Genomic DNA, 140,210 nt, shown 5'->3' with positions numbered 1-140,210 from the left:
CTTCTCATGATTTACTGGATATAGATTGAAAATAGATTCATTTAGGGAAAATTGTATTGACCTGTACAATCCTACACAAATACAAAATTTTAGCATCCCTTAAAGGGGTTGTTTACCTTTAAATTAACTGTATGCATATACATTGATATTCTAAAACTATTTTCAATTGGTTTCCATTTTTTATTTTTTGTGGTATTTCAGTTATTAAGGTTTTTTGTTCCACAGCATCAATCTGGTTGCTAGGACCTTTTTTACCTTAGCAACCAGGCAGTGGTTTAAATGAGAGACTGGAATATGAATTGGAGAGGGATTGAATAGAAAGGTAAGGTATAAAGAGTAACAATATTAATTATGTAAAAAAAAAACGAAGACCAATTGCAAAGTTGCTAGGACAAGGACAACATACTAAAATTTAACTTAAAGGTGAACAACCTCTTAACATGTGACAGGTTTCAGCTAAGAGTGTTCATTGTATCCACTGGCCCCATGGCTCTATGGTCAATATTACATTACACAAGAGCCATAAATAAACTGTGAATTATAAGCCTAGAAATGGTTCTTTATCATGTTACTTGAGTCACACGGATCTTGTGTATTGTAACAATTAATCGTCCTGCTGTTTTATAAAACATATTAAAATGTCCCCTCAGAGTTCCAAGACCTGTACAAAAGCAATCAAGTACCTTAATAAAAGCGGTTTTAGGCGCAACTGACTGTGGGGAAAAGTACACGTTGCGCACTGCGCTTGCAGGCATAATGAGCCCTGGTTTGATTATTTTTTTTAATGTAAAGGGGGCTTATACTTAAATATATAGGGGTTTAAACCCATCCATTTTAATTTTGTTTTGTTCAAAACATCCAAGCTTCCACTTACGTATGTGTAAGTCAGGCAGTTGTTTCCAAAGGTGGCGCCCCCCGCAGGATGCCAGGCAGAGCACTGTAGAGGGTCCAGCCAGAGGGCATTTTTGGAGACAATGTCAATTTGTTCTTTTAGATATTCCTGTAAGCCTAGTATGAAGGGCAGTAAGAGTAAGACTGGGGGGACATTGCCTGAACCAGTGATATCTGTAACCTGGATATGAGCCGATGGGGGCTGACCTAAACTGGACCATTAAGGCAAGACTTGAACTCCAAAAAAAACCAGAAATTCACCACCATATTGCTCTCATGCCTTAACTCAATTCTTTCCCACAGTGCATATTTTCTAAGATGTCAAATGCAGGACTGCTGGACCTGTTATAATAACCCATCCTCATACTGAGTGCCTGTGTTCTTTTGGATATATTCTGTGTTCCGTTGGTGGGTACGTAGGACAGGGATGTGCAGTTCTCGGCCTATACTGATTAAGAAAAACATATGTTCAAGTGTTAGAGGAGTAGCACAACAATGCCCTTTGCTTCTTTAGAGTTTGCTTATCAGATACAGAAGTCTCTAGGCTATGTGTAGGCCAGACTAAGGCTCAGTGCCGAGAGTTGGCTGTCATGGGCACATGGTGGCATTTTGTTCTTCAGCACAAAGAGTGCATTTGCAACATTCTCATTAAAGCTCCATTTGCCAGTTTCTTGTAGCTAACTGGCAACTGTGAATATGGGATATTCAAAACATCAATATTCTACAAACCTTTTACAGAAGTGAAATCCTTATTAATTGTTATATTTCCAGCCACTGCGTTCAGTTTCCTTCCTTATAATATCTGACAGCTGCGTCCAAAACTTGAGCCAATGGCTGTTTGGCAAATAGAGCAGATGCTGTTTAATCCATGCCCTGGTGCTTGATAGAGAGTTGCCCTTTAATAAGTTATATTAGGGAATTTACAGAAAACAATAAATAGGAACCCTTTATATTGTTTTTAATACTTATTTGTCTGCCATGAACTACCTCTTAAGTGCTCATTTACCAAGGTACAGGGCAGCATGGAAAAATCAGGCACAATCCGCCATGTTTTTTGCACACTTGCGCCCCATTGCAGGATTGCTGCAGGTCTCTGCATTCTGCATTTTGGAAAGTCTGCCCTATGAATACAGCCCTGCCTTCCTTGGCAGCGATGTATTCATGAGGGGTGGGTAGGGGGCAGCACATGGATGCCATCATATGCTGCCCCCTAACTTGAGGCTCATGGCTCATACACTAAGGGGATGCAATTTTGCTTTCCTTGCTGTTCCTGCACCTGTGGCAGAAGTAAACAATGGATCAAGGTTCCTTATAATAAAAGGGCACATTTTGTGATGTATCATGGTTTCAGTGTGGGAATTGCAGTACAACAGGAACAGGGGAGCCCCAGAGCCAGTCCTGGTTAGTGACACTTAGTAACAATATGTCTTCTGTATCAGCTATTATAGCAATCACGTCTGGAAAAAAAAATCTTTATTGATGTCTTTATCTCAGCCCATTGTCTCTGTGTTTCACCTGCCTCCTTGGCTGACAACTGCAGCTGTTGAGTTTATTTCTATACAATAAAAAGAATAAATAATTCACGCTGACTAAATGCAGCAAAGCACAAGCAGAATCCTGGTAAAAATGGGAGACCTTGGCCCAGAGAGCTTTTAATCTAATTGAGACTTGGGCATCTGACAGTTGGATACAATACACAAGATGCAGGGGGTCTGATACGAGACCCTCTCCTTGCCTGTCTTTTCATAGGGTAGTAGATTTAAAGATATCTCCCAATATATTTGCTCGTTTTTTGAGAAAGCAATGTTGTTAGTACCTTTGTACTATTCACTTACTGTTCCTGAACAGGAAACTGTCTGCCCCTTCCTATACAGCTCTGTCACAAACCTTGAATACAAAGGACACACCAGCATGTGTGTAACAGCACGGGGACAGAGTAAAGCTTGAGGCTGTCAGGTGGTGTGAGTTGTAGTTCTACAAAAAAAAGGGCTTCAGGTTGAACATCTCTGATTTACATGTTATTTCCTCCTTTGAATAGGGCCCCCTCTTCTCTTAACTGTAGACCTGCCTGTGCCCCTGGACCTATTAGTATAACCCTCAGCCCAGTCCCCACATTTCCAAAAGGTCTTTTCCTTATTGATTTTCCTACCTTGCAAATGAAGCATGCCTCCTGTATCATATTAGCTGGGGTTTATTCTACTGATGCTGAGAGAGGAGCAGCTCAGGGAGAGACCCAGTTGGTGATTGGGCTGCTATTGTACCAGGCTCTTTTCGCACTTCAGGGTCAGCCCCTTTGTTCATTTATAGAGTTTTTTTAAGGAAATCACAGGTGCAGATATCTATATTTGCTTTTTATTTGGATAAAACCAGCAGCACCAAAGCACATTTTGTACTACGGGAGAGCACAACTGTCCAGGGCCTCTTGGCAAAGATATTGTTGGTAATATTACAATTGATATGTTCATTTGGGCGGGGGGACAGATCTATTTTTCTCTTAGGGATGTCTAGCCTGATATGTTGTAGCTGTCTTTGCTCTCCAACTCCCAGCACCTCACAGTGGCCTTCAGCTGTCTTTGGGTTCATGCCATACTGAGAGCCAAAGCACATTAACTGCCAAAGGGACACTGGATGTTTATATGTAAATTGAAGGGTCACTGTACTTCTGCATTATCCTGATTAGGTTGTGGAATAGGTTTATGGTATCTTGCAGTCTATGAGCAAATTGTTCCTTTGCCAATACCCGTGGAATCCATTATTGTCCATTATATTTTCTGGTCACACCCCCATTGAACCCACCCTTCACCCCCTGGTGGTATTGACCACATCCTGTTATAGGGATAAGAACATTTCCAGACAACTAGCTTAAAGCAGTTGCAGTTTAGCCTGGCTGCCATCTTATCTGTTCTTATTCAGACTGGGTTTCAGTTGGGCTTGGTAGAAAATCCTATGAACCTAATCTAATAATAGATACAGTCTACTGCCAACCAGCACAGGCCCTTGTGCCATACAGTTACTGGCTTGTGGCCCCACTCTGCTCCCCACTTGGGTCACCAAACAGGTAAAGGAGCTGTTGAATGCCTAGGCTATATAACAGCATCTATATCTGTGTGTGTAGAGCCATCTTCAAAGCAGCTTGCAAAATAGAAGCAAAAAAAAATATACCAGTGACTTCTTAAAATTTCAATGTGACATATATAAAGGGCAAACAAAAACTCGAGACCTATTGCACCCTGTTCTTTGACTCCTGGAAACTGTTATTTATGGCAAATCCTACAAAGAAGGAAGATAAAACTACCTCACCTTACAAAAGGGATGCCCAAGCTGTATCTGATGAACTATTGTAAAACTACATTACCCATCACCCCCTGACAGCTTTTCCCCTGTCCCTGCTTTACAAGCTGTTACGTGACAAATGAGACTAAATTATCATACCTAACTGCTCTGAAATCCCTTTTAGCATTATAAAAAAAATAAGCATCTATACGGCTTGTACTAAAGAGATTACAGAATATTACAAAATGAAATGTCACAGAATAGATTATCATTTAGATTATGTTAATCAAGCCTAAGTTAATTTCCTTTTAACAGCAGCCAAAAGCTTTGGCAGAGAACACACTAATAAATGTATAATCCCCAGCCCGGGTACAGGATACCGGCGGGACAACACCACTGTAGGCAGAGTTGCAGGAGTCTAGGGAGCTGTTTATGGTGCTGAAAATATTTGTATATCTGAAAATATTTGTCGTTGCACTCTGGCACCTCACATGATTGGTTACTTACATTTAACTCATTTTAACTCTGATTCGCCCACTGTAAAATGGGAACATTGGGGTAATATATATTGGAAAAACCTTGCCTTATTACAAGCTTTCTGTTTTAAACCAGGGCAAAGCAGGTTAAAATGGACCCTTCATCACTGTAAAAGTGTCTATAATGAGGTTTAAGGGGATGTTAGTGGAGCCGCAGATGGAGGACTACCCTGGGCAGAGGGATTTAAGGCACTAAAGCTGTAATCAGATCTGGATACAGCTACAGGGAATGGCCAATCATTTCTAAAGGCTCATTAGAGGCATGGGAAGCAGCTGTAATGCTAAGGCTTCTGGGGATAGAGTAAGCCAGCATGGAATGAGAAGGAGAAGCTGCAAGGCAGAGTTAATGTGAGCATAGGGATGAAAGAATCAAACTGCCTGAAACTGAAGGGATATCTGCGGTTTCCTAGAGCCTCACCAGCAGCACCAGATCATTTAGGAACTATTTTATCAGGCAGCAGGTCACTCATTTTCATGCCCCTGCGCAAAACATATAGTAAGGAAACAATGCTTACAATACACCTTGCTCAAATGATTTCTTGCCCATATGATGTTTACAGGGGAATTCAGCAAATATTCATGTATAAATTTTGTTACAATATCTTTGCTAAGTATTATGTCCCACCCTGGTGCAGATGCTTTCTATGAAATATATACAAAATACAGGTATAAGATCTGTTTCCGGAAACCAGTTATCCAGAAGGTTCCAAATTACGGAAAGGCCACTTCGCATAGACTCCATTTTAATCAAATAATTCAAATTTTTACAAATGATTTCCTTTTTCTATTTAATATTAAAACAGTACCTTGTACTTGATCTCAACAAACTTATAACTAATCCTTATTGGAGGCAAAACAATCCAATTTTTTTAGCAGACTTAAGGTATGGAGATCCAAAGTATGGAAAAAACCCAGGTCCCAAGCATTCTGGATAACAGGTCCTATACCAAAGCAGAATTACTATTCTATAATGTCCTGTCTATAGCTGTTTAACTGAATAAGTCCCATGGCTCATTGAAGTATTGGTTAAACCAGTGCATCAGTTAGATTTGGTTAACCTGTAGAATTTTACACACATACTGCGTGCCAAGTTATAAATCAGACCCTACATATATAAGATACAGTGGTACTGCATATGCAACAATATTTCAATAACCAAACTTAATTAGGAGTTTTAATTGCCTTTTAAGTATTAACTCAGTTATAATGTGAGAAAGAGCAAAATTACATACAAAAACTGTATTCTGCAGCCTCTCAAAATCCTTTTACCTGTAATGATATCAATTTGTGGTATCCATAAGCCAAAAACAGCCACTTAGAAATCAGCAAGCAGGTATCAGCAACACAAACTGGGCCTCATATAATTGGAGTCAGTAAAAGAAATAGTAATTGTCATGAGTGCTTAACTGGAATCATTCTAGCATTGTCTCTGAGAGTATGGGAATGAGATAACTGGGATTCATTATTGCTATTGCTAAACATGCCAAGGATAAAGATAAGTATAAAAGAAAGTATAAGTATTTGGGGTTATTATAAGATATGAGAGTGTCAGGTAAACACTTTACCCTTCCACATTGGCTACACCATATAGCCTTAAGTATAATTTGACATTCTTGCCAATGCTGTCCACAAATGCATAGGAAAGCATGGCATTACTTTGCTGTATAATGTGCTATATATTATACTGATAGCTGGTCACAGGCCTAGTGTAGACATTGGAGAGCAAACCAAATAGCTTACGTCATGCATAGAATGTCTACCTGATGCCTACCTGCAGTTGTTAAACTTCTTGCAGCTCCCAACGGGCCCCGGGATTCCTAGTTTACCAAAGCTGAAGTGCCACTGGCACAACACCATTTGGCTTAAATTAGGGATGAGGCTGTAGGAGTAAAGGAGTTGAGTTCACTAGTACTGTTACAGATGGCCACACTACTGTGGGATGTAAGGAATATTGTTTAAGGCTGATCCTGCTGCTTTTATTTTAGTAGCTTTAGAAACATCCATTGTCCTTGTCCCTCTTCAGTATTCAGTATATTATTGTATTTATTGTTTCAAATGGCACTTGTTATCAAGCATTCTGTCAAGGAATGGCTCTGTTAGAATGAAAGGTCTCTGCTCCAGGTCAAGAACATCAGGGAACTGCACCTAACTGTCACTTTGCAGAGTGCCTTATTAACCTCTCATTAATGTGCTGAAAAGTCCAGCAACAACTTAGGCTGCAACCCTTTTTTCAGCTCTAAAAGGGATGGAAAACCCCTTTGCCATTATTTACAATGTTTTTTGGGTCATATTTGAAATATTCTTGATTATTGTGGGATTATTATTTATTTATTCTTTTCAACTGTTTGAGTTTTTCATTGTTAAATACAATTAAAATTGTACAGAAAAAAAATAAAAGTCTGGTCTCTTTTTTATCTTTGTTTCTGAAAAATGAATTCAGGGTGTCATTTCACTATAGGGGTGTAACATGCAGAGCCTCTGCATAGTTATTGGCTGGGGCTCCCAGTCAAGCACAGCTTGGAAACATACCCACAGGGTGCTATGATAACCTTGTACTTACAGAGATGTGGGTCTCCATATTAAGGATCCATGTTGGCCATGTGCCTTCTGAATAAGGCACTTCTGCTCATTGAATACCTCTTCTGGCAAAACTTTGGCATACCAGGTAAATCATCTCGCTTGCTGGGAAATGAATGCAACCTGTGGGCTTAATAATAACTGAAGCCCTGCACCACACAGCTATCACATTCAACACTTTTGTATATTTCCTCAGCATATATATGTATATATTTATATATAATATGTGCAACACAAAGCTGCATGAAGAGAGACAAGAAGTTGGATTGGAGTTGGTTATTATGAAAGACAGGTAGCTTTAATCTTCTAATCTATACAAACAGAGACCACCCCCAACTTGATATATTATACCTAACTGTCAATCATAATTTAACTCTGACTTCTGCATGGCAGACAGATTGCTGAGACAGGAATACAGTGGAATTATTTATTATTTCAGAAACAGTACATAATGATTAATTGATTATATTTAGAAAGTTTCTTACTTCTGTGAGATGAAGCTAACGTTATGTTTTTATTTTCACCTTAACTGAACAAGTGCAAAAAATGTGCACAATCTGGAATATTCTTACGCACAATCCATATACGGCCACCAAATACTGAAGCTGGTAAAATCTGTGCCATTTACCAAATGAAATGTTATTGGGCACGTCTGCCAGGTGAGGAGTGATAAGCAGATGGGATAATTATGTGCGATTTAATTTGTGCAACATGAACTGCCTATAGAAGCAAATGAAGCTGTGTATTTATGTCCTAATAGCAAGCAGGTACAGGACTCCCTTGCACCTCATACACTACAGTGAGACCAACAGAAAATAGCAATAGCACTGTAAACAAACCCTATAATCCTCTGCCTTTGACAGCCATGTCTGCTAATAGAGAAAGTCGCTGTTTCAGGCAAAAGTGCAGCTTGGGGGTTCTTGTTTTTATTACTTAAGAACTATAGGTTTATGTAGGGTTAATGCCTTAGTGCAGCTTCTGCTAAAAAAAAAAAAAAAAATACCTACAGCGAGGATCAATTTATCACGATCTGTCCCATCTGGCAATAGGCAGAGCTCTTTTCATACGTTTAAGGTGAAAGCTGTTAAACTCCAATAGAGTATTTCTGTCAGCCGCCTTGCTGGATAACCTTGTCTCCAATTTATTGGCGCTTTGGAACACCGATTTATCTGAAAAAGGAATTCTCTCAACATTAAAGTGCAAAGGTATGCTGATATTCTTTGGATATTTGTTTTAATGCTTGATATGGCATTACTAATTAATGGATCTTACATTTATCCACTCTTCACAACTGTGTGTTTTTTTGTTATTATGAACAAGGAAAGACTCCTAATTTCAGCTTCTGAAAGGAGCGAAATTCTGCTACTCTTAATGCTCTAGAACAGTGCTGTCCAACTTATCACATGTAGTAGGCCAAATATATGTCATATAGCATGTTGGAGGGCCAGATTGAATTACATTTATGACATCATATAGTGAAGTCTATGGATCCTCTGAGCAGACTGTGGGGGGGCCATAAATATACTTTGGAGGGCCACATCTGGCCCACTGCCTCCAGCCCTGCTCTAGAACTTAAAGCAATGGATTTGATAACCTCTATAGATGAAGTATTAAATGAACATTAACATCAGTAGCAGTTAAAAATAAAAGTTATATCTTGACACGTTTCATGTCTTACAATGTATGTATATCTTTATTTATAAAGCACTACTTATGTACGCAGCGCTGTACAGTAGAATACATTAATACAGACAGGGGGTTAATAAGATAATAATAGATAAATACAAAGTATAACAATAAATACAGATAAATACAGCTGCAATAAGTTAAGAGTCGAGGACACAAGAGGAAGGAGGTCCCTGCCCCGTAGAGCTTACAATCTATATAATGCATCTATTACAATGCATAATCATTAACATATACAGGAAACTAATACTTCCAGCAATTAAAGGAACAGTGACACCAAAAAATGAAAGAGTAATAAAAAATATATATATGAAAGTAATAAAAATATAATGTACTGTTGCCCTGCACTGGTAAAACCGGTGTGTTTGCTACAGTAACACTACTATAATTGATATAATAAGCTGCTGTGTAGCCCTGGGGGCAGCCATTCAAGTTGGAAAAAAGGAGAAAAGGCACAGGTTACATAGCAGATAGCAGACAAGTTCTGTAGAATATAATGGGGGTTTATCTGTTATCTGCTATGTGCCTGTGCCTTTTCTCCTTTGAATGGCTGCCTCCATGGCTACACAGCAGCTTATTTATATAAATTATAGTAGACTTTCTGAAGTAAACACACAGCTTTTACCAGTGCAGAGCAGCAGCACATTATATTTTAGTTACTTTTATACACTTTCATTTTTTGGTGTTACTGTTCCTTTAAAAAAAACACAGAACTGATATCATCTTCAACCCACTCACAAGGATTAACCTGGAATTTTACAGGTTATTGAAACATTTTTATAGTATTCTATTTAGTTAACTCTGTTTGGTTATTTCAGCTGATTAACAAATGCATTTGTTAGCACATAGTTCATATTTATATGAACTATGTACCGTATACACTCGAGTATAAGCCGATCCGAGTATAAGCCGAGGTACCTAATTTTACCTGGAAAAACTTATTGACTTGAGTATAAGCCTAGGGTGGGAAATGCAGCCGCTACTGCTAAGTTTCAATAATCAAATTGTTTAATAAAAGGACACTCACAAGTGCTTACATGACTACCATATTAATAAACACAAGGGAAACTAGGAAACAGTAAATATTTCTGACTCTTATCTCATCCAGTCTCTTCTGCAAACCACTCTCTGGTTGCTAAGGTAAACAAGGCCCTAGCAACCGGATATGGACCTTAGATTGCAAGCTTCTCCAGCGCAGGGACTGCAATCTGCCCCCACCTCCTGCTATGTTCTGGCCCCAGCATACCATCGCTCGCACCCCCCGTGGACGTATGTTTGTATTTTGCGCAGAACGAACTCCCAGGGGGCGGAGGGGTGCGAGCGATGGCACGCTCGGGGGCAGAACATACGTGGGGGGGGTATGCGAGCCAAACTACCGTATATACTCATGTATAAGCCAAGGATGCCTTTTTCAGCACATTATTGGTGCTGAAAAACTCGGCTTATACTCGAGTATTTATGGTATGTAACAACTTACAGCCCATTTGACATTAACTTGATTCGGTTCCTACGTATCTATGGGATAGATACTTTCAACCTCTATACATTCAACATGCCACCACCTGGTATTGTGCCACCACATTGTCCTATTCAGCAAGCAAGCTACTATGCGAGCCTCACTCTATGGCTGCCTATGTGCCTGCTACATTTATCATCCCTGCAGTACTCGCTATCAACCTCAGCAATACTGGAACTGCCTTGTGCTTCCTGCCTTGTTTTTGTGTTTATAAGTCTTTGAAAGAAACCAAATTAGGCAACATACGTCAGTGGCGCGTAGTGCGCAAAGCAGTGCACTCCTCCTCCCAACAAAGCTCCTACGCTGTGTACATGAAATGTGTTTACATAACAAGGACCTGCAAGCTTGAAAGCTCAGTAATAATTCATGAGTCTTCATGAATAAGTAATATAATGAATATTTCTTTTTCATCTTCAGTTTCAACATCAGGAGTGTGAGACAGATTATTCAAAAGAAAAAAAAGTATTTATTTTCTACATTTTTTATAAACAGTGTTTCAGTTGAAAGCCTGTATGATAGAACTAGATAAATTAGAGTGGACCTGAATAAAAAGATAAGTAACAAAAAACACCCATAAAATTGTAGTCTCACAGAGCAGCACCTCATAGGCTAGTGGGGTCAGGGACCCACATTTGAAAGTTGGAAAGAGTCAGAATAAAAGGAATAAAAACTGAAAAGTTTTTTTTAGGAATTGACCATTTTATTATATATTAAAAGTCATCTTGAAGGTGAACCACCTATTTATACTACTTTCCCAGCATCAACATAAAGTGACTGGTGTTTGCTAATATACTAGGACTTGTAGTTTAGCAACCTACAGAAAGCTGTAATACGTAAAATACAAATATAGTGGAAAGCAAAAATGCAGTTGTGCATGACACAAACCTCTTTATCCTTACAGCGCCTCCTGACCTCTCTTTGTGCCATTATTGGACAGTATCTAATAACCTCACAGGCAATGGGAACTGCCATATTTACTTCTTCAATAAGGGCAATTAATGCAGCTACATCTTCATTTTAGGAGAGCAAGCCATACAAATCAGCTGCCAGCTCTCAGTCCCTATCATTAGTGGACTGGTCCTCCTAGGCACCAGAGAGCCTGACATAGAGGGCCCTCTCTAACAAAAATTATATGCAGACAGTTTTTGGTGTCCTATATATCTATGGTGGAAATTAAAAGAAGAGGCCAGTCCCACCCTCAATACTATCCAGTACTATGTGTGGGGGTTCACTCGCTGGTAGGCTGCAAATGAGGCAACTTCACACACCAAGACCAGTGTAAGGGCTTCCTGCCCGCGTTTATTTTTCAGCGGCTGCAGAAGTTTCCCCTCGCAGGGGGTATAAAACAACAGTTTGAACAGAAATATCAAGCCTCCTGGCTAACACAAAAATAAATGCTTCTCTTTCTCCTGAAGCTGAGCAAATCCAGCAGCGTGTCTCTCTCACACACACACAGGCTCATCAGCTCCCCTGCACAGCTTCAGGTGTACTACAAATAGGCCTAGGGCCTCCTGAAAAACCAGGCCTATGGATTTGGGAATCCACCCACCCTGCTCTTGCGGATTCCCAGTAAGACCAGCCCCGGATCAACAATTTAAAAAACTGCAGAGAAACAAAGTGTTTCTATGCCCCAAACACTGCTGGTCTCACCTCAGTAAAAATGTCTGAGAATCCGTGGCCCAACATACCTGTTGTCAATCACTTTTCCCCAGGAAACCGGGGACCTTTTTGTCACCATACCACATATGTCAGTACCATTACCATAACAGTGGCAACCATGTTTGTTTCATGTATGATATTAATTACAGGTATGGGATCGGTTATTTGGAAACCCATTTTTCAGAAACTTCCGAACTATGGGAAGGCCATTTTCCATAGACTCCATTATAATTATTGCTTTTTTGTCTGTAATAATAAAACAGCAGCTTGTACTTGATCCCAACTAAGGTATAACAATGGGTTTAATTAATGTTTAAATTATATATTAGTAGACTGATGTTATACAGATCCAAAATACGGTAAGATCCCTTATCCAGAAAACCCCAGGTTCTGAGCATTCTGGATTAAAAGTCCCATACCTGTACCTAGACCAGGACCTGCAGGCTTTTACTGTTCAGAGGCTCCTTCCTGTAATGAAACCCAGAAAATACACAGTGAATATTAGTTCTGAAAACCAGGATGTCTTTTCTCCATCATTTTCATGCTGCACACATGGAAGTTATTAGCATGCGCCATCATTTATACCCTAATACTGAAATCTATTACACATAAATACATTTTTTTTAAAGTATCTGATTCCACTTCGCTGTATACAAATAACCAAACAGGAGCAAGATTAATTGCATTGCTGAGTGTTCCTATCCTATTAGGTTATTTCGGGAGATTTATTGTACTTGCACATTATCTCAGTAAATTGTGTAGAATAGGTTCTGACTAATCCTATCCAATTAAGGGGAAACATGGCATCCAGCCACATCCTATCAGGATAATGTTTTCAGGATTGACATAGAAATGGTTTACAGCTGGTGCCAAAGCAACACATTGGGTCTGAATAATCTTTCATGGACACCAATAGAAGGACTATTCCTATTAAACATTAAATATAGTCTTAAGCACAAAGCAATTTTTACTGTATTTTGGCTGTTAGGCAGTACTGTATTATTCCAGCTTACATGGCTACCATCAGAGTCCTCTTATCTGTTCCTATGACAGAGAACTCCTAGTGCTTCTTATCAGTATGCAGTGAGCTTCTGCACATTGCAGACAGGCCTCTGTTTTATACCTGTATATTTAAAGAAACAGGACCTCATTCCATATACTGTGCCACTTAAAGGAGAAATGCACTTGCAATCAAGATTTCTGCATAGATCCTCATATATTTTCATGCAGTTTTCATAAAATAAAACAGATTTAGGGTCTTTAACTTAATTACATTATATTGGCATATTTTGACAGAAGAAATGGTTTGATTACAGAGCATGGTGACAGGAAACAGGTTTATCTAATGGTGCTGATGCTTTTAAAGTTCATCTTTTAAACCATTCAAAAAAAAAAATTGAAAGGGATTTTGTTGTGATTTGTATGGTTTTGTTTTTATCACTAAATTACACTGTGTACATTGCAAATAAATCATTCTACCATTTAAAATGTTATTTCAAACCAATAAATGTATTTTTTAGCCTACTGTTCTGCTGATCAGGTGCTGGGGGGGAAAGGTAGGGAGGTGACATCATTCCTACTTGCAGCGTAGCAGTAAAGAGTGAATGAAGTTTATCAGAATACAAGTCACATGGCTGGGGAAAGCTGGGAAACATGTCTAGCCCAGGGTCGGACTGGGGGGTGAAGGGCACTGCACCCCCAAGGTACCTCCACTGCCCAGTTCGGTGAAGGTTTCATGTATTGTTTCATGATGCTCTCTGTTCATGCTCTAAATTTAAACAAATAAGCATAGGTGTCTAAGTCAAATTCAGAATCACACTTGTATACATTTCATTAAATGCAAGGCTCAGACACAAGGGAGCCCTGTATTGAACACTTGCAATAGATAGGCTGTAAGTTCAGGGGTCCCTAGCACCTTCCCCCCCCCCACACTCCTCATGTTGTGCATTCTGAATGATGCATAAGCTAGGGGTGTTCCAGGGGTGCTCAAGTGTCGCCCACCCCTCCTGTATGCAGCACTGCTGCCATATGTGCAAGGAGCACATTAAATTATTCCAAAATAGCCCTTATGTTTCTTTCAATGCTGCTTCATTGGTTGCAAAATTTCCCCTAGGGCAGAGGTGCCTATTGCTTTTCCTTAGCAGGTTTGAGTTAGAAGGAGATAGCAGGCAGCCAATGACAGAACAAGTAAACAATCCAAATAAAGTAATAGTATGAAATGTGTCAAAGAATAAGTGCTGACCCAGATTTTCCGGCCATTTGAAGGATTTTCCTCTTGATTTCCAGTGAATACTGACACTCAAAAATATATCTGCCTTTCAGGCACCTTTCTTTAGCTATGCTTCTAAAGTACAGTATTGCATAATGCGATTCTGTGAGTGGAAAAATACCAGTGAATGACTGTGCATTAGCCACAACAATGAAACCTTCCAAGACAGACAGCTAAAAAGGCCACATGCAAAACATCAGCTAAGCGCATGAAACTTTTCTCATTATAACTGTTTATGAATAGACATAATATTTACTAACATATTGTGGTAGTAATAATAAGAAACAGCACCAAAAGCAAATATACAAATTAGACTTTGGAGTAGTGACCCATCAATCAATTTTAGTTTTTTCATATCTTACTATGGTTGACTAACCATGAATGCTTGTTACTCCCAAAAAACACCTTTTTGACTTTCCATCAGGTCTAGAGTGGTACAAAATATTGCCATTATTTTTCTGGTTTACATGTTAAAGTGGCCATACATGTTAAGATCAGATTATTTGGTGAAGTCGCCAAATAGTGAATTTTTTTCCTGATATACCCACCTAAGGTAGGCAATATTAGGCTAATTTCAGAGGCAAACGATCAAGGTATCGGAGCCATCTGACCGAAGACCACATCAATGAGCTAATGCGGTCCCTGACTAGCTTGACTGACACCTGCCAAATTATTGGCCAGATATAAATTGGGGAGGCTTGTCAGGGGGCCCCATGCACAGGCAGATAAGTTGCCATATAGGTCTGAAGGACTTGAATCAGCAGCTTAAATCTGTCAGTGTATGGCCACCTTTACTTGTTATCAGCCAGTAAGTTGAAGCTTTTACATATGAAAAGACGTGGAAGAAAAGCTGAGTGTTATTTTTCATATTTTGTCACAGAAATGTATAAATAGTCAAATCAGTGCAAAATCAAACTACACACTATACAGTTCATTGCTACAATTTGTGATATTCATGATGATTTGTATAGCACTTCCCACAATTCTGGAGTTGAAACCCTGTAACAAAGAATTCCTTATAACACACAGCCCTTGTGTAGTTCCATTATGCATACACTTCATAGTAAATAGAAGGCCCTCGGGGTGGGAGTGTAGGTTTAGCAAGTTCCTGAGCCTGATCAGAAAATAAAACAGCTGAAATGAAGAATGGAAGAATGTATCACGCTTAAGATTAATAATAGATGAGACCCCAGTAATTAACATTCATGCTTCCTTTTTGGGAAACAGTAGAAGGGGGTAAAAGATATGTCCAAATTGAAACACAGCTGGTGCTCTGGCTGTCAGTCTAGTCATTTGGTAATTAACTGCTTCACAGCAGAAATATATTAGCTACTATGAATTTATCACCAAATGGGAGATGCTGTTGGCCTCCATATGCTCCTTCTCTGCCATTAATAATAATACTATTTTATACAGTATAAAAATAGCTGGAGGTGTTTTTATATCTGGCATAGGAGGACAGATTTAGCACCTTCCCTCTATATTGGCACAGGTTGGAAAGAGTGGGAGGAAGAGAGAGAGAGTGTTAGCAGGAGGAGAGAAAATGAGTCAAAAGTGAATTGGCAGAGAGAGGGAGATAAAGTACTATTAGTGAGCACACAGCTTCTACTGACTACTGTCTCTTTTCACACAAGAGCTGGTCACTTTATTTCCCTCTGTGTGTGCATGAATATATACATGGTGGCTATTTCTGGTGCCAGTGCTCACTCACAATTTACTAGATGCTTTCTAGGGCAGACGTCAGCTGGGGGCAAGGGGCTGAGGTTCATATGTACTTATAAGTACTAATAAGTCAAAAGGCAGTGACAGAGAAGGAAGGATAGAATGTGGCACACTGCACATATGGTACCTGTCTATTGGGTATCTCTTAGATGTAGCAACCTTGCTATATAAACAAACAAGATTAGGAAGGAACCATTACATATCAATGTTACATCTGCTCTTAGAGTCTATTTTCCATAGAGTATCACTTTAATAGACAGCATCACCGTTACTACATAGCGACAACTTTCTTATGCTATGACTCAAAAAAAAGTGTGGCAAAGCTACATTATAGTAAAACTATACTATACAAGTAAGTCTCTATGAAACTATATTGAAAAAAAAAATAAACCATTTTCATAAAAATATGCTTTTCTTAGTGCCATTGTGTGCCATTGGTTAATCCTAAATAGAATAGACCAGATCACTTGAATATGTTGGGACATGTCTTATAAATACATGTTACAGCACTGACTGCATTTTAAATAAACTGCAATCAGTTCAACCCTGCTAGCTGGGGTTTTTAGATGTGTCCCTGAATTTTCAAGTGATCTGGTCACCCTATAATAGAAAATTGCTATTTTAAGTACTAAGGGCCGCCTCCTGGGATCATACAATTCACAGTGCACACAAACAAAGGACATGCATATATGGTAGTTCCCATCAACCAATGTGTGGACAAAGTTCTCTCTTTTACTCCCACACTTCTTCCTGTTACAGTCAAACCTGCATTACTTCCTGTCAGCTGATCTCTGAGGGAGCACCCAGCCCATCACTAAATGGCGGCTCAAGGGAAAAGATGTAAATGGGCAATATTTACTCATATATATATATTCCAGTTTGGTAAGTTTATTTAATAGGCCACTTAATATGATATAAACTGTCTATTGGTTCAATGGGTGGTTTACCTTTGAGTTTTAATATGTTATAAAATGGCCAATTCTAAGCAAATTTTCAATTGCTCTTTATTTTTTATAGTAGTTGAATGATTTGCCTTCTTCTTCTGCCTCTTTTCAGCTTTTAAATGGGGGTCACTGACCCCAGCAGCCTAAAAACTATTGCTCCATGAGGCTACAATTTTTGTTTTATTGTCACTTTATATTATTTATCTTTCTATTCAGCCCCAATACTATTCATATATCAATCTCAAACCACTTACTGGTTGCTAAGGTAAATTGGGCCCTAGCATCCATATAACCGCTGAAATTCCAAACTGGAGAGCTGTGGAACAAAAAGTAACATAATTCAAAAGCTACCAATAATAAAAAAAATTAAGACCAATTGCAAATTGTCCCAGAATTGTTCACAAAGGTGAACAAACACTTTAAGAATTCATTCTGGGGGTATATAGATTCTGTAAAGGAAATATCTGGTCCATGTAGCTTCCTGGACTGGGGCAAATGTGGCCAAATCATGTCTGTGTTGTGCCCCAGGAGAGAAACTTGTTACATAAAGGAAATGATATTATTAGAAAATAAACCAGTTTTACAATTTCATCCATCACCAGGTGATAAAACAGCAAAGCCAAACATCTATCATCTCCTGCTGATACCATCTACTCCTTCGCATGGCGTGACTTTATAGCAAAGACTTTTAAAGGACTGTGAGAATAAGGCTTATGCTTAAAACTAATACATAACAGATAGGATTGCTGTTCCTTGAATTAATGACTTATTTCATCTGTATTCTTCAAATTTCTTTTGTATTTACAAACCACAATAGGATAAAGAACATGCAGTGTTTGCAAAAGAAAAAAACAATGAGGTATATAAGAAATGACTGGACAAAGGAATAGATTTGTGCCTATGGAGCTGCAATAGATGGAGAAAGGTGGAGAAAAACTGTGACATGGAAGGGTTGAATAAGCATCAGGCTGGCGGCCGTGGAGGGTCTGGCATCATAGGAGGACACTCAATGACTAAATGTCTATGCATCACCTGGGAAAATGGTTCTCATAGTTATGCGCAGCCTGCTTGTGCTGATATAGAGATTAATCAAAGAAAGTGTACGTTCTCAGTTCTCATGCAAAGTACAATTAGTTCTGGATCACATCCTGAAATGATAGTAACAAGATAGATAAATGGCTCCGGGTCATTTAGGAAATTTGCCAGGGCACAAGAAAGCACCTAAGATGCAGTTCAGCCACATCGAAGCACTTTCTGCAGGATTTAGCTGAATCCTAAAGGGCTGATTTAGTTAAGGTCAAAATCTAAACAAAGCCAATCGTAATGAAAAAAACAGGATTTTCAGATATTTATCAGAGTGAGAAAGTGTGTTTGAAATCTTTTAGCACTTTACCTCCTTGAGATTTCTCGACCGTTCTCAAGAATTGTCGAGTTGCTTTAGCTTAAAAAGCCTATGGGAACCTTGCACAAGGAGAGAAAATTTTCTTTCTACATTACTCATGCATGAGATGATTTTCATACAGCATAACAGGCCTAAGACGATGAAAGTCAGATGGCGTTTGTATGTTCTCTCTGTGTCTGTGTGGGGAGTACATCCCTTCCCTACAGCAAACACATGTTGGCTTATTTATATGCAGCATAGAAAATAAAATAGAAAACAAAACAAACAAATAGAGTGTAATGTATTAGCAGTGATGATACACCCTTAGTGCAAAGTATAATGCACAATGAATATTTAGCAGTGCGTGGTGAGGTCCTTCACCCATGTACTTTGGTAGGCATACACACTCACCAGACTCAAAGTTGTAAAGGCCTCAAACACAATAACCATATGGCTGGAGACCACTAAAATAAGTAAACCTTTCATCAAGATGTAGTTTGGTCTGTAACCGCATAAAGCCCAATGCGTTTCACATGATGTTCGTCACACTTCTTCAGGAGAAAAATGTGTACAGAGATGCTTAAACGGATCCTTCCTTATATCACCACTGAGCTACATCCCATGTAATATTAACATATATGTGTATTCAAAGATGGTGCTTGCGCCATTATCTCAAGAGTACATGGGGAAGGACATCACCAAGCACTTTTAAATATTCATTGTGCATTACACTTTGCACTAAGGGGCATATTTATTATGCTGTGTAAAAAACGGTGAGAAAATTCGCCACACATCGCCAGGCTTCGGCGTGTAAAAATGGCGTAAAAACAGCGTAATTGTTTTACGCGTTTTTTCTTCCACCGGAACTTATGGGAAATAATGGCGTAATATCCGGCGTTCAGATGGCGATCTTTTCCATTTATTTTACACAGCTTTTTACTCCGTTTTTTCGGCGAATTAGTTTTACACAGCATAATAAATACGCCCCTAAGGGTCACTGCTTATTACTGCTAATACGTTACACACTATTTGTTTGTTTTGTATTCTATTTTATTTTTTTTTCTATATTTTTATGTGCTTCCTATATATGCTGCATGAACATTGTGAGGTCTGATCAAAGGGGACTGCTATTGGAAGCTGCAAGCAATACACGTCAGGTGGGACAGTAGACATTATTCACAAAGGACCATTTATAGCGCTGAGTATTGTATACTTCTTTTGGATTATTTATGTTTGTTATAGTGCCAGGCCCACTGGAAAAGGAAAGGACATGAATGATGTGCAATTCAGTAAAGTGTTGTGTAATTTATAGGTGCCACAAATGTTTATTAATAATAATAATTATAAACTATCAAATAAGAAAGCGACGGAAGGAGCCATGGCAGTAGTGGTAATGTGCTCCAAGAAAGGGCAAAGGGCTACTTTTATTTCTTGGCACGCTGTCCAAGACAATCATTAGAACATAAATTGAGACAAGGTGATAGGGACACCAATAAAAATATAGCAAGCGATTACCATATAGAGCCAGTCTCTTCACTGAATCATTGTACCTTCTTGTCCAAATGCAGTGTCTCTCAGGCAATGCATTCTACCTTTATACCCCTACTATGGTACAGTCGCTTTCCAAAATCAAATGTTTATTTTTCTCATCCATAAACATCTCCATTATTAGGATTTCATTCTGTTATATTACACTATTCAGAGTACAAAAGACAGCTATATGAGTGGGTGCTAGGGCTACAGGATTGCAGTGGGACCTATGAGGTACTGACAGATGGGCTATTTCAATGTATATATGCTTTATAGGCTGTCTTTTGCAAAAGTTGGGTTATGGGAAATCCCAGTCAGATTTCCAGTAACTTCTAATTAAGGGGCCCCAACCCTAATTAAGACCCTAAAATGAAATTATGTACAGGAGTGCTGCAGGCTAGCTGCATGGCTTTCTTGCCTTACAGAGCAGCATGTACATAGAAGCCAGAGATGCCCTGTGACAGGTGACAGCACACATTAATAGAGCTCAAGTTCCCAGATCAAACGCTGCAGAGGGCGGATGAAAGAAAGAGAAACATGAAGCAGAGAATGCAGAGTGTCTGGAGGCAAACATATCTGTCTGCATGAGAGATCACTGCAAGATGTTTGTGTACGTGTGTCTAGTCTTGCTCACACTTCATACATATACAAGGACTGTCATAGTGAGCTTTTAAAGGGCCAGTAACAGCAAAAAGTACAAATATTTTCATTTACATTTCAAGTGCGACCCCTGTTTATCTTCCTGTGTGTATTCTACAGAGCCTAACATTGGTTACGTAACCTGCGCCTTTTTTCTATTTTCAGAGTGAGCAACTACCCCCTTATTTACATAAACTATAGTAGTGTTTCTGTAAAAAACACCCAGTGTGTTAAAGTGGTTAAAGGAACAGTAACACCAACCCTGAAAGTGTTCTATATGCAACTGAGCATTATGTATTCAGACACTTGGCAATTTTGCTCTAAGAAACTGGGCATATATCTACCAATACAACTGTACAAAACTATTTTCAGGTGTTTGCTGGAAAGATGATCATGGCCGATATCTATGTTAGATGCTTTGTTGCTTGGGCAGGTGTGAAAGTTTGGTCTGCTAAGACATGTTGGGGTCAGCTGTGGGGATACTAGCATCACATGAGAATAGCAACTAGGCCCACAACACACTGGCAGCTAGGGTTGCCACCTATTAATGAGAAGATACCAGCCAGGGTGGGTCATGATATAAACAGGCCGAACTGTGATGTCATGGGTGGGGTTATGGCATCAAGGGCAGACAATCTGGTAAGTATATGAAAGATACGAAGGGGAGAATCAGGTGGATTGGAGGCAAGGTGAGGTGGATTGGAGGCGGGCAGGGGGCAGATTGACTAGTAATTACAAATTTACCATCAAGGACATTGTCAGTAAATTTGTACATTTGGATGGTATTTTACCGGCTAAGCTGGTAAAATACCAACCAGGTGGCAACCCTATCTGCAAATACAGTAAATTAGCATGGGCTGTCCCGTAGTTAATTAACATGAACCATGGGTCAGCCTTTGTACCATTAATAGGGTTGCCACCTGTATTACAGATTTACCAGCAATGTACTTGCTATTACATTTGTAATGGCCTATAAATCCCTCTGTTCCCTGTCCCTCCCCACTGCTAATCAGCCTTTATAAATATGGGCCCACCTCTGCTCCGCCTATAACCTGCCCTGTCCATCCATTTACCCTCCCATTTTATGGCCCCATTCATCTTTTCCCTGTCATAGTCCTGCCCCCAAATGACATCACGCCCCGCCGCAACGATATATTTAAATTTTGCTCCCATACATAGCAATAGGGACCTCTACCCACTGCTCCAAATGGCACTTTAAATGAATGCATGCTTGCTGGGGAGGGGTGGGGTGTTCGCTCGTTCACGTATGCGTGTTGGTGGGGGCGAAGGGGGGTGGCAAAGGGGAGCCCGGAAGACAAATCCGGCGCTGCTCTTAAGTAGATCATATTCCTGCCCAGGGGTGTAGCTATAAAGAAAGTAGACCCCATGCTTGAGTGCTGGGGGGCTTAGGAGGTGTAGAGGGTACTGACTAATATGCAGATACAGTGTAGGTTTATTCAAAAATGTCTTCTTACTCAGATTTAAGAGAACCCGAAATTGATTTTGCTGTGAGTCCAGTATCCTGTAGCTACATCACTGCTCCTATACTACCCCGGCCCAGCTGTATTTTTCACTATCACTGACACTTTTAAGAGGTGTGAAGTGTTGTTTTGTAATTCAGACTGATCATTATTCCCTGCGTCGCTGCTCTTAGCACAAAGTGTGCTTCCCTTTACATGGTCGCTGTTCAGGTGTTTTGTTTGCAAATGGGAAATGTCATGAAAGTTCCGAAAACTTAAGGAAAAGGAAAAGGATATAATAAAAAGAATAATTTAGGACCATTTTCTAGTAATGTTTTCCAAAGCAGAAGCCGTTACCAAGGCAACAGCCACAATTAATCAATTAATTCAGATTTTAAAAATTGATTTCCTTTTCTCTGTAAAAATAAAACAGTACCTTGTACTTGACCCCAACTAAAATATAATTAATCCCTATTAGATGCAAAACAATCCTATTGGGTTTAATTAATGTTTTATTGATTTTTTAGTAGAATTAAGGTATGGAGATCCGAATTATGGAAAGACCCCTTATCCAGAAAAACCTTCGCCCCGAGCATTCTGGATAACGGTTCTATACCTGTACTTCAATGCCAGTTTTCTTCCAGAGGATTGTGCAGTGGTGCATACAATTAGAAAAACATATGTTTCATTAGAAATACTTTATACTAATCCAGATGTTTTCCCAATTCCATGGTGTTCTCTGCTGCTGTTTAAGTATTAATGAGAACATCTTCAGGCTTAGGTGCTATTCACAAAGGTACTTTGCTCCTATAAATGCAGGATTTTGCACACAGTAGGGCTCTTTTGCGAATACAACCAATATTGCAATGTGCTTAATTGGACACAAAATTAAACATGCATTGAAGCCATTCATAAAGGCACTTGAGGCCATACACTCTCCTTGCGGGAGCACAATGTGCCTGCTCAGACTGCTCTGATAAATTTTGAAATTTTTAAACTCTGGATATAATAGTAGTTCCAAAGGCTCATTTACAAACATGGCGCAAAATGCAATTTCCAAGCAACAATTCTCCTTTTTTCCCACAATGCAATATTTTATTTTCCAGAATTCCAGAGTCATTGTAGACATGTGCTAAGTACTTGCACATGGAAGATGTGTGTGTAAATGACATTAATGTGCACTCAGCTTTGCATCAATTTTAGTCTTAGTGATTGCAGTTGGCTTTGTAAATGGGCCCCCTATGGCAATGCTGTCCAAATGGCGGCCCCCCACCTGTCTGGCTTCTTACCTTTGTGTAAATTTAAATTGTATCAGTATTGAGATTAACTGGCCCCCTGCATTGTTCACACCTCAGATTTAGGCTGTAATCCCCTGTACTATTCACACCTTTTACACCTTTAGCTGTTCACACTCCCTACATTGTTCACAGCTCAGGTCAGGCTGTAAGCCCTCATACTGTTTACCTGTTCACACCTCAGACTGTAGGAGCAGTTCCAGCATTGTGTCATTGTATGTACTGCCTGACCTATGCTGTCTGTGCACATGGCACACACACATGGCACACACAGGCAGCATAGGGCAGGCACAGTATGGCACACACAGGAAGCATAGGGCAGGCAGAGTATGGCACACACAGGCAGCATAGGGCAGGCAGAGTATGGTACACACAGGCAGCATAGGGCAGGCAGAGTATGGCACACACAGGCAGGGTAGGGCAGGGAGAGTATGGAACACACAGGCAGCATAGGGCAGGCAGAGTATGGCACACACAGGCAGCATAGGGCAGGCAGAGTATGGTACACACAGGCAGCATAGGGCAGGCAGAGTATGGCACACACAGGCAGGGTAGGGCAGGGAGAGTATGGCACACACAGGCAGCATTGGGCAGGCAGAGTATGGCACACACAGGCAGGGTAGGGCAGGGAGAGTACTGCCTCTGTATGCCATACTCTGCCTGCCCTATGCCGCCTGTGTGTGCCATATTCTGCCTGCCCTATGCTGCCTGTGTGTGCCATACCCTGCCTGTGGGAGGTGAACCTGGCAGGGTTTATTCTGGGAGTTTGTTAGCATTTGGAAATAGTCATTATATGGTCCCTAAGATGTGTACTTATATGCACAGGGCATATGGATTTAAGTGTATGTCTTAATATGACATAATATAACTATTTCCCATATAAATGAAGGGAGATATCCCTGCAGTGAGCATCAACCAATTGGGTTTTTGTTGCACTAACACTACTAGTGGGTATGGTCTTAAAAGTTCTTGTGATAACATGGGTGTGTTTGAAGTGGGCGTGGTTTAAAAAGGGGAGTGATCAAAACCAGCTTCTATTATTGGCCCTCCACCACGTAGGCCAGAAAAATTCCAGCCCTTGTTACCACAGAAGTTGGACAGCACTGCTCTAGGGTTCCATAGTCCGTTTGCATTAATAGCTGCTACTGATATGTACCCAACGAAGCCCACACTAACGCTGTTATTAATACCGCTTGCATTGGTTCACTGGATGTTAGAAGCACCCACCAGTGCTGTATTTAGATCCGGTGCCACCCTCCAGCTTCCGGAAGCGACATCACTTCCGTACGAGTGACATCATATGCATTACATTGCGCAGCATCTTGGACTGAGCTGAATGAGCCTGCGCTTTGGGCACAAACTGGGAACATGAGCTTCATCACATGCTAGCCCGCCATGAATTTTAAAGGTATGTGCACATGTTCCTATTCAATTTAACAGACTTGAAATGGCATTCCAGTTATCCCTGAGAGAAGTCATTTTCAAAGAAATGAACTAGTTTTTCCCAGTCTCCCAGATTTTATGAACTTCATAAAACCATTAAAACAGCACATTTCCTTAACTGTCCTATAGGATGCTTTTTGTATTCCTGAGGAAAAGTCTCCCTCTTCTGGCTGAATTGCAGATTGCAATAGTAAGCCGTCTGTCCTTTGCTAATTGTCTGCCTGGACATTTGTAACTTTTGAAATGATATACAGTAGCACAATGCTGTCCAACTGGCGGCCCTCGACCCTCCTCTGTGTGGCCCCCCACCTGTCTGGCTGCTTTGATGGCTTACCTTTGTGTAAGATTTAAATTTTATCAGTGCTGAGATTAACTCAGATTTAGGCTGTAATCCCCTGTACTATTCACACCTTTTACACCTTTAGCTGTTCACACTCCCTACATGGTTCACACCTCAGATTCAGGCTGTAAACCCCTGTATTGTTTAAACATGTAATCCCCTGTACTGTTCACACATTTCAGGGCAGGGGTACATGGGGAGATTAGTCACGCCGTGACAAATCTCCATTGTCGCGGGCGACTAATCTCACAAACAGGCATCATAGGGCAGGCAGAGTATGGCACACACAGGCAGCATAGGGCAGGAAGAGTATGGCACACACAGGCAGCATAGTTCAGGCAGAGAATGGTACACACAGGCATCATAGGGCAGATAGAGCATGGCACACACAGACAGCATAGGCCAGGCAGAGTATGGCACACACAGGCAGCATAGGGCAGGCAGAGTATGGCACACACAGGCAGCATAGTGCAGGCAGAGTATGGTACACACAGGCATCATAGGGCAGATAGAGCATGGCACACACAGACAGCATAGGCCAAGCAGAGTATGGCACACACAGGCAGTACTCTGCCTGCCCTATGCTGCCTGTGGGAGGTAAACCTGGCAGGAGTTTGTTCTGGGAGTAGGCAAAATGGATTTAAAGGGCAAATGGATTTAAGGGCGTGTCTTAATATGACATAATATAATTCTTTCACATATGAATGGTGATATCCCTGCAGTGAGCACCAAGCATTTGGGCTTTTGCTGCACTACCACCATTAATGTGGGTATGGTCTTAAAAGCTCAAGCTTAATATGGCTGTGGTTTGAAGTGGGTGCAGTTTAAAAAAATGGGAGTGGTCAAAACTGGCTTCCATTAGTGGCCCCACTATGTATGCTAGAGAAATTCCGGCCCTCGGCACCACAGAAGTGGTGGATGCCAGCTGATTTAGTGCTATGGCACATGTGGAGATTAGTTGCCTATAGTAGACAAGATTTAACCGCAGGTGACTAATCCCGCCAAAATGCCTACCCACCATTAATAAAGTGAATTGCCAGTGGGTAGGCATACATGTTGCTTTGTTTTCCAAAGACACACACAGCTTCCTGCGCAGCAAACTATGCACAGCTGAAAAGGAATTGCCAGCGGGTAGGCATTTCTGGGAGATTAGTTGCAGGCGGTAGCCAAGAATACCAATCTCCCCACCCTAACAGACATGTCTTGGCTGGAGAAGCTTCTGATTTCTGCTACATTGTTTAAAAGCCCAGAAGCAGAAAAACAGAAAAGGGACAGACACTGCTTCATTATCAGTTACAAGTAACTTTAAAGCCAGTGAACTTGTGTAAATAATAAGAGAATATTCTCACTTCTCTACCTCTGTCCTGATCAACCAATCTCTGGGCCCATTACACACACTATGTTCACTGTGTGTTTGTGTGGGACGGAACCTGTGGCTACTCGCTATTATTTAGTCAATCATTTTGATGCTATATATATATAGAATATCAGGGCAATATAATAACATTGGAATTGTCCTCGCCAGTAATCCATAGCAACCAAGCAGATGTTTGCTTTTGATTTTAGTAGACCTTTAAAAGCTGCTGGTATTTATAATTTGGCCCTATTGCTCTCGCTCTCCTGTATCTTAATAAGTTTACATGGTACCAGCTGTGCATTAAATGGCCCCAATACCAGGTCTGGACTGGGATTCAAAATAGGCCCTGGCATTTCAAGCACACAGAGGCCCAATACTTCTCTGTATTAGTAGGAAGGATCTCACTAGGCCTCACATATGGGGCTGATCTCACTGTTAGAGAAGCACAGGGCTAGACTATGTGCTGATATGGAACATTACACAGAGGAACGTGTCCTTGTTTGCACAGGTGCAGGATGAGAAGTCAGAGCCGTTACAGCAAAAAGAAATAATGGAAACTATTTTTAGGGGAAAAAAAAAAAAAAAAAAACAGGTAAAATTAGATAAGGAAATTTTTTTTTTCTTTAGAAAAAATGATCTATGATGTCTGTATATGGGCAGCACAGTGGCTCTGTTAGCATTGCTGCAGTTCTAGGTTTAATTCTAGCCGGGGCACTATAAATAAGGAGTCATTGTGTAGATTTAATTTCAATCCAATATCTAATTTAATTGACTAAAGTGTAAGTTATAGGGACCTTAGATTATTTGCTCCACTGGGGCAGGGAATGATGAACAATCCCTGTAAAGTTCTATGGAATATGTCAGCACTTTATAAAGGATAATACAGGTATGGGATCCCTTATCTGGAAACCCATTATCCAGAAATCTCTGAATTATGGAAAGCCCGACTCCCATAGACTCAATTTTAATCAAATAATTCAGAATTTTAAAACCGATTTCCTTTTTCTCTGTAATAATAAAACAGTACCTTGTAATTGATCCCAACTAAAATATAAATAATCCTTATTGGATTGAAAACAATCCTATAGGGTTCAATTAAGGTTTCATTGATTTTTAGTAGACTTAAGGTATGGAGATACAAATTACAGAAAGACCCCTTATCTGGAATACCCTTGGTCCCGAGCATTCTGGATAACAGGTCCAATACCTGTATTCTAAAACAAAAAGATTAGCTTGGTTAGACATGCAATAACATAGGTGCACCAGTAGGTGGAGCCAAACTCCTGACATTTAATTCAAAGCTGTGTTATGCATTTTGTAAACTAGAGAGAATAGTTACATATTGCTGCCATCTGACTCCTAAAAGTTTATTTCTTACAGGATGCAGACTAAGCCTTACTGGAATTTATTTGGTACTAGCTGCCCTGCTGCAGCACAGTGACAGGTACTGTAAGCAATCCGTGCCAGAGGTGGGGGGTATAAGTAAATAGAATTATATTCAATAGGGAATTATCAGCCGGATATGTAAAGAGATTGCAGAGCAGCAAAAGGTAACGTAATAACAAAAGTTAATATTTGCACCTTGTCTAGTAACCAAGAGCAACCAGATGTTTAGTTTCAAACAAATGCCCAGTGAATGCTGCCTGCTGATTGGTTGCAGTGGCTTATTAGTCTCAGCTGAAGGTCAGACACATGTGGATACACCGAGCATCGACACATGCACAGAGAAGTGGGGCGGCTGTTACAGTGACACCTGCCAAGCAGGGGCCCTCTCATTCCTGCAATCAGCTGCCTGGGGGTTAGAGCAACCTCACACCAACAAGCTAGAGTGAGGGAATAATGCAGGAGGATTGGGATTTCCATATAACAGGAAGATTCTTGATGCTGCTTGCTGGTTACCCCCAAGGATACCACCCCCCCAGTCTGGCCTGGAGGCTAAAAATTGATTCATTTTGATAATACGCATACTCCTTTAACAGCATCTCTGCAGCGCATGATTCGCCCCAGCTGCCAACTAAAGCTGTAATTCACATGAATGAAATGTCAGGATTTGCGCTTTACACTAAATATCAATGAGATCATGTGCGTGGTTTTTGGGAAAGGGAACATGGAGCCTCAGAGGATTAACTCCACCCAGCTCCACTCTGTGCATCCAAGTCTGCCTACATGTTCCATTCCTGTGAAAGCAAGAGGAAAGAGACAAAATCTGAAATATGCACTTTATTTGATTAATTGCAAAACACTTCCACATTATCATCATCCTTAACCAACAACGGCAACGTAATGGCATCCTATGTACAAAGAACAATGTAAGTCTTTGGGGCCAGTAGGGGTTCCTGGCCAGTGACAGCTTTGGGGGGGTTATCTGCCCAGTACAAACAGCATGAACCATATCAATCTATTCTCATTAGGCAGTTTGAAATCATCCCAATTATCGGAAAGTAAATTCATAAAAGTTTAGCAAATATAAAAATGTTAACACAAGTTCACACAATGAAACCAAACCACAGCTAGAACAAGGTCTTCCTATAAAAGAAAGATTAGGGTTTTTTTCCCCCTGCGTTTTGTGCCATTTTAAATGTAGACAGTTGGCAGTGTTACACTTGGTAACTGGACTAATTCTCACGACACAACAGGCAATTAGAACAGAGCCGGTATCTGAAGGGAGGGGGCACCAGAATGGACTCAAGTGTGATTAAATGTTCTGTTATGCCCAGGCTGATATACAGAACGGATATAGAAGCTGCACTGAGTAGGACAAGGCACTCAAGCTGCTTTCCAGGGCCACAGCTAGGTGAGGGCCCCAAGGGAGTACAGAAACACCGGGCCCTAATTGGATGGGGAAAAACAACACAAAGGGTAACTGTCACAGATATAGCAATTCATTATCCTGCAGTCTTATGTTAAGATTTATATTTTTGTTGGATAGTTAAAGGGGTAGTTCACATTTTGTATTAACTTTTAGTACAGTGGTTTCTGTTCTGCAGTTTCCCAGTTTACAATTTCAGCAGCTACATGGTTGGTTGGGTTGTATTTACCCTAGCAACCAAGTAGTGGTTTACAGGAGCAGTTCAGTGTAAAAATGAAACTGGGTAAAATAGACTGCGCAAAATAAAAAATGTTTTCAATATAGTTAGTTAGGCAGAAATGTAATCTATAAAGGCTGGAGGGGGCAGTTATCCAACATAATGGCCAGAACTCTACTTCCTGCTTTACAGCTCTCTAAGCTGTTAGCAGTCAGTAACAAATCAGTGACTTGAGGGGGAGGGGCATATGGGACAGAACTGCTCAGTTAGTTTGCATTTCTGACATGTGTGCTCACAAACTAACTGAACAGTTAGTCAGAGAGCTGAAAGCAGGAAGTAGTGTTCTGGCTATTATGTTAGAAATCTGCTCACTCCAGCCTTTATAGATGACATTTTTGGCTAACTAATTATATTTCAGATATTTTTTACTTTGTGCAGTCTATTTTTTCCAGTTTCATTTTTACACTGAACTGTTCCTTTAAATGAGACGGGAAGATGAGTAGGCGAGGGCTTGAATAGAAAGATAAGTAATACAAAAATAACAAATTTATAGCCTCAGCAATCATTTTTTTGGTTTTCAGGGTCAGTGAACCCCATTTGAAAGCCAGAAAGTGGCAGCAGAGAAAGCAAAAAACTATAAAAAATGAAGACCAACTGAAAATTGAAGGTGAACTACTCCTTTATGGTTACATTGGTGAGCTCCCTTTAGAATAACACACCTATTAACAGTTCAGCCATGCCGTGGGGCAGTTTAATTTGAGATCACATTCTTGAGTCTGTTATACCAAAAAAAAAAAAAAAAGGCACATTTTCCCTCTCAACCAACCAACATTTTGTACACAAATGAATACACACAAATGGCTTCATTAGAGACCTTTTAAATATGTAGTTTTATGTGGCAACTGAAAGTGAAAATAGCAGCTCAGGATACTGTATTTCTGCACTGACTTTTGCCATCATTTCATAAACACACTCCCTGGGCTGGGCGGCCATGAACCAAGCATCACTGATGGATATGCAGTATTTTTGACCTGAGAGCCTAGGATGAATTGCCTACCAAATTTAGCACTGGTCAATTGCAGCAACACTGCCGGGACCTTTGTTGTTCCAACATTCTCCTGCATAGTCATGAGCTTTAGCATGGAATTCTGACTTGTTCTCGGCTCTTAGAGGCATTAGGCTTCTACACACAATGACAAATGCAAATACACCATCCAGAATCACAAATATTGGCATTTTCCTCTCCAAGAGGTCTAAAACGCCATTAAAATCAATCGTTACACCTGCTTTCTTTGCCTAGTGGTATATGAAAGGGGAATGTTGACCTTTAAATTAATGTAAAGGATTTTAAAGATGAAACATGCAGTTGGTCTTCATTCTTGATATTGCCAATTCTTTTTTTTATTTATTTGTTTTTTATTCTGCTTTACTCTAGCCTGCAACTGAAATTTGCTTGTTTGGGTCACTGACCCTACCAACCCAAAAAACAGGTGACCTTTTATAAAATATATATGTCTTTTCTTTCTATACAGGCCATCCCATATCTTCCATTCTGACTTTCAAACTATGGCAATGGAACTTAGCAACCAGTTGTAAATGCCAAGGAAAAAAAATTACAAAAAAATTAGACTGCAAACTTTCTAAGAATTTCACAGTAGTGAAGTAGTTCATTTTAAGCAGAACGAAGCCTTCAGTCACAGGAAACAAGATGAAGCGCATTAAACAACTTTTTGGGAATACTATCAAAGTGTTATGCAACAGTGATGAAACTGCTTGAGGAAAGAGCAATGAATCACGTTCACCAACACCGGGTGTCAGTATCGTTTGCCCAACCCAGTCTAGCAACGCCCTAACAGCACAACAGCAGACAGAGGAATGCAGGGGCCTAGCAAGAGAAATCCTTACCCCATTACGTGCCCTGTACCGATTCTTGCGTGCTCAGTCTCCCTGCCCATAAGGTTACCCAGAGAATACCAAAAGCTTGTAAAATACTTTTGTGGTATATAATATTACAATTGTACATGTAGACAAAAATATAGATCTCATATCTATATATAACATTTGTATATATTTATATATTGGATTCCAAGGTGGCTTTTTTTGGATATCATTCTTGCAGTAGTCACTATGGTTGTTCAAGTTTTGCAGTTTATTCATTCCTCCATCACCATAACCACCCCTCCCATCTTACCTAGTCCAATGGAGTTTTTTTTAAAAAAACAAAAAAAAAAAACAAAGAATGCGGCGGCATTGGCATAGAAGTTCATGGATTTTTCAACCCACAAACCAGCGAAGTTCTGCAGGAGTGGACATGGGCTACCACCAAAGTGACCCACGTTCTACACAGTACTTGGCAACAATCACACTTTCCGTATGAAATCGCATTTCTCCAAGTTAAAGATCCTGCTACGTACGGCCTCCCAGAGCAAAAGGGGCTTGGAATATACAGCGTTTAGGTAAACAGTATGTACAGAGTCCATGGTGTAGCAAGCACTTTAGTGAGGTCGACTGCTGTTAGAATCAGAGGGATGCCTGGTCCTAGGGCTGGTGAAACCGTTTGTGTAGCCATTAGTCTGCCTCTTGGTTAAACCTCCATTTAAAATATCCTGAATGTGCTGAACAATGAGGTTAATGGCCACTGTGGGGGAAAAAAAGCAAAACATTTAAGAAAAAGGAGTAGGGTCATTCTCATTCAAAAACAGGTCCCAATTCAGATATGGCACAACATTTTCAAGAAAACCCAATATAAAGGTGATAATGTACCCCACTGCTGTGGAAACACATGGATATGAAAGTCAGCAAGGAGTTCCACAGCAAAAGCCCACAAGGGTACATCATTTCTTATAACACACAGGGTCTAATGAGTATCTTATTGTAATAGTTCATTAGCTATTTATGTAAACAAATGAAAATATTACATGGTATGTTATAACATATGCTGTCACGCAGTTTTGGAATTTAGTATATTGCTTGATATAGACATCAAGTAGTAATTACAGGGAATAGGGTAAGCAGGGGGCTGCATGGTACAACCAGAGAATAGAGAGGACTCATGCTGAAACCATAATTTATCTATTCAGCAGGACCAATTCCATTTTTTTTTTTTTAATTTAAAAAAAAAAAAAAAAAATTATATTATATAAAGGTAAACGAGAGGACTCTGCAAGGTCTAGGGGACATTTATGAAAGGCTGGGCTTCAAAGCTTCTTTGGAAGCAGTGGCTCAGGGAAAAAGTGAGGCTACCAGCCAAAAGCACAGAAGGGTGGAACCCCAGCACTGCAGTCGGTTAGAGGAGCCAAAAGTGCCAAGTTGTAAATGCCACAGCAGTTTAAAAGGTTCCCCCTCCCCTTGTGGTGCCATTTACCCATCTCCACCTGGGTACAGAACAGTTGTTAGCAACAGAAAAGAGAAACAGATGTAAAGCAGATGCATGCAAACATCATGATAGGGGAAACAGTGTTCTCCCTCATTTACACTCAGAACATTCCATTTTCTATGCTCCAAATTCCACGTACATAAGAGATGCCGTATAAAGAATATAGCAACCACCTCTTGCACATATATACAGATATGTTTTATGGCCCCATTAAATTGACCCTTTATCTTACAGTTTTATAAAGATGCTAAATCAGCCTAATGGATGGGGGATAACATTCACCTATATACAAGCACCTCAGTCAGTGAAAGCAACCACACGTTACATGGGGGAAAGCTGCTTTTTTTTTTTTTTTTTTTAATGTTTCAGCACATTCTTTGGGAAGAAGCCACCCTAAAGACTGTCCCTCACCCACCATTCTGTTTATTCAACCAGGCCAGTCAGAGGGTTATTGTGTGCTGCACTCGGAGATCTGCCAAGGTCAGAAGCAACAGACAAGGCCTGACTATGGTTCTGCTGTAAACCTTGCAGGCCATGAGCGGATAGATACTTTGGCGTTATTGTGTCTCGGCAGCCTACATTTCTTTGCTCTCTGGAAGGCAGCCCAGAGAATTTCCCCTTTAACAAGGCTTTTGGAAGTTGATTGGAGCCAAAACAACCAAAGTGGGGAATGTGTGGGTTAGCTGCATAGCTCCCAGCAATACCTACCTACTGCATTGGGCATTCTAAAAGATATTTGTGTGTATGTATATATTTCCTATCATTGGGCAAGTTTGCCCCCATGCACTAACCAAACGTTTGGACATTGATCATATGTTTAAATGCAACTTACTAAAAGCAACATTCAGGCTAAAATTGTAGGATAAAGCCCTAAAAATGACAAATCTGAGGATTTTCTGAACATGAAATACTTGGCAGACACCAATCGTAAAATCATGAAATTGACTTCCTGGAAATACATTGTAGGTCCCCCAAGGATATCATCAGATATACAATGCATGCACAAATTTTATCATTATATGACCAAAATTTTCTAACCTGTCTGATCGGCTAAACGACCAATCACCATTGTACAAAAATCAGAACAATAATATGGAGCCCAGAAAATGATACAAAACTATGTTTTGTGCGATTATCAGTGTGTGTGTATGTATGGTAGGGGGATGCGCCGAATCCACTATTTTAAGTTTCATCCAAACCCCGAATCCTTCGTTAAAGATTTGGCGGAATACCGAACTGAATCCGAATCCTAATGCATGTGGAAATTAAGCAACTGAGGAGGCTAAAAAGAACCGTGTGCACATAAAAAAAAAAGTTCAACTTACGTGTTTATGTGACAAAAAGTCACAGGATTTTAAGGATTCAGTTCAGCCAGGACCATGAATTTGGCCAAATCAGAATCCTGCTGAAAAAGGCAGAATCTTGGGCAAATTCTGGATTCGGTGCACCCCTAGCTTTAGTCTGCTGCAGGCTGAATAGAGGAAATAAAACTCAACTGCTAATACTTATTATTACCTTTCCCAAGGTATATGCAATTAATGTCTAGTGATTTTGAAAAAAAAAAGTAATATATAAACTGCATAATGCTTTTCAAGGAAATATTCTCAAGATGGATAGCAGGGCATGGAAGCTAAGAACACATGGGACGTTGCACAAAAATTGTCCCCTGCACAAAATTGCCACATACAAAAATCTTATAATTGTCAGGTTGTATTGCCTAATTGCCTTAAACATATCTTGGAAGGTGAGGGGGGGGGGGGGGAGAGGGTTAAAGGTTTTATTATGGGGCCAGACCTATTTCAGTCTGTATGAACAACAAGGGAATTAGTGCACATAAATGTCACATTTAAGCATGAATGCTCAGCCCCCATCGGGTGCCTACATTGTATAAACTTACCCACATTGTCTGCGCCTCTGGGAATGATTACATCAGCATATTTCTTGGTCTAGAAAATAAAGAGATAGAACTGATTAACACACATGGCTCTGAAAAACGTAGCCCAGACCCTTTCTGTGTATAAATATCTGATGGCTATTGTTTCTAAGTTTCTGTGTTTAGACAGGTTGTTCTGCAGCAGCTATGTCACCTACATCCTTTTAGAGGAAAGCAAGATGGCTGCTCCTGATCTGTATTAAGTGCAAATAGGAAGAAAAGGAATCATCAGTGTGCACAAATGCGAAATACTTTACTTGAAACCCTTTCTATGTATGTGGAACACCTCTGAGCATGCAGATTATTTCATATTACGCACATAGAATAAAGCAGCCCTTACAGCCCTGTGTCAGTGCCAACGGTCGTGAGAACACATACACCAAGCACAAGTTCAGTGGCTAAATATTTACATGCAGCAGCAATCCAACAGGACTTCAACTGAAAGCCCAGGGCTAATGATTAACTGAAAATGATTGAGATTTTGTGCACAACATCCCAGCATCCAGGCTGTATTCATAAAAGAAAGGGAGCCACCTCCTCCAGCAGGAAGGGCAGTGAAAAAAATCAACATCTACGTATTATTAACAAATGTATTTATAGAGGGCAAAGATATTCCCAAGCACTGAGCAACACAAGGGTGTATCTACAGTAAACATTCAAGTACTGACTGATACAGGGGGTTGAGGGCCCTGCTCATTCACTGTAGCTTTAGAAACATACTGTAAGTACAGTACAGGTATGGGATCTGTTATCTGGAAACCCATTATCCAGAAAGCTCCAAATTACAGGAAGGCAATCTCCCAATAGACTTCATTTTATACAAATAATTGAAATCTCTGAAAATTATTTCATTTTTCTCTGTAATAATAAAACATTTCCTTGTACTTGATCCCAACTAAGATATAATTAATCCTTATTGGAGGCAAAACAATCCTATTGGGTTTAATGTTTAAATGATTTTTAGTAGATTTAAGGCATGAAGATCCAAATTACGGAAATATGCCTTTTCAGAAAAACCTCAGGTCCTGAGAATTCTGGATAACAGGTTCCATACCTGTACTAATTAGATACAGAATCTGATCTATGAAGGCACCAAAGCAGTGCAACAGTTTGCTGTAGCAACATATTGAATGTTTAGATGCATCCTACTCATTTCCTGTGTTTGCTTCCCCTTTATAAAGGGCAATTACAGAGCCAGAAATAAGCAAGCACGTTACTTACAGGCAGGCAAAATTCTTCAAAGGCTGGCTTCACAAAAGTGATGTACTGAGTAAGAACTTGCTCCAGGTCCCTCCCGCGCTCATTAATGTCTCGAAGCACTGCGTATGAGAAAGAAAGGCGCCACTGCACATAAGATGAGGCTGTTTCGTAATTTTTCCTAATAGGATGTAATTGCTTCTTAAAGCAGCAATGCACCATGCAGAGTAAGAAGGGGGATTCTCTACAGGAGGGTTTAGGAGGTTTTACAGTAATTAAAATAAAACATACTGCTGCCCTACACTGGTAAAAGTAGTTTGTTAGCTTCAGAAAGACTACTCTAGCTTTGTGAACCCACTGAGGCAGCCGTTCAAACTAGAAAAAAAATGAGAAAAGGCACAGATTACATAGAAAATGAGCTCTGCAGAACATCATTGTATCCTACAGAGCATATTTTTTCTGCTATGTAATCTGTGCCCTTAAGCCCAATTTTAATAGCTGTCATCATGGCTACACAGCAGCAAACACACCAGGGAAAAAGCACATTAGATTTTAATTACTTTGATACACTTTCATTTAGTATGGTGTTACTGTTTCTTTAAAGGTATCTGTGTGTGCTTTAGTTAACTTCCTGTTACCTAGCTTGTGTTAAAGGGGTAGTTCATCTTTACATTTATTTTCAATATGTTGCAAACATTGATATTCTGGAGACAATTAGCAAAAGGTCTTCATTTTTTATGGTTTTTCAGTTATTTAGATTTTTGTTTAGCAGCTCTCCATTTGGTATTTTAGCAGCTATCTGGTTGCTAGGGTCTTTTTTACCCTAGTAACCAGGCAGTGGTTTAATAGAGAGATGGGAATATGAATAGTAGTGGGCCTGCATAGAAAGATAAGTAATAAAAATGAACAATAATAAAAATGTAGCCTTGCAGAGCAATAGTTTTTGGCTGGCGGGGTCAGTGACCCCCATTTGAAAGCTGGAAAGAGGCAGAAGAAAAAGGCACATAATTAAAAAATGATGAAAAAGGAATGAAGACAAATTGCAAAGTTGTTAGGAATAGGGCATTCTACTACCCCTTTAATGCCTCCTCAGACTGCAGTATTATCAATTTAATCTTGCAAACCCTGATTCTTATAGGGGGTTAGGCCTTATGAACATGGTCCCACAACTCTTTTAGCTAGATTAATTCTAAATTACGAAGGGGTATTTTTCTCTTTATGTTGATAGATAACCAAGTTAAAAAGAGACTTACTAAACTGTTAAGTAAAACCCAAAGAAAAGAGAGAAAACCCAAATGTCTTTTTAAACCGAATTAACGGAGAAGTAGACATTTTGTATGAAGCAGAAGTGATAGAAGGTGATGACTTGCATAGATCTAATTGGGTAGAGTGCCCCATGCCTAAATATTTACCTGTTGGTTCCACTCCCCGCCTGGGCACCATTAAACAAAAAATGAGCCATGGGCAGAGGGGGGTTGCAAAAAGTCTACTTTGAGACCTGTAACCCGCATACCAGCACCCAACTTGTGAACTACCTGAATTTTGTATGTAAACAACAGGTACTGACCTGCTGCAGGACTAATGATAAGTAAATTACAATTGGTCTTATGTTTAAAAATGATTTGCCTTTTTAACATATACACAAAAAAAGAAAGCTGCCTGACATTTAGCATTTTTCGTACGTCAGCCTGCAAGACTGCGTTGTTTTCTATAGACAAAAGCAATGTCCCTTCACTGTTTATTTATGGAAGCGTGAAATTCCTGGCAAGATTAATAGCAGTTAATTGACAGAGATGAGCATAGTTCTCCAAAGTTTAGAGCAACATTAGGAAACAATTACCAACTATGATTTGAGTGTACATAAAACCGTACAATGGGACAATTTCTAATGCTGGGGCAAAGTACAATCAGCACAAAATATAGGCGTTTCTTTTAAAAGGAGAAGGAAAGCTACATAGGCATTTTATTGCCAATAAATTAGTCATAATAGTGCAAGCTTAGAACGCTATATTTATTCAGCAGAGCGATTCAGGCTAATGTCCCACGGAGTGTTTTAGTCACCCACGATAGAAGTCTGCTACTGCAGGTCACTAATCACTCCAAAATGACTTTTCACTAGCAACAAAGGCAATCACTGATGGAAAGGCCTATACATCACTTCAGTTTTCCAAAGTTGTGTAAAGTTTCCTCCTGTAGGCAACTTTGCGTAACTTTGGAAAAACAAAGCGATGCATAGGCCTTTTCACCAGTGATTGTCTTTGTTGCCAGTGGAAAGGCATTTAGAAGAGATTAGTCTCTCGGGGTTGTAGAGCGCACCAATTTAGATTGCATATTTGAATCTTGCTAGTGGCACAATCAGAGCTTGTTGGAGAAAAAACAAGCATGGCACAGATTAGAAAGTTTAACTAAAGCTTTGCCTATCTGCTTACCTAGCGAGGGAATACAAAAGCAGTGCCCAAGGCTATTGCTGCCAGGTTAATGCACCTAAGCTCACTAGAAACAACACAATCCCTTTCTTTGCACTTGTTCTCCAATGTAAATGTATTATTTGCTACATGAAAAAAAGTTGGTTAGCACTAATGCATTTAGATTTAAGACAGCAAGTTGCTAGTAGCAAAGTATGACAATACCATATTAACAGGATTAAGTTCTTTTGCAGTAAACAATTCAATGCACTCCGAATTCCAAATTCCAGCGTACACGATTTTAATATCTACAACTAAAACATGCCTTCCAGTCACAATTCCCCATTCCCACCTACGGGTGGGCGATATCAGGAAGAGTGTAGGCAGCTACAATCGGGGACCTTAAATCACGTACCCCAAATCTCTCTAGTAGGGATAGATATGTACAGATTAAATTCCTTAATAGTTTGTATCTCAACCTGCAAAGAGTGGCTAGAATATACCCTGGGGCCCCCGACCAGTGCCCTAAATGTCTTAACGAGGTGGGGTCCTTCTACCATGTCTTTTGGGAATGCCCAGTAGTAAAGGGATTCTGGCGGAAGGTGCTTAGTTATGCTTTAGCACTTCCCAATATATTGTTGCCCAGTTAATGTATACTGGGCATACTGCGAAGCATTACAGCTGAGACCTCCAGCTAAGTTATGCTACCTGCAACTGCTATATTATGCCCAAAAGGCATTATTACCACACTGGAAAGCTACAGGACCACCCTCACTGAACTTTTGGAAAAAGCCTATAAACGACTCCCTACCAAAGCAGAAAATGGTATACCAAGCTTGTGGATACTGGGACAAATTCGAAGCCATATGGGGATCATAGCTTAAAAAAAAAAAAAAGTTCTTTTTGCAGTGTCACACAGAGTGTGCCACTAGCCATACAATGTGGCCTTGATAAAGAATAATGGGTTGATAAATGCACAGTCATCAGCAGCTGAAGGCGGAATTAAATCCTTACCTCTTCTTGAGAGTCTTGTGTCTGCATCAGTGTCCACAAAAAGCTTCATCTGAAACATGTCCCTAATCTCCTGCATGTAGAAAGCCAGGATTCCTTCAAACAGAACCACATCTGCAGGGTACACAACCAAAGTCTCCTCCTTCCTGCAATTTTATACAAATAAAATTTTTTAAAAAGGTCATGTTCTACCCTGAAGATTAGCTCTTTGGGGGACTTCTCCCAATCCTTTGGGAAATCAGCTGAGCTGTGCAGACATACATCATGGCATTTAGACTGAAAACTTTTGTATTATGTTTTCTTTGTACCAAATAGAATTACATTACCTTTGTGAAACTGAAACAATATATACTGTACTTGTATAATATACAAGTCATAACTTGTAAATAATATCCTTATCATTTACAGGATATTCATTGATCTTGTATATTATATCTATATAAACAGTGCTTGGTGATATCATCAGTTATAACCTGTGCTTAGTAATGTCATTTTGGTCACAAGACTCACTGAAACCTGTGTATTATAATATATAGTGTACCACCTGTTGTCAAATGTGAGGGTATTAGAAGTCGCCTCAGAGTTCCAAGACCTGTATAAAAGCACTAAGGTTTCAGCCTTGGGCCTTTATATGGTCCTGGAACTCCTTGGTGATTTATAATATCCTTATATTTAACAACTAAAGATACATTATTCACTGAATAAACAGTGCTTAGTGATGTTATAAGTTATAATGTGTGCTTAGTCATGACGCACTAAAACATGTTTTATAAAAAAATATTATACACCCGTTAAAAAATATATAAAAGGGGAAATTCATCTTTTGTGGCCTGTATAACAACATTAGACCTGTAGCCTCACACCTTTATATGGCCATGGTGACCACTACATTCTACCTGAAAATTGGTTGCCATGGGTTACTGCTCCTGGGCAAATTTATTGCTTTTTATTACATAACCCCCAAGACTTCCAATAGATTTTTAAAAGTTTTTTCTAACTCTGCTGGTAGGTTTTTCCTTCTTAACCCTATTCTGCCCATACTCAGGAGCCCATATCCTATTGTTTTAATTCTGGTATATATTACATAAACCCTTGTACCAAACAAAATACTGCTAGGGATACCTTCTTATTACCTGGAGTGGGTAACAAAGTCATATACTGGAATCTGTACAGTTTTCCCTTCCATGAGCTCTTTGAGGGTCTTCAAAATAAGTTCATTGTCAAAGGCATCTGAAAATTGGAAAGAACACAGTAGGTAAGTGGAAAGAGGAAAACCAGGAGGTTGTTCATCTTCAATTCTTTTATGTGAACGCTCAGTTTTAAGAAGTTTCACCCAGTGTGTAACCGTGAGCATATAGTAACTGCACCACAACTCCTACAAAGCTTTAGTGTCACTTACTTATTTTACAACATGAGAACAGAAGAGGCGGGTTTCAAGCAGAAACAAATCATTTAACTTGGTTTATTGTACAACGTGTTTGACCAGGTCCATGCTGACCAAGCAGTAAATTAAAGTTGAGTGCTTTGCAATGATTAAGAGGTAGGAAGCCAAGCTCTGGAAATTCATTGCCGACATCAGAAGTTAACGTTAAAGGGTTAGTTTACCCTTAAGTTTATATTTAGTATGTTATAGAATGAACAATTCTTAGCAATTTTAGACCTGGTCTTTATTTTTTATTATTTAAAGTTTTCAAATTATTTGCCTATTATTTTGCTTTTGATCCTTTGAATCTTTCAGATGAAGGTCACTGACCTTGAAAGGCAAAAATCTATTGCTCTCTGATTCTACAATTTTATTGTTACTGTTGCTTTTTATTGCTTATCTTTCTATTCAGGCCTCTCCTATTTATATTTCAGTCTTTCATGGCACTGCTTGGTTGCTAAGGTAATTTGGACCCTGGCAACCAGATCGCTGCTGAAATAAACTGGTGAGCTGCTAAACAAACAGTGAAATATTTTTTAAAAAAACCACGTATAATAAAAACCAAGACCAATTGCAAACCGTCAGAAAAGCTCTACAGGTCATACTTAATGTTAATTTAAAGGCAAATAACCCCTTTAAAGAGGCACTGCTTTACCCCTTCTTTTTAATACTGTTGAAATGTTTCTATTTCTGGAGTTTTTGTTCCATTTCAAACAGTATGTGAGAGCAGACTCCTTATATGCAGACCAATTAAAGCATTAACAGCAAACATGGAAACAATTCTTTTAATACATAGCACACTGTTCACATCTCTCTTAATGTGCATTTTCATCTTTGTTGTGTTTAGCCAAGTTGTCAGTTGTCTAAGCAAAGGTTCACTATTGTTTTAAGTCGAGTCTTCCATATTGCATATTCATGAACTTACCCCAAAAGCCCTACCAGAAACCCTACTGGTAACTTTAAGTAAGGGGCCAGTATAGCCAGGAAATAAAAATGCACTTAAAGCATACAAACGGATATGCAAGCATGTTTAAAAATCAGTCATCGTAGCAAAAGAATAGTAGGACATGTGATGGCTCAGAAACATAGAGCTTCTACTACTAATCATCCAAATTCCAAGTACACAAATAAAAATATATGGGTTAGACTAGGCCAGCGGTTAAGAGCTTACCAGGGTGATCAAAATTAAATTGTCCTTTTAGTGCTTTGCTTTTTTGCTCCGGAGTTAGTATTCGGTAGAAACTGTCTTGACTCAGCATCACCACCTGCTTCTGATGGTGGTCCACCTCGTTCTGCCCTAGGAGCTGAACAATCTTCGAGCATACTGAGGACTGCAATAAGAAAATGGGGGGGAAGCAATTAGCCAATGTATGTTTGCTAAACTGAACAAAAAAATCTTTTAATCAGACACAGAGAAGGCATGCAGTTACCAAAGGTGGCCATACACGGGCCGATTCTAGCTGCCGACGTCGGCCCCTTAGACCGATTCGACAGATTATAAGCCGTGTAGGGGCACTACCAACATCTGGGCTGAAATCGGCTAGATCTCGGTCAGGCAGGTTTGAATTTTTTTTTTTTTTTTTTTTTGAACGCCTATACCCGCCATTCTAATTTGACCGAATTAGCCTGATATCGCAGACCTGTAGGAGAAGATCTGCTATCTTGGTGACCTCACCAAACAAGCGTCTCTTAGCGTGTATGGCCACCTTAATTCTATATAAGCTACAAATGGTTCACAGGGCACTTGTCATAATCAGTGCACCTCATATTATGTACGTTATCATTTTCTTTTGTTCGTGAAACAACATGCAAAAACTAAGTGTGAAACCTATAGGTTTCTAAATACAAAACCACCAGTTCAATTGCAATGGCCTCATTACTGACAAAAAACCTCCATATTTCTTCATACAGCCTGATCCCAGGCGAGGTTCCTCTGCCAAATAGGATGCAGAGATTTGTTGTGGCTGCACCAGCATTTGATCTACCAAAAAATGCTCAGTGGCCCCACAAACTGCCCCGGGGGTCACGGTCAGTGGTGTGGGGAACTTGTTCATTCCTTAGAAGTGGAATGAGGTTAACAAAACAGGCTGTACAAGGAGATCAATGCTATGGACATTTTCACCTACATAACAATGCAACTCATGCTTCTGAATAATTCGATTAACACAAAACCACAAGGGCCTTGCATGGGTGATTGAGTTTGTATGAGGAGGTAACCTTATCCTGCATTCCAACTAATATGCTTTATGATATTGGCTTCCTGTTCTATAACCATTAAAGCTTATTCAGTTTATGTATTTATATTTTGCTATGGTGATGATTAGGTAAATAAATAAATAAAAACCTAATACACATTCAACTCCCTATATTTACATTATACAAATACGCAGAAAAAAGCCACCATTCAGTGGCGGAACTACCAGAGGAGCAATTGGGCCTGGGCCTGCACCCCCTCAGGGCCCGCTGGACGCTCTCTCTAATGTGAATCGAGCACGAAATTTGCATGCCCCTACGCCCCGTCAGTAATGGTTATGTTACTGCCATTTAAAGGGAAATTTCATCTCCCACCAGCAAATTCTCTTCGCATATCTCCATGAAAAGGTGCAAAAAAAGATATTGTGTCTGTCACAGGGTTAACCACACATAAAGCCAAGCTAGAAGAGGTATCTGATGTCACAAGTCTCTTCTATACACCTTGGCACATCCACGTTTCACATGAATCAAAGGCCGTCTTTATGCCAAAACACATCAATGACTTCCACGTGCTGATGCTGGCGTGAGAACTTCTATGTTTCATATTAACAGTAATAACATGTTAAACCTCCCAGTCTTGTGGGATTAGTTTCCAGGCCAAAAATCCTGTCTTCGTATGCTCCCTGTCTGCACGTTCAGCATCATGCACGTCCCACCTCCACAAGCTCATAAGCCATGTACTTAATAATGCATAACCTAACAGCCCTTATCTGCACCCCATAAATGCCGACATGCTTCATGTCAAACTAAAACTACTTAAAGCATCTGCTTCTATGAAAGATGAACATCATGTTTTGTTTAATGATGTGACAACCCCTAAACTTGGCTTTTCGGAGCATACGGAGCATGTGCATTGTCACTGACAAGATGGCCTAACAGATCCAAGATGGTGAGCTCCCTCCTTGGAGAACCTGGATCAGTACTGTCATAAGGCTGCCAAATACATTGCTGCTACAATAGATTATATAAAGAAAACAGCACTTCTAGCAATATTCATTTTTAGGCTTTCATTCTCTTTAAAGTGTTCATAAACAGTGGTCAGCTGTGTTCTGTGGCTCTTACATTAAACAACCGCTTTTATATTTAATAACACTTGCTTATAATAAATTTTATTGGCAATTTTGTGGCTCTTCCTTTATACTCATACTAATTTATCAGGTGCTAGGTCTTTTGGGGTATGTTTTACACATCAAAAAAAACACACTGGTAAACAGGGATGCACACTTTTTTTTTTTTTATTTAAAAGCATGTATACAGTCAGACATTCTGTAGTGCTGTATAACTTGCTGCTGCTATAAAACTAATAATGGCCAAAAGCTCTGTATTTTTTTTAAATTTGGGTACTAGAACCCTTCATGCTTTCTTCTAGCACCATACGGACACATGCCCCAATTTGGCCCACAGTGCTTCATGTAGCTTGGAAGACTTTGGGAGTGTGGCCCTTCCCTCTCAGGCATATAGGCGGCATGCACAGGAGTTGCTTTTCTGCACAGTAATTAATGGCACAGACAGGGCAGAGAGTTCCATATGGACAACAAATGAACCAGATACAAACCTTGAATGCTGATATGAAGGTAATACAGGTATAGGACCCATTATCCAGAATGCTCGGGACCCAGGGTATTCCGGATAAGGGGTCTTTCTGTAATTTGGATCTCCATACCTTAAGTCTACTAAAAAAATCAATAAAACATTAATTAAACCCAACAGGGTTGTTTTGCCTCCAATAAGGATTAATTATATCTAAGTTGGGATCAAGTACAAGGTACTGTTTTATTATTACAGAGAAAAAGGAAATCTGAATTATTTGATTAAAATGGAGTCTATGGGAAACAGGCATTCCGTAATTCAGAGCTTTCTGGATAATGGGTTTCCAGATAAGGGACCCCATACCTGTATTCTCTTTGCATGTCACCCATTCAGGCAAGATAAAAATGCAAAACTATGGTGCTCAACAATAAACAGCTCTTAACAAGTTCAAAACTGCCTAATCTACAAAGAGCACTCTAGGAAAAGTACCTAAAAAATTCTTTGCTTATAGGAAAACATAAAATTAGCATGCTGTGCGTGGGAGCAGGCAAAATGTCATTTGCTTATAAAACTACAATGAAACACTAGGGTGTGCCAATATGTTGCACAGCCCCCCGGTGTATTAAATTATTGCCAGGTTGGTGATCCTGTTTGGGAAAAAACTGCAAAGGCACGGTGATCTTTCTAACTAAGCACTGCACCAACATCATCCCAAGATTCCTTTGTTTAAAAGCAAAACACCAATGGCACTACTGATGCTGTGAAGCCAGTGTAAAGTGTTTTATTATCTCACAAAACAGTTTCAGGCCTATACAGGGTCCTTTGTCAAGTCTGGCTTGTCAACTATCTGTTGAGTAAGTACTCCACCAATTAAATGTCTCTCTCTAGACAAAAAGCATAAATATGTACTCAACATCAGCCTAGAGCACACTAAGCATGTGCAGTGCCACTGGCACACAAAAGATGGCCCAATAAGATCAAAAATGGTAAGCTGCTGTGGACAACTTTAAAGCCATGGAACATTACTGTGCTAAACCTATGGGCTGGTGGTACAAGAAGACCAGTATATAAAATATAGCATTTCTAGCCCTAAAACATTTTACACTTTATTTCTCTTGTAAAAAGTATTGGGGGGGATTCATAAAACACAGACCAAAGACATTTAACGCTAAACATTGCATACAGAGTACCAGCCATATTTCAAGAGATGCTGCAACAGCCCATATATATTTATCTGACTGTTCTGTGATTCTAATGTAACAACTGCCAAAACAGATCAATTCACTTGGGTCTCACCAGATGGGGTCTCCCTTAGGACAAGCTGTTTATTAGCAGGTGAGCGAATCCCTACACACCAATAGTCCAGCACCTATATTTGGTGTCCCTGTGTTGGGTGGGAAAGCATCTGCTAGGCAAACACTCAGGATGTATCATAACCCGATGATGGAGCAATGTATTTCCTAGCTCACAATAACTAGTAGGGTGATTAGAGCATATACTATTATAGAATTAGGGGTCTAGCTTTCTGTTAATTTTCAAGTAGCTACAGCCAAAATAAGTCCTTATTGTCATGGTCTATTGTATTTTAGCAATAGGGACTTTTTGAACAAATGTCAAATTCCCCTTGTGCACATATTACTGATCTCACACTACACAAAGAGAGTCTGGCTTTGCCACTCCCCTGGGGGGATACATACTCCAGGAGCCAGAAAAATATACAGGTCTGCCAAAACCAGAAGATCTATGGTCAATTTGGCCAGCTTCGTGGTGGACCAAATTGAATTACAATCTGTTCACTGAATCATCATCATCCTACAAAAATATGAACCCTGTCAGACAGGGTTTTAAAACCTGGCAAATATTGGTTGTGCCGGCAGTCTTGAGGGCCTAATACACTGGCAAATAAGTTGCCTACTAGTTCTGGAGGAGCCTAGTGGCTATTATCAGCCTACAGATAGCCTGCTTAACACAGATCTTTTAATAACAATTGGATTCAGAAATCTAGTAATTATGGAATTTTAAATGAGGCAAGGCAAGAAGATTACTGAACACTAGCCTTTTGGCACCCCACTAGACCTGAAGTAAAGGAACTCAGATATGGACCTAGATGGCGGACCAAGTAATGGGCAGTTTTCAAAACTCATGGGGTGTATTCCTCCAGATGCATATCCCAGTAAACAGATTTTTTTTTTTTTTTGCATTTCTGGTACTTCATACGGACAAGTAAAGTGGCAGAAGAAAAAGAGTGCCAGACACCAGCACAGATTACTACCTGGCTGGGGAGACAAATGGCTCTGATGTTTTGGAACGGTCTGTGTGTGTGCAGGAGGGAGAGAAATCTACAAGATCTACATGCTGCGGTACAGTAGGGGAACAGCAGTTCAAGTCATTAACAATTTTGCATACTGACACCCACAATCCCCTTGAAAGTGCTGTCTGCTACAGGAGAAACCCAGCAACAGTAATGTTATTATTGTCTATGAAGGTTTTCAATCATCCAGGACATTATATACAGCAGCGCTGTCCAACTTCTGTGGTACCGAGGGCCGGAATTTTTCTGGCCAACGCGGTAGAGGGCTGATAATGGAAACCAGTTGACCACTCCCCCTTTTTAAACCACACCCACTTAAAACCACACCCATGTTATCACAAGAGCTTTTAAGACTATACCCATATTAATGGTGATAGTGCAGCAAAACCCCAAATGGTTGGTGCTCACTGTAGGGATATCACCCTTCATTCATATGTGAAAGAATTATATTATGCCATATTAAGACACAACCTTAAATCCCTATGCCTCCTCTTCCCCTGTGGATAGCAGAGCAACCCCCAGCACATAATTACACATCTTAGGGACCATATAATGACTATTTTCAAATGCTAACAAACTCGCAGAACAAACCCCTGCCAGGTTCACCTCCCACAGGCAGCATAGGGCAGGCAGAGTATGGCACACACAAGCAGGGTAGGGCAGGCAGAGCATGTGCCATACTCTGCCTGCCCTATGTTGCCTGTGTGTGCCATACTCTGCCTGCCCTACCCTGCCTATGTGTGCCATACTCTCTCTGCCCTATGCTGCCTGTGTGTATGGCACACACAGACAGCATACACTGACATAATGCTGGCACTGCTCCTGAGGTGTGAACAGGGGAACAATGTGGGTGATTAGAGCCTGAGTCTGAGGTGTGAACAATGCAGGGGGTGAACAATGCAGGGATTAAAAGGTGTGAACAGTACAGGGGATTACATATTTAAACAATACAGCCTGAATATGAGGTGTGAACCATGTGATAGTTTCTTAAGACATCTTGGAATATTATACACCGTGCACTGGGGTGTGAAAGAGCATTGAAGGACATTCCCACACCTGAAGAAACATTAGAATAGGCATAGAAAAGGCACACCAACATCCTTGTTTGCTTAAAAATAAAGCTGTGCCTGGCATATGCATTCCCCATACCACAAACATTACCACAAAAATACACTTAGCTCAAAGTGGGTGTTTAGGTGAAAATACACCAAAACCCTACCTTTAATTCAGCTACCGTATTTTTCGCTGTATAAGACGCACCCAATTTTAAAGGAGAAAAATCTAGAAAAAAAAGATTCTGAACTATATAATATACTAATTATCAAGTACTTGCCATCCTGCTGTGTGCTTTGCATAACTAGAGGTGCGCGCGCCAATGTCAGCAGTGTCAGTGCGCGCTGATCGGCACTGCAAGGGGAAGAGGACGCATGGTACGGACGTCCACGGGGGGGGTAATATCCCCCCAAATATTACGAAAGTGCCCCCATACACAGTGCCCCAATTGCCCCATAGACAGTAGCCCCCACACACAGTGCCCCAATAGAAAGTGCCCCCATACACAGTACCCCCATACACAGTGCCCCAATTGCCCCATAGACAGTTGCCCCCACACACAGTTCCCCCAATAGAAAGTGCCCCCATACACAGTGCCCCAATTGCCCCCATACACAGTGCCCCTCATAGACAGTAGACCCCACACACAGTGCCCCCAATTGCCCCCGTAGAAAGTACCCCCAACAGACCAAGTCATCGCCGGAGGCTCCTTCTCTCTTATGCCGCTGCAACAGGCACTTCTATAAGGTTGCGCCTCGTCGCTAACGTGTGACGTCATACGCACGGGCGCAACCTTATAAAAAGGCCTGACACTGCCGCATAAGAGAGAAGGAGCCTCTGGCGATGACTTGGCGCTACTGGGTGAGTATTCGTCGTATAAGACGCACCAACTTTTTCCCCCCAGTTTTGGGGAAGAAAAAGTGCGTCTTATACGGCGAAAAACACGGTAATTCAGCTAAATATGGAATCAACATTAAAAATTCAGTGATTTAAAGTCTAAAGTAAGTTTTTGGTTGAATACACAATTCTTCATAAAACTGCAGCAAAGCCATTGTCATTACTGCCCTACTTATAGACTGTGGGCAAATTACACCCCTAAAATGCTGATGCGGGGCAGTATTGGGCGGCAGAGAAAACACTTCCCCTGACATTAGCCATAGTGAACACTCACACAGCTCTCAAGGAAAAGCACGTGCATCAACATTGCGCAATAAGCAGTCCTCCCCCTATCGTGCCTCAACCTGCAACGTCATAAAAGAGTGAAAAACACTCATAACGCAGCTCATTACCTTAGGGGGTCTATTTAGAAATCATTTAAACAATTTCAATGAAACAGCATCAGCACTTTGGCCGCATGTTGCAGAATACGATGTGTAATAGGATATATATGATGTAGAAATTTGCAAAAAGTGTTTTATAATAAAGATCCTTTGTCCTTCCTGCATTCATTAATGCCAAGCATCAGACATAAATCAATCACAAAAATGTAAGGAGGTATTTACAAAAAGGTATGTCATTTATTGTACATCACACCTATACTGTCCTCATTTTACCCCACCTTGCATAACCCTTGCAATTCAATGGGGCATAATTAGGAAGCAAAAGTTTTATAAAAGTAGTGGCTACTATTTACACCAATTTTTTTATGCTAATGGACTTTTTGTAACAATAGAACCATTTGTACCACAGCCATCCAGTAGGAAACAATAGAGGTCTACTGTCTGTCCCTGTCTACCACCGCCATTAAATGGGACCTGTCACCCACACATAAAAAGTTGTATAATAAAAGTCATCTATACCTGTTATAAATGTATATGCCTGCGGCATAGAGGCGGGGCAGGCAATATATGATTGACAGCTCAGATTTTTAATAATTACTTTAACTTTCCATTCAGCACTTCCTATACACCACCTACATGGCAAATCCATAAGATTTTGGGGTGATACAAAGCTTGCCTTAATAACAGTGCACACAAAATAGCACCGGGCCTGCTGGCTATGACTACTAATTCCAAGACTGAAGGGAAAATAAATTCAATAATTGAAATAATGTAAGTAACGTTTATTTTGCTCTACTAACCTGATTCAAAAGGATTTGGAATTATTTCTTGGGGTGACAGGTTCCCAGCAGTATGTTTAAAGCACACAGAGTGGTGACAGTGGACATCTGTCAGCACTCTATGTGCTTCACATGTTGCTTCTCACAACATACCTATAATATAGATAAACACAAAGTCTGCAATATTGCACATTAGCATTTAAAATCAGCTACTGTGGCAGACATTACTTTCTGCTAAGGGCTTGAGAGGTCAGTATTGGCAAAGCCTTTACTTATGTGCAGCACAGAGCACACTGAGCATGTGCAGGGCTGCTGACACTCAAAGGATGGCCTAACAAGATAAAAAAAAATCAGAAGCTACTGTAGACAACTTTGAAGGCCCCAATCATTACTGTTACAGGGCTGCTGAACTTCTCAAGTAGTACATAAAGTTCAAATTCTTCTTTAACTCCTGAACTGGAGCTCTATTCCTTTTTCATCTCTGCTCCTTGAGCTTTTATTTGAACTAGCTTAAAACAAACATTTAACAGGATATCCTTTCATACTTCAGCAGCCAAAAGCCTGAATACATGTGCTACTCAGAGTATCCCAAACAGAGCATGTAAGAACTCCAAGATGTAACCCTAGTACGGAGCCATGCACACTCGATGGCACAAATTCTGCCTTCTGCACATTTCTCAATTCTGCAATTTAGTTAAGTGAATTCATTTTCTCAGAGATGTGCAACTTATGTACAAGGAGTAGTAGATATATATATATATATTTTTTTTTTTTTTTTTTTTTTTCGGCATTCTCAATTCTGTGCACATAACATGGTACCCAAGTGAATAAACCACTTTACATGGTACGAACACAAACCAAAATCACTGGAATGAGTTTACACTAAGCACTGGAAATGTCTCCTTCTCCAGAACAGGACTGTCTAACTGGTCCCAGGGAAAGCTGGGAGATATAGTTTTACAGATGGAGGCCCTGAAGTTGCTAATTTACTGCTGGCAACAAGCCAATATTGAACACATTTTACCTATTAACACCACCCCCCAAGCATACATGCATTTCAAGACCATCAAAAAATTGAGGTAGAAGGTTAATGCCTACCTTTGATTTATTTAAAAAAAAGACATTAAGTGCGGACAGTACTCTCATTTGTACCAAAACTACTGATTTTTGAACAAGGCTTCTATTTTTAAGCAATGCATTTATATTTCCTATCTTTTCATTGAATGCTTTAGAAGAGGAGGAAGAAGACTAAAAGGGCTGCTGGCAAGGAATTTGGCAGATAATTTGGTACTACAGAAGGATAATCAAGGGAGATGGAGGGAACATTAGGATGGCTGTAAAATATATTGCACAAATAAAGCCAAAAACAAATATCAAGGGCAAACAGAAGCTATATCTGGAAAAAAAAAAGTCCCATTTAAAATAAATCATTATTTGGCGTACTGTGGCGCCTGAACACAAACGCAGCTCGTTTTCTCACGTTTCACTGAGACAGCAGATAAGAGCTTTTGCCTCCGGAAGAAGAGGAGCTAGACAGAGTCAGGTACATTCTATAGATGCGATGCTGAAAGACTATTCAGCAGGGTAACAGGAAGTTATAATGATAACTGACACGTAGCCACTGATCGACATCACAACATCACAATAAAAACTTGTATTTGTGCCAGAAAACAAAGTATAATGTTTAGTAAAGCAGAGAAGTATACGGGGGGAAGCAATTAACTTCAGTTTCCCTCAGGAAGCAGAGTCCTTTCGGTCTTTATGACAGATTCATTCTCTCTTTATAACAGGATTTGGAACATCTGAAACAAATTTCCCAGTGTGAAACTCGCTTTAGACCTATCCCAACTCCAGATGCTCTGATTATGCATTACAGTAGTGGTGATATAAATGCCAGGGGTCACTCATGAATCACACCAACTGCAAGGAGGCAACTAAAACCCAAAACTTTCCTAGTGCACTCCCCCCACCTACCAAATATGGTTCCTAGTACAGGTATAGGATCTCTTATCCGGAAACCCATTATCCAGAAAGTTCCTAATTACGGAAAGGTCATGTCCCATAGACTCCATTATAAGCAAATGATTCCAATTTTTAAAAATGATTTCCTTTTTTCCCTATAATAATAAAAAACAGTACCTTGTACTTAATCCCAAGTAAGATATAATTAATCCTTATTGGGGGCAGAACAATCCTATTGGGTTTAATTAATGTTTTAATATTTTTTTGGTGGATTAAAGTTAAGGAGATCCAAATTACGGAAAGATTCCTTACCTGGAAAACCCCAGGTCCCGAGCATTCAGGATAACAGGTCCCATACCTGTACCACACATCAATGAGTGCTAGGCCAATCACCCTTTGGCAGGCTGAGTGCCACAGCAGCACTGTGTCTGAGCAAACTATATAAGAAGTGTTGTGGTTATGTCACCCCCTCATTACAGACATCCATAAGCAAATTTGACCAATGCTGTGGACAGCCAATTAACATTCAAAAGATCATTAAGCTGAGGAATCTAGCTTAATGAGCCAATAAGGAGGGTGGAGCGGCAGTTAGTTTTGCTTTATTATCTGCCAAAGCCTTAAGTTGGCATTGATAGATCTTGCCAACTGAGAGGATATTTGACCACCCACCCAGCGGGCCAAACATGCCACATTGGCTAATATAAATATGGTGTCTAAGCAGATCTCAGGAGACCACCACATTAATGCGGCCTTTACCCAACTACATTTTTATACCTGCCCCATAGATATCTGGCTTACTTTTTAGCCAGACAACATCACATGGATAGGTTGATCAGAGGGCACAACACATGGGTCAATAAGCTGCCAAATGTCTGGAGGGGCTGAAATTTACTTTTAACAGCCAGTGTATGGCCAGCTTTATATATGCAACAAAAGACTTAGGTTAATCAAATTCTTTGGCAAACATCAGAAATGAAATGCATAAAAAAAAAAAAATATATATATATATATATATATATATATATCTATATATATATATATATATATATATATATATCAAGGGCACGGACATCCGAGTAGCCCCCAGCTGTAGATGCACAGTTGTCCCCATTCTGTGCATGCTCCCTTCCCAAGGCCACCTTCTTTAACAACAAGCTCCTATGATATGACAAGTTCACACATGTGCTCCTTTCAAGCTATTCACACAAATACTCACAACCAGATTTTTTAGTTCAATTATACATTGCAACATATTTTAGCACTAACGTAAAGATTTAATTCTTCCCATGGGTTTACTTTTGATCCTGGAAATGGTATTAAGCAATACACTATCACTGCCTTCAGTGCAGCAAGCAAATTATTTAAACTGCATGGTATATTTTAAACAATGGCTAATGAATGGAACCACCCGTTATAAACACATTTTGTGGAAGAGAATATATGTCCTACATGTAAATGAGGTGTACTTTATTTATTATCAAACCAATATGTAAATATCCACAAAAAGCCTTAAAACTACATTAAAAGACTGAATGTGTTGGTGGTACCATCTGCTTCCTTTGCCACAATAAATATACCTAGATCTCTTTGTGAAGTATTTAAATGTAGAGATAAGTAGCAATTTATAGAAGTCAGCAGTTCTATGACTACACAATAGCGAGTCTATGAAAAGTCAGCCAAGGAACCAGTACAGCAAGTTTTCCAGCATTACAGATCTGGTCACCTTTATATAACTGCACTTAAGCAGCATTTCAAATGGTAAGCAGCACCATAGACCACAACAATAGTGTCTAATCCCTGTGCTTAGCATCAGCTTTAAAAGTCATTAGGCACCAGAGCAATTATTCACTTTTACATCATTAAGACTGAGAAAGTTTGTGCTAGAATACAAATAGTCATGAAATCCACTGCTGAGCAGAGTTGAGTGCAGTTTGACATTGTGCTTTAAAGGGGCATGGGTGAGGTGTAGGACCCCTAACCTTGTGAAGCAGATACTGGTGGGTAGACAATGATAAAGGGTTACCACGACACACTGGTATTAATTTACCAAAAGAGATGCTGAATTGCAGTAACGGATAGCGGACAGTTTAAGTTTTATAGTTTATTTTTTAGTTTGTAGTCGACTGATCAAATCTGACTTCTGATTTGTGGCAACTCCTCTGGTGCAATTTAGCATCTATGCTAATAAATTAACCCCCATTGCATGGAATTGCCCAAGATTGTATCACTGAACTGTTCCAGAGGACTACAAGATTTATGTATGAAGCAATAAGTATTGCTAAGTACAGGTATGGGATCTATTTTCCCGGAATGCTTGGGACCTGGGCTCTTCCATAATATGGGTCATTATACCTTACTCTATGGGAGGCCTACCTGTAATTTGGAGCTTTCTGAATATCTGGTTTCTAAGGTTACAAAGGCTCTACTAATACAGTATTGACAGTTAATGATTACAACATAAAGCTTTTCCATGTCCTCAGCGTTGATGTAAGCCAGCAGGTCACTGCTATTTTCTGACTGAGTGCTGTGAATGTTATTACAATTCCACCTTGACCATTTGATGAGACTTCATCCATGCAAGCACAAAAGTGACAAAAAATTTTCAGAACTGAGGTATTTGTTGTTTCTCCCAAACCCACAATAATACTGTTTAAAGGCACAAGTGCAAACTAAGTTTGGATGACACTGTCCCTTTAACATTTGCTACATTCCCAATTTTCCCCAAATACCTCTTTCTATACAGAAGCAATAAGGCTGATGACATGTGTTTGTCTTTCCAGAGAAGTGGGCAAAACTGCCCCAAACATTCATTTGAGCATAAAATATCTTGCAGAAAAGCTGCAGGCAGGTTTAGGCACTTCTGTGATGGCATATTTCAGTACCTGAGCAAAGGGAAACATGTGATGGACTGCAGGGAAATTCCCCAGGTCTTATGAAATGCTGCAATTCAATATGGAATATGAAACGTTTTGTTTCTTTGTGGTGCTATTTTGGGGACGTCCAACTGTAGAAGCCAGAGCCATAGGGCTAATATGTACCCAGATTGCCTTGCGGATTTATTATTTTGCTTACTGGGTAGATTTGGTACTATCACACAGATAAAGACAAATGTGGAAACCAGAAAGTATGTTGGTGTAACCCACGGATGCAAAATCCAATGTTTAAGGCAATGCAATAAAAACTGACAAATTACTAACAATGGCACCAAAAAACCATGGAAAGTGCGATTAAAATAGTATTAAAGAGAGAGAACAACAAATCATAGGGCTCATTTACATCCACACATGCATCAAGCAAAGTGCAATTTTGAGCACATTGTAGTGTTTTTTTTCCCAGAATGCAAGATTCATTGCAGCTGCAAGCGGGCAGTTGTGACTAATTTGGTGAAATAAACTCCACACCTCGCTGCAAATTTGATGCAACTGTGTGGAATCCGTCATTTTTTGGATTTACCAGGCAAGTGACTTCTGCAAAGTGCAGGTGCGGTGCAAGTATTGACGCAGGGCATGAAGGGAACCCTGGAGCTACTGCCAGGTCAGGAGGTGTCGGTAGCTCAAGGCATTCCTTGCGCCACTAGGCAGGACAGCGCCCTATATTTGGAATTTAAGACAGGAAGGACTGACCGTTGCCGAGCGCAACTGTATTAAAGTACACAGAAAGTAGTTTTAGGGCTCTGGCACACGGGGAGATTAGTCGCCCGCGGCAAAACTCCCTGTTCGCGGGCGACTAATCTCCCCAAGTTGCCTTCCCTTGCCATCCCATCGGCGACAATGTAAGTCGCCGGTGGGATGGCAGACGCGGCGGGGCGATTTCGGGAAATCGCGCCGCCGCGTGTGCCATCCCGCCGGCGACTTACATGTTCGCCGGTGGGATGGCGGGTCATGGCAACTCGGGGAGATTAGTTGCCCGTGACAAGGGAGATTTGTAGCGGGCGACTAATCTCCCCGTGTGCCAGAGCCCTTACACACAACTCACTGCTTGGAAAAGCTAAAGTTGCCCACTGTGCTTTCAAATGTAAATGAGCCCTAATTGCACGAGACAAGTGGCTCAGATAATTGTACAGTTTGGCACCATAAGGGCTCTGGCACACGGGGAGATTAGTCGCCCGTGACAAATCTCCCTTGTCACAGGCGAATAATCTCCCCGAACTACCATCCCACCGGCGAAAATGTAAGTCGCTGGTGGGATGGCACACGCGATTTCGGCAAATCGCCGAAATCCCTGTGTGCCAGAGCCCTTAAAGAGTGACCAAAATGTATAGATCCAACTGACTGGCCCATACAGTTGTAAGCCATTACAATTTAAATTTTTATCTCAGAATAAACCTAAAGATGAACTGGATATGAACTGATCAAATAGTGATGAGTGAAGTTTTTTAGCAGGTTTTGTAGTGTAGTAAAAAAAAAAAAAAAAAGTTATGTGGTAGCCACAACAAAAAACAAAACACCAATTGACCAATACATTGCAAATTTTTGCAGTTTTGCAAATTTGCAAAGTGGGACAGATTTGCTCATCACTATAGATAAACACTCTTGCATATCTTTATACCAAGTTATACCAGGCCAGGCCCTCCAACTGCTAAGCTTCCAACTGTCAATATTGTAAGGATCTGTATTTATTGTAAGGGGTGGAAATTCTACTTGGGGGTGCACGCTTTAGCCGAATAGGGGAGGTTCCTCCTCCATCATTTTCTGATGTATTTTCCCATGCGGGAAACAGGCTTGATACCCAATAGCATGTTTGTAAAGTGATCCTCTGGCACACTCTTACCAGGAAAGAAAACAACAAATGCTGCAACGAAATGATGTGCACAAGAAGGTAAAGGTATTGGTACCTTGCAGGCAAGCGCAACAGCGACTGTATGAGAGGCTCACTGCAGGAACAGGAAATTCAGGTTGCACCCCTGTGTCATGTAAGTGTGAGCCTGCCTGTATAGTGGCTGTAACACAAACATTCTTACACACGTCCAATCTTAACACACTGTTTTTTTTCTACCAGAATTGGCACAAACTATGGTGACTGGTGACTGGCAGTGAAGGATTATTGTTCTTAAGCATATTTGCAGCCAAGCAAAGGTCTTGGTGTTTTTGAACTGCTACACTAGGTGGGAGGTTTTACTTATGTAACATCATATGCAAGGGAGAAATGATTATAGTTCCCTGGTAAGATCAGCTTACAGTTCATGGAACAGTTTTCTTGGAATCAATCACGCGCTCATATTGTCTTCTGGCATTGCCACCTACGCAGCCTATCAGATCTTCACTGGCGCAACATCACCTACACTTGTGATATCCCATTTCTAGCACCAGGGATGTGCCACTGCTTGCACATGTATCTATGCACAGCAGATAGCTTGATCAACAAACCTCCAGACATTTGCTTCAAAAACCATCGATCCCCAGACTTTATAAGCATACCATCCTTTCCAACAGGTTTGGCCCAGGTGTTTTCTTGGCAGACTATTTTCACTTACATGGAGCACCCAAGGGCTGCAGGACAAACTGCATAAATGCTCATCTCCTGATGGGTTTTTTCAACCTGTCCAAGAGCTATTTGGCAGATTTTCAGTTAGATGTGGATCAGGCAGGCCGACTGCCACTCTATCTACTCACTGTACCTACAGAATGTCTGTTAGGGAAGGCATGTTAATTTACTGCACAGACTGTAAGAGTCATAAAGGCTAATGCCACATGGGGTTGATTCTTGGCCTGCAGTTAAACGTTTTTTACGCGTATAAATAACGGCAGAAAATCTGGCGCTCGGGTGGCCATTTATTTTACACAGCTTTTTAGCTAATTTCATTTTACACAGCATAATAAATAGGCCCTTTTGTGTCAGACCCTTCACAGACAAAGAAGCACTGGGCTGACACAATTGCCTTTGGTGCACGCACACATTGCTCCTTGAACCTGCACCTAGGCCAACGCAATGGCTCTGGGTGCAGCCACCCAGGGTTGATGCCAGCGCAGGGGCTAATTCTTGGCCTGCATTTTTCCACAAGCCGAGAATTAGCCCTGTTTGGCATATGCGGCATTAGCCATACAGCCTGAAGGTGCTTGTCCTGTGCCCAGACTGCCTACAATTAGCTGAAAGCTAGCATAAGCCCTATACCAGTGAGGTAAGTTTGTCTAAGCGTCCAACACATAAACCCGCCCTATATGTAATAAAATGCACAAAACTTGCCCAGGTCCAACAACCCATAGCAACCAGATATATTTGCTTTTAAACAGGTGACCAATAAATGCTACCTGCTTATTGGCCACTATTATATTTAAATTGTTTCAAAACATTTAAATGATTGTATAAAGGAAAGTTGCTTAGAATTAAGCATTTGTAGGAACTTCAACCATAATTTATATATCAGTTAAAAAACCTAAATAAAAATGAACTACATTTGCAAACACAAGTGCTAAATTGCACCAGTGCAACCAATCAGCAATTAGTTTTTAATCAGTTGCAGGGTAAATTATAACAAGTTACCAAACGAAAGAATATATCTGACTGGTTGCAAGGGGTAACTGCACTGGCATGGTACCTATGTTAGTAAATCAGCCCTTGTGTCAGACATTATGTACTTAGATATATAATATATGTACACACATATATATTATATATATATATATATATATATATATATATAGACTACATAGACAAGATTCTACCCCACATATCAGCTTATAGGTGGTCTTCTACCATAACAAGTATAACCCCATAGTTCACAATCACGCTGACAAGTATAAGCATGAGATTAATATAACAGCGCCCATGGACAAGCAGACAATTTTCCAAGAAAGCCTATGGTCCAGAGGATCCCGAGCATTGGAAACCCAGCAGCAAACACCAAGCCAGATTCAGCAGCTCAGACCTGACAGTCACATCCTTTGTCTAATGAATGCATGGAGGGAGGAGTAAGAACTGGGTGGGTTGACTTGACCTAATTCTAGATTGCACCAACGTCATCCCTACGTAAGGTAACAAAGGGAAACCCAGTTCAGCATAACAATGCCTGCCAGTAGCTGTACATTTGCCACAATCACACACAGAGATGTTAATTGTGCCCATGCATTGTATACTCTGCTTTAGGGTACATATGGGGGGGATGTATGTGAATTCCTTAAAGCCCTTCCATTCCCTGATTGTTTGGAGTACACCCCTCATCGTGCTTTTACCTTTAAATTTAAAAGAATTCTATGAGTTGTAGTCCCACAACATCTAGGGACCCAAGATTAAGAAACGGGGCATTAAAGAACTATTTTCTGGCTAAAATTAAATGGTACTGTAAATATAAAATGAAATGTATTCCATGCATTGGCTGGAGTGGTGTGAAGGTCGCTGCCAGCGGATCCTAAAGCAGTGGAAACCTGTTCTTTTGAGCTCTGAATTGCGCTTCACCACCTGGCAGTCCGAAGCTGAAATGTTAGCACCATAGCCTGATGCAAAATGCCAATGGCAGAATGAGCTTGTCGAGACGGAAGGGCAAGAACTTGAATGGCCTGCAGAGAGCCCAGACCTGAAACTCAACTGAACAACTGTGGGATGAAATGGAACCCCGAGCCTGATTGCCTAACATCAGTGTCCAACATCAATAAAGCACTAGTGGCTGAATAAAAACAAAAACCACCAAAGTAATCCAGATTTAGGGGAAAACTTCACAGAGGAGTAGAGGCTGTTATAACAGCAAATGAAGGACCAACTTTATTGGTTTGGGAATTGGATGTATCCAGCTAAAATCTGCTACAATCTAGCAACCAATCAGTACTTAGCCCAGTGCAGCTATACTGATGAAAGCTACAGTCTGATTGCCATGGTTTAGGGTTACTGAAACCGTGTATGGTATGTATAACTTTATTTATACAGCACACTGTGTATACAGCGAATATGCCTTTTAAAAAGTTTAACCCCCTGATGTCCCCAGTCAGCCAGATAACAAAATGTACTGATTTAAACCCATTCAAAATGTATCAGAGCAATGACCCCAGCGGGCATCAATGAGTCCCAGGCCAGTGAGTCAATGAATGAAGCAGCATGGCTGCCACACCATTACAGCTTGTGTGACCCTGCTCAGTGACACAGGAGGAGAAGGTGTGCTACATAGTTATGAATGAATGTGCTTCAAGAAGATGACACCAGAGAAATGGATTACAACTTGGAGTTAATTATTGATCTGATGACAGTAAAGCAGGTGCATGGCTGTGTGTATGGGCTGGCCAACACATGGATAGTGAGGGGCCTATATTATAAGCCATGTGACCTTTATAGGCAGCAGGCAGCATGTGGAGGAGAGCCAGACTGTAAGTGAAATAAGAGATGATTACATCACCCTGACACACATCAGTATGTTCCTATATTCTGCTTTAGTAACAGCCGAATAAGTTCTTCCACAGGCCGAACATCACTTTCACGCATTTGCACCATACAGCGAAATATCTCTATAGCCGCCATTGGAACAGCGCCCCTAACAGTCCGAATGTTGCATTTGATTTGCTTTTTTATCTAAAATAACTTTCTGACACGTGGATACCATAAACAATTTTTGACGCCATAACTGTTCCGGGTAATGTCCCCTTTATTCCGCTCCGGGTAATGTCCCCTTTATTCCGTCCCGCTCAGCCCTGCTGCACACTATGATGGAATTTCCCTTGCTTGCCAATGGCCATTTGGGCAAGGGGCAGCCTATTTTGCGGCATGGCCACTGTGGCGAGAGTAGTCATGTAGCAGCTGTGCAACCTTCCTACTACAGAAGAGTTGGAGGGCCGCACATTCCCCTATTGTTCTACTAAAGGCAAGGGATAGTTGCCCATTGTTCCATGGCAGCCGTACTGTACACCGCCCCCTCTATAGGATGAACACATGGGAGAAGCCGGGATAGGGGAGCCATGCGGTCAGCCACACTGGCGGGCGGGAAGCGGGAAGCCCACACGGACCCACGGCGGCCGAGAGGGAAAAGATGGGCAAATCCTGAGCATTAGCCTCTACTCAGCACCCACTCTCTCGCCCCCACAAAGCCCCCGGCCGTTCCTACAGGCAGAGTCCCAGCACAGGCAGCTAAGAGCCCAGGCTTACCTTGCCGCTGGCTGTGCCCCCGCTCACCCCGATGAGGAAAGGCTGCCCATTCTGAGGGGAGTGCTTGGGCAGTGCCTGCTCGCTGTCCCCAGCCATGCTTTCTCGGAACGTGTGTGTGTGTCTACTCCCACCCTCCGCTCTGTCTGACTCACAGGCTTCCTTCTATCAGCCCGGCAGCCGCTCCTCCTCTCTGCTGTGATGTCTTGCTCTCTTATTTGAGGAGTCTGTGGGGGCTGGAAATAGAGCCCCTGTCACTGCGCCCCCTCTCTCTGCTGATTAGCATGTGTAGGCACAGTGCCAGGCTGCTACTGCTGCAAGTGTGGGCACTACTTTCTTTCCAGCTCATTGTTGTTGGCACTCTGACTGGCACTGCCAAGCCATGTGCTGTATAATGTATGTTCTTTGCTTTGGGTACTTTGGGTGGAAGACATATTTCACAATTATATATTGAAACTGCTTGTCGGTCAGTGCCACATTGAGCCCACCTTGCCACCACATTATGCTTCCTCTGTTAATGTGGCCATACACATTAAGATCTACTCGCTTGGCGAGGTTGCCAAGCAAGCGGATCTTCTCCAAATATACCCACGGATGGGCTATATCGGGTAAACGTAGGCTAATTCGATCGTTTGGCCCTGGGGCCAAACGATCAAATTATAATGGGAGCAATGGGCGCAGTCGGTTCGGGGACCGCATCAACGAACCAATGCGGTCCCCGATCCGACTAAATCTTTTAACCTGCCCGATAGATATCTGGCCAATTTCAGGCCAGATATCGGTCAGGCATGCCCCTCTTTCCTGCCCCTACACGTGCCGATAAGCTGCTGAATAGGTCCAAGGGACTGATATCGGCAGCTACAATCGGCCCGTGTATGGCCACCTTAACAGTGGTTGTTAAACATTTTCATTTGAAGCCCCTGGTCCCCCCAGAATCGTAACAAGCTGCCACTAGGCCCCCCTTGCTTTATCCCTGCCATATGTAAAATAAAGGTGGTTTTATGATAATGACATTTTGATAATTGGAGCTTAAAGTAATGTGGAGGTGAACACATTTTGCTCACACATGCTGGCAATCTACTGTGCCTGGGTCCCCCTACAAAAATAATCTGCAGAGGGGCCCGGCGAGTACAGCCTACTCCCAGCATAAGCAGGTGGAGAGAAGGCTCATTTTTCACATTTATCGTGTGGGAATTTACTGGAGAGGGGAGATTTCTGTGAAGCAGACTCCGCAGTCCGGGCCCCCTTGTCCACCAGGCCCCACCCTGTGACCGTGGGGTCTGCTTCCTCTATAGCAGTGATCCCCAACCAGTGGCTCGTGAGCAACATGTTGCTCTCCAACCCTTTGGATGTTCCTCAAAGTCGCCTCAAAGCAGGTGCTTATTTTTGATTTTCTGGTTAGGAGGCAAATTTTGATTGCATAAAAACCTAGTGTAATTGCCAAACAGAGCCTTCTGTAGGCTTCTAGTCATCATAATAGCCAATTATAGCTCTCATTTGCACCTCGAGGATTTTTTCATGCTTGTGTTGCTCTCCAAAACTTTTTTCATTTGAACGTGACTAAGGGGTATAAAAGGTTGGGGATCCCTGCTCTATAGTTACATGCTTAGGGCCCCACATGATCATGTAGCAAGGTGTAGGATGCAGGAAAACATTAGTGTATCTGCCATTTAGCTATAGAGTCAACTAAGAATATCTTGGACTTCAGACAAGTTACCACCTCAAATATTATTTCCTATCAAGCTGGTTTTTCATGTGTATCTGGAAGAACAAATAGGCATTCTCCCCAGATCTTACACTATGGGGCACATTTATCAAAGTACATTTGTTTCCGAATACAAAAAAATTGTATTTTTTTGAAGTTTTCGTACTGTGCATATTTTTGCGACTTTTTCATTAATTTGCGCAACTTTTTCGTACTTTGCGACAAAATCGTATTTGTCGCAATGAGTAGGAAAGCTTCATTATCGTGACTTTCCTTGGGCCAGGTTGGAGCTTCAGAGTGCCATTGAGCCCTATGGGAGACTTTCCTTGGGCCAGGTTGGAGCTGCAGAATGCCATTGAGCCCTATGGGAGACTTTCCTTGGGCCGGGTTGGAGCTGCAGAGTGCCATTGAGCCCTATGGGAGACTTTCCTTGGGCCGGGTTGGAGCTGCAGAGTGCCATTGAGCCCTATGGGAGACTTTCCTTGGGCCAGGTTGGAGCTGCAGAGTGCCATTGAGCCCTATGGGAGACTTTCCTTGGGCCGGGTTGGAGCTGCAGAGTGCCATTGAGCCCTATGGGAGACTTTCCTTGGGCCAGGTTGGAGCTGCAGAGTGCCATTGAGCCCTATGGGAGACTTTCCTTGGGCCGGGTTGGAGCTGCAGAGTGCCATTGAGCCCTATGGGAGACTTTCCTTGGGCCGGGTTGGAGCTGCAGAGTGCCATTGAGCCCTATGGGAAGCTTTCCTTGGGCCAGGTTGGAGCTGCAGAGTGCCATTGAGCCCTATGGGAGACTTTCCTTGGGCCGGGTTGGAGCTGCAGAGTGCCATTGAGCCCTATGGGAGACTTTCCTTGGGCCAGGTTGGAGCTGCAGAGTGCCATTGAGCCCTATGGGAGACTTTCCTTGGGCCGGGTTGGAGCTGCAGAGTGCCATTGAGCCCTATGGGAAGCTTTCCTTGGGCCAGGTTGGAGCTGCAGAGTGCCATTGAGCCCTATGGGAGACTTTCCTTGGGCCGGGTTGGAGCTGCAGAGTGCCATTGAGCCCTATGGGAGACTTTCCTTGGGCCAGGTTGGAGCTGCAGAGTGCCATTGAGCCCTATGGGAGACTTTCCTTGGGCCAGGTTGGAGCTGCAGAGTGCCATTGAGCCCTATGGGAGACTTTCCTTGGGCCGGGTTGGAGCTGCAGAGTGCCATTGAGCCCTATGGGAGACTTTCCTTGGGCCGGGTTGGAGCTGCAGAGTGCCATTGAGCCCTATGGGAGACTTTCCTTGGGCCGGGTTGGAGCTGCAGAGTGCCATTGAGCCCTATGGGAAGCTTTCCTTGGGCCAGGTTGGAGCTGCAGAGTGCCATTGAGCCCTATGGGAGACTTTCCTTGGGCCGGGTTGGAGCTGCAGAGTGCCATTGAGCCCTATGGGAGACTTTCCTTGGGCCAGGTTGGAGCTGCAGAGTGCCATTGAGCCCTATGGGAGACTTTCCTTGGGCCGGGTTGGAGCTGCAGAGTGCCATTGAGCCCTATGGGAAGCTTTCCTTGGGCCAGGTTGGAGCTGCAGAGTGCCATTGAGCCCTATGGGAGACTTTCCTTGGGCCGGGTTGGAGCTGCAGAGTGCCATTGAGCCCTATGGGAGACTTTCCTTGGGCCAGGTTGGAGCTGCAGAGTGCCATTGAGCCCTATGGGAGACTTTCCTTGGGCCGGGTTGGAGCTGCAGAGTGCCATTGAGCCCTATGGGAGACTTTCCTTGGGCCGGGTTGGAGCTGCAGAGTGCCATTGAGCCCTATGGGAGACTTTCCTTGGCCAGGTTGGAGCTGCAGAGTGCCATTGAGCCCTATGGGAGACTTTCCTTGGGCCGGGTTGGAGCTGCAGAGTGCCATTGAGCCCTATGGGAGACTTTCCTTGGGCCGGGTTGGAGCTGCAGAGTGCCATTGAGCCCTATGGGAGACTTTCCTTGGGCCAGGTTGGAGCTGCAGAGTGCCATTGAGCCCTATGGGAGACTTTCCTTGGGCCAGGTTGGAGCTGCAGAGTGCCATTGAGCCCTATGGGAGACTTTCCTTGGGCCGGGTTGGAGCTGCAGAGTGCCATTGAGCCCTATGGGAGACTTTCCTTGGGCCGGGTTGGAGCTGCAGAGTGCCATTGAGCCCTATGGGAGACTTTCCTTGGGCCGGGTTGGAGCTGCAGAGTGCCATTGAGCCCTATGGGAGACTTTCCTTGGGCCAGGTTGGAGCTGCAGAGTGCCATTGAGTCCTATAGGAAGCTTCCAAAAACATGCACAGAAGGATCAAAGTCAGAATAGTTTTCCCGCCTTTTACGATTGTTCGGATAAGAAAATTTTGTGACTTTCGGATTGCCATAACGATATTATCATGACTATTACAATTTTTTTCGCAAGCATTTTCGTGACATTTCCGATCATCAGAAATTATCGCATCTAATATGAATTTTACCTGTTTCAGGATTCAAACTCTTACTTTGATTAATCTGCCCCTATATGTCTTTCATACTGAGCCCCCATTTCCACTTGAACCCCTTAGAGGGGCCAGCCGACAGTTTAAAAACCACTGTCCTATAGTTATGCCCCTGCTTACAGATTTGTAGGAATACAGTAGGTTTTGGATACAGGTAAAACATATGAATGTAGAGCAAACAATTTGCATAAGAATATCTTTCCTGTATTGCATTCATAGACGTCCCAGTTATGTTTTCATAGGCATTTAGATGTGTTTTGCTTTGACAGTTGCAATGTAAACACATTTATAAATGCATGTTTAGGCCTGTGGGTGAATTTTCATAAACCCCAAAGCAAACTTAAGACAAAAATACAATATAAAGCAAGAAACATTAAATAAGTGGGGGTTAAATCACAGAAATCCAAGGTTTTAATTCAATTTCTCCTAAAGATTTACACAAAATGCCATTGCCTAAATTTGTGCATATTTCCACTTTTGTAACAAAATACAGTAAGTGGCCCTGAGTACATAAAAAATCATATTTGCATATAATGTTTTTATATGTTTGAAAAAAGAAATGATTTGGAACCCCCAAAGCAGACAAATAGTAGCTACATACAAAAGTAAAACTTTAAAGCACTGTACCAAAAATATGTACTGAGGCCAAAAGTCCTAATACACGTAAGGAATCTGTTATTTAGAAACCCATTTCCAGAAAGCTCCATATTACGGGAAGGCCGTCTCTCAGACTCCATTATAAGCAAATAAATTTAATTTTAAAAAATGATTTTCTTTTACTCTATAATAATAAAAGAGTATAGATATGGGATCTGTTATCTGGGAAGCTGTTAGCAAAAAGCTCAGAATTACAGGAAGGCATCTCCCATAGATGCCATTTTAATCAAATAATTCATTTTTTTAAAATGCAATTCCCTTTTTTCTGTAATAATAAAACAGTACAGGTATGGGATCCCTTATCCGGAAACCTGATATCCAGAAAGTTCAAATTACGGAAAGCCTGTCTCCCATAGACCCCATTTTAATCAAACAATTCAGATTTTAAAAATTGATTTCCTTTTTCTCTGTAAAAATAAAACAGTGGTTTGTATTTGATCCCAACTAAGATATAATTAATCCTTATCAGATGTAAAATAATCCTATTGGGTTTAATTAATGTTTTATTGATTTCTTAGTAGACTTAAGGTATGAAGATCCCAATTAAAGAAAGACCCCTTATGCAGAATACCCTTGGTCCCGAGCATTCTGGATAACCGGTCCTATACCTATATATTGTACTGGATCCTAACTAAGATATAATTCATATTTATTGGAAGCAAAACAAGCTGATTGGGACTCGGGGGCAACAAGTTGCTCATCACCCCTTGGATGTTGCTCTCAGTGCCCCCAAACCAGGTAGTTATTTATGAATTCCTGACTTGGGGGCAAGTTTTGGTTGAATAAAAACAAGATTTACTACCAAATAAAGCCTCCTGTAAGCTGATAGTGTGCATAGAGGCTGCCTAATAGCCAATCTTAGCCTTATTTGCCACCTCCTTGTGTGTGATGCTTGTGTTGCTCGCCAAGTCTTTTTACCTTTAACTGTGGCTCACGAGTAAGAAAGGTTGGGGACCCCTGCTTTATATAATGTTTAAATTATTATTTAGTAGGCTTAGGGTCTGGAGATCCCCAGTTTCCTGAGCATTCTGAATAACAGGTCCCATACCTGTACATTCCAAATATGCCCCAACAACCAATATTTTGTCAAAGTAGACGTTCCTGCTGAATTCAGAACACTGCACCATAACGTATTATTATTACCTCTCCCCAGCTTTTAGCCAAATTATTTTTGTTTTAAAGCAAACATCTACATATCAACAAAATAGTCACATTAACAGTACTATAATTCTCCAAATGCTCCAAGGTACAAAGGCAAAACTCCGGAATATAAAAGCATGGGCAAATATAACCTGATACCATTGCATCCACTTACTATTGTCCATAACTCATTACCCATTAACAGTGGAAATTTCCTTGTGGCTCCCATGTCAAAATGTGATGCAACAAATTTCTTGTGATAACTGCCAAAGTATAGCAACTACATGCAAACAACCACACTGACAAACAGATTACATTAAGTAGTAATTATTAGCAATTTGTTGATGTCTGATTAAATGTAATTATGACCAATGAATTCATATCAGTAATCAATTCTTTTCACAGTAGTGAATATTTTAAACCCTATTGTAAAATATGATGATATTATAAGTCACCGAGGAGTTCCATGACCAAACTAAGGTCTCATACAGGTCATGGAACTCCAATTAGACTTTAATATTGCTATTTTTTAGAACAGGGGGAACATTATTTATTATAATACACATGTGACATGTGTCATGTGACAGAAATTAGATTACTACGCACTGTTTATAAAGATATCATTTACAGCAGGGGTGGGCAAACTTTTTGGCTCACGGGCCACATTTACTCACCCCCGGGCCGGACCGGGCCAGGGCGGGCAGGGCCAGGCCAGCATTACGCCCCCTTCGTCTCTTTAATTCCGGCCCGCCAATGACACCAAGTCTCGCGTGATGAGACTTGGCGTCGTCGGCGGGCCGGATTAAAAAGGCCAAGGGGCCGGATGTGGCCCGCGGGCCGTAGTTTGCCCACCCCTGATTTACAGGATAGTCATGGTTCTTGTGTATTATATTACTTATTAGCAATGAATACCCTAGTATCATTCTTCCCCAATGGACTCAATAATTTTAACTGCTTGTGTTAATAAAACTTTTCACTTCTCATCCACTAAACAATGTCCAGAGTTTTATCATATAACACCACTCTCCAGGTAGCTATAGAAATTGGCAAGAATGTTGGTGTTAAAATTCACAGTGACAGAAGTGATGGAGGTTTTGAAAATCGGCTCTGGTGTTTTTTTCTGGTTCAAGTCATTATCATATTGCATTTCAGTAAACAGGTACCTTATTATTCATAGGTACCAAAAGTATGCATTTTCTAGAAAACCCAAATTGTAAACAGTATGTATGAATTTCATCCAAATTTCATGCATCATAAAAGCCCAACAAGATACACACTGTGAAGAATTCAGAATGGGTGCAAAGATGTCTTTTTATTTCAAATGACAAACCTGCAAATTAATTGTGTATACTGAAACTTAATATAATTGTGTTCCAGTTTATATACTGTATATGCAGGTCCAAGTAAGTAGAAACATAATGTCCTAAGCTGGTGTGAAGCTCTGAGAAAATGTATCATCTACAGACCGCAAATATGATGAATTACCTATAACAAAGAATGTGATTAACATAAATAGAGGACAAGCTAAAATAAATTTCCAAATTATAGATTTGGCCAAAAATACTCAGAAAAGGTACATTTTATAATCAAATTGTGTTTTTTTTGATGTATTAAATAAAGACCAACACAAGGTATGAACCTGTAATGGGAAGTTTGTTATTTTGCACTTGTAACTGTATGTTTTACTTTACATTAAGTCGTTGATATTGTTGATTATATTACAAATGTTTTATAAATGCTGGTGGGTATTCAGTATATGAATGGGGCAAACAAATTCCTACACTCGGGATTGGAAAAACAATAGTTGGCACCCAATTTCTACATCTCACGCATGCCCATATGGAGCTCTGGGACACCCATTCAATAGGCCTCCCTATAAATACAACAAACGGACAGGTTGGATTAAAAATTAAATATAGGCAAACTGGGCTTGTTTCCTGTAGATAAACTGCTTCTTAGAGGTGACCTTAATCATGAATATACTTTTATCAGAGATCAATACGGTACAAAGACCTAACTAGACTGATATATATATATCCAATATCCCAACTTGTGCAGGTGAGTATGGTACGCTCATTCTGAGGAAGAAACACCTTGCCCCCCCCCCCCCCCCCCCCGCCATTGTGCCATAGGCAGCTGCCTCTGCTGTTTACACCTAGTTCTGGCCTTGGTCAGCGCACATGCACAATGGATTTTTGGCACGAAAATGCATACTTTGAATAACCAATGACAGTGGAGGGACCTGTCTGCCATTGGCCTAAATGCCAAGTTATCGGGCACACATTGGTATACAGCCATTACGTGAATATGTGACTATCTTGAGCAAAATATGCTCTTTGCAAACAGCACAATAAATTAACCCTAGTGTTGCAGGACTGTCAAGCACCCACACCCCAATTTCATAAATAAATCATTTTACATTTACATATTTGTGTGGTTACACCCCACGATGACACAAAATTATTGCAGGCATACAGCATGACATTGTATAATGTGTGCAGTGATATAAATACTGTATATCTATCTATCTATATATCTATCTATTTGCATTATAGAATTTGTGTGAGAAAAGCATAATATTTTACAGGTCTAATGGGGGCTGAAACTTTAAAGCTGCTGTCCTAGGCAAGGGCCTTTAAAGGAGGAAAGGCTAAATCACCCCCAGTGTTGTGATTGTAGTCAATAAACTGAAACCTCCAGCCGGTGCTCCTGTTAGGATAAAACTACACTGGCCGGGGTGTATGCGGGTGAGCGTTCTTTCTTCGATCTTTGCTCATGCACAGTAGAGTGAAAAGCTGGCTTTTTCACTTAACTGGGCATACGTCACCTTCTGAAGAAAGAAGACAGAAGGAAGAAGAATGCTCACTTGCGTATACCCCAGCCTGGTGCAGTTTTCACCTAACAGGAGCACCGGCCGGGGGTTCAGGTATGCAATTATCAGGTATGCAACATTTCATTTGTCTCCCCCCAGTGATTTGGCCTTTCCTTTTCCTTTAAGTGCCTATATAGAAATATAACCCTTCTGGAAAGGCATAGGGGCACATTTATCAAAGTACGCTTGTTTCCGAATACATAAAAATGTATTTTTTCTAAGTTTTCGTACTGTGCATATTTTTGCGCGACTGTTTTGTACTTTGCGACAATTTGTGCAACAAATACGTATCGTATTTGTTGCAATGAGTACGAAAGTTTCGGATTCATAAAAGCTTCGTTATCGTGACTTTCCTTGGGCCAGGTTGGAGCTGCAGAGTGCCATTGAGTCCTATGGGTGGCTTCCAAAAACATGCACAGAAGGATCAAAGTCAGAAAGGTTTTTCCGCCGTTTACGATTGATCGAATACGAAAATTACATGAATTTCGGATCGCCAATACGATATTATCGTGACTATTACAATTTTTTCAGAAGCATTTTCGTGACATTTCTGATCATCAGAAATTATCGTATCTAATCCGAATTTTACCCATTTCGGGATTTGAACTCATACTTTGATGAATCTGCCCCATGATGTAACAGCAGTAGGTTTTCTCCAGGTCTGTTAACCACTGGTAACTAAAATAATGCTTGCTTTTGAAACAGATGCTTTCTGTTTGTGTTAAAATGTGTTAATAGATATGGAGTAAAATGGAGCAGTACTGACGAATGACATAAATCATACTGTATGTAACACAGGACACAATGTTTGCCCAGGTGCAGTAACCTATAGCTACTAATAGGATGTCTGCTACTTGCTAAATGGTACTTATACTAAATTTTTATAATCTGATAACCAGTTTTCCCATGCACAATAAAAAATAACACCAGAATCCACAAGTCAAAACACTTCACACATACTAATACAAGTTACAAGCAACGCCGGGGTTAAGCGATCCCAGACTAGTTGTAGGCAGAGGAGGTACCTGCCTAATGCCCTCCCCACTGTTGCACCCTAGACAGGTGCCTCTTCTGCCTACAACTAGTTCTGGCCCTGATGGGGAGAACAAGCAAATTGTGGAAGCAAACTCAGGACCCCCAAAGCAGCACTCCAAGTGCCAAGCCGCTGTGCCACTGTGCCACAGTGCCAAGCCACTTCCCAATTATATGTTACTTTTTCACTTTATAAATTTTATTATGCTTCTCTTTTTACTCTCTATTGTACTGTATTTTCACTAGCATCAATGAAGGTCTCATTGGCTCAGAATGATGTTTTAGGGCAAAGTCACATGTTCCTGTGTTTTGTAGGCAGCCTTAGAGAAGCAGGCTCACTCTTATCCACAGCTTCATGTAGCTGCGCTGACAGGTATAGTGCAGCTACACTGAGCAGAAAACATGTATTCTCCACACTCAGGACTGGCCACACTCATCCTTATCACTTCCAAATGTCCTGCTAAAATATTATCCCCTTAAAAGAAACTAGGAGGGGTGTGGCCTAGTGCCCATGAGGGCATGGTATGTAATGAAATATAGAATTATCCGTGCATTATTGTAGCAGGAACAAGACCTGTTTGTGTTCCTATCCTGTAAAGACAGATCCATAATATTGGGACAACTTTGGAATTCCCCTAAACTGTTGTGCAGGGATATAAGTAAATAGGTGTCCTTCAAATGATGCAGCATTGTCTACATTTTTATAAAACAGGTTCTTTGATATATAGTTTTCTCCTGTTGGGGGTGTATAAGCTATACTTTCCTTAGCAACATATACTGATAGTGTAGCATGCCACCTTCTGGAGCAAGGTTTCCCTGGGACAGAAGCAATAGGAAAGAGTATCCCAGTTATGTATTGCAGTGTATGTCATTGTCTGACACAGTACATAACCATTTTTTCTTTTTCTTCTTCTTATTAGCATATGTATTTAGCACATAATACAGCCCTGTACAATAAATGGGCATATACTAAACATACAGATTTACATTTAAAAATAACCAATACAAAAGCTAAAGAGGGCCCTACCCAAACAAACTTACAATCTCCTAGCAAGTGTACTGAAGTTGCCTAGCTATCTGTTCTAAAGCAGGGGCAGGCATGCACTTACTCAGGGAAGGACGTCGTTAGGGGGACCCTGCAGAGGGTTAGGGGGAGCGGCGGGGAGTGCGGTGATGCATCCGGCAGGGGCACCCACCAGTCCAACCCTGCAAGCATATTTATAAAAACAGAGGTAAACCAGCTGCCAGGGGGGAAATATATTGCTCTCTTTTTCCTTGTTTAGGATTTTAGGCATACCCTTTGCTATACATGCCTCTAAAACTTCTATACAAGTGAATTGACAACTTTGGGGTTTCCCTCTGGAATAGTATGAGCTATGCTATTAGGGCAAATACTTGAATGGCACAAATTCAATACATTAGGGATGTACAACACATGAGTGTAATATGAACCTGTAAGTTCTTTATTACAAGTTATTATGCAGATAGCATTGTGGGAGTATGTATTTATTTCAAATATAGAGTAACCTAATAACTCCAAAAATAAGGAAACTGATAGACTGGGTGAAATATTCATTTCAAATATAGAGTAACCTAATAACCCCAAATATAAGGAAACTGATGACTGGGTGAAATAAAACAAAAATGAAAAAGGAAAGGTAGGCAGAGGAGAAGATATGAGAGCATGATATTTCAGTTTATGTTAAATATTACATATCTTTCTCATTACTAAGTAGTGAAAAAATAATTTGCATATAGAGCTCAGAGTACAGGAGGTTATCCTGGGTAAGCACGTGGATTTGGGAATAGGTAAGTATAGGCTGTGGGGTGTGGGAGGAATAGTAAAGCACAGGCTGTGTATTGGAGTGAATGGGTAAGCATACTATGTTGAGGGGTATAAGTAAGGATTTATAGACTTTTTTTATGGAGAAGGATGTGTTTGTTAGCTAAATGGCCAATGCCTGAAACTTCATTGTGCAAGTAGCTTTGTGGGACTATGTATTTATAGTAATAATTTTAAAAAAAGGGAACGTGACAGACTGGGTAAAATAAAGCAAACAAGAAAAAGGAAAGTTAGACAGAGGAGAAGATATGAGATCATGATATTTTAGTTTGTGCTAAACTAAGTACTAAGTATTGAAAAAAATAATTTTATATAATGTTTGAAGTAAAGGAGGTTATCCAGGTTAAGCACGTGGATTTGGAAATAGGTAAGTATGGGCCGTAGGGGGTGGGGGGAGTAGTAAGGCACAGGCTGTGTATGGGAATGAATGGGTAAGCATACTATGGGGTGGGGGATAATTAAGGATTTTTTATCAGGGAGAAGGAAGTGTTTGTTAAATGGCCAATACCTAATAAGCAAATAAGTAGTTACAGAGAACAATAAATCATTTGTCAAAAGCAACACCCCATCCACCCTGAGAAAATGCTGCTCCTTTTCAAAATTAAGGTGTAATTTCTTTGGATGAGAAATGCTCATTGGCCACTGTCCTGCAAGCAATTTCCAAAAAAGTTGCACAAAATAAAGATGTTGCCCCCCCCCCGCCCAATCTAACACTAGAGGGAGCACTGTTTGTGTGATAATAGGTAACAATTACTCAGATTTTCATGATTAAGTATTGCTGACAAGCTGACAGTGAATATTCACTGAAATGTCTCACGAAAAAAAATACAGTATTATATTTGTTTGGAAAGTTTGTTTAGAACAGCTGTTTCTTTCACTATTTATATACATGTAACCACAAATTGCATCATTTCTCAGCTCACGCAATAACCTTACCTTTGGCAGGAAAATAGCTAGCTGCCCCACTTAAACAACATAGGGAGCTTTTAGTTACTTTACTTACATATGCTTTTAACTCAAGAACTACTGGAATCAGCTTTCTATTCATTCCACTGCTATAAACTTCTTCAATAACTCCATGAAGGAAAGCTGAATATTAAATGGAAAATTTGTAGGGAACAAAGTGACTTTTCCCCTTGGCCGCTCCAGCTGGAAGCACATCTGGCAGGCAACAGAGGAGAAATAAGCAAGGGCAGGTCAGCAATAAGCCATAGAGGTCTTTGGGAGTCTGGGACATTGCTCTATATGGGATATTCATAATCCTATAGCATATAATAAATACAATGGGTTGCTTACTGTGCAAGGCATATTTAATCAGTGTAAATGTATATATTATAAGACTCTAGTTAGTTATAGCACAACTTTTTAGATAAACTAAAGTTTTTAGAGACAAACTAAGTTTTGACTCAACCTTTTTATAGTACAACACCTTCTACAGTATCATACATATAATAAGAAGCCAAACACAATAGTGAAATTGCTCAGATCCCAAATGGAGCTGACCTTCCCCTTCTTTCTTGGTGCAAGCGACATCTTGCACGATTGTGGTATCTCATCACGCACCTTCCTTCACTAAGGGAAGTAGCCAAAATCCCCTGCTGCTCTGTTTCCTGTAATGTATTTACTGACAAGAATAAGGACTATGGGAGTATGGGAAATGAAAAGCAGCAATTCTGCATGTTTTTTTGCCAAGACTGTCCCGGATGTCAGACCTCAGTGGTGGCACAGCTGGGGGTGGTTGGCGATATAACTATTAACAGAAAGATTAACACTACGTATTAAGAATGGATTATGGATGAAGAATATTATGTATTAGCACTGTATGCAAAATAAGACTGCATACAAAAGACACAAGTAGTGCCCGTATATAGGTTCAGTTCATACAGGCAAAGTGTATCACTTACTACAGCTGTTTCATTTGTTCTAAGATAGGTTCTCTACCCCAGCTGCAAAAGTAAGCAACCCTATCAATTCGGTGTGCCTATGGAGCACAGATACTGAATTATTTGTGTTTCTTGAAGGAGAACCCATGCATCTAAGTAAGTCCTACTGGGGTGGTCGCCCTCTCCAAATGCACCACTATGCTTCTCCCAACAGTCGCATTTACACTGCTGTCCCCAAAAGGCAGGGTAGCACAGTGCGCTTGGTAGATGCCATCTCACACCACATCTCTTGGAAGTGATCACTCAGAATGACCTTGCTGCGCAACAGGGTAACTCCACAGTGGAGTGACAATGCCTTCCTCTATCTCTAACACTGGGAAATTTATGAAAAAACTCAAACCGAATAGCCACGTTAATGTTTTGTGTGGAAAAAGTCACACTTCAGTAAGAATCAGATTGTTCCATTTATTTTCAATGAGGCTGAAAATCTTTAATGTTTTAATAAACTGAGAAAATAAATAAAGTTGTCAATTCATATCCTTTTGACTTCTATAGAAACTTACCAGCTTTTACTTGCAGTTTTTTCTAGCAAACTTGCAGTTTGTTTGTTTAATAAATCACAACTATTTGAGGTTTCAGAAAATACCTGCATGAATATCCACATTCAGTTTTGTTTGTCCACATTTGTTCTTGAACTGAGAAAAAAACATAGACTTACATTTTTTTAAAAAATATTAACCCCAAGAGTCTTGTAGAGCATTCAAACAACTTAGAACCATAGCCCACTGGGAGATCAGTCAGCCGCAGTTAACTTTTGGCTACTGCTGACATCTAATCTCCTGAAATGCCAGTAGGAAGGAATATGCCTGTTGGAAGGCATTTGCAGTGCTTTGATTTCCAAAGTTGCCTGAAGTTTCCTGCAGGAGTAAACCACGCAACTTTAGAACATGAAGCTTAGTGCAAAGATCAGTGTCAGAACCAAAGTCCTGTCCTTACTACCTGTCTTAGAGCAGGCCTCGATGCAGTCTGGGCCGCCTAGTGAACTGTACCTTGCGTGTCTAAATGACATAAGTTACGGGCAGGAGGGCTATTGCCTGTGCGTATCTTGGGTTGTCACCTTTTTTTTCTTGTAATACCAGGCTTTAGGTTGGGGGTGTAGGCAGGGGCTTAACATGGGCGCAGTTTAAGAAGGTCAGGGAAGGGGGGATTTGTAAGGTATTACACATTTACTAGCAATGTATTGTAATTCTGGGCCAGTTGTAACAGGTATTTTAGTGGCACGGCCGGACAAATGCTGGCCTGGCGGTAACCCTATGTGCCCCCCCCATCTTATTTGAATCGTGTCCTGCCTAATGTAGTTGCAGTGCAGTTCACAGATTTCTGTGCTCCAAAACAGAGTGCAGAGATCTGCGGCTATTTGCATAATGCCACACATAGTGGGCAAAGTGCAAAAAAATGGCAGATTGTGGCCTTTTTCACACTGGCTGGAGCACTGCAAATCAGCCCTTGTACTTAAAATGCCAAGTGCACCAGTCTCTACATTAGTGACAACACAGACTGTAACTAACCAGCCTTACAGCATTTATACTCTTTTTGCACTGATAATAGAAGAGATAAATACTGATGACAAGTTCCTTGGAATTCTTTGTAATCATAAAAGCTGAATTTTATTGGTTATAAAACCTGACTCATTAAAATGTAATACTGGGCACAAGAACATATACCATCATATTTCTATCTGTGGTTCTGTGCTTTTCTAGAAGTCACCCCTTAATAATATTTCATCAGAGATGCTCTACACTTAACTGTTGAATTTCACAAGCACCAATCATGCTGAGCTGTGCTGTATTTCCAGTAGCATCATCAGTCCCTTACACAGAGGTGCACAATGAGCACATTTCACTTTCACTTCTCACTCCCATCTCTTCCTGCTTCCCACCCTTCACAACAACTGCATGAAAGGCAGTATTGTTGCATTCTTTAAGCCAAGTGCATGTAAGCACTAAACGCAGGTAAAAAGCAGCATGTTGCCTTCCACCTGTATTCGGTGCTTACATGTGCCTATGTGAGTACAGCCCCATAAGGAAGAATGGGATGCATTTCTTCCTGTGCTCCTCTGCAGTGGAACCCAGGAGAATGCCACCGCACAGGAGGCAAACACTTGTGAGCATGAGCCCTAAGAGACCTTAAGGTTGAAGCTTAACCTATTTAACCCATTTAAATCCACAGCTTGCATGGCTATTTTTTTAATTAGGTTAAAAGCATTCTGCACACAAACAAGCTGAGCCATGCATTTTACTAAGTTGCTGTTTACCCAGGATGTGGACCTTATGTGTTTTTTGTTTTAATAGGTAAGGTGCTAGTTGCATTACTATATTTTATCACAGTAAACTTGAAGTTGTGGGGGATGTTTGAAGTGTTGTCTGCTTTGTTCCCTTGTTTGTTTTTGCTAATACTTAATGGATCAGTTGTGATTCCATTAGAAATTCCTGGTAGAAATGTTGAAAATAATATTACTTCTAGTGCTGCTTTTGGTTTCTTATATATGCCTGATGGTGTCCATTTCAATGGGTAATTCCAATAGAATGCCCAGTTTCAGATTATGTAGGAAGCAATACTTGCAAAAAATTCCACACTGTACAGAGCCGGGGATTAGGAATCCTCTGTTCTGCATAGCCCTCTAGTGGATGTACAGTAAGTAAAAGGCAAGAAGAAAGGTTGCTTCTATGCTCTCAGCACAATGCTTTGCTTGTTACAAGGAAGTTTTCTTTTTAACAGACCCTTCTTTATGAATTGTCTTATATTTGTTATTGTATACTGACATTTTTAAGCTTTGCAAAGCAGTATTTTCTATTATTCTGGCACAAAGCACATCCAGGTAAACAAAAATTAGGATTACAATTTCATTTTTAATGCTTTTTTCATAATAAATGTACTTCTGTTATGGCTAAGATGACCTACGTTAACATTTATCGTCTCCACCCACTGTGACATACCTGCATTGCCGAATGGTTTGCCATTGCTAATACTTCTTATGAGAGGTGATTCCTTGTCTATGCTTCTCTTTCCGCAAACAGACATGCATACATATGTTTGTCCTTTCGCAAAACAGAACACTACACTTGTTTAAAAGGAAATCTGTGGCATAACAAAAGCAAGCTGGGGACCCCACCAATGTTTGAGCTTGGATGGAGGGAGGCAGTGGAAAAAATTCCAACGAATTTGGGCACCCTTTGGACTGATGTAATCATGGTTGCCAAAACTGAACACTTTAAAAGGATACTGTCATGGTTTTTATTGTATACTTTTAATTTCTAAATTACAATGTTTACAAATAATTCACTCTACCAATTAAAATGTTTTTCTTAAACCAACAAATGTATTTTTAGCTGTAATATTGGTGTGTAGGCGCCATCTCAGTGCATTGTGCCTGAGTCTGAGCTTTCAGAAGAAGCCAGTGCTACACACTAGAACTGCTTTCAGGTAACCTATTGCCTCTCCTACTACCATGTAACTGGAGGAGTCCCATGCTGGACTTGGATTTCTTACTATTCAGTGCTATTCTGATACCTACTGGGAGCTACTATCTTGCTCCCTTCCCATTGCTCTGCTGATTGGCTGCTGGGAGGGGGTGATATCACTCCAACTTGCAGCTCAGCAGTAAAGTGTGACTGAAGTTTATCAGAGCACAGGTTACATGGCTATGGCACTCTGGGAAATAAGGACTATTGCTAGCCCCATGTGAAACTGCAAGATTAAATATTAATAAAAAAGCAGATTTCAGTGCAGGATTCTGCTGGAGAAACTCTATTATTATGAAAAAACATGTTTTCATATGACAGTATCCCTTTAAAGAAGAAATAAAGAGCATTTCATTAAAGACAGTTGTGACACCCAAGCATTTCATGTGGTGTCTCCCCTGTATTTTACACAAACAGCAATAGCCTCCCAAACAATCTATGACTTTTACGCTCCAAGCGTGCGCTCCCTGTTCTCTGCTGGTGGCTGGGCTTTGACTGAGGGGCCAGCAAGAAAATGGAATATAAACAAACTCCAGCATATATGTCTGATACTAATAATTGTGCTGCTGAAGTACTTTTTAGTAAGTGCCACCTCTGGCAACCCAATTTCTACATTCTATTTGTACAGTCACTTTATTCCTTTTTGCACTAAACAATAACATGAAATCAAAATGTCCCGGTGTGAATGATTATCAAGCCATGAGGTTGTGTGACAGCTCTGAAAGGCAGTAAAACAAATTAGCAGCCAACAGATACGCTCTCTGTATAACGAGCTGCTAATCTCAAAGCCTATACAAGACTGCATCTTACGGAAGGGAGGAAATTTTAACTAACATTTCGCTAACTCTAAGTAACCTTTACCCTGCTTGTGACTCCAAAGAAAATAACCCACGAATGCTTTATACTATTAATACTAGAGAGTTAGAAAGTTCCCTTTAATTAAACAAATCGCGCTAGTGCTTAAATACTAATGAATTCCCAGTTGGAAACTACCTAAGAGGAATAAAAGTTTCCCTATAGACATGAGCCACGTCTCAACCCCAATCCGAAACCACGTGACGCACATTTGCAATCACAGCAACTAATCACAACCCTCCACTCTGCGCCGACTTCCGGCTTTGGGTTGCTAGGTGACGTGACGTCACTCTCGGAACGCTGACTCGCTTCCTTTATTCTGCGGCCTGTGCTTCCGCCGTGGGAGTTGTGCTGCTAGTTGTGCCGGCAAGATGAGTACTATGTTCGCTGATACTATCCTGATCGTGTTTATATCGGTGTGCACAGCGCTGCTGGCTGAGGGTAAGTGTCCCATACTGGCACTTTGTGAGCGGGGATGCGCAGCCTGGGGAGATCGCCTTGTTACTCAGGGACACATGTCTATCTAGAAGTTGCTTACAGCACTCTCTGGATAATCAGCTAATTGGGATTAAAATTAGTGTAAGATGTAGCTCTACATATATGCAGATCTGTACATTCAAGCAATAAGTTAATAGAACAGACAGAACAATAATAGAACATAACTATATAAAATGTACAAAATGATGTTCAAGTTTAAGTACTAAGAGATACAAGAGGAGATCATTGGCCCATAGAGCTGAGAGTCTGTGGATGGGGTGCAGTCACAAAGAGAAGGGCAAGAAGTGCTGCAATGTACAGTGGTTTATGCTTTGTTCCATAAGGTCCAGGGCAGAGTCGGATGCAGTGCTAGTGCTCCAAGAGGTAGGCTTTGTTTGGTTCTGGAGAGACTGAAGGAGCTTTCTCTTGGGAGAAACGCAGGGATGGAATTCCACCGATAAGCAGAAGCAAGAGAGAAAGGTGGGATACAGTAGTGTAAGCAGGCAGCGACCTTGAGAGATAAAGAGGAGTCGGACCAGAATCTCGCCTTAGATAGCAGTGCCCTGCAGGGGCAGTAAAAGGCTGCACTTGGTAACTTTGAGAGCCAAATTTCCACTTATTGAACCTAAATTTTACCCCTTCTAGTGCAGAGAGCGTTATTGTGATTTCAGCAGTAGTGACGCACCCCCCCCCCCCCCCCCCGACTTGCTTCAACACTGATTTTCTGGGTTTGGCATCGGGAAGACCACCACACGGCATCCTGGGGCCCAGAATGCCCCTACTCAAGAGATGTAGTGAGGTATGGGAGAATGAAGGCCTAAAGACATAAGTAATTTGAGTTATTCTTTGCTTACTCTTTTGAGTGAGAGCAAGAGGATTCTAGCAGCAGAATTTAAGGCAGAAGGAAAGGGGGGTGTGACAGAAGTGTTGGAGACCAGTTACTAGGCTGCAGTAGTTCAGGTGGGATAGGATGATGGCATGGATATGTCTTGGCTGTTGCTTGAAAGAGAAAGGGATGTTAAATGTTTCTATGCAACGGTTGTTTTTGTTGACCAGTCTGAAGTAAGCATTATTTATTCTGGTTTGACCTCTTGATCATACAAATTCTTTGAATAGTAGGAGCACAGTTCTTGTCATTTGTGCATCATCTTTGTGGACACTTGTGCCCCTCTGTAGTAATTTGGTGACCTTGCAACAATTTATGCTACTCTACTAGATGTTCTTCACCTTTTTGGGAAGGAACACATGTTCCATAATATTGAGTTACACTCCCTATGGTCAGTTTCATTAGAAGCCAATAATCTGTAGAAGGTTATGGAGCTGTTTAGTGGAAACCCATGCAGACACAGAAAAAAAACATACAAACTTGCAGTTAGTGTTCTGTTTGAGATTACCCTGCATTGCAAGTTAGCATGAGTAAACCACTGCTCTAATAGACAGATTACAAAGGTGGTGGTCAAATCTCAAGAGAAGTTCTATCTTAATCCAAATCAACAGTTATGTGGGGGCAGTCAAAGTATTGTCCATCAGTTTGGCCAGAATTGACCACATTGCTATAAGTGGGTTAAGTGTAAACACATGAAGCGACACTGGGTGGATTGTGATGCATAAAATAAAGGTTTGAGTGCATTGTGAAGAAAGCATTTGTATAGCATACATGCTGAGCGGTGTCTATTTGTAGGTATAGTATGTAGTGTTCATTTTCTGTCTATGAAGGGAAGCCAGTATGTAGCATGTACAGAACGGATTGCTTTTTTTAAACATTGTATTGTTTAGTTGTTGATGGGCAACAGTGTATCATTCTTCGAAACATCTTGTTATTCCAGTATTAAGCTTTAGCCAGCTGGTGCTCCTTGCAACTCTTGTCAGATTACTGAGCCTCTGGGGGGGAAGGGGTAATAGAGATTATGGGCTGTCTGAACGTCAGACAGAGTTAAACTGTTAGGCTAATGTCAGACCAGGCGTATATTTTCAGCAAGCTCAAAACCGCTTACCGAAAATACCACCATACGCCTCCTACCTGTGCCTGCACTCGAATGAATGGAATACACTCAAGTGCAGGCACAGTTAGGAGGCGTATACCGGTATTTTAGGCAAGCATTTTTCAGCTTGCTGTAAGTATACGCCTGGTCTGACATTAGCCTTATGTGGTGTAAAGTAAGGGCCTGTGCAAATTTAAGCAAAACCTGGGCAATCTAGCAAAGCCTGATATCATGGTATTCTGTTATAATTATAATGATTATCTTTCTTCCTTACACCGTTCAGGTATAACATGGGTTCTGGTTTACCGAACAGACAAGTACAAGAGATTAAAAGCAGAAGTGGAAAAGCAAAGTAAAAAATGTAAGGATATGTAATGAGCAAATACATCTGCTACATTCTTCAATTATACTGTTCATTTATTCCTCCCTTTTTCCTAAATCACTTCCACCCCATTCTTACTTTTTCTCTTGAAATCCCTGAATTGTTCCACTGACGGTATAAAGGCATCCCCAGAGCAGAACAGAAGGAATTTTTATCAATAACATGCCAGATTCCTTTTCTCAGCAATATTGTTTTGTTAATGCAAAGACTACCTTCTGTATTATTAGCAAAGCAGGAACTGCCAAATCACTGTATTTTAATGCCTGAGCTATCAATTTTCATGTTTATTAGGGTGGATTTTTATTGAAGTTTTTTACTATTTTAGTTGGCGTATGCCAACGGTGGGACGGTATTTCAGGGCGACTAGTCTCCCCGTCTGCCACAACCCTTAAAGTGACAAAATAATTAACCTGAAAACAGGCCTAGGTTACAGAAAAATAATTGAGTATGAATACAGTAAGTAATAAAGTACTTATTAGTCTATTGGCAAATGTAGTATTTTTCTGCCACCATATTTCAACTAGCGTAGAAATCTCCTATAGCACCCCCCCGCTTCCTTTCATTGGCATGAGTTTCAGCCCTAATATGCCTATTTGAACATGATATTGAGCTCCTTCTTGTGTCAACAGCAGGAGGCATAGGGCAGGGTATGGAGTGTATCTCTGCCAGCTTAGACATGTGGATGTTGAAATGCTGCATGTTCAATTTGCATAAAACTGCCCATTCGCAGGCATATTTAAGTTGATGCTTGGTCTATCCAGACCAAATTGGCAGCTTATCTACCCATGAATTGGCCTTCCCCAACATATATCTGGTTGATAATTGCCAGATGTCTGTTGGGCAGGTTTAAAAATCCTGACTGTATTCATACGGACCTCTCCCAGCTTGGCTGCATAGGTGCCTGTTATATCATTGATCAGGGGCCAAACGATCAAATCTGCTTGTTTTGGACCAGGTGACCAAATCATGCAAAGATCCACTTGTCTGTCGAACTTGCCAAGGGGATCATAATGTGAACAGCCGGCTTTAGGCTGTTGAAGGAAAAAGAAAGGCTAAGTCACTAATGTTAGGCACCCCCAGTGATTGTAATCGCTTACCTGAAATTCCCAGCTGGTGTTTCTGTTAGGAGAAAACTGCACTGGCCCGGGGTAAATGCAGGTGAGCGATCCTCTTGCTTCCTTCTTTAGCAGTGATCCGAGGGCCTGCACATGTGCAGTTGAGTGGATAAGCTGGCTTTTTTGTTAAAGCTTTTCGCTCTACTGCACATGCACAAAGACTGAAGCAGGAAGGGGATCGCTCAATTACATACACCCCAGCCGGTGCAGTTTTCCCCTAACCGGAGCACAGGTTGGGGGTTTCAGTAAGTGATTATAATCACTGGGGGGTACCTAACATTTTGGCACTCCCCAGTAATTGTAACTTTCCTTCTACTTTAAGGAGTTTTGTGACTGGTTTAAAGAAAAAACAAAGTGGCTTTAGTTTAATTACCTTTGGCAGGACTGTCCAAATGGTGGCCAAGGTCACAGGCCAAGGTTTTTTTTTTTATCTCTTCTTAATAGTTGCCATGTTATTCAGTCTGCAAACTTTGCAAGGGACTGCTTTTTTTATTTTTTTTATTTAGAACAAGAAGTGGGAAAAAATAAATGTATATTACCTATGTTAGAGCTGTAAGAAGTTATATCAGCCATGACAACTCTTTCCAGAAATTCTGAGGAGGAAGGGTAGATCTGTCTTAACTTTAATGGCAGCTGTCTAAACAAATCATTCCTGTTGTACAAACAACTGTTGTGATGTTTAATTAAAACCTGTTTGTTTTCTTTTTGTTTTAGTGGAAAAGAAGAAAGAATCCATAACAGAATCAGCTGGGCGCACTCAAAAGAAAAAAATTGGTAACTAAACATTTATGTGTTTTATATATCCAGTATAGTTCTTGCCGAACAATCATTTAAAGGTGTAGTCCACCTTAAAGATTACATTTAGAATTTTCATTTTCTCTTTTCTGATACTTTCTTTTCTCTGTTGCTTTGTTTTTTTTTTCCTTCTCTGGCTTTTTAACCCCAATTGTGTTCTGCCACAATCTGTGCCTTTTGGTGCGCTGATACATGAGAACTCATTTACTAGTGCAAAATTGCTGTTGCTCCGATTGTTGCATGCAAGCGCAAGTACAGGGTGTAAATTAACTACTTGCATGTAGTGAATGACGGTACTGACACCATGCATCAGGTCTGATGCCATTTGCACTGCAACTTGTGCCGAAATCATCTGCATTGAGGATAGAAGTTTGAGTGCTCACTATTTAGTGTTTTACCTGCAATGATGGTAATACTCTGAATAAACACATTGTGGGGGTGGAAATACATGACTATAAGTGACTGAATTTTGCACTTCGCAAGGAACCCTGCTTTTGTAAAGTATCTCAATGATCTAATGGTGGATCCAAATCCATCTTTTGATCTATTCATCAAATAGACTTTGTTCCCTGCCCTCTGCTTCTCCCATGCTAGCTATTATTCAAGTGTCTTTGTTTCAGTAAAGCAGATATTGAGTTGTGGTACACAGGCCTAGATGCTGCACTCCACATCATGTAGCTTTTGCTGAAATAGCAACAGCCACATCTACAAGCTTAAACGTGAGGTTATAGGATGGTGTTTCAGACATGTAGCTTTATTACCATCACAGCTTCAACTTTTCTATGTCTTATATAAAACCTAAATTAATCTGTAGGTAATATAAGCACCGCTGGACTCCATTTTACATATTATGGGTTAAAGCATAGGTCCCCAACCTTTTCTACTTGTGAGCCGCATTCAAATGTAAAAAGAGTTGGGGAGCAACACAAGCATCTGCGGGTGGCAAATATAGGCTGTGATTGGCTATATGGTAGTCCTTATGTGGACGGGCAGCGTAGAGGAGGTTTTGTTCGTCAGTACACATCAGCCAGGAATTCAAAAATAAGCACCTGCACCACTGGGGGCAACATCCGAAGCAACCTGGTAAGCAACAGGTCATTCACAAGCTACTGGTTGGGGATCACAGTGTTAAGGTATATCAGGATGTTTGAGTAATTGTTTAAAACCTAAGCAGTGCAGACTAAACATGTAATGTCACCTCATAGATGTGGCTGTCAGGTGACTGAATTATATTTCAGCGAAAGCTAAATGATTGACTGAGACAGGTAGCCCTGTGTGATCTTACCTAATGTAAAATACACACATTTCTAACAAATACCGTCATAGTATAATTTACTGTATAATTGGCAGTAGGCAAATGTTGTTCCATGCATTTCTATTCGCCTTACTAGTCGCTAGTATGCTTTAGGCTTGAGAAGGGGCAAGAGAAGGCATGAATTTTCATTTGACCTCAATAATATGAAGGAATGTTTGTGATTTATTTTATGGGATGTCTCTAAAATGAAGAACAAAAAAGCAATTGGGAAAAGTCTGTAAACCTTCATTGTATAGCAGTGTTTATACACCTGTATTTCTATTGCAGAACGCCAAGAAGAGAAACTCAAGAACAATAACAGAGATCTCTCTATGGTAAGAAGGGAAAAGTGCAACCAGTGATTGTACTGATTCAAGTATAAGAATATAATGTCTAGTATTCCCATACAGGGTTGTGAGACTTTTTAGACATGCATGTTGTTTTGGTTCTTTTCTATCTGGCACATAGACGAAGCAGCAGTCACTCAAGTAAAATGGTTCATAAAGTTTTGTGCCTTTCATTTTTGCTCAGTAGAGTAGAACATGCAGCAATATCAGGAATTCCCTCACATCCCTTTCAGTTGTAACGTACAGGAATTGTTGTGTTTTGCTCTTTGAGCAGCTATTTCCTGAAGGTCTGAATTTGTAGGTGATCGCTACTTGTGTCTGCTTTAATAACAGTAAACATGTGTCATGCTCTTAGTTTGAGGTTTCCTGCTGGGACACTGGCCTAATCCTGGAGGCAGGTAGATACCAGCCAGAGCAAGTTCATTCTTGGTACTGGTACCTTATGAACATCTTATAAATCAGATGACATATATGCTAGTAACATGATGGCAGCTCAGTTTGCCTTGTTAGCAAGGAGCTGGTGCGGTAGATGAATGGTCTGTACCTTGTTTATTATAGCCAGCCATCTTTCATTTCATACAAGAGACCGCTTAATCATCTGTGAAGAACTACCACTGAATATCCATCTGAAAGTTTTAGTTTATCAGAATACACCTTTAACTTGCAGATTAGGTCTGTTATGATCTGTTCATAATATGCAATATTAACACATTCTGCAGTTTTGGAAGGCCCCAAGGGAAGGTCTGAAAAAAATATCTATCTAACAAGCATCTAATGCTATCTGTTTCAGCAGACAGTAGAACTAGGGCACTCACAGCTTAGGAGCAACATTACTTCAATATGTTACCTTTAATTCATAGGACTGCTATACCAAAATAAATGAATAGCAGCCCTATACAGAAGAAAGGACTGCCTTTTGTAATGCCTCACAGCTCACTGATTATTTCTTGACTGTGTCAGATGCATGCCTAGAGCATTGATTTAACACCACAGGCTATGGAGCCTTGTAGGGGTTTAGTAATGTTAATGGGATTACTACATCTGCATAGGAAGCCTGGTTGTTAGCAGCGTGTTACCTGAGGGAGGATTTGCAGGCTGCTGCACTCCAAATGTGAAAAGAGGGCTGCAAAAAATATTTAATGTTTCTCTCTGCTTTCACTCTAGGTTCGAATGAAGTCTATGTTTGCTATTGGCTTTTGCTTTACAGCACTTATGGGCATGTTCAACTCAATGTAAGTTTCTCTATTTTTCCACTTATCACATGTTAAAACCATTGTCCATGTTCTTGTAATTATACCTTGTACCCACCGGTGTCTTAAGGGTGAAGACACCCAGAGATACTAATAGCAGCTACTTTTTCACAGCTAATAAACTCCAGAAAATACCCTGCCATAGAGAATACTGAGAATAGCCTCTGTTAAAACACACATAGATAAAACACACATAAATACAGCCATAAGCACTTACAAAACTGCTGCTCTAACTACTTTGTGAAAAGAAACACCACTTTTCTTTCCTTCTATTCTGTATACATGATCTTCTGTGTCAGACTTCCTTCTCTCAGAAAAATCCTTTAGGGAATGGCACAAGCCTCTGCTCACTGTGCTCCTCCTCCCCCTCCCCTCTCTGCTGTAATGTGAGGCCAGAGCACACAGAAATGCAGGCAGGTGAAGTCAGACAAGCTACAATGGCTGCTGCTATCTTAAACGCAGAGAGCTGCTAGGGCTGTTTACTCAGGTATGTTAAAGCATTCTGCAGAATAAATAGTGTTCTAGCTTGCACTATTGTGACTAATCTGTTAGCAATAAAATGCCTTAGTAACTTTCCTTCTCCTATAATATCATATTAGCACAGAATCCCTTTACCTGCTTCTATTTATATTTGCTCATTTTTGAGCTTCTATCCACCCTGTCAGCTTTACAGGAAATCCACTGAAACCCACAGGTCCGCTCATATGTAATAACATGCAAATGGTACACAAGCCATCAGATGTGGTCTCTGGTTTACCATAATGGGCCTGTCACCAAACCGGGGAGTTGCACAGCTGTTCTCTTGCTTTTCAGCAACAGAAAACAGGACACCTGTTCAGCCTCCAGTGGGTTAAAAATGCCTGACTAAATATAATCTTCCTTGTCAACTTATTTCCCATTTGTAAGGAAAGTCTGCTATTTTTTCAAAATGCATCAGTTAATAGAGCTGCTCCAGCAGAATCATGCATTGAAATCTGTTTTTCAAAAGAGCAAAGAGATTTTTTTTATATTTAATTTTGAAATTTCACATGGGGCTAGCCATCCAGGGTGCCACAACCATGTGACCTGTGCTGCAAGTTGGAGTGATATCAACCCCCTCCCGGCAGCCGATTAGCAGAACAATGGGAACGAAGCAAAATAGCAGCTTCCAATAGATATCAGAATAGCACTCAATAGTAAGAAATCCAAGTCCAGCTTGGGACTCCTCCAGTTACATGGGTGTAGGAGAAACAATAGGTTACCTGAAAGCAGTTCTATTGTGTAGCGCTGGCTCCTTCTGAAAGCTCAGACTTCAATATTACAACTAAAAAGAATAACGTTTTAAATGGTAGAATTAATTATTTGCTATGTTAACAGTGTAATTTGGAAGTAAAAAGTACCCCATAAAAATCATGAGTATCTCTTTAAATCTGCAAGTGTATTTCCCCCCCCCCCCAAATGATCAGTTTGGGTGATAAAGCTCTAGTACACCACAGTTCATCTGCCAAATGGAACACCAAGTGGCTCAGAACTGTACAAGCGTAATGATTTCATCGGTGCATTTTGGCTGTCCGTGTGTGGGTGGCCAACTTGCATGAATTTCTAGCTCTGTTAATTTTGAATATTCATAAAAAAAAAAAAGTGCGTCATTAGTGAGTCCTAGTGAGCCCTTGTTACCACCTTGTGTTCCTGTCTGTGGTTGCTTGTGAGATGTTAAGGCTATAGGAGATTTCTGCTAAGGAGAGGGGGTTGCTGAACAACCCTTCCTTCCTGAGTGCAGTGCCAGATCAGCCTGCTCCTTCCTAGCTAGGCATCCGTTACACAGGTTGTAGCGCTGCAGGAAGCTTTAGTAGTTGGTGCCGAGAGACAAGAAACACCTGCTAACAGCTTGCATTGGCTCTCCTGCTTGCTATTTTGTTTTCTAAGTAAACTGAATTGAAGCGGCTTGTTCTTTCTGGTTACTCTACAGAAGGATGTCCTGTGGTTGCCCATAAACATACCTCTGTAGTGTATAAGTCAACTCTTCCAACTACCTGGTTGTTTCTTTTCTATAGCAGAGTTAGAAGCTGCTGTTGTATAATTTACCCAAATGTATTTGTAAATATTGTAACAAAATGTAAACAATAGATTGCATTGTTCACATGTGATACTGTGCAAACTAACTGTCACCACTGATCTTTAATCACCTTGGCATTCCTGCCGGCAGTTTGTCCTGTTAGCAGAAACTGTCATGTGGAAATATGTAAAATCCAATGATCTCTCTCTAACCTTTTCTGTGTTAAACTGTTATTTTAGTATGCAATCCTACCAAACAACATTCTGGCGCAGAGTAATCTGTAGTCTTTAGGCAAATGTTAACAAGAATAAATATGCTTTGAGAACATTAAGGCTGATGCCCCACAGAGCAAGTTAGTCACCTACAATAGATCTCTTCTATTGTGGGCGACTAACCGCTCCAAAACGCCTTTCCAGTCGCTGGTAGAAAGGCCTATGCGTTGCTTTGGCTTTCCAAAGTCGCGTGAAGTTTCCTCCTGCAGGCAACTTTGCATGCTTTGGAAAGCCAAAGCGTTGCATAGGCCTTTCCACCAGCAACTCCTATTGTTGCCGGTGGAAAGGCCTTTTAGAGCAGTTAGTTGCCCGCAATAGCGAAGGTCTATAGCAGGCAACTAATTTGCTCTGTGGGGCATCAGCATAAGGGTAAAGAAACACAGAGCTACTAGTAGCAGCTTGTCACATCTACAAAAATAGACAATGCTGAGTATTTACAGATAATTGTCTTTGCATGTGTTACCTTAAGTTGCTGTGTCTTCACCCTAAGTTGCAAATAAACAGACCAGCCAGAAAAAAAAATATTAAATTATGCATCAGATTAGAACTGCAAGGTTCCTGGGTTTTTGATTTCAGACAGGTCTATGCTCTGCCCTTGTCTGCATGGGTTTCCTTTGGGTACTCTGGTTTTCCCATACTCCAAAAGCATACAGGCAGGTAAATCTGCTTGTCCATGGTTTTTGGCCTTTAAATTGATGCAATTGGAATGATCTAATTGAGTGGCCTGTAAGTCGATTGATAAAATCATTTTGCAGGAAGTAGCTTACTCTGCGCAAACTAAATTAGATCATTAGTTGGGCATACCAAGTGTGTGTGGGGGGGGGTGTATTATGTTTACATTTCTAGACCTCCCCAGATATGAGTGTATGTTAACCAATACAGTACTAAAATATTCACATCTATTTATATCTATAGTTCACTATACAGAACTCTTCACACTATATGCCAAATCACTATATTATAATGGTTTTTTTCTGGTTTGACTAATTTGTTTTCAGATTTGATGGACGGGTTGTAGCAAAGCTGCCTTTTGTGCCACTGTCCTACATTCAGGGACTCTCGCACAGAAACCTCATTGGAGAAGATTACTCTGACTGCTCATTTATCTTCTTGTACATACTGTGCACCATGTCCATTCGACAGGTATGTGGGAGAATGCTTGGGACCTGGGAGGTTTTCTGTATTTAGATCACTGTAACTTAAGTCTACATTAGAGTCATTGGACATTACTATTGCATGCATATTTTAATGTTCTTAAGTTGGGCCAATAAAAGCTGCCGATAGTGTGAGTCTGCAGGTAGTCGGTCTGTATATGGGGCCCTCAGACGGACCTGCCTGACCACATTTGGCCTATCTCGCCCAGATATCAATCAGACAGGTTTAAAAATGCCACTGGGGTGAGAAGCACATCAGTGAGTTGATGCAGTCCTGTGCTGACAGCCTGCATCCCTCAAATGTGATCTGATAGGATCAATTGGATATTAACCACTTTAAGGTGGTAAGGTGGGAATATCGATGAAAGATCCTTTAGGTAGGCGACCTTGCCAGACAAGCAGACCAAGTGACAAGTGGGTTTGGGTCAAGCTCTTGCCCCATCCCCACCTGGGACCTAAAGGAACTTATTTAAATATACCTTTAGGGCAGTGGAATGCGAGGAGATTGTCGCCCCCAATAAATCTGCACTACTTGGGCCATAAATATCCTAAAAATGCCATGCCCTTCAATTACTTTTGCATCGTCCAAGTAAAACATTTTAGTCACAGCAATCTGGCTTGCAGGAACAATGGGTAAAGTTAAGGTGGCCGTACACAGGCAGATTTAAGCTGCTCATGTGAGTCCTTTAGAACAAATCGGCAGCTTATCTGCCAGTGAATGGGGCCCCGGCAGCTTATTTGCCAGTGAATTAGTTCAAAATCGCCCACTTTAGGTGGGCATACCGGGAGAAGAATCCTCTCTTTTGGTGACCTTGCCAGACGATCTAATCTTGACATGCATGGCCACCTTAAGGCAGTGCTGTCCAACTTCTGTGGTACAGAGGGCTGGAATTTTTCTGGCCTACATGGTCGATAATGGACGCCAGTTTTGACCACTCCCCCTTTTTAAACTGCACCAACTTCAAACCACTTCCATGTTATCACAAGAGCTTTTAAGACCATACCCACATTAATGGTGATAGCGCAGCAAAAACTCAAATGGTTGGTGCTCACTGCAGGGATATCACCCTTCATTCATATGTGAAAGAAATTTATTATGTTATATGAAGACATACCCTTAAAGAAGAAAGAAAGGTGAAAACTAAGCTTTATCAGAAATGTCTATGCCATAAGCACTCACAGAAACGCTGCACTGAGCCCTCTATCAAAAGAAAAAAGATTTCTTATGTCTGTAATTCATGTGCCAGAGACACGCAGCTCTCTGCTGTCTCCTCTCTCCTGCTCCCCCCTCCCTCAAGAAACTGAGCATGTTTACTTGGTCTGGGTGTCTGTGCAAGAGTGAGGCATTATGGGAACTTTCTTTACACAGCTCAGTGTTTTTTCTTCCTGTTTGGCTTCTGATCATCTGAATGGGAGAAATATGGGGAAACTTAAGGGCACTATTGAGACAACTGAGGGTATGCCTGCAGCTTAAGATTAACTCTTTATTAGCCTTTCCTTCTCTTTAAATCCATATGCCTCCTCCTCCCCGGTAGATAGCACAACAGCCCCTGTATAAAGCTATTTCCAAACGCTAACAAACTCCCAGACCAAACCCCTGCCAGGTTCATCTCCCACAGGCAGCCTAGGGCAGGCAGAGTATGGCGCACACAGGCAGTACATACAGTGACACAATGCTGGCACAGCTCATACAGTCTGCCTGAGGTATGAACAATGTGGGCCTTACAATCTGAGCTTAAGTTGTGAACAATGCAGGGACTAAAATGTGTAAACAATACAGGTTTTCACAGCCTGAATCTATGGTGTGAACAATGCCAGGTAATCTGAGGAAAGCAGTCACAGCCTGTGGGCCAACAGTTGGACAGCACTGCCTTAAAGGAACAGTAACACCAAAAAATGAAAGAGCTTTCAAGTAATAAAAATATAATGCACTATTGCCCTGCACTGGTAAAACTGGTGTGTTTGCTACAGTAACACTACTATAATTTATATAATAAGCTGCTGTGTAGCCCCGGGGGCAGCCATTCAAGCTGGAAAAAAGGAGAAAAGGCATAGGTTACATAGCAGATAACAAATAAGTTCTGTAGAATACAATAGTGTTTTATCTGTTATCTGCTATGTGCCTGTGCCTTTTCTCCTTTGAATGGCTGCCTCCATGGCTACATAGCAGCTTATTTATATAAATTATATTAGACTTTCTGAAGTAAACACACAACTTGTACCAGTGCAGGGCAGCAGCACATTATATTTTAGTTACTTTTATACACTTTCATTTTTTGGTATTACTGTTCCTTTAAGGCATTTGGCTTACTTTTAAGATTTTCTGACCTGTTTCAAAAATTTTTACTTTATCAGTGGACACAGTAGGGAGGATAAGGATTGTTCAGACTACAGACAAAACTGTACTCTGAGCATATAGTAATATATTTTCACATACTAATCAGAAATTGCTGGCAAGCTGGTAGTCGTCACTGTGCTAGTTAGGGCGCTTTGATGCTTCCCTTGCCCTGCAGGTCCCCTTAGGATGAATGATCTGATTTCTAGCACCAGGCCAACGATCGGATCTGTTAAATTTGCAAATCGGGCTAAGATCTGCTTGTTTGGTGACCTTGCCAAATGAGTGGATTATTAAATGTATGGCAAGTTTTTCTTGCAAGAGCCACCTGTGCAGATGGTTGGTACTGCACAGCCTGCTTCCTTGTGCAGCAAGTGTAACTGCCAGGCTCACACTGCCCTTCTCCAGTCACCTGAAGTATTACATGAGTGTCACTGCAACAGTAGATTATTCACTTTGCTTCGGTCATATGAAACAGCCCATAGTTTGCAATCAAGCCGTATATTACGCTTCTGCAAAATGGCTTTCTGGGGTAATATGTGGCCGACTTTCAGACACATCCATTCATTTTTAGACACATCCATTGTCGCTGCTGCTGTCCTCTGGCCTGGTCTCTTGACAGAAGTATGCTTCTTCCTTTGCTCTGTCCTTGTCTTGGCAGGAAAAGACGCAGATCCTGTGCTATTTGAGCGTTCCATCTTCCTGTTTGGTGTGGTCTGGACTGTTAGCATTTATTTTATTTATATATAGATTATCCTTATTTCTGACTTCTTTCCAGAAGCTCCAGCAATGTATATAACTATGGGAAATGTCCCTTTTCCTCTAACACATGTGCATGGAACTATACAACACGTGATCATTAAATCAGGAGCAGGGGAATGTAACCAAACCTTTCTTATCTTCTATCACAATAGTATCCCCAAGATATTGCAGCCACCGAGGGTGCAAGAAAGTTATGATAATAAAAGGAAAAGCCAACCTACTATTAACATTTTAATTCATAGAACTATGTATCAGCAAGATCCCTTCTTTAGCAAATTCATCAACTGATTTAAAGGTGACTTGTGCTGAGAGTGAGCAAAAGTGCCAGTGCTAATAACATTTTATAATGCCACATAACTATCCTCATTGAGATACTCAATCAAAGGGACTTAGTGCAAAAATCATTATCAAATCACCAGATCCACTTCTGTGATGAAGCAGTTAATACCGGTAAATACATTTAACCAAGTGCTAGTGCCAAGCTACTTTCATAAAACCATTAGGGGATAATAAAATGCCCATTGGCTCTTGAAATTATTTTTATAAAATTATTAAATTAAAAACTTGGTGTTCTTCAAAAAGACCACCTTGATTAAGAAACATGGTTGGAAATACGAAAGCATAGAGAGGTGGCAGTATCCTGTAAGAGAGATTATTATCCCTGGGAAATAATATTACAAGTCATAGCAAGAGATTGGATCTCTGTCTTAGGGAGATTGCTTCCCTTACAATCACAGCCGCCATCAGGAATGGCAGGGCCCCCTTCTAGATAAATGGCCAGGATATGCTCAACCACACTGCTGATCTGCCCAAGCTTTGCCCCAGTATGGCAAAACCCTTCCCACTTCCAGGCCCACCCCCTTTTGTTACACTTTTTTTTTGGATCCCCCCTCTTTCATGAAGCCCTTGATGGTGGCCCCCCAGGGACAAGCTGATTGTCCACTACCCCACTTTCTCTATAAACTATGTCTTAAGAGCCACATGCTGCAGATCCATTGTATCCAAGATTCAACAGTTATGGGATTGGTTCTGGTTCTGTTTCTGGACCAGCTCTATGGTATTAATGAATACCATTAACAAATTTTAAACCTTTTGCCCCTTTCCTGTGCCTGTTGATATTGACTATTCTTTGCATCTTCAGATAATGAAACCGTTGTTCCTTTTAGTGTATATTAATTAGCGTAACCTTGTGGTGGGGGCTGTGGGAGCACACACAGTTATGGTACTGATATAGCAAGCTAACACATAAGAAAATGGTAAATGCACACACATTATGCGGCCCTCTGTTAATAATAGGCAGCCCATTTGCTGTTTGGAAACTGTTGATCATTTTATACACATTGCTTTTATGTAGTATATGTTTTCTATTACCTTGTATCATTTCATTGTAAATGTAAAGGTGATTTGTTATTCTCTTCCAGAATATCCAGAAGTTGTTGGGACTTGCTCCATCTCGTGCTGCTACAAAACAAGCTGGGGGATTTCTGGGCCCCCCACCCCAGGCAGGAAAATTCTCCTAGGTCTCATAGGACTGAATTGTCCTTAGGGATTTTCACTGCCATCTCTCACTCATTTAAAGACTGTAACAAGGACTCCAATATGATTACAAACATGCCATTTATGGATCAGCCAGCTTCTTCGCCCTCTTAACCGTTTCACATGCAAGGGATTTTAAGACTCTTGGCACAACTGACAACAGTCAAGTCATACCCAGTTGTGTGTTTTTCCATTATAATTTTTGTTTTTTCTTAAAAGTTCTTTAATTTATATATTGATTTGAATTTTGACCGCAAGTATTTCTCTTGATAGATCTCCAATAAGAAGCTCCTACCTTAATTACTGGGGATAAAGTAAAATCCACACCAAGTACTGGCAAATGTCGATATCGCTTATGTGTAGAACTGCACTCGGCTTGCTATTTAGTAGGATAAACAAAGCCCTCTGGAATCAGTGATATATTTTGAGTGGCGGCCGAGTGCATTTTCCTATTCCTGAGAGTTATTGTATTAGGATGCTGTGGGCACAGGACCAGTAGCGCCAGTGCTATTGGTAACCCATGTCAGTGCCACACAATGAATCCTTTGTGGGAATTCCCTATTATCTGACAATGAATTATTTGGTATTTATGTGAAATGCATCAGCTCCACATGAAAATTAAATGCCCGTTTTCCAATTCTTTGTCTACTAAGTGTGCACCTTGTTGGTCCTTGGCCTTCCTGTTCTCTAGTGATGGGCTCTACATCTCTGCAGTTCTGATCTCTCTCTGATCTCTCATCTCTTATCTGTATATTCTAACTATAGAAAGAACAGTGCTCTTTGGCCTCTAAAGTATGACAGATCTGCATATTTCTGTATCAGATGATTAACAGAATTATAAAACTATGTCTTTTACCAGGTAAAACACCTGGTAGGGGCCAGACTGAGGGCAGGGTCAGATAAGGCTTTTATGTGGCACATTAGACCTTGTTCAACATGAGTGCAATGAATAGGGCTTGTGCTGATCATACCTTCAGCTTATCCACAGGCTGACTATTCGCCTTGTGTGCCCTTGCCCTTAAGTTAAACAGGGAAACAAACTACTCCATATTTGCTTAATAATAGATTCCCAATGTACAGGTAATCCTCCTGCATAATGTGGTCCTGCTTATCTGCAATGAAACTGTCATAATAAAGCAGAAAGGGTGATATTGTTTAGTGGTAAAATAATTATCTGCCTTCCAAGGCCTAAACACGGAGTATCTTCAGTCTCCGTTTGCCCTATTTAGCTCAAGGAATTGCAAATTTTTATGTGATTAAAGGTCCTATTCATTAAACATAATGTACTGTCACATTAGGTGCCATGTGATGCAGATGGAACAGTCTTAGCTTAGATGAGCACACTGGGTATATCTAACTGGATGAGCCCTGTTTCTTATACAGAATGGTGCTTGAGAGATACATATAGTGACCCTATCAATTTCAGTTGGAATATAATTTATTGAAAGGAAATGATCGATAGTACTCCATACACTGTTCTTTACCAGCTACAAGTAGAACAATGAAAGCAAACATCTGATTGGTTTCCATGGGTAACTGCCCAGTTGCAAATTTGGCCAGCATTTATAAATGAGCCCTGCTGAGTGTGTGATGCTGTGGGTGCAACCCGCAAAGGAAGCTCCAGAAGTAACATCTTCTCAGAGCAGTACTCCCTTGCACCCATACTCTCTGTTTTGACACAAGCACCCTTGTACATAGCATTATGATGGATGTAATGGAATACACCCTGCACTAGTATGTAAGCCCTGGGTATACTGCATATGACCAAGCCAGGCATACCTGGGTATAAGAGAAGATGACAGCCTGGTGTTTTTTGTTTTGAAAGACATGTCAAAAATATGTTTTTGCCTATTAAAAGAAAACATATTTTTAAGCAACTTTTCAATATGAAGTTATTAAACATTTTCAGTGCTTTAAAAGTGATTTGTAAATGCAATTGCCATTGAAAGCAGCACCTGGCGGTTTCTTTTTAAACAATGTTGCAAAGGATAGTTTCCTCCAGCGAGTCAGGTCTGTCACTCTGCTGCCTTGTGTTACAGTGTTTCAAATGCCAGAGCCACCAGGGCTGGGAATAGAAAGGGACAGACCAACACTGCTTATAGTAGCAATTATATATACAAATAACTCAAAAACCATTCCAAATTTGTAATGAATGTATATTGCAGAGTTGCTTAGAATTTTGTTTTCTTTTATTGGGCAAAAAAATATATTCTGGGTTGACTTGTCCTTTAACTAACAGTGACTGGATTCACTAGATTGCCTCCCTAATTGGTGTCCCCCATTTAATCATTTTAAGAATTATAACAAATATAGGAAAGCAGAGTCACTTTACTGTAAAGCAGAATAACGGTCTTAGTTATTAGGTAGTTACAGTGGCATACCTAGAGATGCACAGGCCTGGGTGCCAGATTTGCACCCAGGCCTGCTCTCACACTTACTTTATTCCACCATCTGCCTTATATCCGTGTCTCTGGTGGGCCCCATGGAGGGGCAGGTCTGTGTAAAATTATGCCCCTGGTAGTTACACCACTGGGCAGTTGACCCCAACAACCAAATAGGACTTTAAATTGTAAGCTAGCAAAAGAATATGGCAAATAATTTAAAGACTATAAAAAAAGTAATGACGAATTTGTTAAAAAAAGGACATTCTATAACTAGAAATTAACCTGATGGTAAACTATTGGGCGTAGAACTGGATCTTTTTTTTTTATGCCAAAACACGCATAAATAGCCAAGCTTCTAGTGTATGTCGTTTTTTTGTAAGAGGAATCTTGTCAAGCGCTGCCACCTACTGGACATGTTATCTGATAAAACCAATAATGTATTATACTATCTAAGATCAACATATGGAATAAATATTAGTACTGGGCGTGTGTTTAATCATTATATTTGCAGGCCTGGGATTATGCACCAACATGAGCAAGGATTACAGTTGCCAGTAACTTGTAACAACCACTTAACTTGCACTTTGCCTACAGCAGTAAGCTAGGCCCGGTAAACAGAAATCTGGCAAATGCCATTGGGGCTGCTGTAAAATCCCATAGACAAGCACTAAGACTTTGTTGGGCTGGTGGGTGTGCGGTTTGGTGCTCTGTATACTTTGTTTCCATAAAACTTTGTTAGTATTTTATTCACTGCAGGGAGGCACTGAAACATTGGTGGGAGTAACACAAATCGGAATCTTCACAGCAGCATTGCACCCACCTTGAGGCCATTCAGATAGGGTTAAATTCTCAACATAACATGACAGATCTTTGCAGCACACAGGCTACCAATAAATATATGTATAGCAGGCCCAGACTGCCATCTGTGGGTTCTGGCAAATGCCAGAGGGGCTGCTGTAAGATGCCATAGACAGTCACTATTTATTCAGCTGGGAGGGGCTGTTTGGGCCTTTGTGTACCAGGGTCTGTTTTTAATCCCAGTCCAGGTCTGGTATATAGTCACCCCACTATTGTTCCCAAATTGTCCACTCTAACCATCAAGGAACACTCACCCTAGTGTTTTCTTTTTGTGTTCCCCTTCCATGTTTGGGGACTGTAATTTATAGACTGAATGCTTTTAGGGCATTTTCCTTGTCTGGTGTTACCTGCCCTTTAATTCAAACTATAACTTAGAATATTAGTGCACAATGTCATTGCTGTAGAAAGGTTAGCAGCACTTTAAATAAATGTTTATTAAAATGCTGTACTTTTAGCTTACACTGGAGGGAGGCAGAAAGCAAATGAAGACTAGCATGGAGAGACTCTGGAGAACGTCAGGCGCTGTTATACTAGAACATTTAGATGCAAATACTAATGTTTCCTATCTAGATGCCTAAAGCCAAATCATTTAGTGAAGCGGCTAGAAGATAGCACCCCTACCAATTAGAGAGGACAGAGTTAGTAGAACTTAAGGTGGCCATACATGGGCCGATTTCAGCTGCCGATTTGGGTCCTTCAGACTAATTTGGCAGCTTATCTGCCTGTGTATGGGCACCCCTAACAGGCCTACCTGGCCTAAAATTGGATCTTGATCAGGCAGGTTTGATTTTTCCATTAGGTTGGGGACCGCATCTGCTTGTTGATGCAGTCCAACGACCCCTATACCCAACATTTTAATTTGATTGAATTAACCAAATATTGTCCGTAGTCAAACGAGCAGATCATAACTTTTATGACCACCTTTACACAATCCTACTCAGGCTCTGAAATGTATCTGCTATAAATCAAGGAACATACAGTTCAGCCTAGCTTCCCAATGACAGACAAGGCCTTGCAGGACCCATCAAGAACCTAATATGCAGGGCCCACTCTCATAGCAGTAGAGCAAAATGTTGTATATGTGATAGAAGCTGTGCCAAATTGGGCTGATCCAGGTATTTATCGGGCAGGTCTGAAAATTCTGTTAGGCAATGACTGCAGCAGCCATTGAGTATTTAGGGGCATAGGTTAACTTATCAGTTAGTTTCTACCTGACATTGTCTTTTAGTTGGGTCTGACTGTGAATGGGGAATTTGTCAAGGCCAATAGCAATAAAGCGTGTGACTCCCTCCCAGCTCTGGAGTGGATAATTAGCTAAGGGCTTGTAGAACTGCCTAGGATTTGTGCAACATTGGCTGTTGTGGAGACTGGCACAGCGGAGACTTTAACTACTGCACAACTTTTCCATGAAGGTAAACATTCAATCATTAATGTCTCTTAAATAATAAAGGTCAACTGTATCGATCGGTTGCTTGTGTCAGGAGTTTGCAACAGGCGGGCGCCATCAGTTAACATTGTATTTGCTAACATTTGACTCTTTTTTTTTTTAAGTAGACAGGTAGTTGAGCTTGTTCGACAAGGCTTGCTTATACACAGAACCAGATTTAGCAGAATTTTTTAAAAAAAGCCCTAATATCCAGGAAACTGTTCATAAGTTACATGGCAATTCACAAGGTAAAATTTTCTCTTTTTAGTGTCTCTAGGCTGTGCCAGTAGTAGAGGAAAGTCTGTTATTATGGGGCATTGTGCTGACCAAGGTTTGTGCTCCCATTGGCTATTGACTGATAAAGCTGATAAAGACAGTGTTTTTTATGTAACCTACCCAATGCTTTAGAGCAGCATAGTCACAGACTTTATTATTGTAGCACCCATACGCCTGAGCACTCATGACTCCTCGTGGCACAGGGCTGACCTTGTTTACAGTGAGAATTCTGAGAAAAGATCCAGTTCAGGAATAGTGGGTAAGCAATATCTGCATGTAAAAAGATACATGGGCTGCTGTTTTTAACTGATGTTTGGTTGCCAGGGTGACTGAAGCTAGCAACTGGGCAGTGGTATAGATGTTAGATTGAAGATATACAACAGAGGGACTGAACATTTCTTAGATTATAATGCTCAGGTCAGAATAAATACAAAGTTTGGTGTTTTTGCATAAAATTCTTTGTACACACCACAATTTGTGTGCAGTGGCCTGAAAATTTGTGTGCATGCACAAGCCCACAGCTTAGAGGGAACATTGCCCCCACTCCTCAACTCTTTTTAATCTGCTGATCTTGTGCAAGCCAGGGCTAGGACATACTGCATTGCCTGCTGGGAATAGGAAGGCCTGCTGCAGGAACATAACTACCAGGGGTGCAGGGGGTGCAATTGCACCAGGGCCTGCACCCCCTAGTGACCAACAAGAGGCCACATCACATCTTTCGGAAGAGAGAAAATGCTTACTGGGGGAGAAGTGGGGGGGCCGGTTGCAAGTACTGCACCAGGGCCCAGGGGGTCCTAGTTAGGTTACCAGCCTGCTGGGTCCATTCTAAATGCGCTGATCTCCAAATCCTGCAGTGCAGATGCCAGTAGCAATCAGTTTTGAAAAGTCTACTGCAAGTGCACATGTGCAATTTAGCCCCTATGTTTATAAATAAGCCCTAGGGAAGAGGTAATTAGTCCTTCTCATCCCCTCTTTAAAGCCTGTTGCCTCTTTCTGCTAGCCTGCTTCACAATAAATATGATCTTAAAAACCAGCATTCCCCTGTGCTTGAACATTAAAACTCCACTGCAGGCAACGGAGGGCAGGAATGGGCAGGCCTAATTCTTGTTATGATACAGTGTCCATTGAAGTGATGGTGTTTGATAAAGGAAAACCAGCACCACAGCCTGCATGCAATTTACCAGTGCAAAAGCCAATTGGCACCTTTACTGATAAATCACGTGCAAGTTGTGGCACGTTAGGGAAATTCTTGGGAGAAAGCTCTGCCTTTGGTGTATAGACAACTAGCAATGGTCTTACCTTGAGAACTTTAGGTTTATTTTAGTAAATGAGCCCTTTGGAGTACATACAAACTTAAGCAAAGCACAAGCTCTGGGCTGTGGGTAAAGCTGGCCATACACATACGGATTTTTGTTGACTTACGACTACCAGTTGGATATTGAGCGTATGTTTTAATGCAGCAATCTAATACTAACATTCTGATTGAAATTGTAGGATTAAAGTAAGAACAATGACAAATCTGACAATGTTTCAGCCATTAATAATTCCCAAACAACTGTATGAAAGCTGTGCCCCAGAAATACATTGTAGGTCCCCCACGGATACTTTCGGATAGACAATATAATTATTATCCAACAAACTTTTCTTACCTGTCCAATCGACTGATCGCCACAGTACGAAGATTGTCAGGATGTTATTTCAGAGCCCACACATTCCCAAAGACATATCATATAAAAATTAAGAACGTACCAGTGAATTATACTCTTTTAAATATAGAAGGGTTGTGCTTAAACAAAGTTGGGTTTTTGACTGATTTATTGAGAAATTCCCCCAAAACCCCACAAGTCCCGCCCATCTGTTCCACTTCCCTGGCTGAATTCTCTGGATGTTTGGATGTGCAGGGGAACCTGCAGCTCTCAGTAGAAGCACTGTAGGATTGGAACCAATCAGCAGCTAGGCTGACCTGATAGGGAACTGAAGCCTGTCTTTGCTTGTGTGAGTGCCCAGCTGTGATTGGCCCTCCCCCTCCTGCTGCACTTCAGGCAGGGACTTTTAGGACACGCCCACCCTTCATTTGAAACAGACTGATAGGACTGATAGGATCTATAGGGAGCTCCAAAAAAGGGGCCATTTTTGCAGACAGTATTCAATTTTAGCCCAAACTAATACCAGCACCGTATATTGTTCCTAAGTTTTTTTCCATTTATCCAATACGTCTCCTTTAACTTTGTTTCATAGGATTGTATCAGTGCATGTATGGCCAGCTTAACTCTATAACTTATATAATGTGTTAAGGAATGGGAGATGCACATCAGCTTGCCTTTCTGTGCGCTTGCGGAAGAGAGACAAACCTGTGCAGCTCAGTGCTCCTCAGTAAATAAGGGCTGGGCTCAGGGCCTGTCACAGAGAGCGCCTCTAACACTAAGCAGACACCACTCTGGCTCTAACAATCTCACTAACATTCTGTGAATACAGCTTGGCGCACAAAGTGCACATAGGACACCAAAATGTGCGATGCGAGAGGAACGCATTCCTATTGGGCCAAATCAGCACTGGGTTCTTTCTGTTGACTTTTTGAGAATTGTAGGATGTTTTGTAGGGTGCAAAAACAAACCACAATTGGAGAGACTCGCAGGGCCAGAACTAGGGGTAGGCAGAAGAGGCAGCTGCCTAGGGCGCAACGATCGAGGGGCGCCAGGTAGGTACATCTCCTGCCTACCCCTAGTGCTACTTTGTCATTGCCTCCGCCTCTTGTCATTAGCGGGGGAGGCAATGACCGACTAACCGCCCCGCCCCCCTACACCTCCCCCTGTGCATTGGCGCGCATGCGCCGTTGGGAGGGGGAGGTGGGCGGAGTTGGCAGACCGGGTTGCCTAGGGCGCCCGGTCGGCTTGGCCCGCCCCTGGGAGAGAGAAAACCTCTTCCACCGCAAGCTACTAGCGGAGGGAGGGCCGAGCAGGGGCACAGAATGGGCGTGGGGAAGAGGGAAAGGGGCGGGGCAGTTCGCTCCATAATACCTTATCCAACCCGGACTGAGAGGGCAGATCCGGTGGAAGCTGCGCAGAGCGGTGGGCTTCGCTAATGGCTCATGGTATTTGCTTTGGGGCAGGAGAAGCTGTAGTGTCAGAGCTCGGCCTGGGAGGGCAGTTCTAGCCAGGGCTCCACACTGCGAGTTGTGCTGATTTAAAATTCTGACTTCTTATAACAGTTATCCATAGTGAGGCCCTCCAGCTGCTCTTGCCCTGTCAGTCACGGACATAGACATATCTGGTATCAGAGAGAGTTTTTGATTTACAGCAGCTGGAGGGCCACACAGTGTGCAGGCACAATAAGAAAAGCTGGAACTCTACGTGGATTTAAAGGGGAACCTTTGCTATAGTAAATAGTTACTAAACTATACTTGATGTTTAATAACAATTGTTTACAGAATGTAATTTAAGGTCCATAGCTTAAAATGTTTGCTCCTGCAATTAGCTAACTGATGCTGTAAGTCCAGGACAGATTCCTCCTGCTCTGATTGGCTGATTCTAGCACCAATCCGATATGGGCAATGACATTCTAAAAACAAATGGCATGGTAGAATTCACATTTTTGTTAAAAAGTACTATTGATCATTCAGACAGTTCACTAGATACTTTTATAATGGCTTTGGTTCTTAAAGGATCCTCTGACTCTGGGTCCTTATACTGTATCTGGGGTCTGAAGCCTGTGGCTGTCCCTCAAGCTACTGGGGGAGTGTGGGCAGTTAGAGAATGGCAGGTTGAACACTCCAAGTTGCACATTTAATATGTGGTTAAAATGGTACATATTCCCTTAGACTTTGCATATATAGTGGGATGCCCTGGTTCAGCTTTCTTTTTACAACTGCATGGAATGTTCATGGCACATTCATGACATGTTGGTTTGGTTAAACATTTGTTATTATTGTCTACCAAGGTCTCTGGTTCTGCTGTGTGTGAATAGGGCCAGAATCTTCCAGTGCAAAACCTGCCAGCTCTCAGCCGTGATCTTCTCATAGAGTTTAAGCTCTTGGGTATTGTCTCTGGAGTGCACGTTGTGCAGTGCAATGTAACCCATTATCTCCTGCATTCTATCCATAGCTCCTTATAGGCTGCATGCTTGTTTCTGTGTTTTTGGGTTTGACTATTTAAGGCCCTTTTTGCAGTGTATGGTATGGTTATAGACATTTGGTGAGCGACAGCACTGAGCAGAGAAGTGTCAGAGGATGCTTCCTGTATCAGTAACTTTAGCTTCTGGCTGCAGAAACACTAATCAAAATCTGTAAAGTTTCAAAAGCGCTAAAAGAAATGATAAATATTACATTGTTTTATAATGGTCCTTTAAGGCTTCACTAATGCAAAGTAATGTAAAGTATTATTGAATTAAACTGAACTGGACTAAGGGTACTACTTGTCCTTTCCCACATGAAACACTGACGTCCCTTTTAACCTTGCTCATTTTCCAGATCTCTGAATGAGTCTCCTGCGATCTGTACCAATTTTTAAATTGTTTGTGCCCAACCTCCAATTTGCCATGAGCCGTTCGCTGACCACCGGGACTTTCCAGAACACCCTACCCCTCAACTACCGAGGGGGTAGTCGTGTGCAGCCAGTTGACTCAGTAGGAGAGGAGAAGGCTTATGAACCTTCTACAGGTGAGTGATGAGAGCCATCTCTGTGCTTTAACAAATTCCCAGTATTGCAGTAAAGGAAAGCTTAATGCTGAAATATTGAGCCTTCCTGTTTCTGCTTCTTCAGAAAGGCGCAGCGACTAATCACCCCATGTGTCACTGCCGTTAGAGTGAACCTCCCATGTCTGTGGTGTGTTGGCAGGGCCCCCATGCAGTGTGCTAGTCTTATGACTGTAAAACAGACTGAACTCTTTGATCCATATCTGCCACAGCAAGGGCTTGCCTTTTCTTTTATGGAACACTAGAGATGGGCAAACATAGCTGGTCTGATACTTATTACACTGTTGCTTGGGTTAAATATGTCTTTGCCCTGAGTGGTAAATAGTATTTGTTTGTTTTGAAGCACTGCCATATCTTAAATAAATAAGCTTTTGTGTAGCCATGGGGGCTATAATTTAAGCTGGGCTGTAAGGCACACATTTGCACACAGTATGTGTATTATACATTGTGTGTAGCTTTAGCTCTTAGACACATGACTTATTCTCTGCTGGTGAAGTTACTGAATGAGTGTTAAATGTGTAGTCTGTCATTTGCATTAATGAATCCACATTATATCACTGGTGACAGGCGGATTTTGGCTGAAAAGCGTTGATTCGATTCCATTTGATGTAAATGACAGTCTGCACTATGTGGTCTGAGCAATTCTTCAAAGAACATAACTTGAGTTCAGGGCCATTTTACTAAATGGGCAAAAGGGGCATTTGCCCAGGGCCCACCAGGATAGGAGGCCCACCAGCACACCTTCCATCTGCGATAACTATTGGCAGAAGCATCCTGCAAAGATGACAGAACCCTCCTTTTAATCAACTGAAAGACCTCTACAGTATGGTTATTTTAATTTATTTGCCCTTTTCCTTGTACCATAAACACTTTCAAGTCAAGTCAAGCTTTATTGTCATCACATCTGCATACAAAAATATACACAAGCAAATTAATTGATAAACAGCACCACAATTACCGTACCACACAGTAACAGAATTTGTCAATACGCTCTCTATAACCCCTCGATAAAAAAAAAAAAAAGTATAGAGGCGGTAAGATTTACTTTCCTCAATGTTCACAAAAAGAAAAGCCATTGTTGAGCTTTACTAACAAGAGAGGCAGAATTTAAACCCCAAATGAGATTGTTTGAGATCTGAACCAAGAAATGTAAAGTTACTGACATTCTGAACAATGGAGCCATTTATAAAGAGAGCTTTATGGGTAAAAGGAATCTTTCTAAAATCCACAATCTTTTGTGGAATAAAATTATTGAAAGCAGAACTAAAATCAATAAACACCATCCTAACATAGCATATTTTTAATGTGTGGTATGACAATTCTCTCAAAGCATTTCATGACTATCGGTGTGAGTGCAATAGGTCAATAGTCATTCAAACATGTCACAGAAATCTGATCAGGACCAGCAGCTTTTCGAGAAACTTCGCCGTACCACGTCCACAGTCAGATAAAGCATCTGGCTGTTTGAAGGAAGGGAGATCCTTCTTGTTGGGAGTATTAATTTGTACATCAAACCTAGCATAAAATTTTTTCAACCTATCCGGAAGGGACTCATCATCAGTATGTATGTATATCTTTATTTATAAAGCGCTACTTATGTACGCAGCGCTGTACAGTAGAATACATTAATACAAACAGGGTGTTAATAAGATAATAGATAAATACAAAGTATAATAATAAATACAGGTAAATACAGCAGCAATAAGTTAAGAGTCGAGGACACAAGAGGAAGGAGGTCCCTGCCCCGTAGAGCTTACAATCTATATGGGAGGGTAACTTACAGACACAAATAGGCAAATATAAGTGCTGTAGGTCACAGTGGGTGACACTACAATATAAGTGCCAGTTCCCAGATCAGGTGATGGGCGAGTGCTCCAAAAGGTAGTCTTTAACCTTAGTTTTAAAAAGACTGGGGGAGGATTCTCTCCGGAGGAAATCAGGGAGGGCATTCCAAATGTAGGGGGCAGCCAGGCAGAAAGGTTTAAGGCGGGAAACCGCAGTAGTAGTGGGGGGCGCAACCAAACGATTGCTCTGCGAGGAATGAAGGAGTCGGCCGGGAACATACGGAGACACAAGGGACGAGATGTAGTGAGGAGCAGAGGAATGGAGGGCCTTGAAGGTTAGGAGAAGAAGTTTGTAGGATATTCTTTGTTTGATAGGAAGCCACGATAAGGCCTTTAGCAGGGGAAGGGCCTGAACTCTCCTGGATGAGAGGAGGAGAATTCTGGCAGCAGTGTTTAATATAGACTGTAGGGGGGAAAGATGGGAGTTAGGGAGGCCGGTTAATAGCAGGTTGCAGTAGTCCAGTTGTGACAGGATGAGAGCATGCATGAGCAGCTTAGCTGTTGCAGTAGAAAGAAAGGGACGAATTTTGGCAATATTGCGTAATAAAAAGTGACAGGTTTTGACAGTGGTGTTAATGTGGTTAGAAAAGGAGAGACTGGAGTCAAAGATCACCCCCAAACAACGCGCCGAATCGACGGGGTTGAAGAGGGTGCCATCAATAGAGATAGAAAAGGGGGGGGGGGGTAGGACCAGGCTTAGGCGGAAAGATCATTAGTTCAGTTTTTGTTAGGTTGAGTTTGAGGTGGCGTTGGTACATTCAGGTACAGGAGGTTTGTAGCTTGTAATGGCTTTAACTCCTTGCCACATTTGCCTTGCATCCCTAGTATCAGAAAAATGACCTTGTATCTTTTGTGCATATACCTGCTTTGCTGCTTTAATGGCCTTTGACAGATTGGCACCTGCAATCCTAAAGGTGGCCATATACGGGCCATTTGTAGCTGCCGATATCGGTCCCTTGGACTGATTCGGCAGATTATCGACAGTGTAGGGGCAGGAACGAGGGGCATGCCCGACCAGATATTGATCGGGCAGGTTAAAAAATTTAGTCGGATCGGGGACCGCATTGGCTCATTGATGTGGTCTCCGCCCGAGGTCGCCAAGCGAGCGGATCTTAACATGTATGGGCATTTAAAGGATTCTCCATTGCCAGCCCTAAAAGCTGCATTACGAGCTCTCAACATCGCCCTAACTTTGCTAGTTAGCCATGGTTTCTCATTTGCTCTTATAGTAACAAACTTAGAAACAGTAACATCTTCCACACGATTAGTGATATAACCCAAAATAAGCAGTTTGTGTTGTAAGTGAACTTGTGGGGGGGGCAAATTTAACCCAAGGCTTTAGCTGCCGCCTTTAGCAGCAGCTAAAATATACTAAAATGTATTTTTTGTATAAACTCTTAAAAGGGTAACTTGAAACCTATTTGCAGAGAGTTATATCATTCTAGAAAAATGTTTATCTTGCATGTTGCGGAGTATTTTGCCAGAGATTGCACATAGTTGACTGTATTTCTCTATCACTGGCTACATTTCAAGGTTCCACTGAAATACTCAGTATGCAGCAAGGCAGTACTTGGTAAGGGGCCAGAGTTCTTGGGCTGCCTTAACCCTTTGGACACTTACTCATTTTGCTGTTTCAATGCTGCGTGCTGCCAGAAAACATGAGATTGGAGAGTAACCTGAATATGTAAATTCTGTGGTGTTGGGAGTTAGGTCCATAATTGCTGAAACCATAGAATGTACATGAGCAAAAAATCCAGCAGCCCACTGATAAATAGCTTGCTTATGGAAAAGTGCTTTATTTAGCCCAAATGCAACATATTCAGGATCAGACTGGGCCAGCAGGGCACTAGGAAAAAACCCAGTGGGCCCCGTCCCTTGTGGGCCCTGCAGCCCCCTCCCGATCCAGGCCCACTCCCTCAGCTAACTGCAGGTGCTGGCACATCTCCTACCCATTGCGGCCACAAGTAGGAAGCGTGGTACACAGTGGGTGGAGGGGGATTGCCATAGTTAATGGGGTGGGGGCCCCCAGGCATCAGTTCCAGTGGGTCTTGGACAGCCCAGTCCGACCCTGAACATATTCTGTGGCTGTTGAAGAGTTACATTTCTCAGCTTTTCTGACAAAAGTAAATAATGTAATTTTGCTGGGTGAATGAAAGAATCTTTAAGCAGAAGCTGGGGTATGAGCCCTTAAATATCTTTATTGACCTTTATTCATGTGTATATACATTCTGTATATACTTGTGTGGATCAGAGGTAGTAACTGATGATGATCTAATGACATTCATGTTTACTCTGTGCCAGGTCGTGTTATTTCAACATTCGCTTGCTCTGGGGAGAAGGAGGTAAATGAAGCCATTCAAAGTGCCAAGTCTGCCTTTAAAATATGGAGCCAAAAATCTGGTATGGAGCGAAGCCGAGTCTTGCTAGAGGCTGCTCGTATCATCAGGGTAAGTAGGAAAGACATTTAATTACAGGAACACTATGGCAGAATTGTATCGTTATTTATCTGTGGTTTTCTGGTAAGTTTGGGTCCCACACTGGTCAAATAATTGTATTATTTGTTTTATACTGTGTATTAACATTAGGGAACAAGAGGCATGAGAAGTGATATCAGTCATTTCCTCCCAAACTGCTATAATAGGAAGGCTTACTCCCCTTTGATTCTTTAAAATCTTCAGATTGAATTTTACTTGCAAAAAAAGGCAACAGGCAGCTTGGATTCCTGTGTGCTGAACCAGAAGTTAGCTTTGCACTGATGGACCTAAGGTAGGGCCGGTCTTGTAAACTTCGGGGCCTAATTGGGACCTTTTTGGCAGGGGGCCCCCTACACAAGGTGTTGCCAGCTGGCACAGGGTTACAGGCCTTGGTGGGCAAATAACCCTGCTCTTGTTCCATTGGCCCCCAACATTTTATGTCACAATGTGACCCCCAAGCACTGGGCACTGACACACTAAGGGGTATATTTATTATTGGTATAGCCCAGGGCAACCAATCAGCAATTAGATTTCAACAGTTATAAAACCAAAGCAAAGCATCTGATTGGCTGCTATGAGCAACATCACCGGTAATGTTTTACTCTACTTACCTAAGTATACTATTTACAGTGTGAGACGATGATTATTGGCCCCTCAAGCATGGTGCGTACCCTGAGGTAGCAGTATGAATACATTTCTCACTTTGTGTTTAATGTCCCAAAACTCAGCAGGGCAGACTGGACAGCTTTATGTGCTTATTCCTGCTGGTGTGGGGCCCTACTGGGCCCAATATGTCAGGGCCAGCCTTAGGCCAGTTGGACCTAAGACACCTAAGCTCCTCAAAGGAGGAGTAAGGCTTACCTATTATTATAGCAGTTTTGAGGGCAATTAAGTGTTAATATTTTTTTTTTTTACTGCTCCTTTAATACGTCTTGAGTCAAAATATATTAACACTTAATTAAATGAACTTTTAGTATAATGTACAGAGTGCTATTTTGGGATAATTTGCAGTTGATCTTCATTTTTTATTAGCAACTTTTGAATTATTTAGGTTTGTGTTCAGCAGCTCTCCATTTTGGAATTTTAGCCACTATCTATTCTGGTCCAATTTAACCTAGCAACCAGGAGACAAGGATATGAATAGAGGAGGGCCTAAATAGAAAGATAAGTAACAATAACAGAGCAATAGTTTTTTTGTTGCCGGGGTCAGTGTCCCCTTTTGAAAGCTGGAAAGAGTCTGAAGGCAAGTAATTCAAGAACTATAAAAAATGGAGACCAAGTGAAAAGTTGCTAAGAATATTATAACATACTAACCTGAAGGTGAACCACTCCTTTTATATATTTATGTATGGCATTGAGACCCACCCAATATTTATAGCGATAAAAGGGTGTTTACAATGATTAAGTACTTGACAGTTCTTTGCCACATTTTCTGACAGGAGCGCAGTGAGGAGATTGCTGCAATGGAAACAATAAATAATGGGAAGTCTATCTTTGAAGCCAGAGTTGACGTGGAGATATCATGGCAGACTCTAGAGTACTATGCAGGGCATGCTGGGGCTATGGCAGGTAAAAACATACATTGGTTATCATGATGTGGGATTATGGTGAATTCCCTGCTATTTTTGACATTTTGCAGTTCAATAATAGTTGAAGTGCACATGTAAATATCTAGAAGTAAAAATATGTACTTGCTTATATATAGATTGGTACCAGAATCTCTCTATATTAGATATTTTACTGGCCAGAAATACACTGCTATTTTTCTGACTAGATTAAATCTGGTTTGAGCTATAGTTAGGATGCAAGTCTCTTTCAGCTTTGTCTGCACCTAGTAGCATATAGTCACTGGACTGATGCTTGTACATATACAGTGGTGTGAAAAACTATTTGCCCCCTTCCTGATTTCTTATTCTTTTGCATGTTTGTCACACAAAATGTTTCTGATCATCAAACACATTTAACTATTAGTCAAAGATAACACAAGTAAACACAAAATGCAGTTTTTAAATGAGGGTTTTTATTATTTAGGGAGAAAAAAAATCCAAACCTACATGGCCCTGTGTGAAAAAGTAATTGCCCCCTGAACCTAATAACCGGTTGGGCCACCCTTAGCAGCAATAACTGCAATCAAGCGTTTGCGATAACTTGCAACGAGTCTTTTACAGCGCTCTGGAGGAATTTTGGCCCACTCATCTTTGCAGAATTGTTGTAATTCAGCTTTATTTGAGGGTTTTCTAGCATGAACCGCCCTTTTAAGGTCATGCCACAACATCTCAATAGGATTCAGGTCAGGACTTTGACTAGGCCACTCCAAAGTCTTCATTTTGTTTTTCTTCAGCCATTCAGAGGTGGATTTGCTGGTGTGTTTTGGGTCATTGTCCTGCTGCAGCACCCAAGATCGCTTCAGCTTGAGTTGACGAACAGATGGCCGGACATTCTCCTTCAGGATTTTTTGGTAGACAGTAGAATTCATGGTTCCATCTATCACAGCAAGCCTTCCAGGTCCTGAAGCAGCAAAACAACCCCAGACCATCACACTACCACCACCATATTTTACTGTTGGTATGATGTTCTTTTTCTGAAATGCTGTGTTACTTTTACGCCAGATGTAACGGGACACGCACCTTCCAAAAAGTTCAACTTTTGTCTCGTCGGTCCACAAGGTATTTTCCCAAAAGTCTTGGCAATCATTGAGATGTTTTTTAGCAAAATTGAGATGAGCCATAATGTTCTTTTTGCTTAAAAGTGGTTTGCGCCTTGGAAATCTGCCATGCAGGCCGTTTTTGCCCAGTCTCTTTCTTATGGTGGAGTCGTGAACACTGACCTTAATTGAGGCAAGTGAGGCCTGCAGTTCTTTAGATGTTGTCCTGGGGTCTTTTGTGGCCTCTCGGATGAGTTGTCTCTGCGCTCTTGGGGTAATTTTGGTCGGCCGGCCACTCCTGGGAAGGTTCACCACTGTTCCATGTTTTTGCCATTTGTGGATAATGGCTCTCACTGTGGTTCGCTGGAGTCCCAAAGCTTTAGAAATGGCTTTATAACCTTTACCAGACTGATAGATCTCAATTACTTTTGTTCTCATTTGTTCCTGAATTTCTTTGGATCTTGGCATGATGTCTAGCTTTTGAGGTGCTTTTGGTCTAATTCTCTGTGTCAGGTAGCTCCTATTTAAGTGATTTCTTGATTGAAACAGGTGTGGCAGTAATCAGGCCTGGGGGTGACTACAGAAATTGAACTCAGGTGTGATAAACCACAGTTAAGTTATTTTTTAACAAGGGGGGCAATCACTTTTTCACACAGGGCCATGTAGATTTGGAGTTTTTTTTCTCCCTTAATAATGTAAACCTTCATTTAAAAACTGCATTTTGTGTTCAATTATGTTATCTTTGACTAATAGTTAACGGTTTTTGATGAGGAGAAACATTTAAGTGTGACAAACATGCAAAAGAATAAAAAAATCAGGAAGGGGGCAAATAGATCTTCACACCACTGTATATAGAATTGCACTGTCCACATTATACATGCACTGTCCTGTGCAAGGCGTCTGGGGCTACTCTTTTTGTTATAACTGAAGACATTTTTTCATGGGGCTTATTTCCAGCAGGGACTTGTAGTGCAAAAACCAAGCACAAAGTTCCATGTGTTATTGTGACAAGGCACCTTGCACCACCTTGGCACTCTATGGGCTGCCTGAATGAAGCTCAGTTGTGCCATTTTTGTATGCAAACCCATAGGATGTGTGCATCCCCTGGCACTCCCCTTCCTTGAATGCCTTTCACTCACATGGTGCTCTGAAACTTTGTCCTTTGTACTTCAGTACAGTTCTCCCACTCTGTACTATGTGCCAGATAAGAATTTTTGTCTTTATCCTGGCTAGTAATTATATTAAATCTCCTTTTTGCAGAAAAGTGTAAATCTAAGGGTAGTGGCGAGTTGCCTTTCCAGGAAACCGGGCGACTTTAGAAAAACGAAGTGCCACATAAGTTTTCCCACTAGTGATTTACATCATTGCTGATGGGAAAGAATTTGCAGGAGATTAGTTACCAACAGTAGTGAAAAGTTATCGTGCAACTAATTTCCCTGTGTGTTGGTACCTAAAATTCTGGGACTGTGGGCTGAACCGATCCTAGGCACAAGGAGAATGCAAGTCAAAATGTAAAAAGCATACTGCCCAATAGTCCTCCTATTGTTTAGTAAAAACGCCACACTTTTGGCTCACCTAATCAAATATTTACTTAGTCACACTTACTTCACATTTTCTAGAACAGGCAGCCATCTCTAAAAGGTATTCTCCCTTCCTTTCCCTCCTTGCTTCATACTGCACATGTGTTTCATTCCCTCCCCCCCCCCTCTGCCAGATCCGCTTCTGATTGGCTGGTGGGCATGTGTAGCTCAGAACAGGAGACAGGATCAAGTTACACACATGCTCAGAGAATAGGAAGGCTGCCGCTGGCACCTACAGGAAGGGAAGAGAGATTTCAGTGATGTCACTGTAGTCTTCACACTGCTGTAGGCTGCCAGCACCATATCTCAGAGAAGCAAGCAGGGATCTGGGAATTTAGATATGCAGTAAGTACTTAAAAAGAATGCCTTAAGGGCTCTGGCACACGGGGAGATTAGTCGCCCACGACAAATCTCCCTTGTCACGGGTGACTAATCTCCCCGAACTACCATCCCACCGGCGAAAATGTAAGTCGCCGGTGGGATGGCACACGCTGCGCAGGCGATTTCTGTGCCAGAGCCCTTAGGCTTACTTTTAATTTATATTAACCTTTGATTGTCCTTTAATGGGTCATCAACAAACTCTGCAAACTGTCATATTCCCCAGTCACATCATATTTCCAACAGCAGCCATGTGGTGTAGCCCTGTAAGAGTGTTTATTGTGCTGTGTTTTTCTCACTACAGGTCAGCATGTACAGCTTCCAGGGGGATCATTTGGTTACACTAGACGTGAACCCTTGGGAGTGTGTGTAGGGATTGGAGCTTGGAATTACCCCTTCCAAATTGCATGTTGGAAAGCAGGACCTGCCTTGGCATGTGGTATGTATACTATAGATATTCATAAGGGACTCTCTTGCTTGTATATTTTGTAAAGAATTGAAGCAGACACAATGTTAGTGTATGTACAGTATATGCTATCCTCTATCATTGACTCACAGTGTGTTGATGCTTTATGGCTAGTTTCCATACTATTATAATATGTGCTCTCCCTTGTTAGAAAATCTGAGGCTTTCTTCTTTAAAATAAACTTCTGAGAAAATAATATTGACCCACTACTGCTATATTTATGCCCAACAGACCCCATAGCAAAAGCACTGTAATTTGCATACACCTGACATTGTGCATATTGCTGTTAAACCAAGTACTTGCTTATCTTTTGTGCATGCAAAATTTTAATTTGTCTTTTGACAATATTTCTGTGTTACAGGTAATGCCATGGTGTATAAGCCATCCCCCTTTACTCCTGTGACAGTGGTCCTGCTAGCTGAGATCTTTGCTGAGGCTGGGGTACCCCCAGGTCTTTTTAATGTTGTGCAGGGTGGTGCAACAACAGGGGAATTCCTTTGCAAGCACCCTGATGTGGCCAAGGTGTCATTTACTGGCAGTGTCCCTACCGGCTCCAAGGTGACTAATGCAATTGTTCACTCAATGCATATTCATACGTAGCTGTGGAATTGTGAGCTTCAAGAGTAATATCTTGCATGTTTTGGTTTTCACAATTCTCTGGTGACAATGGATGCTTGAATATAGGATGGGGTATCATGAGATTAGGGGTACATTCAAATACCTTAGTCTTAGGGCTATATTTATCATACTATGTAAAAAGTGGTGTAAAACTTTACTGGTGATGTTGATCATAGCTGCCAATCAGATGCTTTGCTTTGGTTTTCAAACTGTTGAAATCTAATTGCTGATTGGTTGCCCTGGGCACCATCACTGGTAATGCTTCACTCCACTTTTTACACAGCATGATAAATATACCTCATACTGTTTTGTGTGACATTAGGCATGTGATTTCTATAGAACCTGACAGCTAATGCTTTTGGTATTATGATTGTAGTTGTTTTACCTGCTAAGATGACCTTGATCGGTATGTCCTGTCATATCAGCTCTGAATTACTAAGATGTGTTGCTTTTCAATGCCATTTATGCAATGGTGTTATTTCTACATTATCTGTCAGAACCATGTCACATGCTGTTGTTTATCCTAGATCATGGAAATGGCAGCCAAATCCATTAAGCCTGTCACCCTGGAGTTGGGAGGAAAGTCTCCTCTTATTATCTTTTCAGACAGTGACCTGGAGAATGCTGTGAATGGGGCAATGATGGCAAATTTCCTTACCCAGGGCCAGGTAACTATCTGCTCCCTATACTGTGGCAGGTAACTATGCACTCCAATTAGACTTTGGCAGGAAGCTATGCACTGCTATACTTACATTTTCTGTATATTCCTGTGACTTAGACTTGTTTATAGCAAAAATATATTGGTCTATGTTATTCCCAACTGATATCACTTTATTGAATATTTAGGGGTTCTTTTTCAAAGGGAAATCAGAGCTTCCGCTATAACAAACATAAAATAAACATAACAAATATATAAAGTCTGCTCCTGTTGCATTACAGCAGAGGCATCTGGAGTGATCAGACCTGGAGTTTATTTGGTGTCAAGTTTGATGTATAATTTTAAACTAAATTAGTTTATCTCTCATGCTTACTTGTGGGAGGTAAAGGCTTTCTTCCACTTAATCCGTCATCAGGTTCTAATGGAGGTTACTGGTTTCCCCTGGGTCTGAGGTCATATTTTTGGGCAATCTGGAAAGCATAAAAAGATTGATTCTTAAGCTTACATTATCTCTGAATCAAGGCCTGGCAGTGCTCGTGGATCAGTCTGCTTTCATTCCATGCCTGTGCCATGTATAGTATACATTCTCCTCAGTACAGTGTTTCCTTTCAGGTGTGCTGCAATGGGACCCGTGTTTTTGTCCAGCGTGATATACTAGAAAAGTTCACAGAAGAGGTTGTAAAGAAGGTGAAGAAAATCAAAATTGGGGATCCACTCTTGGAGGACACCAGGATGGGTCCCATTGTTAATCGGATCCAACTGGACAGAGTGTTTGGCTTCCTGAAAACTGCTCGAGAACAGGTAAAGTTCTGGATTTGTCGATATTATATTGACGTTAATCAGTGGGGAACTCCCATTCACACATCACTGTAGATGGCACTTACCCAGTACAGTCACGGATTTAAAGGACATGTACACTCTGTTTCACTGAGGGGGGGTGCCAAAATGTTAGACACCCCCCAATGAAATAGATTGCTAATTTCTTTCCCAGACTGGTGCTTGTGTTATGAGAGAACCGCAGCTGCACTGGCTTTTTACTTATCTTCTTTTTCCCAAGCAGCCTCTGCACAAATCCGTTTGCTCATGCACAGAACGCCCAGCACCAGGCAATAAGAAAAGAATGTAAGGAGATGCTGGCGCAGTGGTCAGTTGTTTCCACAGGCTGGTGCGCTTCTCTTCTAGCAGGAGCACCTGCCGTGGGAAATAAACTTGGCCATTGTAGAATATACTACAACCCTGACAAATGGGTGTAATACTATTATATAGTAAAGTCCAGTATATGAATCTGTTAACACATAGATATTCTGTTATCAAAGGGTTAAATTTAATAACTGAGTCTATGACACACACACCTCTGTATGGTACAAATGGCTAACATATTTATTCTTGATGCCCTCTCTATTTTAGGGAGCCAAATTCCTGATTGGCGGGGAGCCCTACAGCCCAGAAGACCCTAAACTGAAGGGAGGTTTTTTTATGACTCCCTGTGTTCTAGGTAATGTGCTTTCACCATTCCCCCTCCCACACACAATTCTTTAAAGGAAAAGTAACACTAATTTTTTTTTAAGTAAAAAATCTATTCTACCGTGCTCCAATAATTGCCCTATCCTGCACACAGTTTATTAGTTTGAACGCTTTATTAGAAAACATTTTCTAAAACTTTGCTTCCATTCATTTCAAATACGGCGATATTCCCTGTTCACAATCCACGTCTCCTCCTAGCCTTCCTTCTGTACAGGCAAACAATTGACTTCCGGTTTTGGAGTCAGGCAAGAAGGAGATGTGGATCGTCGCATGGTGGATTGTGCAGAGGGAATAGTGCCGTATCGCCGTATTTGAAATTACCGGAAGCAAAGTTTTAGAAGGTATTTTCTAATAAAGCATTCAAAATAATAAACCGGGTGCAGGATAGGGCAATTATTGGAGCAGGGTAGAATAGATTTTTTTAAATTAAAAAAAAAATTACTGTTACTTTTCCTTTAAGTTGTAAGTCATTGTCAAAAAGTGACCATTTCTTATGAAAGGTTGTCATGTACTGTATAGAAATCTGTGAGCTTGACTGAGGCTGATCATTCTAAGCAATTCCCTTGTCATTCATATAAAGTTGTATAAACGGAGGCATTGCATATACTGCAGTAATTTATTGCATCACCATAAGTTAGTAGCAGTTTACTCTCAGCTTTTAGGTTTCATTAAAGGAACAGTAACATTAAAAAATTAAAGTGTTTTACAATAATTAAAATTTAATGTACTGGTGTTTGCTTCAGAAAGACTAATCTAGTTTATGTAAATAAGCTACGGGGGCAGCCATTCAAGCTGGAAAAAAGGCACAGGTTGCATAGTAGAATACAATGGTGTTTTATCTGTAATTTACTATGTAACCTGTGCCTTTTCTTCTTTTTTCCCGATTAATTGCTGCCCCCATGGTTACACAGCAGCTTTGTTTATATAAAGTATAGTAGGGTTACTGTAGCAAACACACCAGTTTTACCAGTGCAGGGCAGCAGTACATTTTAATTTATTTAATGCATTTTCTTTTTTTGGCATTACTAGTCCTTTATTGGCTCAAATTTGGGGTCATACAAACATGATCAAATATATTGGCACGCTTGCACCAGAACATGCTGCAAATAACAATGCTATATATGTATTTATTTTGTTTGCAGTGGAACTGCAACACCAAAACTGGAAACAAATGACTAAACCATACTTTATTCCACACACAGAGATGCTAAAAGTGACTGGACAAAATGAGTGGCATCTGTTAGAAGATATAAAATCTATTTGGTTTCAAACAGGTGTTTCTCCTAAATTTGCATATGAATGCAACAATGATTGGCGACAATATAAGTAGCACACTTTTACTCAGTATGAATTTTCTTTGTGTGAAAGAGAAGTAGGAGAGTCAAAAAAATTGAAAGAAAGCATGGCCAGAGCAAGGCAAGGAGTCCCTCTCTATAAGATGTTCCAGTAGGTGATGTTATCAAGAACAAACAAATTCGAACAATTCTCATAGCAATAGCCATTCTGATTCAAGGTCGAGAGGTATGGTTTTACAGTTTCAATTCATGCTAACAACCCAATAAAAAAGGGCTGTATGGGATGAAACCTAGGAAGACCCCATTTCTCACATAAAAACATAAGGTCTGGCTGTAGTTTGCCAAAACACACCTGCACAAGCCAAAGGTGGTCTGCTGATGCTTTGGGGTTGCTTTGCTGCCCCTGGAACTGCGTACCTTGAGTCTGTGCTTGGCATCATGAAATCAGAGATTAAGAAAGCAAAAAATCTTACTGTGTGTCCGAAAGCTCAGCCTCCGTCATTGATCATGAGTCTTCCAAAGCACAATTCAGACGGCACCCAAGGAATGATTAAATACAAAACACTGCACTGTTCTGAAGTGGCTGGCAGTGAGTCCGGATCTGAATCCAACGGAACACTTGTGGAGGGATCTGAAAACTGCAGCCTGGAGATCTGGTGGTCCAGACTGTTAGTAGAGAGATGTAGGAAGCTCAGTCATGTCTAGGAAGCACTTGATTTCAGTTATCCTTTCCAGGTGGCACCAAATATTAAGTGTAGGGTGCAGATAGTTATTTTTTTTTCATTTTGATCTGAATGGATTTGTTAAAGAAAAACTATACCCCCTGAATGAATACTTAACCAAAAGATAGGGTATATTATGTTAAGTGACCTATTAAAGAATCTTGCAAAACTAGAATATATATCAGTAAATATTGCTCATTTACATCCTTTCCCTTGAGCCACCATTTAGTAATGGGCTGTGTGCTCCCTCAGAGATCACATGACCAGAAATAATGCAGCTCTGACTGTAACAGGAAGAAATGTTGAAGCAAAAGACAGAACTATGTCCATTCATTGGCTGATGGGGCCTAGCATGTATGTGTGCCTTGGCTTGTTTCTGTGCACTCTGAATCCTTGATTCTTAAAATGACAATTTTCTATTTAGGATTACCCAATAGCACATACTACTAAAGTATAGTTTTATGAAAATTGTTTATTTATATGAAGCAGGGTTGTACATTTATGCAATTACGTTTTTATAGAGACCGACATTGTTTGGGGGTATAGTTTTCCTTTAAGTTGTGAATGGAATAACAATGTTCTATAATCTTAATTGTTAAACAAGATATTATGGAGACCTGGTTTTAACTTCAATTTTTCATTAGATATACTTGTTGTAACACAGTGTATTATTAAAAGTTCAAAGGTGCCAATATTTTTTGCTCATGATTGCATATACTCTAGTTGTGATTTGCAAAGAAGAGCTGACCCAGTAGCACCTGGTTTCTTGTTTTTGGGTCCCCAAATGTTGATGAATTATAGCAGGAGGGAATGATTGACCATAGTGCAATGTTTAGTCTGTAGTGATCAAGCCCCTAGTGTAAATTCATGATTTATATTTTGTGTTGCATTCAGGCGGCTGCACAGATGCCATGACCTGTGTTAAGGAAGAAATTTTTGGCCCTGTGATGTCAATCCTTCCCTTTGATAATGAGGAAGAGGTTTTGGAGAGGGCCAATGCTACCACCTATGGTTTGGCAGGAGGAGTCTTCACCAGGTAGGTACCCTACTGTTCTATACTGGGGATTTTGGCAAACTGGCAGTTTTTATGTATGAAACTTTAATCTTTGCTGTACTGTCCCCTTGACCCTCAATTTAGGCTGTTAGTGATGGTTTGTGTCCTGTAGCATCTTAATAATTTTGCCCTGTCCTTGCAGACATCTACATGCTAACTTTGTATTACCCAGAGCACTCACTATCTTTGACTTGTATGCTGGAGGTTGAAAGACATAACGTAACCGTTACAGGATGATTAGACAAGCATTGGCCTAACCAATAACTGGCTTGTATGCTTTGCACAGAATGGACTGAAAAGGAAAAACCACAAAATACATGCATAGATCATAATAGTAACCATGGCACTCAGGTCTTTAACAATATATAACCCAAACTTATAAGGGATTATAAACAGTGGGATTTTTGCAAACCGTGTTGTTTGGAGTGTATGAATCCCAACCCGTCTCTCTCTGCTTTCCAGGGACATTCAGCGGGCACACAGAGTGGTGGCTGCACTGCAAGCTGGCATGTGTTTCATTAACAACTACAATGTGAGCCCAGTGGAACTGCCTTTTGGAGGATACAAGAAGTCTGGTATGTACAGAGCTCAGCAAACCCTGGCAATATAGTGCATCCATTGGCTACTGCATGTTACACACTGCACTCACAAGAATAGGTTTTAATTGAAAGGGTGTATTTCCCTGTTGAAATATCAGTGTGTTTGCCTTTACTTTGTTGTGCTGGGTTTAAGCACACCCTGGGCATATTGCTGCTGGCACATTTTGAATGAAGGTGCAAAACCTTTTCTACCGCATTTAAATAAAACTGTGTATGGAACCCAAGTGATTATCATATTGAGGCATGCCAGAGAAATTTCACGTTGTAGCCAGATGTGGTAGTATATGACCAGTATTAGACAGATTCTTTTTTGCAGACATTTAGAGGGTTATAGTTATGCATATTGGCTAAATCCTTCAGCCTTCTGACACTGTATATAAAGAAGACCAGCACCAAATTAAATGTTGGTTTGAATAAGACATAAATAAATCCGCATTGCACCGATAGGATAAAATATAGACTATTTAAAGCAGGGATCCCCAACCTTTTTTTTCTTGTGAGTCAAACAAGCGTGAACAAGTTATTTGGGAATGCCGTGATTGGCTATTTGGTTGCCCCATAAGGGCTGCTGGCCTGCAGGAGGCTCTGATTGGAGTAAAACTATATCTCTGCTTCCAAAACTTGCCTCCAAACCAAAACTGTTAAAAAGGGGCACCTACTTTGGCCACTGGGATCAATATCAAAGGGGGCAGAGAGAAACTTGTTGCTCACAAGCCACTGGCTGGGGATCACTGAGTTAGCGTATGTTCTTACTGACTTATCCGTTCTTGCAGGCTTTGGACGTGAGAATGGATGGGCAGCCATGGAGCATTACTCCCAGCTCAAGACAGTCTGTGTGGAGATGGGGAACGTAGAGTCTGTTTTTTAGACCGAATAATAGATGACTGAAGTATCCATAAACAATAAAAGTTCCACCAGTTGCCAACTTTCTATAAAGCAGTTTCTTCTAAATCTTATTCTTGGAATATAGGACAAGAAAACAGTTGCTTGTAATGTAATGTGTACCTACCTGACAGCAAGTATTAGGGTAGACCTACTGAAACTCCTCAGGCGTCCAAATATTTACATGAGCTACAGCATCCCATTTTGAACATGGGATTACAAATTGAGCTTTATGCGAACATGGTATTAGATGTGCTTGGTCTAAATACATTGCTAAGGCAGTTAAAACAATTGGTCCCATATTTGTTTTTCCCCAATTAATTGTCTTTGTGGGTATGGTTGTGGTGTACATATGGTTAGCAAAGTTGGTCTAGCTAATGCCATAACACGGAGGATTTTCTCACTGCTGACAGTGCCTGAAGCCTAACCTCAACCCCTCAGTACAAGTTGGCTGCAGAAACTGCATTGCATACAGAGCATTTAATACAAGGCTTAGTAATAGTAACATATCCTAACCCCAGTGTTACTAAAAACACCCCAAACTAGGCCAGTGCCTTTAATCAATATGATTATTATATACATCAGGGCCATCATAGCTTCTTATTAATCAGATTGCATTGACTATCTTTTATTTAGCCAATTAAGTTTGATACTTTGTTTCAAATCAAAAATATCCATAGCAGTAAACTTCCCAGAGGCGCAATTTACGGGCACTACCCCAGAAAAATCTTTGTATGATGCAGTTCTGAATGAGTACGTATTTTCCGTTACTTAGTAAGGTGGGCCTTCCCCCATCCAGTATGAAAAACTGGAAAAGATGAAATAAGGTGTGTGTACAAACTGCTCTGCGAACAAAATATTTGTAGTACAGATAAGGAATCTTCTCTCTGGCAAGGACAAACTGAAAATAATGACCAATTGTAGACCGACTTAGAATGGCCTATATCACGGTAACATTCATTTTAAGGTAAAATTTTCCCTGTAATTTTCTCTACACATTTGAACTTAGGCAACAAACACCTTGCAGACCACATCCATGGAATAAACTACACCCCTTTTAATAAATGACAGACACCAAGGGCATTTGTTCCAGTAGATTTTACTTTAGGAAATCATGTTCCCCCAGGCATAAGTTGAGGATCAGTTAACCTTGGCCTGTGCTGCGCCCTGGGTTGCTGGCTACACAGCAGACATTGCCCTGGACTGGTCGGTTACATACAGTGAAAAAGAATTCTAGCATTTCTTGTAGCTGGTTCAACACCAGGTCTTTGGGTTCAGTGTCCAGTTGAGTATTTTGAAGGCAGAGCAAACTGTAGCACCAAAGAGACCTAGGAGAGCAAATGAACCGATGGCACCTCTCATGCGCTTGCTTGGATCTGTCAGATAGATCATTGTGTTAGTGTCCTAAAAATTCACATAACTACCAATTCTCATTGTATGCCCTGTGCCATACACGTGCCATACACATGCCCTGGAGGCCTGCAGTTTGTCTTATAGACATAACGTTATAAATCATTATCCACTGTGAGGCAGGCTTCTATAAATACTAGTTCAGTACTACTAGCATTTACTAGGTACTAATTATGGCGAGATATATGCAGTCCTGGATACCCATGACACCATTTACAAGGTCTGAATATTATTTATGAACTCTCCATCCAATAGTGCTGTGAGGCTTCCCTTATGTGTGAAGCCTATCCTTTAGGAGCAATACTCACCACCAGTAGAATAGCCATGGGCGTAGAGCTCTCTGCCAACTATCCAGGCCACACCCAGAGCACTAGTAGCACGCTAGAAAGAGACCAGTACAGTCAGTGAGTGAGAGTATATAAAGTACCTCCTATAGTAAAATAAGTATATTCAAAGTTACCAAGGTGGTCCATTACCGTATAAAGGCACGAGGCCTTCTAATATCCTCTTATTTTATAACGGGGTACATTTATTATTATACTCAAGTTCCAGTGAGTCATGTGACAAATTACATCACTGAGCACCAATTATAGCTGTTGACATCAGTAAATTTGAGTAGGCTCCTGGGCATACACAACGGTATCTGGATATTTTTATTGTGGAGAAAAACAGTCACATTCATGCCCAGAGAACCATCTGGCAGGGATAGCATGGGAAATTGTGGGAGTCTCAGTATGGGAGTTCTTGGGAAGCAGCTTGCGAGTACAAAGGATGCACTAAGCTTGTAACAGGGTGTAGCAAAACATGTTTAGCCAAGACAGCAAAAGTATGTAATTTGTAGACACAGCCACGTTTGAAATTGCCTATGGGATAATACACTTGCTAGCAGGCTCCCACCATCAGCAAGCATAACGAACTCACTGAAAAGCACATCTTCTGCAGGTCCTACTTTGATAAAAGGTAAAATTGCCATGAGTATCTGGTATAGTCAAACATGAAACTCATGGGAGACAGTTGACCCCCGACCAAGAAGACCGAGTACAGCCAGAACAATGTCCTAATGGGTATAGGTAGCTATACATATCTGTGTAAATCTGAGAGTCTGTGCCAGTATGGAAAACCAGGCACGCATAAAGGCTTGATTACATTACATTACATTAACATTTATTTATAAAGCGCCAACATATTCCGCAGCGCTGTACAATAAGTGGGTTACATACATTGGACATACAGAGTAACATATAAAGCAATCAATAACCGATACAAGAGGTGAAGAGGGCCCTGCCCAAAAGAGCTTACAATCTACAAGGAGAAAGGGTTGAGACACAAGGTGTGGGAATGGGCATGACCAGAGTTGTGAGAGGTGGGGCACAGGGTATTGCTAAACTAGATTAGGGTAAGCCTCTCTAAATAAATGTGTTTTTAGAGATTTCTTGAAGGCAGAGAGATTGGGAGAAAGTCTGACAGTTTGTGGGAGCGAATTCCAGAGAAGGGGGGCAGCCCTTGCAAAGTCTTGAATGCGAGCGTGTGAGGAGGGAATGAGAGAGGAGTTGAGGAGCAGGTCAGTAGAGGAGCGTAACAAGCGGGTTGGATGGTACCTAGAGATGAGTTCAGAGATGTAGGGTGGGGCAGAGTTATGGACTGCTTTAAATGTGAGGGTCAATAGCTTGAATTTTATCCTGGATGGTAGGGGAAGCCAGTGCAGGGATTGGCAGAGTGGCATGGCAGAGGAGGAGCGGTTGGAGAGGTGTATGAGCCGGGCAGCAGTATTCATTATGGACTGGAGAGGGGACAGTCTTTGGAGGGGAAGGCCAATTAATAGGGAGTTACAGTAGTCCAGGCGAGATATTATAAGAGAGTGAATAAGAATTTTGGCAGCATCTTGGGTGATAAATGATCGGATTTTGGAGATATTTCTTAGGTGAAAGTGACATGATTTGATAAGTGATTGGATATGAGGGGTGAAGGACAGGGCAGAATCAAGGATAACCCCAAGGCACCGGGCCTGGGAAGATGGGGTGATGGTAGAATTGTTAACCGTTATAGATACCTCGGGAACAATGTGGGCGTTGGATGGGGGAAAGAGAACCAGTTCAGTTTTAGAGAGGTTTAATTTCAGGTAACGTTGGGACATCCAAGTGGAGATAGCGGACAGGCAGGAAGAGACGCGAGTTAGAAGCTCTGGGTTGAGATCAGGAGAGGAAAGATAGATCTGAGTATCGTCAGCATAGAGGTGGTACTGACAGCCAAAAGAACGGATTAGTTTGCCAAGTGAGGAGGTATAGAGAGAAAATAGTAAGGGGCCCAGGACAGAGCCTTGAGGAACCCCAACAGAAAGAGGCAGGGGAGAAGATGATTCCCCATTGTAAGAGACACTGAAGGATCGATCTGAGAGATAAGATGAAAACCAGGATAAGGCAGTGTCACGAAGGCCAAGAGAGCGGAGAGTCTGGAGGAGAAGAGGGTGATCCACAGTGTCAAAAGCAGCAGAGAGATCGAGAAGTATTAGTAGCGAGTAGTGTTTTTTGGCTTTAGCCGAAAGTAGGTCATTTGTTAGTCGGGTTAGAGCAGTTTCTGTGGAGTGTTGTTGTCTAAAACCAGATTGTAGGGGATCCAGGAGGTTATTGTCAGAGAGGAATAGCGTCAGTCTGTTGTATACTAGGCGCTCAAGCAGTTTGGAGATGAATGGGAGCAGAGAGATAGGTCGGAGGTTAGTAGGATTGGAAGGATCTAGGGAGGGTTTTTTCAGAATAGGGGTTACAAGTGCATGTTTCAGTTGGGAGGGAAAGATTCCAGTAGAGAGCGAGAGATTGAATAGATGAGTTAAGGCTTTGATAAGACAGGGGTTGGCATTACGTAGAAGTTTGGTAGGAATGGGATCAAGCGGGCAGGTAGTAAGGTGGGAGGAAGACAGCAGTTTTGAGACTTCCTCTTCAGTCACAGGGGAGAAGGAGCCAAGAAGAGACTGGGGAGCATGTAGGGAGGGAGGGGAATGGTTATGGGGATTTAGTTGTGCAATGTCACTTCGGATGGTGTCAATTTTATTTTTAAAGTGCTCAGCAATAGATTGAGCAGTGACTGAAGCACACGGAGGGGGCGGAGGAGGGGACAGCAGAGAGTTAAAGGTAGAGAAGAGTTGTGCAGGTTTTTTAGAGAGGGAGTTAATAAGTGCAGTGAAGTAGGTTTGTTTAGCTTGGCAGAGGGTGGTGTTGTAGGAGAGCAGAGCAGATTTGTAGCTGCAGAAATCTGACTCTGACCTTGATTTGCGCCAGCGGCGCTCAAGTGTAGTGACTGTTTTTGGAGGGATTTGGTATGAGCAGTGTGCCAGGGTTGGAGCGGTTTGGGCCTCATGCGTTTAGTCTTGGCAGGAGCAAGCACATTGAGGGCAGTGGTGAGTGTGCTGTAGTAGACAGAGGTAGCCTGATTAGGACAAGAGACCATTTGGATGTTAGAATGAATAGAGTCAAAGGTAGAAGAGAGATGTGACGTGTTTAGGGATTGCAGGTCTCGGTATGTGTATGTTTGGGGGGCAGCAGAGGGTGTAGAGGGAGTAAGCGAGAGGTGAAATGTGAGCAGATTGTGATCAGAGAGGGGGAAAGGGGAGTTAGTGAAGTTGGAGGTAGAACAACATTTTGTAAATATAAGATCCAGGGAGTTTCCATTAGAGTGAGAGGGGGAGTCAGAGCACAGAGATAACCCAAAGGAGGATGTTAGTGAAAGGAGTTTAGAGGTAGCAGGGGCATTAGGATTGTTAACAGGTATGTTAAAGTCACCTAGTACAATGGATGGGGAGTCAGAGGAAAGGAAGTAAGGAAGCCAGGCAGAAAAGTTGTCAAAGAATTGTGAGGTCGGTCCAGGAGGTCGGTATATGACCGCAATGCGAAGCGAAACAGGGGCGAAGAGCTTAATAGAGTGAACCTCAAATGAGGAAAATGAAAGAGAAGGAGGAGGTGGAAGGACTTTAAATGAATAGCGGGGGGAGAGAAGGAGCCCTACCCCACCCCCTGCCCTGTTTCCAGGCCTGGGAGTGTGAGTAAGGTGTAGCCCCCCAAAGGACAGAGCAGCAGGTGAGGCAGTGTCAGTAGGGGAAAGCCAGGTCTCAGTTATTGCAAACAAGTTAAGCGATTTAGCGATGAAAAGGTCATGGATGGAGGTGAGTTTGTTGCAGACAGAGCGGGAATTCCAGAGGGCACAGGAAATTTGAATAGAGGCTTTGGGTATAGGGGTAAGGGTCCTGTACTTCAGAGGGGTACAGGGTGGGTTTGGGATAGTGTCTTTAGGGATGTATAAGTGTGAGGTCTGGTTAGTGGGTAAGGAAAGGACCCAATAGTGCTTCAGCCTACTGGGTCTTGGCCCCACCCTCAAACATGACATTACATCTTCCGTAGCAATGGGAGCAGGCATGTCTGAGTTTGAAACAGGTAACTGATGGGAGCAAAGGGGTTCTTTTTAGTGAGACTTCTTCTAGGTTTGGTTATCAACGTTAATATGGGCACGTTCCTGGAAAAAGCAGTATCACTTGACTGGTTGGATATATTTCCCTTTACTGCACTACAGGTTTTTGGCCTTGTTGAGAACTCTACAAGGGTGAAAAGCAAATCAGACATTAATTTTTCTCTTATGATTCCCACTGACCCAAGACTTGGGCTATTAAATTCAGTTATCTGCAGTGCAGACAATGCACATGAAACACTGTCTGGTAAAAGAAGCTATCTTACCGGGTGAGTGAGTCCACCAACTGCTAGAAAGAACAGGAAGGGTGGGTAGGATTCCAGGCTGCAAGACAAGACACCTGTCAGTCATCTAGCAATGGAAAACTATCTAGGCCCTACATGCATTTAAAAAAAAAAATCAACAGCAGCCCAGGGTAGGAGGTGAGAGATTAAAGTCACTTGTGGGTACTAATCGGCACCCCACCGCAATTTTAATTCTTTTTTGTTAAATAGAACAGCCACCTTAGAATTATGTGACATGGATGTTAGCCTTCAAATCACAACTTCATAGCTTCCAACATCCCTACTGTAGCCAATTTATTATACTGTATGAGTCAATTTCAGGTGCAAGTGCTGCATTATTTCATTAATAATCTTACAGAATTCTGCCACAAAAACGTGGTCTGAGACAACTCACGTGTTCTGATGTGCCCTCTGAATGCAGTTAAAGATGTTGCCATTCTCTGGGTCATCACTGTACATTTTGGGATACTATGGAAAAACAAAGAATTGCAGAGTATAAGCACAAAGTTTATCCAATTTTACCTGGCCGGACAAGATCAGCAGGTTTGTGTCTGTATAATTCCTAACCTGAAGTTAACCAGACCCACACATACGTATAGCTGGAGAGATTAATAGCTTTCATTGCTATTAGCCTAGAGGCCTTTATCCCCACCTCATCATACTATACCTGCTATTCCACAGCCTCTTCTCAGAGGCTATTATCCCACTGCTACTATAGGCACCATCTCTCCCTACTATACCTGCTATCCCACAGCCCCAGTCCCTTCCCAGAGGCTATTATCCCTCCACTCCTACTATAGGCACCATCTCTCCCTACTATACCTGCTATCCCACAGCCCCAGTCCCTTCCTAGAGGCTATTATCCCTCCACTCCTACTATAGGCACCATCTCTCCCTACTATACCTGCTATCCCACAGCCCCAGTCCCTTCCCAGAGGCTATTATCCCCCCACTGTTACTATAGGCACCATCTCTCCCTACTATACCTGCTATCCCACAGCCACAGTCCCTTCCCAGAGGCTATTATCCCACTGCTACTATAGGCACCATCTCTCCCTACTATACCTGCTATCCCACAGCCACAGTCCCTTCCCAGAGGCTATTATCCCCCCCACTGCTACTATAGGCACCATCTCTCCCTACTATACCTGCTATTCCACAGCCACATTCCCTGCCCAGAGGCTATTATCCCCCCACTGCTACTATAGGCACCATCTCTCCCTACTATACCTGCTATCCCACAGCCACAGTCCCTTTCCAGAGGCTATTATCCCCCCACTGCTACTATAGGCACCATCTCTCCCTACTATACCTGCTATCCCACAGCCACAGTCCCTTCCCAGAGGCTATTATCCCCCCACTTCTACTATAGACACCATCTCTCCCTACTATACCTGCTATTCCACAGCCCCATTGTACTCAATGCTACAATAGCTGTGGCTATACTGACTGCACTCTGAAATCATATATTTGTGAATTACTTAAGTTACCCTTTTACTAGCCACAACTGCACATTCAACTCCCCCCTTAGGGTTGCACTTACCAAATACTGAAATTACATATTCTGCTGACCTAGTTAAATCAGTAAGCTATTTGGCACCTTACCAGTAGGTGTCGCTGTATCTTTTCTTCATGTAAAAGAAAAACCCTATCTGTGGATAGCTTGAGAGACCAATATCCTCTGTCTCTGGAGAAAGAGTGGCTTCTTTTAGAGGTAAGGAAGAGGACTTGTACTTCCTTCTGATTTTTGGTAGCTACATGGACTGCTACAGACAGCCATTTTGAGAGAACCAATTTTTAACCTGCATAGAGGGTAAGACCCCAGGGGAATCCTCTCTTAGTTAGGATTAACCAGTCTGTGTTACAGGAGTGTGTCCCCAATTAGTGCCAGTCAGGGTAACCGAGCAGCCCAAAGCTCCAACAGGAGGTCAGTGGGTTAGTACCCTGGTTTTACACAGGTAGATGCCTGACAAGCCAGAACAGGGGCCTTAGTGATAAGGAGGGTGTTTCTTTTTGGAAAGGATTCCCATTCTACAAGCAATGTCCATCAGCAGACCTGGCTGGGTGAGACCATAGTGCATTGCTAATATTTTTTGTTAAAGGTTAGATTAAATTGTTTCCTGCTAATTTATAATTTTGCCCAATTGCACCACTGTAATACTCAGTCTAGTGAAATGTTACCCATCAGTTACTGCATAAATAAATATACCTTCTAAAGAATTCCTGTCGCCCATTACTTTTCATCTTAATTCACACCACAACATTTCTGATAATCCTCTCACTACAAACAGAGGGCTCAGCAGTGCTACAGTATAAGTATATTAAAATATATTAAAACACATTTAGAAAAATAAGAAATAACTACAGCAAAAACAGGCACTGCAACAAAGCAGTGGCTGGCAGTTAGGTGGGTAATGCTGAAAGATGGGTAGCTTTACTCAGTGTTTGCTGCTTGTTCCCCTTCAGGCTGGCATACCTACAGCACTGGGCTGGGCAATCTTCCAATGTTTATATCATGCCAATAAAAGCTCTTGCCAAACAAGTTCTACCAAGATACTGTTTTTTAGATCAACAGATTAAGTGTAGTAAAGCAGAATGTTTCTGAGGATTTATTAAAGAGGACATATTTAAAAAAAATTGTGTCAGTGAATTACACTCTTAAATAAAGTAGTAATATGCTCAAAAATGTGTTAGGGGCGAATTACAAACTTCCCCCATCTGTTCCACTTCCTGCTGCCTCCTTTCCCAGGCTGTGCAGGGGAGCTGCCACCACTCTGCACACTGCACTAAGGGATAGGAACATATCAGCAGCTAGGCTGACCGGATAGGGAACTGAAGCCCATATTTGCTTTTGTGACTGCAGCGCTGTGATTGGCTATTTTCCTTCTACTGTGCTTCTGGCAGGGAATGTTAGGACACCCCCCCTTCCTCATTTGAAAAATAGACAGGGATCATATGGAGCTCCAATAAAGGGACCATTTTCAAAGATGATAATTCACAATTGCAGAAAACAGACAGGCTCCATTTTGTGGACACTGTTAGTAAGGCAAGCTGTGCATCCTGCTAAAATCTTGTTTCTGTGCCAGTATGGGGGGACCTGATGCCCATATCCATGCACTGGTTGCACAATTAGATGGTAAGGAGGGAGGGGAATGTGGGAGTGCAGCAACATCTAAGAAGTTCTGAATTGAAAGTAACTGTCTGCCACACCCCTATACCCCTATATATAAGGCATAGAGCCGGGTCAGGTAATATATGATTGACAGCTGGGACTTTTAAATGCTTATATAATGGGTATAGATGTGCTAATAAAAAAATGACTTAATTTGAATGTTTAAAAACAGCACTTCTGTAGTAGGTGACAAGGTGCGTTTGAGGATGAGAGGATTATTAATATTATCCTCCACAGCACACAATGATAAGTTATTATCTAAAACAACCCAAAAACAAATTGTTGCCAAAATGAAAGAAATAATGAATTGCTTTGATACTCACCTCTACTTTATACTGTTTACGAGCCTTGCCCACATTAATGGCTAAGTGGGTGACCATTATGAAGCTGGCAGCTCCTGTCAGGACCACATACCCATATTCTTTAGATAGGACAACCATCTTTATCTGCCAAGAGAAGGTTACAGAAATTAAGAATAAAGGCCCCAGCTTTAATTGACCCTAAAGTTGCACATAAACCCAAATCAACACATTTGATTAATTAGTTATGGGGGGCCCCTAGTTGGGGGGATACCAATTTTGCAGGCAGCCATTCTGGGATATAAGCATGCAAATTAAGCCTATTGCTTCAGTTTGGTGATTATGTGAATTTATGTGATGCCACATGCATAATGAGCAAGCCAAAATGCTCTCTCATAAAGTGCATGCTTGTGAAGAAATGTGTGGTGTAATATTTTTCAAGAAATAATATTGTTTTCCCCACCTGGAGTGTGGGCTGTATTTAGCCTCACTTCTGGGGAGGGAAAACAGTTTCCTCCAATAGGTGCCCTTTAAAATAAACTTTTAATATGGTCACCGTTGATTGCTTTGCTCCCAGATTAAACGACAATTACCACCAAGCATCGGGACAGGTCTATTGAAATATGCATATAACACATGAAACACAGACATTTTGAGTAATATGAGCATAGGTGCTTAATGGCTATTCCAGTTAACTCTGAATGGGGGCGACATCTATTTTATTTTTTTATACATTAACAACCTATAGTTTATGTATGCCGGCCAGCCTTTTTCTACTAAAATATGTATCCGTCATATTAATATGAAACTAAGTGAATAGCGGTTCAAATAAATATCCTTAGTGCTATGTTATAAAGATTATAAAGAATTTGTGACAGACTAGATCAACTGCAAGAAGGTGCGACCTTCAGGCAGTTCCTTTAGGCCTGTGTTTGGCACCTCCTCCCTAAGCTAAGGTACTCCCTTATCCCACATAGTTCTCTACATTTATTCAAACTTTATTACCCACATATCTAGGTCAAAGTCTCTAGAGCACACTGGTAGTTGGGTTTCTGCACCAAGAGAAAACAAAACAAGTGCCAGTGACTGGGGCAATGCCACTGCATCAACAGTTTACAACCTGTGTTTTAGTTTAGCTTTACAGAGTGCCACATACAAGTAATTCACCAGACAAATTACTCTATTCACTGTATATGTAACCTGTAAATAAAACACGAGACAATCAAGAATGCCTTTAACTGGCATTCACTATAGTAAGACTGCCATGCAGTGTAATGGCTGCGCACCGATTGCCACTTCCTGTCTCTCCCTGATTATATGGCCACAAGCCTAACTAGTATCTACTGACCACCCAATGGATTTGTGTTGCCCTAAGTACTCTTACAATTTACAGTCATTTTCTAAATATATTTCTAAATTTTGATTTAATTGGTTATAATGGCATCTATGGGAGATGGCCTTCAAGTAATTCAGAGTTTTCTGGATAATAGGTTTAGCATAAACCCATTATGCAGGGGGATTAGCTATGCACTGATAACGTAATTATCTACTAGTACAGGAAAGCCCATGTATAAGGGTCCTAAATCGTATGGGCACAGTATCTAGAGATCCATGTTGTACTCCTTTCTTTTGACACTACTCCATACATATAGCCACTGTAAGGGCACTGGGTATTCTGCAAAATGAGCTATACTGTAAATCAGAAAGGAGTGTCAGGAATAGTAGGGTGGCACCTACACACATGCACTTGTGCCGAGACGGGCGCGAGTAGGATTCATTGCACACAATCTAATCTGCCTCTGATTGGAGCTACATGCATTTTGTCAGGGAACAAGAAAGAAAAAAAAAGCTATGCAAATGGTTTTGGTATACAAACCAAATACTTTCCATAATGCTAAACAGGTAAAATCAGGGTAAGGCGCTCAACGTGCACAGTCACGGTTACTTTCACAATTCCACCCCACCCTACATAGTGAGACACCCCTCCCACACAGACAGAGTTTGGGAGGTTCCCCAACCCTCCATGGCACAGAATATAATCTGCAATGTGTTCCTAATAGAAAAGATGGGGTAAGAACAAATTTAACCCTTTTTGCCCAGGCTCCACTAGAAATGCAATCAAATGACTGAGGGCCACACCCACAAAATAAAGAATGGTGGGAGATAGTAGGGAAGTTTGCATGAGCCTGTGCATTCAGGTTGCAGTAAAGGGCAAGCGACATCAAAAAAATGAAAATTCTCCACGCATGTTCAAGGATAAACGGATTTTAATCTGTGAGCCCATTGGGCATTTCCTCTGGCACCCAAACACTGATCATATCAGCCCCTGTGCCCATACCTACATGCCCCAAGCTGGGCATCACTAGTATATGCTTCATATTGAACGGCAGCACTCATGGGCAACTCTAGGAAAGCATGTGCCAATGCCACTGGCAGAGCTATAAAGGGAGATGCCAGCACTATGGGTGGGTACAGGGCAGCGCTGACTGGCACAGGGACCTAGTGAGTGAGTGAGACCTAATCAACAGGTTGCTATTATCCCTTACTGACTATGGGTGCCAACCTCACCAGCTCTGGCTGCCCTTGCATGGGAGCTTGCTAGAGGGACAGCTAATGGGCTAGCCAAAGGGGGGAGATACCGGAGTCTATTTAGCTTAGTGCCACAGATAGACTCTAACCACTTCCATTCCCAGCACTGTACCGCCGCATAACCCCCAGCATAGAGAGACTCTTGCCAATGACACGAAGGGATTCCCGACCATCCGCGCATCTTATTGGCGCACAGAGATCCCCCCGGGACTGATACACTAATGGAAGATTCCCCTATCACACTGCGCACCCCGGCACTTCTAGGAAGTCAGGCCAGAAAGTGGCTTCTCCAAACAGTTTGACCTTATCCGCCAAGGTCATAGATGAAGTGCCGCTGTCCCGCTGCAAATACATACCCGCAGGCAGACCCCCGCTGCACTGCATGGCGCCCCCTCTCTAGTCTCACACAATGGTACAAACCCCCTTACCTGCGGGGCTCACGGCGTGCTCCTTATAGCTGCCCAGGGGAACCGAGCTGTGCGGGGCAGGAGGAGATATAGACACAGCCAGGAACAGCCCCTCCCACACACTTTATTGTACTAGTGCTGCTAGCCTTACTGGCGGAACAGGCTCACTGCCTTCCTGCTCCTCATATAGGAATGGCCGCGGTTTCACCACATCATGTGATCACGGAACTCCAGAAACCGATCCGTGCATGCCAGCTTCTAATTGGTTTCTTAGTGAAAAGGATTAAATAAATTGGTGCCACGGATTCAAAGTACAGAAACACAGGCTGCAGGGTTGTCTTACTTACACGGGTTCTTGTAGCCTGGTCCAAAGCAGGAAAAGTGGTACCAAAGTGGCGTTAGTAAAGGTGGCCGTACACGGGCCAATTGTAGCTGTCGATATGGGTCCCTTAGACCAGGGGTGACCAGACTTTTTGTGGTCGCAATTGACCAGAAGAATGCGGGAGTGTGGCGTGAATGCTTATGTACACAACACAGCTTACATGCGCTTTCATGCAGCACTTCCGCATCCCCGGCTTGATCACGGTATACCAGAAATCCACGGGGGATCAACTGGTGGACCGCGATCGACGCATTGGCCACCCCTGCCTTAGACCAGCCCGTGTAGGGGCAGCAACGACAGGCCTGCCCGACCAATATCTGGCCTGAAATCGGCCAAATATTGATCGGGCAGGTTAAAAAAATCAGTCAGATCGGGACCACTTCGGCTCGTTGATGCGCCCCCAAACTGACTGTGCCCATTACCATCGTTACAATTCGATCCTTTGGCCCCAAGTCCAAACGACCGAATTAGCCTAAATTCCCCCGATATCACCCACCCATAGGTGGGGATATCGGGAGAAGATCTGCTCACTTGGGGACCTTGCCCGGGATGCTTTATATATAGACAACATCTTGTTCCAGCCTGGCCTGAAATTGGTTTTGCCATCAAAAGTGGCATCAAAGTGAACGGTATGATAATTCTTTTTAAACAAGTATCGTGTTTTAAAAAGGGTTAAATGACTTTGGGCCACTGATTTCAAAATACAGATTCCCAGACAACATTTCCCTACAGTCTACACCTTGTTCCAGCCTGACCCAAAATTGGTTCTGGTCATGAAAAGTGGCACCAAAGTTTGGAGACTGAAAAAATTAGAGTATATCTAACAAATTTGTGCAAGATCTATGATCAACAAACACCAGTTGTCAAAGTTATATTTTATATCGTGACTTTCCTTGGGTCAGGTTGGAGCTGCAGAGTGCCATTGAGCCCTATGGGAGACTTTCCTTGGGCCAGGTTGGAGCTGCAGAGTGCCATTGAGCCCTATGGGAGACTTTCCTTGGGCCGGGTTGGAGCTGCAGAGTGCCATTGAGCCCTATGGGAGACTTTCCTTGGGCCGGGTTGGAGCTGCAGAGTGCCATTGAGCCCTATGGGAGACTTTCCTTGGGCCAGGTTGGAGCTGCAGAGTGCCATTGAGCCCTATGGGAGACTTTCCTTGGGCCAGGTTGGAGCTGTAGAGTGCCATTGAGCCCTATGGGAGACTTTCCTTGGGCCGGGTTGGAGCTGCAGAGTGCCATTGAGCCCTATGGGAGACTTTCCTTGGGCCGGGTTGGAGCTGCAGAGTGCCATTGAGCCCTATGGGAGACTTTCCTTGGGCCAGGTTGGAGCTGCAGAGTGCCATTGAGCCCTATGGGAGACTTTCCTTGGGCCGGGTTGGAGCTGCAGAGTGCCATTGAGCCCTATGGGAGACTTTCCTTGGGCCAGGTTGGAGCTGCAGAGTGCCATTGAGCTCTATGGGAGACTTTCCTTGGGCCAGGTTGGAGCTGCAGAGTGCCATTGAGTCCTATGGGAGACTTTCCTTGGGCCAGGTTGGAGCTGCAGAGTGCCATTGAGTCCTATCGATCGTTCGGATACGAAAATTTTGTGACTTTCGGATCACCAATATGATATTATCGTGACTAAAACGATTTTGTCATAAGCATTTTTGTGATATTTGCGATCATCGTATTTAATCTGAATTTTTCCCAATTCGGGATTCAAACTCGTACTTTGATGAATTGAATAGACTCCCATAATTCGTGATTTATTAATGTTTAGTTAACTTTTTTCTGGCAAAAAAATATTTGGCAGGTTTGAGCTGATGCGTACCATTGAGTCCTATGGAGGCTTAGAATAGTAGAGGTATAGAATAGTCAAGCTGTCCTTAACACAGCTTCAAGGGAAAGTTAAAAGCATTATCGTTTTCTATTTCACACATTTATAAGGGGAAGTTATTCCTATAATTGTTTTCTATTTTACCCAGTTTCAAGTGAAATTTAAGCACATTATTGTTTTACAAGGATGAGCGCCAAAGCTCCTAAAATGGCCACTGGAGCACTTACAGGAAATCCATCTTCCACAGACTTCATTTTAAGCATTAAAAGTGATTTCCTTTTTCTATGTAATAATAAAACAACACAATAAATCCATATAGAAGACAACAATCCTCTTCGGTTTATTTAATGTTTAGATGGTCTTAAGAAATATTATTGTCTGGTGATCCAAATTACAGAAAGATCCTTTATTCAGAAAATTCCAGGTCCCAAGTATTCTGGATAATAGGTCCTATTCCTGTATCACTGTCTTCCGTTGTCTGTAGGCACCGCACATTAATACAATTTCTCATTCTGATTCATAATGCTAAGCTATGCATAAATGATTGCATATAATAGATAATATTACATTCATAAAATGGCATGATAGGCTGTCAAGGGCTGCTGGGAGTTGTACAATATTCAGAATAGAGGGACACAGTTTGGATAAAGCTGGAGTAAACAGTGTATTTGATAGAAAGGCGAGTTAGCAGATTTGACACCTTTTCTTGCATGTTTTAAGAAAGGCTCAGTAGCAGTTATTTTTTGCAGTATTTGAGCTACAGAAAAAAGCCAAAGAATAGAGGGTGAAGTTCAAGCCTTTGGAAGAAGTGCCAGACCCGCCCACCCAACCTCATGTAGGACTCTGCACTTTGATCCCGTGCGTGCAATGCGTGAAGTATTCAAGTAAGCAGGTATATAGATTTCTGTCACAAGGCTTCAGGGTTTGCATATACCCCACTAGTCTAAAGCTACTAGGAGAGTTTTCTATTAACCCACTAGTCTAATGCTGTTAGGTGAGTTGCCTATAACCCACTAGTCTAATGCTGTTAGGTGAGTTGCCTATAACCCACTAGTCAAATACTGCTATTAATCAACACAAAGTACTTTGCACCACTTTGTGTGCCATACCTATTTCCTTCGGCCTTGTTGAGAGTTGCCTATAATCCACTAGTCTAGTGCTACTAGGAGTGTTGCCTTTAATCCACCAATCTAGTGCTACTAGGAGAGTTGCCTATAATCCACTAGTCTAGGGCTACTAGAAGAGTTGCCTTTAATCCACCAATCTAGTGCTACTAGGAGAGTTGCCTATAATCCACTAGTCTAGTACTACTAGGAGTGTTGCCTTTAATCCACCAATCTAGTGCTACTAGGAGAGTTGCCTATAATCCACTAGTCTAGGACTACTAGGAGTGTTGCCTATAATCCACTAGTCTAGAGCTACTAGGAGAGTTGCCTATAATCCACTAGTCTAGTACTACTAGGAGTGTTACCTATAATCCACTAGTCTAGGGCTACTAGGAGAGTTGCCTATAATCCACTAGTCTAGGGCTACTAGAAGAGTTGCCTATAATCCACTAGTCTAGGGCTACTAGGAGAGTTGCCTATAATCCACTAGTCTAGTACTACTAGGAGTGTTGCCTATAATCCACTAGTCTAGGGCTACTAGGAGAGTTGCCTATAATCCACTAGTCTAGGGCTACTAGAAGAGTTGCCTATAATCCACTAGTCTAGGGCTACTAGGAGAGTTGCCTATAATCCACTAGTCTAGGGCTACTAGGAGAGTTGCCTATAATCCACTAGTCTAGGGCTACTAGAAGAGTTGCCTATAATCCACTAGTCTAGGGCTACTAGGAGAGTTGCCTATAATCCACTAGTCTAGGGCTACTAGGAGAGTTTCCTATAATCCACCAATCTAGTGCTACTAGGAGAGTTGCCTATAATCCACTAGTCTAGGGCTACTAGAAGAGTTGCCTATAATCCACTAGTCTAGGGCTACTAGGAGAGTTGCCTATAATCCACCAATCTAGTGCTACTAGGAGAGTTGCCTATAATCCACTAGTCTAGGGCTACTAGGAGAGTTGCCTATAATCCACCAATCTAGTGCTACTAGGAGAGTTGCCTATAATCCACTAGTCTAGGGCTACTAGGAGAGTTGCCTATAATCCACCAGTCTAGTGCTACTAGGAGAGTTGCCTATAATCCACTAGTCTAGGGCTACTAGGAGTGTTGCCTATAATCCACTAGTCTAGGGCTACTAGAAGAGTTGCCTATAATCCACTGGTCTAGGGCTACTAGGAGAGTTGCCTATAATCCACTAGTATAGGGCTACTAGAAGAGTTGCCTATAATCCACTGGTCTAGGACTACTAGGAGAGTTGCCTATAATCCACTATTCTAGGGCTACTAGAAGAGTTGCCTATAATCCACTAGTCTAGGGCTACTAGGAGAGTTGCCTATAATCCACTAGTCTAGGGCTACTAGGAGAGTTGCCTATAATCCACTAGTCTAGGGCTACTAGAAGAGTTGCCTATAATCCACTAGTCTAGGGCTACTAGGAGAGTTGCCTATAATCCACTAGTCTAGGGCTACTAGGAGAGTTGCCTATAATCCACTAGTCTAGGGCTACTAGAAGAGTTGCCTATAATCCACTAGTCTAGGGCTACTAGGAGAGTTGCCTATAATCCACTAGTCTAGGGCTACTAGAAGAGTTGCCTATAATCCACTAGTCTAGGGCTACTAGGAGAGTTGCCTATAATCCACTAGTCTAGGGCTACTAGAAGAGTTGCCTATAATCCACTAGTCTAGGGCTACTAGGAGAGTTGCCTATAATCCACTAGTCTAGGGCTATTAGGAGAGTTGCCTATAATCCACTAGTCTAGGGCTATTAGGAGAGTTGCCTATAATCCACTAGTCTAGGGCTATTAGGAGAGTTGCCTATAATCCACTAGTCTAGGGCTACTAGAAGAGTTGCCTATAATCCACTAGTCTAGGGCTACTAGGAGAGTTGCCTATAATCCACTAGTCTAGGGCTACTAGAAGAGTTGCCTATAATCCACTAGTCTAGGGCTACTAGAAGAGTTGCCTATAATCCACTAGTCTAGGGCTACTAGGAGAGTTGCCTATAATCCACTAGTCTAGGGCTACTAGAAGAGTTGCCTATAATCCACTAGTCTAGGGCTACTAGGAGAGTTGCCTATAATCCACTAGTCTAGGGCTACTAGGAGAGTTGCCTATAATCCACTAGTCTAGGGCTACTAGGAGAGTTGCCTATAATCCACTAGTCTAGGGCTACTAGGAGAGTTGCCTATAATCCACTAGTCTAGGGCTACTAGGAGAGTTGCCTATAATCCACTAGTCTAGGGCTACTAGGAGAGTTGCCAGGTTGCAGTAGGAACTAATGTGGTATTTCACAATATGCCAATTGCAGACAAAAGAGTTGTGGGATTACACAGTAGTTGAGTTAGTTGGGGTTGATGTTGATTTAGAGAGAGGGGTTCACTCTCTCACTCTCAGAGTGAGTAAGCCCGAGTGTTCATGAGTGTGAGAGTCACCATGGATGCGTGAAGGTCATTGGCAATGTTGAGAAGCCCCAGTGTGTGGGAGTTACCCTGGAAGTTGAGAGCCCTGAAGAAGGGACAAATCATAAACATGTTTGATGAACTGTTTGCTGATGAACGGTTATGTTTATGTTGGGAGGAGTTTGTCCCAAATAAACTTATGTCTCTTGTGCTCCTGATCCTCTGCAGACTTGCCTACTATAGCTACTTCCCCCAAAAATGACATGTACAGGCAGTCAGCATGTCACAGAAGGTATGCATAACCTTACATGTATCCACAATGGATCTTCCACTTAGCCACCCAGATTGCCAGTTTGTCAAGATCCTGCTGCCAGGATGCTCAAACATTGATATTGTACTTACATAGCCCCCCAAGCCATTAGTGAGCAAGTTAAATAAAAGAGGACCTAATACAGAACCCTGTGGGACCCCACTAAGAACTGCACTGGAAGTAGAGAATGTACCATTAACAACCAACCTTTTGACATCTTGTTCACCTTAACTTCAAGTAAACACTCTATCAAGTCAGCGGCCTGTGTCAGTCACTGATAGAGCTGAGCAATCTGTGCCCCTACTGGTCTTGAAGAATAAACATTACCAACCCATTCATGTCCATTCAGATTTTGCTTCATGAACTTGATTACAATTTGGATGTTCTTGCTCTTCTGGGTGTGTTAGG

The 140,210-nt window shown here is 41.5% G+C and overlaps 4 protein-coding genes and 1 long non-coding RNA gene across 10 annotated transcripts; 2 read left to right on the top strand and 3 right to left on the bottom strand.

Moving 5' to 3' along the window:
• Window positions 1–30,939: 30,939 nt before the first annotated feature.
• Window positions 30,940–61,361, bottom strand: uck2 (uridine-cytidine kinase 2). The gene is given in 7 exon segments (NM_001126769.1): window positions 30,940–32,182; window positions 34,818–34,866; window positions 36,075–36,172; window positions 39,470–39,612; window positions 40,600–40,696; window positions 42,061–42,220; window positions 61,121–61,361. Coding segments are annotated over 7 exon segments (786 nt in total). The 5' UTR covers window positions 61,217–61,361; the 3' UTR covers window positions 30,940–32,039.
• An 18,089-nt stretch (window positions 61,362–79,450) lies between these two features.
• Window positions 79,451–95,452, top strand: tmco1 (transmembrane and coiled-coil domains 1). The gene is given in 7 exon segments (NM_001015970.2): window positions 79,451–79,520; window positions 81,822–81,899; window positions 83,750–83,809; window positions 85,413–85,459; window positions 86,636–86,703; window positions 90,027–90,171; window positions 94,701–95,452. Coding segments are annotated over 7 exon segments (567 nt in total). The 3' UTR covers window positions 94,800–95,452.
• A 3,915-nt stretch (window positions 95,453–99,367) lies between these two features.
• aldh9a1 (aldehyde dehydrogenase 9 family member A1) lies at window positions 99,368–121,234 on the top strand. Of its 6 annotated transcripts, none has more exons than XM_012960888.3 (12): window positions 99,368–99,469; window positions 104,225–104,413; window positions 108,595–108,740; window positions 110,207–110,336; window positions 113,674–113,808; window positions 114,197–114,393; window positions 114,981–115,121; window positions 115,724–115,912; window positions 116,519–116,606; window positions 119,547–119,688; window positions 120,169–120,281; window positions 121,079–121,234. In XM_012960888.3, the coding sequence occupies exons 2-12, from the start codon at window positions 104,233–104,235 to the stop codon at window positions 121,171–121,173; spliced, it is 1,557 nt and encodes a 518-aa protein (XP_012816342.1). In that variant the 5' UTR covers window positions 99,368–99,469; window positions 104,225–104,232; the 3' UTR covers window positions 121,174–121,234.
• LOC116410451 lies at window positions 105,327–106,059 on the bottom strand. Its single transcript, XR_004222421.1, has 2 exons — window positions 105,563–106,059; window positions 105,327–105,532 (listed from the first exon to the last, which is right to left on the bottom strand). It is a non-coding gene; the product is annotated as an uncharacterized LOC116410451 (long non-coding RNA).
• A 1,036-nt stretch (window positions 121,235–122,270) lies between the features above and the next one.
• On the bottom strand, window positions 122,271–133,872 carry mgst3 (microsomal glutathione S-transferase 3). The gene is given in 6 exon segments (NM_001006889.2): window positions 122,271–122,563; window positions 122,906–122,978; window positions 127,316–127,373; window positions 127,728–127,801; window positions 130,829–130,951; window positions 133,822–133,872. Coding segments are annotated over 5 exon segments (444 nt in total). The 5' UTR covers window positions 130,946–130,951; window positions 133,822–133,872; the 3' UTR covers window positions 122,271–122,441.
• Window positions 133,873–140,210: the final 6,338 nt, after the last annotated feature.

The sequence above is a fragment of the Xenopus tropicalis genome, chromosome 4 (genome assembly GCF_000004195.4).
Source record: "Xenopus tropicalis strain Nigerian chromosome 4, UCB_Xtro_10.0, whole genome shotgun sequence".
Classification (NCBI taxonomy): domain Eukaryota; kingdom Metazoa; phylum Chordata; class Amphibia; order Anura; family Pipidae; genus Xenopus; species Xenopus tropicalis.
Note: the sequence above shows the minus strand (reverse complement) of the source record. Positions and strands in the feature narration are given on the sequence as shown.

Coding starts and splice junctions, on each gene's coding strand:
- aldh9a1 (XM_012960888.3), top strand. CDS start 104,233: ATGAGTCTCCTGCGATCTGTACCAATTTTTAAATTGTTTGTGCCCAAC. Junction 114,394..114,980: donor GTGTCCCTACCGGCTCCAAG/GTGACTAATGCA, acceptor TGTTTATCCTAG/ATCATGGAAATGGCAGCCAA. Junction 116,607..119,546: donor TATGACTCCCTGTGTTCTAG/GTAATGTGCTTT, acceptor TGTTGCATTCAG/GCGGCTGCACAGATGCCATG.